General features: G+C 43.1%; 2 protein-coding genes across 3 annotated transcripts; one reads left to right on the forward strand and one right to left on the reverse strand.

Annotated features, from left to right (window-relative positions):
• Nucleotides 1-9,540: 9,540 nt before the first annotated feature.
• On the reverse strand, nucleotides 9,541-95,963 carry MKLN1 (muskelin 1). 2 transcript variants are annotated; one of them, XM_083183337.1, is made up of 18 exons: nucleotides 95,677-95,963; nucleotides 75,024-75,093; nucleotides 74,655-74,797; nucleotides 72,661-72,749; nucleotides 70,370-70,479; nucleotides 37,609-37,801; nucleotides 36,104-36,181; nucleotides 34,227-34,292; nucleotides 29,142-29,254; nucleotides 27,845-28,057; nucleotides 27,485-27,706; nucleotides 25,835-25,964; nucleotides 19,858-20,005; nucleotides 19,012-19,126; nucleotides 15,123-15,262; nucleotides 14,489-14,591; nucleotides 13,825-13,879; nucleotides 9,541-12,304 (listed from the first exon to the last, which is right to left on the reverse strand). In XM_083183337.1, the coding sequence occupies exons 1-18, from the start codon at nucleotides 95,748-95,750 to the stop codon at nucleotides 12,183-12,185; spliced, it is 2,184 nt and encodes a 727-aa protein (XP_083039463.1). In that variant the 5' UTR covers nucleotides 95,751-95,963; the 3' UTR covers nucleotides 9,541-12,182. The 2 variants fall into 2 exon arrangements, with proteins under 2 accessions (XP_083039463.1, XP_083039461.1); XM_083183335.1 differs by having other exon boundaries at nucleotides 36,104-36,193; nucleotides 95,677-95,962.
• A 22,542-nt stretch (nucleotides 95,964-118,505) lies between these two features.
• LOC146072498 (uncharacterized) lies at nucleotides 118,506-120,495 on the forward strand. The gene is made up of 2 exons (XM_083179724.1): nucleotides 118,506-119,133; nucleotides 119,331-120,495. Exons 1-2 carry the CDS (start codon nucleotides 118,521-118,523, stop codon nucleotides 119,792-119,794), a joined length of 1,077 nt encoding a protein of 358 aa, XP_083035850.1. The 5' UTR covers nucleotides 118,506-118,520; the 3' UTR covers nucleotides 119,795-120,495.
• The last annotated feature ends 23,684 nt before the right edge of the window (nucleotides 120,496-144,179 follow it).

Below are 144,179 nucleotides of genomic sequence, written 5' to 3' on the forward strand. Positions count from 1 at the left end.
TGCCCGGCCAGGTCAGCCAGCAGCACTCGCCGCACCCGGCACCACGTCCCCTCCCGACTCCCGCAGCGCTGCGTATTTATATGAACATCACCGCCAGGCCTGGTCAGCACTCCCCGGTGCTCAGGGACCCGCTGCCCGCCCCACTGCTCCCCCGGTGTCTGCATGCATATGCCTGTCAGATGGGCAGGCATATGCATACAGGGAGGTCGGACGTGATCGTATGTACTGACCGTCCGACCTCCCTGATCCGGTCCGATGCGCACGGGACCGCGCATCGGATTAGATATCACACACCTGCGATTTTGGGCCGATTTCACCCAATTATCGGCACAGTGCCGAAATCGGATAAAATCGTCCCAAAATCGGATAGTGTATGGGGGCCTTTAGAGCTCCCAGAGTTCTTATCAGTCCCATGTCAGATAAGACAGCATAACATTTATTTACAGCATAAATTTATTCTGATTGGTTTGAGACTTCTCTATAGTATTTATCTACTTGATATTTGCAGCCCTCATATATTTGGCCATTGCCATTTATTTGTGTGTCCTTTTTTATTGACTTTATACATTCAGTGATTGTGAATTGTCTATTATTGTTATAGGTGTCCTTCCATCTGGAATTCTTTAAATCCCGAATTTTTTAAGTTACATTTTAAATTAAGAAGAGAATAGAAAAGAGTGCATTTCTTTACCAAAAACTTACAATACATGTGTCTACCTCATTTTTCTGAATATACTGGCAACTTAAATGTAGCCCCTTCCCCTCTTTCAGTAGTGAATTCTCCGAAAAAATGATGATTATCTAGATTATTCATTATTGCAATGTCTCCATCAACAAGATTACCACTCTCTGTCTTAAGTCTTATTATCCCACCTTGTGCTTTTTTTCTCCTTTACTTTACATACCTAAAAGAACCCCCCCCCCCCCCCCTTTTACCCACTGCAATTTGTACAGAAGTCCCCTCGCGCCAGGAGTGTGGTCAGGGCCGGTGCAAGCCCCCCGCCCCAGGCAAAACCCCCCCACACCGCCCGGAGGGGGGGGAGGGTGCGGACAATACTTATTGCGGCACGGCGGGGGTTGCGGCCGATACTGCCCGCACCCCCCTCCCCACCCCCCGGAGCGCTGTACCTGCTGCGATGTACAGCTTCCGGGTGCTGCGAGTCCTCTCTGTCCTCGCTGAACTCCCCGCAGCGGGGGGCAGCGTTGATTGACGCCGGGCAATCAGGGATGCTTTCTGGTACCTCGGCGGCTCGGTACCGCCCTCCAGAGGCCGGCGCCCTAGGCAAATGCCTAGTCCTGCCTAGTGGTGGCGCCGGCCTCTGGAGGGACAAATTTTGTTTGCAGCTCTATAGGACTGTGTATTAAAACTCACAAGTTCAATCCAAAGGGAGTTGAGTTGAAGTGCGGTTTTAATACTATTACAATGGCGACTTTCCCCCTAATGGCTTACTGAATTAATAGTTACAACATAAATAATGCAATATGAAGTTGTGTGAACTCTGCTTCAAAATTAGGCTTTGTTACTTGAAAATCAGTAAGTGCTGTCCGTTCTCCAAAAAAACAAAACCATTGGCAATCATATCTGGAGTGGTCAGGATTGTGCTGACAAGCAGGCCAAGGGTGAAGGACACATTTTTAAAACATCTTTGTAATTATCCAGCATTCAATATACTGATCTGGGCCTGCAGAGCATTCCACCTCATATGCTGAATTTTTTAAACATCTTGGTAATCATATTACAGAATTCAACTGCAGAATTTTGTTTCAAAGCTGTAAAAAGCTGTTATTGTGGTTTTTATCTATGCTGTGTGAGTTGTAAGGTTTGATTAGCACCTTCTACTGCTGGGAGAGGTGTATTGGGAGGGGCAATTTAATCAGGGTGGACATTTGTTTCTTTAGGCTGATATATTTAGTGTAGTTTGGGACGTCAGGCCCTGGGACGTTAGGGGTCTAGTGCCTGAAGGGTCTAGTTATAAAGGGTCAATTATAAATTAAATGGAAGCTTTATACCGGCATTAAACCGAAGGAAACCAGAAGGCAAACAACAAACCAAAACTACTTCTGAAGGACTGCATTATTACCAAAAACCACAGGAACATCATGTGGCCTGAACTCACCTTTGCCATGAGAACACCTGGACTAGACCCACCACCCCTATAGCTGAGAACACCAGGACAGCCCCCAGGCTTTCCCCTCATGGTGAGCATGGAGCTGTGAGGGGTAGCACCAGACTATGCAGCAACACTTCCCCCATACTGTTATGTGCTCACAACTTTCTTATAACCACCTGTACTGCTCTCATGAGACCAGGACATTGCTGACTATGAAAACGATTTCTAATATTTCCCTGTTGTCAGGTATGTTCATGTAATTTCTCTCCTCTCCCCCCCCCCCCTTTAGCACACATACTCTTACTCACCTACAATCTATACCTGCATCTGTACAGGTTTATCCTTCTGAAACTGTATGACAGCGGTGTCAAACTCATGGGCCTCCAGCTGTTGTGGAAATGCATGCCCCAGCATGGACTCCCACAGTATTAACAAGCCAATAACAATGTATGTGGCAGGTCATGCTGGGAAGTGTAGTTCCACAACAGCTGGAGGCCCATGAGTTTAACACCACTGCTCTAGGATCTTGCAATGGATGTAAGGTATGTCAATCACTGAAGGGGTGATGCATGGCCACACTCCAAACCTACACCAAGGGACAAATTGTTCCTGGAGGAGGACACCCCAAAGGTCATGGTGGGACTGGAGTGTTGTGAAGGGACTGCCAATGTTTTGGAGTGGACATGTGGGTGTTGTGAATGTAAATGTGTATGACAACATTAGGCACATTGTTTACTTACATCTGGCATCGACATCTATCATTCCTTTTCCAGGAGGTGGGGTGGTTGGGGATGGGGGACCAATGAAGGATGAGGCAGGGATGGGAGTAGGGGTCAAGGTTGTGGGGTGTGGTGGGGAGTAGTAGGAGGGTTGGAGGCAGGGGAGTGGGTGTGGGTAGGGGAGTTGGTGGAGGCAGGGGACTTGGTGGAGGCAGGGGAGTGGGTGTGGGTGGAGGCAGGAGAGTGGGATGAGCTAGTGGAGTGGGTGTGGGTAGAGGAGTCGGTGGAGGCAGGGGAGTGGATGGGGGCAGGGGGAGTGGATGGGGGCAGGGGAGGGGGTGGAGACATGGGAGGGAGAGATGGGGTGGCCACCAGCAGGCACAGCTACCACCTCTTCTTCTTCTTCCTCCTCCTCCTGCTGGCGACCTTCTCTGGCCCTGATGCGTGCCATGGCGCGTACTTCGATGTGAATGTTGATTGCAGTGTTATTGAAGGTGGGTTATGAAAAAAAAAAAAAAAAAAACATTTATTAATTCAAACAACAAACAAACTCTAATTTATTATTGTGTTTAAAAAAAAAACACACACACATTTTGCATACATTTGCAAACATTTGCATGTACATTAATGTTTAAACTATACTTACAGCAGCGGACATAACAGTGGATCCTCGCCAGCAAATCCGTCTGTCTCCTCCTCAAATTGGACCACCACCGCTCGAGTTGAGCGACGGTTCGCCTGACTCCCATCCAGTTTCTAATCCTGCATCGGGCTGCATTATAGCATTGCTGATATAGGGGCCCATGGGCCCCAGGCGTCGGTCAATTTCCTCCACCAGGGCCACTAGTTCCCTCTGGGAGAAGGGTGAGGCCCTAATGGAAGTCATATTGGCAATGGCGCAGCACATAATTATTATATAGTGTGGCGAGCGCAGCAAGCCCCGCGAGGGGACGCGGAAAACGAAGCAAATAGCTTAGTGGGTGCCCAACTAACGTATAAGTACCATAAGTTATGCAATTCGCTGATTGGTTACAAACATTCTTATTTGGTACAAACTTTAATAATCCTTTCAATATTAACAGTATGTGTGCATGTAAATTTACACCAGACTTTAATATCTACACGGGCGTACACATGCTTGCCCATACCATCACTGTACTGTGCGAATCGTACGTATGAATTATACATTATACAACAGACAAAAAAAAAGGACCAGCTGGCCTGTCCGCAAGCAATTGCATCTGCATACAATCATAATTACAAATATGTATTTATCACCTAATGATACCTGTTACGCTGTCCTTTTTGGTAAAGTGTGGCATGGACATTCTATCCGGATTGCAATATAACAAACACACACATACATAGAAACTCTACATACTACATTGATTCTCTACATTTATTAAGGAATGACACAATAGACCATGGACCAAACATCCAACTCAGTCTGTGTGTGATCTGTTGCATGCACACGTGCGTTCAGTAGGCGTAATTTACGCCATACGCCCCCCCCCCCCCCCAAAAAAAAAAAGAGAAGGCAGGATTTAGCATATATTTAGGTGACCGCCTAGAAGGAAAGGTTGTTGCAAACATGTCTGACTTCGGGTCTGACGGGCCTATTTCTGACCAAGAGCTTATTTTAGCTAAATTGCAGTCAATGACAGAAAATATACAGATGAAGGCAGAGGAGCGGAGGAGGAAGAGAGAGAGTCAAGCCCAAATGACCCAGTCAGACCAAGGGGCAGCCTCACAGCCAGAGGCAGGCCCAAGTTCTGTAGCTCAACCGGGGCCAAGCAACCAGGCAGAACACAATGTGCCCTTACTTGAAACATCTGAGATCCAGCAGCTGCATGCTGATGTGACTGCCCACCCCAGCAATGGGTCTGCATCATCTAGGAAACGGTGTAGGCAGGATCCAAACAAAAAACACAAGAACCCTGCATTTCTGGAGTGTGAACTACAGATTTTGTTACCCCGAGCATGGGAATGGATTGAGTTAACACCCTCTGCTAAGGAGAATATTTGGGGCGAAATTAAAGGGATGAGAAGTCTGTGCGAAAAAGGCAAGTGTGTTATTTGAACTGATATGTAGTTGTTTGTGTAAGAAAACAAAAATTGAATAGACCTTTTAGGATAAAGGTGTGTTTTTTGATATGTTGTTAGTTCATTTACACATGTGAGCACATTTATAGAGGGGAGTGCTGTCCAGTTGGTGTGATTATGACACCTTGCACCATGGACAATAATTCTAGATGTCATTGGTTCCCAAACGTGGTCCTAAAGGCAGCCCAACGTTCCAGGTATTAAGTATATCCATGCTTGGCCACAGGTGACTTAATTAGTAACTCAGTCAGTCTGATTTAACCATCTGTGCTGAGCTATGAATATACCTATAACCAGGACCGTTGGGGTGCCTTGAGGACCGTGTTTTTCTGTGCAGTATGTGATGATACAGCCATAATTGTGTGTCCCAAAAAGAGGGGAAAAAAATGTGTGGCCTAACTCACCATAATGTGTGCATGAGCAGGACAGAGTAAAAGCACCGATTTCCAAAACATTGAAGGAAAAGAGGGTTAGAAACACATCCATGGTGTTGTTAGACCTGATAGAGGAGTGTCATTTAATGATGTGAAGTGTATGTGTTGACACATGTCGACTCCTGTGAATTGTGTGTCAGGCACACTTGCATTAAGGGGGTAGATGTTTAAAAGAGACCTAATTCCACATATTCCAACATGTGTATTTGGCCGACCAAACAATAAAAACAATCCTACCTTGAAACAGTGGCAAGTGTAGAAAGTGAACCTTTTATACCCCTTTCAGACATACAGCAAAATCCCAGGTTTTTGCACATGAACACGCATCAACCCGGGATTTTGGTATGTATGAAAGGGTCAACCCGGGTGTTAAAACCCAGGTCTCCGACCGCATCCTCTTCCTCAGTTGGGGTATCGCAAGTCCTCTGCATTTCCTAATCTATACCATGTCTGTTCGCAAACTAACCAGGGGTTCTGTATATGTCAACATTCAGTATGGCAACTTCATTATGTAAACACTCATGTTGAGTAATGAATTGTCAACATTTTAGATGGACAACATTTTGTCCCTGGAGGCCTTTCAGGGACTTACCTGCTCCTTGCGGCTGAAGCATAGCTTCCTTTACCCAGCAGTCATGTGACCGGCACTTCCAGGTCAGACCTTTGAACCTTCAGTCTAACATCAACATCTCACCAGTCAACATTTAAAGAATAACTGTTGGTTTTCTAGCGGTGCTCATTTTCTGTATTAATGACATCTCATTAATAAAATTTATATTTCGGACTTTGTGATATTATGAATGTCTACATTGTTATTGTAGCCCTTTAGGCTAGGAAAAGCCAATAGTCACTATAAACTGAATATCCATCACTGAATAACATGACAAATAACACTAAGGGAGGTATCCTATTACCTGCGGTAAAACATCAGGAACAAGGAAACTGATATTTGTCAGGGTTTTTGTGCAATTTGACCACCGGTAAAAATAAGGTGCTGGATAGATAAAAATAAAAAAAATTTAATATATGTATACGCACACACACACATATATATATATATATATATATATATATATATATATATATATATATATATATACACACACACACACATACACCAACCATCCATTCATTCATTCATTAGGGGTGGTGACCATATAAAAACCCTTTTACATTTAGAGGCATCTTGGATTGAAGAGTAAAAAACGGTTGCCCCTAGATAGCTTAATGCACATTTTGCAGATTAATTTAATTTTTTATTTCCATTCACACATCTACACATTCACATGCAATTGATGTTTTTTCTTATTTTCTGTTTATTATTATTCATGTCATGTGGGTGATGTTTTCCCACTGTAAATTATACACTGCTGTTCTCTCCTTCCTCCAGGCATGCTGCTGCCGGGAAACTGACTTCGAGTTGCTATGGTAACCTTGCAGGGTTGAAGGTCAAGGTCGTCATCAGGAATTGTTGTCATCACAGTACCTTTTCCAGACTGTGGAACACACATGGCAAACTTCCGGTAACAGTCGTGGAACGCAGGACGCGACGGAGAGCATGACTTCTTGTCTCCCACAGACCTGTTTTTCAGGTATATTCCAGACTACACTACTCGTTTTGGCGTGATGATGCTTATAGAGCCTTCATGAGTGTTATATTTACTTAACAGACCTCTTTAATGATTTTATATACAATTATGTTCTATAGTCTATATTATGGGTGGATGGGAAGTCACTTCCGGTTTGCGGTTACTTGATCTAATGGACATGGGTATTTAAGCTGGCCCAGGGAGGCAGTGCAGTTACACCTGGTGGATGGCTGCCCTGATGCTTGACAGATGCATAATTCCATCGGATCCTGATGACAGACTATCCATAATGGATCGATACGATGATATCTGGACATAATTATGCAACAAAGCTGCTTATGCCTTATGCCTTGGTGAATACCCATCTTCAGTGACTTTCATGCTATGATGTTTTTTCATTATTATACGGAATAAAATTTATTTTGTGAGGAGAGACGACCTGAAGTGGAGTATCAGACCAGTCGAAAGGAGCCTTGCAAAAAGGAAAATCTGTTCCATGTTTTTTCGACGACCTGTAAAAAGACTACAGCAGACTTTAGAAAACCCCAGGGAGAGACAGCAGGAACTATTTTAGCTCCTCTAATTTGGTTTTGATAGAAGACCCTGGGGGTCGAATGGAGAATCGGGCAGGCCCCATCCAAAAATGCCAGTCCAGGTCTGTATGTTTTGCAGCCAGGATGACTGAGTAATTGTGCACCTGTGGGATACCTAGAAAGGTTTAAAGCACAGGTCTTCAACCTGTGGCCCTCCAGATGTTGTGAAACTACATGTCCCAGCATGCCCTGACTGTTTTGGCATGCTCTTATAGGAAAAAATGTGGCAATGCATGTTGGAACATGTAGTTTCACAACATCTGGAGAGCCACAGGTTGAAGACCCATGGTTTAAAGCTTAAGGTTTCACATGTGCAGCACCTTTGATGCTAACTAGCAACCAGAAGCTATAGTCTGCAAGGGAGGTGGAGCGCTAGTGTCAGGGGTCTGTATACCAGAAGGAACATTGGTATCAGTGGTTCCTAGCTGCACACAGTTGTGACTATAACTCAAGAGACTGTGTTGTGAATGTTTACTGGGGGTGCCGGACGGGGTCCTGAGTCATTCACTCAACGTCGGTATCCCGACAGTCAAAACCCCAACACACGGGGGCCTGACGGCCACTGGCTATTCTCCCTCTTGAGTATCCATGACCCCCATATAGGGAGAATACAATAGGTGGCAAGCATAGCGAGCCACTGTGCAAGCAGCAAGGCGAGCACAGCAAGGAGCTTTGTTGCGCTCACCATGCTGTCTGGGTCCGGCCAGTCGGGATAATGAGTGTCAGGATCCATACTGTCAGAACCCTATACCACACCCTTTTACTGGTAGTGATGTTAGCACAAAAAGTTACCATGGAGGTTTTTTTTTTACCAATTTGGTCTTTATGTAGAAAAGAACCCGTGATTTAGTAAAAAAAAAATTCACGTCAGTATTGTTATTTTATGACAATCCCAACAAAATTATATATATTTTTTTAACAACTTACTGTGGTGCTTGACAAACTCCAATGATTCTGATCCCCCAAAATGTCCAGAGAGCAGCCTTATCTCTGAAGGATCCAAAGGATCCAATGTGTTAGACTTCGGTGTGCAAAGTTAACAAATATATAAATATGTGTGTGTGTGTGACACTGATGTATAACTCTAAAGGTTTTCAGAACTATATGTGAGTCTACGCAGGGATATGGAGTAGTATACAAAAGTACTTGGATGCACACTATATTAAATGACAAAACCAAGGATTTTTGTCATTTTGGAACCGGTGAAATCAATATTTTCAGGAGTGCCCATTTGGGCTGCAGTATTTGACCTAGTATATAACATTTTGAGCATCCATAGAACACCATCTTCTTTGCTGGCTATATTCTACTACTAGCAGTCAAACAGATATTTGGGGGCATATTATTTTGGTCACTAAACCGGCTATAGCATAATGTTCCCTACACTGCATCGGCTTCCTTTCCATTAATTCATTATTTACCCCCCATATTGTCTTTATCTCCCATTTCTCTTCTGTGCATTCCACCCCCCACCCCCCCCCCCACCCCCCCAAACCTCTATCTATTGCTGTGTTCTTGAAAAATTCAATAGAATCATTTATGGGGGGGGGGGGGGGGGGGGGGGGTTACTGGCGAGCAAAAACATGAAAACATAAAAATGTAAATATTTGCAAAAAGCAGTACCACACAACAGGATAATATAGCATAATTTGGTCAGTTTCTAAATACAGATAAGCCTTTTAAATATTCTGAAAATTATTTACATATTTTATTTTGAATTTATATTCATTACAAACTGAAAATATGATGGTTTATAAATTATGTTCAATGTACAATAACAAGTATTTAGATAAAATCATATGCATCTGATGTTTCACTGCTTTAATACAAATTACAGCATTCAAAAAAAGATAAATGAAGAAAAACCAAACAATATAATTCCACATCATTCCAACGGATAGCATAATCAGAACCAGCTTGGAAAAAGTACTTCATTTAACGGCAATCCACACCGGCTGGCATACTTACATGAAGAGTCAATGTAAGATATATGTGGGCACAGGCTTTTATTTTGTATAGTCATGGAAAGATTATGGTATAAAGGCTTGACAAGAAATGGTAAAAAAACTTACACCAGATCAACACATGCTGCCATCAAACTTGACAACTCATGAAATAGTTCATGTCAATTTGCATCACCACATGGATCCCAAATTAGTGTACTGCATCACCTTGCATGGATTGAAAGCTTTAAATCAAGGTGCCTCATATCAGATACCGCTGCACTTGTAACACGTTACCGTTCCTGATAAGTGGCCACTTGGATGACAGTGTAAAAAAGTTAGTTTTTGTTTTTTTAATAAAAACAAAAACTAAACACAAGTTGACCTGTTGCTTGTGTAAACATTTTGTCTATGTTGACCTATCGAATAGTTACCCATGAAAATCAGCATTTAGACTCGCTAGTAAGATTTTTTTCAATCCACATGTTTGCCTCAACCAAGTGTAGAAAATAGGTTCTCTTTAAAGCTTGCAACAATTATAAGACTCCTTTCATAATATGTCCATATATGTAGACATTTCCATACATTAGATAATTGAGAAACCCATGAACATATACCCTTCTTTTTAACAGGCTTTTACTGCATCTCCTATGTAGAATGTTTAAATATAATACATTAAGATGGTGCTTGCAGTAATAACATGTATAGTTTTCTGTTAAAATAAATGTACCCATTGTTTCATATAATACAGTCTGCATGAAGTCCAATCAGGATTGCAGCATACAGGAGCATGCCAGACATTCTTTAAAGAAAAAGTTAATCTACAAAACATTGCCACCCTCAAGTCTTGCAGGAATAGATGTACCGACTCAAACATTTCCTTACATGCAAAAAAAATAGTGGGTAAAATAATTAAAACTGATGCCTTTGCATATCTAATAATATCAAACGGGTCAGGAAAATAGTAAGCAAAGAATGCTACACATTATGTAAAAACTAGTCTAACCTTGGTGACACATTAGTACAGGACACACTGAAAAGACTCCAGCAGATAATATTTATATTGCAAAGTGGTGACTTTTTTCTTCTTCAAGGTGGTGCATCATATAAAGAGGAAGGGAGGATAGTTATTGTAGTATTCTTTCATTGATGCAGTGGCCCACAAAACTGCTTTCTACTGCACTGTACAAACAAGCTAAGGGAAGTTTTACATGGATTTTAAATACCAGCAATGCATGGAAATATTTACATAAAACATCTGTCATTGTCCTGGAAAGACTTCCATCCAAGAACATTTATCTTTAGATCCGTGAACATCTTTGTTTTAATTTAAAGTTCCTTTTAGAAATCACAGTAAGCACATTACATGCCAATAACTGTATGTAATGTAAACTATGATGGAAGATGGACCTGGAGAGAAGATACGAGACATAACTGGCACACTGCATGGTTCACTCAAGGCTACAGCTCTGGTGTGTCCTTCAATATAGATTACATTGAGCAGTAGTCAACCCAAAAGACATCTTTCATAAAAACAGTTGTTTATTTGAAGACAAGTGCTTATGCTGTAAAACCATACATCTCAAAAGTCCAGTTTCTATTTCAATAGAAGTGTTTGGCCATTCGAGTATGTACTCGCACCAAGCATCAGGACCATTTAACCATCCCTTTGTATATACGTATTTGTTGTAATGCCGGTTTTACAAGTGCGCATCTGACACTATCTGCCCTGATCTTAAGGGCTCCATAGCCCAATTTACATGGCTAAAGCAGATACAGCCTCAAATAAGATTTGGTGAGGCTATTGAGTGTATACAGAATACACACAAATATGTAGACTATTATTGTGCTTTAATCCTGGTAAAAATTATTTACGCCTTAATACTTCTATGTGATGCAGCATCGTTGCTTAGCATTTCCAAACTTTCATGCGATTGCTTTTTATCTCATACAGTAACTAAATGGCCATAAGACATGTATAGTCAAGTACATAAACGGTCCATTCTCTTACTATGAAAGGATGTGTTCATTAAACATTGATCATTAATAAATAAGCAATAAGTTCTGCAACTCAAAATTACTATACAATGACTCATTAGATTTGGCTTATACCTCAACTTCTCCCACAATTTTATATTTAACGTAAAACTCAAAAAAAAATGTATATTTATATTTCACATTCTTTATACAGAAAATACAGTAAGCTGTACAGGAGGTCAGTCAAATGATCCTGGTTCTTCTTTCTACCAGTATTCCCTGTTATTCAGGACTATGCTTCATTTCTATATGTTACTGTAACATACACCTACAGCCCCTAGAAATCTTGCAGAACATAAAAAAGAAAAAATATACATAGGGGGCTAGACTGTTATTGTTCTAATGAATACACAAAATGCAAACTTTCACCCCAAAATATAGGATAACCTTTAGGGATATGCTCTGTATTTTAAATAGAGGAAAGAAAAGTCCCATTTAGGCCTGGACCAGTGGTTACTAAATATGGGGGAGGAATAAAAAATAAAAAGGAGGTACAACCAGACTCCAGTCTGGCAGCCATAGGGATAAAGCCTTACTCTATACAAGCATTTATCAATCAAGCACTACATTAAGTTCACTCTGTGCACATTTCGCATTCCAGCTTCAGTTCCAATTATACAACACAGTTTTTTGTTTTCCATATTGCGAGTTACTCAGTGTGTAATAAGATCAACCAGATTTCCTTTTGGTGGGGTCATACTGTCAGGGAAGAAGTTAACAAGTGTGTCAAAAAGTTGTGACCTCTGAGCATAAGTGTGATCAACATCCGAGAACCCTGTTTATGTGGGATACAAAAAAACAAACATTAGTGTATTTAAAAAAACAACAACACAACAATGATAAAAGCAGCCATCTATTAATAATACATCAATCCCCACATAAAAGATGATGGTTTCAAATTTAGCATTAACTTTTCAGTACAGACTAAAAATAGCATTAGATAGGATAACCATCTTATACACTCACTATACGATGTCAATATAACTGCAATTCCTAACCAGCACAATGTGAAAACTTTGCATAAAAATAATAGGATTTAACCAAAAACAAACCATTTTAAAAGTTGTTTTAATTAATAAATCTAGTGTAAAAAATATATATATATATATATATATATATATATATATATATATATATATATATCCTAAAGTGTGAGCTCCTAACATGAAATGTACACACTATCCAGTTAGAACACTAAAGACCCATACACAATAGATGAGAAATTAAAAGAAATCACCCAGAAGGGCCCTTGTGAGCAATATTTAAAAATAAATAAAATCAATATTGTTAACGATGCACACTCCCATGCATTGTTAATGACCCCTCCCGTCGGCTGACTTTTGCTATATAAAACAACCACCCACATGTTCAGCGGTTCCTGGTGAAGCCACGGAACGATATTGTTTATCAATATCACTCAGTGTGTTCACTGTATATCGTTGGCATGGGAGTTAAAGGGGAAACAGCCCAGATATCGCTCACAGAAAATATTAGCTAGCGTGTATGAGGCTTAAGCAAGCAATTCAATTGTGTGCAAAAAAAACTGAAATGCTGTTAGAACATCTTTGTCAGTTCTCCCTTATACTAGCAGAAATGAGGAAAAAACACTGCACTAATAAGTTTATTTGCACCATGAACTGAACATACACACTAATAAATAAAAGATATGATGAAAAATACCATAAAAAAATGGAAATCTCCCTTATACGCCACACCGATAAACAAATACCCAACATGCCAAGTTTTTCTGTGTAACTACTAAGAATTTGATGTGAGCAGCCAAAAATTGAACACATGCAAAATAATAGCAATATGTTAACAAGGATAAACTTAACTAATAAGATATTTATTTTGGTACTTCTATGTTAGTTGGGCGCCCACTATATTTAGTACGCTCATACCCCAACTATCCATATCAGCATGGAGTTGATTTTATATAGTGTGGCGAGCGCAGCGAGCCCCGCGAGGGGGCACGGAAAACTAAGCAAATAGCTTAGTGGGTGCCCAACTAACATAAAAGTACCTTTATTTTAATTTAACAGGTTCAGATCCTGCATTAACAAAAATTGTACCACCAGAATAGATCTATATTCTGAAAAACCCCTCTGCTGTACACCAACCTACTAGCAAACTTATTATCAAGTGCTATGTAAGGATGTTTGCATGATTTAATTTTCAGTAAGTAAAAGTATCAACACATGAGCATATTGTTAAATTCACATTAAAACACTTATTTGCCGAACAGCATACTCAAGAGTCACTCATTATGCAGGATGCAACATTCACCCGACTTACCCAGAGGGTTAAACTCTTTGCTGGATTTGAAAAGTGCAGATGGAAGAAGCTGAAACTGAAAGGCAGAGAACAACAATTGTAAGAGTGTACTATGTAACACCGCTTTCATGATAGGCTATGCACACAGCAACTATACTAATATATGAAAGGACCCAGACACTGCAATATTGTTAGAGCTATAGGGACGGTACTAGAGGGGGAGACAAAAAAAAACTCATCACCTATTGCTAACTGGCAATAGAAACTTTACAAGAAGATGTGAAAATATGTGCAGTTTTTTATTTTCCATGACAAATTCTTATGGGATTATAGGATGGCTTTTAAAGGCCAAGTAGGGCATTTCTCTTCAATAAATAAATCTTCATTATGCAAATAGTGAAACCTTTGAAGTATTAGAAATGATTCATAGCTTACTTATCGGCTATTCTGGAACACAAGCGGATGACAAGTGATTAGGATACCGGCATTCAGAATACTGATAACAGCAACCCAAAGAAGGGAATCCCGAAAGGGGTCAGTTAAGTATAAACCCCCCCACCACACACACAGCCTATCCCTCCCCCACCACAGCCCATGCAGTTTCATAGTCTGTTAAATACACTGATATCTTGTGTGAATAATTTAACAAAACGTATGTAAAAGTGGCAATATCTTAACACCTCACCTCTTTCGTCTCGTCAGGGTCTGTGTGATCCACAGTGACAAATAAATCATTCTGCAAGTATTTCAGTGCACTGATGGGCTCTGACTGAGCACGTTCTTCAAACCTGTAACATTTCAAACTTTGTTACAATGTACAGTTTTATAAAGTACATTACAATTACTCTGCCATTTGGTCATATATAAAAAATATATAATAACTCCTAAAATATATGTCACTGGTCATAACTAGTGGTGGGTGCAAATCATTGCGGCAGACCTTTACATAGGGTAGCGAGCAATTTTCAGTATATTCGCGCTGAAACCAGGTGTGAGATCGGGTTTGATTCTAAAGCTCTATTCAAATTATATACACTACTGTACCTATACAAATTAGATACCTGACAGCTGTAAACAATGACATTCCTGCTAAGTGATCTAGCTGTGCTTCAAAACATATTGGTTTTAGTTTGTACTATACTCAAAAGTAGATCACAGTATGGCAGTGGCTATCACCCTTTCAGGAACAAAAGGAATGTTTTGCATAACACTCACTAAAAAAATCTAGATCGTGTAAAAAAAGAGGCAAAATTGTACAGTCTGGGGAGACCTCACAAATGTAAATTAGGGGTTTTTTTTTTTGTTTTTTTTTTACCAACCTGTGCTTTCTAATAAGGTATTTACAGTGTCTCAACAAGTACTCTTTAGATGGCCGGCATAACTTTAATGACCAGAAGTCATCCAATCGCATTTTGGGAGAGCAGGATTTTCCTGGATTCCCTCCGAAAAGATAATGAACCTGTGATTACAATTGAAAAAAACACAAATAATCATAGAAAATACATTCAGTAAACAGCACAGTAGAAATAATTTAATCATGGTAACTCTTTATTGCATATCTAACCAATGTCACTGATACATCAAAAGGGAGGAAGCATTACTTATTAATAATTATTTATGTAATGCCAGCTTATTCCGTTGCGCTTTACAAATAAGAACAATGAAGGAATAAAACAAGACCGTAGTAATAGGGACACAGAGGATCCCTGCGCACATCTGAGCAGTCGCTTTGGGCGTAAGATGCTTAGGGATGCTTTCAGGTCACCAAATTACCCAAGTTATTTGACACTAAATCCCATGTATTAATGAGATTCTCACAGTCAGTGAGAAAGCCACTCCGCATCTAAGTGTCTCATTGCCCAACTCAGAGAGACCGTTCTGGATGCAGCGTGTTACTCACACTAACTGGCACTCATTCAAGGGGACAGGAAAGGACCTCAGCTGGTTAGGAAAGGAGTGACATGCTTAGTAGTAGAGACAGACGGACTCTCTCCTCCCTATGGCTACTGTCTACTGCAGAGTGGGTATTTATGTTTTGCTGGGGACAAATGCACTTTATTTCTGTTGCAAGCTTGCAGTAGCACTTTCAACAGCAGGACTCATCAAGAGCGGAGTCAGGACTGGAGTTTAGGATTGTTATTGCCCTGTATAAAAAAAAAAAATACACTTGCCACGAAAGAAACAGATGCTATTTGTGGTGCACGGTCTAAGTAACAAACAAATAAAAAATTGGAATTTGTTGAATCGGTTCGCTGTGGTGTTTTATGGGTTTAAATTATAAAAACACAGTCTCCCCGATATCCTCATTGTAATACATAGTAACACAGTAATTAAGGCTGAAAAAAGACGTTAGTCCATCGAGTTCAACCTACCTAACTTGTAACTACTGACTTGAATAAGTCATATCTATAGGATTCCCTTAGTGGCCCAAAATGCATCCAGTTTTGATTTAAATTCATTAACAGTAGTTGCTGTAATCACCCCACCGGCAATGAGTTCCTAAATTGTACTGCTCTAATGGTGAAGAATCCTCTTCTTAATTCAGTACGGAATTTATTTTCCTCGAGCCTCAGTACATGCCCGCGTGTCCTAAGTATAGGCCTGTTAGTGAACAAATCATCTCCCAGTACCATATGATTCCCAATCCTGTATTTGAACGCACTAATCATATCACCTCTCAACCTCTATTTCTCCAGTGAAAACATATTCAGCCTGGTTACCTATCTTTGTATTCTAGTGATTCAAGACCTTTTACTAGCTTAGTCGCCCTTCTCTGTACCTGTTCCAATTCATTTATGTCCTTTTAAGGTGCGGTGCCCAGAACTGAACACAATATTCCAAATGTGGTCTCACCACTTGTAAATAGGCACTATCACATTGGCATCCCTTGAATCCATACCCCTTTTAATGCATGCTAGTGTCCGGCTTGCTTTTGCTGCTGCACTTCAGCAGTGTGCACTATTACCCAATTTTTCATATATAGTGACCCCCCAAGTCCTTCTCTACAGCAGAATTACCTATAACTCCATTTAGCCTATAAGTAGCTTGTTCATTTTTGTTCCCATAATGAATGACTTTTACAATGTTAAACTGCATTTTCCACCTTTCCAGTTTATTTAAGTCACTTTGTAGTGTTTCCACATCCTCTCCTGAGTTAATTTCCTTGCTCAATTTCGTGTCGTCTGCAAATTTTGCAATTTTACTCACCATGTCACTTCCAATATCATTAATTAATATATTATACAAAGGTGGGTCACAATATTGAACCATGTGGGACTCCACTATGGACCTTACCCCAGCTGGAATGTATGCCATTTACCACCACTCTCTGTCCCCGACTGTGCAACCAGTTTTTAATCCAATTAGAAATTGTATCCCCTAACCCTAAATTACCTAGTCTCATTAATAACCTTTTATGAGGCACCGTGTTAAAAGCTTTAACGAAATCAAGCAGTATTACAATCAAAATATTTCCCTAAGTCCAGCCCCCTACTGACTTCCTCATAAAAGCTAATTAAATTAGTCTGACAAGATCTATTTTTGACATACCCATGCTTAGCCTTACTGATCTCTTTCTCCTGTTCTAAGAAATTTTGGAAACTGTCTATTATTCCTTCTAATATTTTCCTCACAATGGATTTAAGGCTGACCGGCCTATAATTTTCAGGGTTAGTTTTGCTACCTTTCTTCCATATTGGTACTACATTAGCTATGCGCCAGTCCGTTGGTACCATCCCTGAGTTTATGGATTCCTCGAATATCAGATATAATGGTAGTGCAATGACAGAACTCTATTTTAGTATCCAAGGGTGTATTTTGTCCGGCCCAGGAGATTTGTTACTATTTAGGTTCTGTCATCTATTTTTGACTCTTTCCTCAGTCAAACATACAGTTTGGGAGCAATCAAAAGCTGAGCATTTAATTTGTGGAAGATCTTCTGAAGATTCTTCCCTTGTAAATACCGAAGCAAAAAATTAATTGAATAATTCCGCTTTCTCTTTTCCTTCTATTACCAGGGTACCCTGCTTATTTTTTAGTGGGCCAATATTTTCCTTCCTTAACCGTTTCCCGTTTATATAACTGTAGATTTTTTGGGGATTAGATTTGCTATCTGCAGCTATTTTACTTCAGTCTCTAATTTAGCCATCTTGATTGTATTTTTAAATTTTTTATTACATTCTTTATATGCGGCAAATAATTTGGGTGTCCCATCTTGTTTAAATGCCCTCTTTTTAAGCCATTTCAAATTTGACTTTGCTGTTAAGCCACATCGGTTTCCTTTTGACATTTGTTCTTTTATTTACCCTAAGAATACATTTCTCAGTGCCCTCCAGCAGTATTTTTTTTTAAAGTTTGCCACCTTTTAGTAGTATCCATACTTCTAAATAATTCCTTCCAGTTTATATACATTAAGGACACCTCAAACTTACCAAAGTTTGCTTTTCTGAAATGTAAGGACCTAGTTGCTCCAATATAATTATATTTGTTAAAATCTAAATAAAATGTAATCATATTATGATCACTGTTCCCCATTGTCTATCTTATGGTTATGTTAGTAACAATGTCCCCGTTGTTGCTTATCAAGAGATCCAGGATATTGTTATTTCTGATTGGACTTTCAATAAATTGAAACATACCATTCATATACACATAAAGTTAAATCAAATTGCCTAAATGCAAAACACACAGTTCTACTATATAGTGGACACAGGCAGAATAAATCCCCAGATACAAAAACAAAGATACATTGATCTACAAGGAGTGCTTAATGGTACTCTACCTCCTGAGGCAGCTAAAATAAAACGGTCATAATAGGGTTGCAGAGAAGAGGAGCTTACTTTTAAAAGTAGGATAAAGTTCTAGCCCCAGCCTGCAATCCCATGGTGTAGTGTCCTTTAGCGGCTCTTGCTTAAGAGAAAGCATGATAAAAACAGTTTTCTTAACTTGCAGTGTTTCTCTCAAGCATAGAATGCCGACTGTAGTATGTTTTTATTTTTAAGCTACACAGTAATTTAAAAAAATAAGAAACTGAATTCAGTTTGTAACATGTGCATGCCTCAGAAGTATGCTACACACAATTATGATACAGTTATTTGGCTACAGAAATGTTTTGGTAAAATGGAAAAAAAAACCAGCTAGTCTATTTCACATTGTAGTCAGTAGGATTATTAGTACATGAAAAAAAATGTAAAACGATCAGGCGTGTACCTTGTGCAGTTCATCATAAACCAGCTGGTGGGCAAATCTTGGACAGGGTTCCTCCTCCTGAAGGTTTTTGTTTGTGTTTTCTTTTGAGGCTTGATCATTCTTGTACACACAAGACCTAAAAATAAGTGATTAAAAGGATGATTAGAAATGTAAACCGTCAAAGAAAGAATGTGCTATAGATTGCCCTCTGGTCCCTGTTCTTCTCCATAACTCCTTCTGAGCCCCCTACCTTGACTGCTGTGGGACAGATTGTGGGATGTCATCTCAAATAAAATATGGCACCCAAGCAGCCATATATGTTTAAGTTCGATAATTTTTATTGAGTTTTGATATATTGTTATTATGACGGTTAAGGCATACATCTGGATAGTATATCATAATGCAGAACAATAAGTTTAGTATCAGGTCAGATATATTACGTTTAATTTATATAGCGCACTTTCTCCAACAGGACTCAAGTGTGTCAAAAAGGCGCACTATAACCAGAAGTATTTCTATCTCAAGTAAGTGTAGCTTTAGCCGCCCGAAGGAGACCTTTGGGCGTAACCAGCTATTTTACTTCAGTCTCTAATTTAGCCATCTTGATTGTATTTTTACATTTCTTATTACATTCTTTATATGCGGCAAAAGATTTGGGTGTCCCTTCTTGTTTAAAATGTCCTCCTTTTTAGCCATTTCAAATTGGACTTTGCTGTTAAGCCATATAGGTTTCCTTTTGACATTTGTTCTTTTATTTACCCTAGGAATACATTTCTCAGTGCCCTCCAGCAGTATTTTTTTGAACTTTAATTATGTAATTCAAGAATAGATGAACACATTTGAAAAAGGTAAAACATGTTTACATACCAGCTATTTCGAACAATGTCATAAATCCAGAAGGAATTCCTGACGTTTTCTTCTCGTTTTTCTTTATCTTTACTAAGACCTGACAAAACGTGGATTTCATTCAGCTCTGGATCAATCGTAGCTCTCTGAGTGAACCCAGTCATAGGAACTTCAAAACCAGGGAAAAAATAATAATAAAAAAGGGACCATAAACTTAAAATACACTTTTTACAATCAATACAAAAACATCATTTAGGTTGTCAAAAACTGTAGTATGTTTACTGTATTTGGCTTTACCAATTTCACTTTAACTTGCAATAGCAGCCTAACCTAAAGCTGGACACGTGGGTGTGGTATAGCTCACAGACAATGTCTAGTCAGATAGTTAAAAGGTCAACACCAAAAGTTGGACATGCATTAGTTAGACATTGACTAAAGTAACACCAAAAGTAAAATATCTACATGGAAAATAAATGTGTACATGGACACCTTATAAGAGTACCGCATCCCCTCGCATGGCTCATCATGCTTCGGGCATGGTACCTCGCTGTGATTGGCACACTATTCTAGTCTCCATCTATACTCACTGGGATGGTGAAGTACGAACATGTCCATTTAAAACTAAAGTCGGTTGTTGGGTTATTGAGTGCGTTGGCATGTCTAATGCATTTCTAACTTTTGATGTCGACCTATTGACTGTCTGATTTAACACAGTCAGCCATCTGGAACCAAGATACACACAGATTTGTCTGTCCAGTCTGTCTGGTGGGAACAAAAATCTGGTAATATATGGGCGCAAAAGACAATCAACCATTTACTACCAAACGCTGAAAAATAGACAAAAATTGTTAATATAAATTTATTAAATTAAATGGATTTTACAAATTTGTCTGAATGGCCATTGCCTACTTTCCAGTGTTTGGGAGCAAATGTTCAATTTTCATGTGCTCCCATACATAACCAGATATTAGTTTTAAACCGACAGATCGGACAGATAAATCTTTAGGTGTGTACCCAGCTAAAGGATTTTTAATGTGGTTCCTTATGTGTATACTGAAAGAAACGTTTCATTTAGGAGGATTATGGGAATTTGATCTATTTATAAACCAGCATATGCATGAATTTGTAATTTATTGTGGGGTTTTCACTTTTGTGGTTTGTAGATGACCTTTAGAGGCTAGATGTGGAAAGGAAAAGCAACACCATAACATGAGCAACATCTAGAACATTTTTCTAAATAGCAAGTTGTTTTGGCACTTAAAACAATATAGTTTAACCTTACAAAACAAAAGTATTATATGGCTTCTGTTCCAGGCTCAATTAAGAACCAAATTTTGAAAATAACATACTGTAGGGCAAGTCTACTATTCATTAACCACTTACATTCCCTAGCAAGTACACAATCTAATGTTAACTGCAGTTGAGCTCTTCTCTGGCCAATACAAAAACACCATGGGGTGGATAGAACACCCAATTTGGCAGAAGGTGCAGGTTTCCGGCCAAACGTGGACATTTATTTAAAGCAATTTACATAGCAACTACTCCTTGTAAAGGATTGCAACTTAAAAAAAAAAAACATCAGAGTTATGCCGGAAACCCACACCTCTAGGCAAATTGGGCAATATTACATCCGGCCCCATATGGTCAACAAGCACAATGTCAACAGACAAAATGGCAACAGAAGCAAAATGTAGACATGGCGATGGTCATTTTTATCTTCCTCAGCTGCATACCCACATGTAGCTGCTTCTGATGCTGTGCATTTTCCATTCGTGCTCCCTCTCCTTGCAGCTGCTGACAGTCTGTGCAGCTTCAGAGGTCCGCTGGCGGAGGGGGCATGGAAGATTCTTGTTCTCTACAGCCTCTAACAAAGTCCTATTTGTGCTTCATATTGCAGAACGCAAAACCCGAAGTGGGTCAACCGTGCCATTAGGTGGGTTGGGCAGTCCCGCCAGGCACGGTAAATCAATTCGTCAGAGGGCAGTGTCAGTGTATTACTGCCCCCCTCTGGGACACCTGATCTGCCTCAGCAACATTAAAATATGCCTTCTCTATTAGGATTTCCCTGGAATAAATGGTGTAATCTGCCCATGTGGCTGGTAGCCTCCTTTGTGGCATGGCTCCTGGATCTGCCTGTTGTGATCAATAGTTGGCATCATGGAGGTTGCACATGTATTGCCATTTTATTATAATGAGGACTGAGTCTTCTCCAAAAGCTGCTGATCAATACTTTGCACGCTATTATTTCAGTGTGCTGCTAGGACTGTTGCAATTGCTTAAACATAAAATTCATATTATTCCATACTGCCATGCTTGTGATGCATGTTCAGACATTTGTATTCACAACCTTGCCTGCATCACTTGCTAATTGGTAAATGCTGACCTCTGGTGGCGGCCTACTTTCAGGGGTTTGAGAAATTTGATTCTACGGATCACAGCTCATATTACTTGAATCCAACACATCTGTGGTATAATTTTCAGTCAAATTCTTATTCACCGAATTATATAGGGGTTATCTATTCTCACTGACCTAATGGTCAGTGCCTTTCCTTTCTGATTCCATTTTATTTTTATTTCGATGCCTCTGTATTTAGGGTGATGCACGACCTTCCCGTTTCTGCTCCTCTGATCAGCAAAGTGAATGGAGCTTGGATAGCCCATTGTAAGACAGCTGCCCATTTTGCCTGCTGTGAATATCTGCTGCCCAAATGCTGCATGGAACTGAAGACATATTATAGCATGATTTTATTATCTGTCCTGTAAGTCTATGGGGCCTGATGAAAACTCTGCTAAATATTGTAAGTTGTTGAAACAAGTCCTAATTACCGCCCTTCATGAGTTTTTTTTCCAAACATACAGGAAACTCCCAAAGCATATTCCGTGAAAAGCTGGATCCAAGCGGTTAAAATCGAACCGTAATGGGCAATTTATTTGGTCCGATAGGCTATAATTGGATACTGACAATCAGCTAAAATAGACCAGTTAAAAAAATATATTGCATGTAACAGGATAACTCCCTTAGGTTTCCAAATATGCAGATGTTTTTATATTGCTACATGTTTAAATTCAATATAGAAGCTTTTTGTATTTTAGAGATTACTATTGCCATATACAGATATGTCTATGCACATCTAGCCTCCTTTCTCATGTAACAGCCCTTGATGCAACTCTGTAGCCCTGGGCATCATTTTGAAACTTTTTGCTTTAAATAGTGTCTTATTTGTAAAACAAGGTGAATAGGATGCTTCTGTGTGTGACTATAACTGAGGAAGCAGCTGCCACACATTTAAGATAATGAGCTTACACTGGGGTGCATGAAGAAGTGGTGATCAAAGAGGATAATTAAAAATTAACCCAAGCATAAACATACTGAATTCCTGCACTCACCACTCCCAGGTTATCGTTCAGAGTATATATATATTTTTAATTATGCTGTAAATAAATGCATCTTTTCTTTCAGAATACCAGCATAATTTGTTCTATCTTCATTCAATTATTCTGTAGGTCTAGACTTAAGGTTATGTGGGGTTTCTTTGCTGCAAATGTAACGTTTTTTTCAGAATTAGTGGGATTAAAAAGCACTACATAAAAAGGGCCTAATTCTGTTTCACTTGAAAAAGCAAACTCTCTCTCTAATGGATAAAACCATGTGCACTCCAGTGGGGCAGATGTAATGTGAAGAGAGAGTTAGATTTGGGTGGGTTTTTTACTTCAAACTGATATTTATATTGCAGTGTAAAAATAAAGCAGTTTGTATTTACCTTGCACATAAACAAAATAACTCACCTAAATCTAATGCTCTCTGCATATGTTACATCTGCCCCCCCCCCCCCCCCCCCTGCAATGCACATGGTTTTGTCCACTAGAGAGAGAATTTGCATTTGCAAGTGAACCAGAATCAGGTCTAAATGCATTTCTTTATTACCACATATTTACTTTGTGCGAGAGATCCTTGAGGCCTAATCTTGATGTGGCACAATAAAAAAAAATTTTAAGAGAAAAACTGGCAGATTATTACTATAATTTAGTATCATAAATACAGTATTAAGAACTATGGAACATTAACAAAGTTAAATATTTGTAAATCTAGAAGAACGGCTACACAGTGCTGAATGAGGCACTACAACATTGCAGATTATTTGCTCACAGGATTCCTTGTCTGTACTACAGAGGTTGCATATACAATATTCCAAAGAAGGAAAAATCTAAGTGTGCAGACATTAATGTAAAAAAAATATATTTTTTAATTTAGGTTTACATAGTGCTTAAACCATAAACATATATTTTAGTTTCTGTTTTAACTCCCCTTTTGAAGCCAATCTAGCTGTTATTGCCCTTTATTAATAATGTGCTTTGTAGTCCTGCACAAAAGGAACTGGTACCTACAAAGTAAATAAATGCTAAACATATTTGGCATACTAGTTTTTTTTTTTTTTTTTTGCTGCCACATCGGATACTGGGCAATTTTCAATACTTGAAAGGATTTGGGCTAAGAAATGTAACATGGTATAATTCATCTATGCTACGTAAATACACTGCTCAAAGAAATAAAGGGAACACTTAAACAACACAATGTAACTCCAAATCAATCACACTTCTGTGAAATCAAACTGTCCACTTTAAAAAGAAACACTAATTGGCAATCAATTTCGCATGCTCTTGTGCAAATGGAATAGACAGAATAGCTGGTGGTGCTTTCACTCTAGTGGTAGCATGAGACAGAGTTTATAACCCACACAAGTGGCTCAGGTAGTGCAGCTCATCCAGGATGGCACATCAATGCGAGCTGTGGCAAAAAGGTTTGCTGCGTCTGTCATCGTAGTGTCCAGAGCATGGAGGCACTACCAGGAGACAGGCCAGTACATCAGGAGACATGGAGGATACCATAGGAGGGCAAAAACTCAGCAGCAGGACCGCTACCTCCGCCTGTGGAAAAGGAGGAACAGGAGGAGCACTGCCAGAGCCCTGCAAAATGACCTCCAGAAGGCCACAAATGTACATGGGTCTACTCAAACTGTCAGAAATAGACTCCATGAGGGTGGTATGAGGGCCCAACATCCACAGGTGGGGGTTGTGCTAAAAGCCCAAATCCGTGCAGGACGTTTGGCATTTGCCAGAGAACACCAAGATTGGCAAATTCGCCACTGGCGCCCTGTGCTCTTCACAGATGAAAGCAGGTTCACACTGAGCATGTGACAGACGTGACAGAGTCTGGAGATGAAAAGGAGAACATTCTGCTGCCTGCAACATCCTCCAGCATGACCGGTTTGGCAGTGGGTCAGTAATAGTGTGGGGTGGCATTTCTTTGGGGGGCCACACATACCTCCATGTGGTCGCCAGAGGTAGCCTGACTACCATTAGGTACAGATGAGATCCTCAGACCCCTTGTGAGACCATATGCTGGTGCGGTTGGCCCTGGGTTCCTCCTAATGCAAGACAATGCTAGACCTCATGTGGCTGGAGTATGTCAGCAGTTCCTGCAAGATGACGGCATTGATGCTATGGACATGGGACATCATGTCTCGCTCTATCCACTAACGCCACATTGCACCACAGACTGTCCAGGAGTTGGCGGATGCTTTAGTCTAGGTCTGGGAGGAGATTCCTCAGGACACCATCTGCCACCTCATCAGGTGCATGCCCAGGTATTGTACAAAAGGTCATACAGGCACGTGGAGGCCACACACACACACACACACACACACACACACACTACCGAGACTCATTTTGACTTGTTTTAAGGATATTACATCAAAGTTGGATCAGCCTGTAGTGTGTTTTTCCACTTTAATTTTGAGGGTGACTCCAAATACAGACCTCCATGGGTTAATAAATTTGATTTCCATTGATAATTCTTGTGTGATTTTGTGGTCAGCACATTCAACTATGTAAAGAACAAAGTATTTAATAAGAATATTTCATTCATTCAGCTCTAGGTTGTGTTATGTTCATGTTCCCTTTATTTTTTGAGCAGTGTAGAAGTCTCAAATGCACTCACCCATGCCAGAATCTTTTTTGGTGCCATCTGATATAATTTCCACATGATCGCTATCCACATCATAGCTAAAAAAGTCATTCAAGTAGGTCTTTGATCGTTGTCCACCAAACACGTACAAGCAGCGGTTTTTCTGGAAAGATTTACAGAACAAAAGATGTTGGCTAAAAGGTAATTAAAGTATATTTAAAATACTGTAACTATTATCTCAGAATATAAAAATCTTTAATAGATATGTGTTACCAATATAAGTTTCGACCAGCCTACACACTGGTAACCACACCCATTACAATACCCAGCAGAATGATCACCAATAGAAATATTATCAGTATTATTTGATTCAGTAATACCCCTTTCACACTGCTAGCACTATCCTGGGTTCTTGCACATGAAGGCCCACCAACCGAGGATATTTTGCAATGTGAAAGCACCCAGTTGAAATATGCAGAGTCTGGTATCTAGCAGGATTGAAGACTGGCTCAACATGGCTTGCTGTGCAGCGTGTACGGATAAGCTGGGTTGATGCTACCTGGCACCCGTTCACAGCATAGGAAGAGCTAGCTCTTTCAGATGATCTCATCTTCAACTACCAGCACAGGATCCATTGGCGGTGAGGTCACCAACCCGGCAGTCTGAAAGGTATATCAACTGAACCCCACACCCAGGTTGCAAACATTCCCAGCAATGCGATGAGAAAGGGGTACAACATGACCTGCAGGTAGTATAGTTGCTCACAACAGCTGTACTATAGACAAACACCTGCTCTTCCGAAACAGGCCTGAAATCTAAATGAAATGGGCTTTTAAGCTTAAGATGCTGGTTATTTAGGGACACCAACTCTGGTACCCTTTTCCAGTTTCCACATCCTGTGCCGACAGCTTTTCTCTCTAGTCTGTGCAAACTGGTAACGGTAGAGTACTCGGGGAGGACTAGAAATGTGTTTATTCAATTTAACACTCTTTAAAAAGGAACAATTGGTATGACTAAAGTATCCTCATCTACTCTGTATGCACAATTGCATGCTCCCGCAGCTTGCAAGAGACATCTTCTGATTAGCCACATTGCAGGCCAATCAGCGGATATAGCATGCGAGGCTGTGCAGCGTAATGAAGGACAGAATGAGGTATCTTCAATCCATTATATTGCGTGTAGGGTGTATGGCCAATCTTGCATTATCCAGGCCGCAGGTAATTTGGCATGACCATTGAGATGATTGGCTGTTGCTCAAGTGTGTATATAAGTTACCTAAATTATCTCACAGTGGGGTAGATGTATTAAGCCTGGAGAAGAGATAAACTGGAGATAAAGTGAAAGGAGATAAAGCACCAGACTCCCAACTGTCATTTTCAAACAGTTCATGGGCTGGTGATTTATCTCCAGTTTCTCTCTTCTCCAGGCTTAAAACATCTGCCCCACTGAAAGCATGAGAAATGATTTAATAAACAAACAAAAAAAACACTGTTGGAGGTGGTATCTTAAATTCACCTAAAACAGGTCATGAGTTCTTGAATCATTACGAAGGAAGCCTATTATCAAACACTCATCCTCTAAACACTTAGTAATAAGCAAAAATCATTGAACAATTATGCCTACTAAAAGCAAAGGCACATCTGAAAAAATAAAAATAAAAGGTTAATAAAAATCTATTCTTACTGAGTGAAACAGCATGCAATGCCCTATTCGGGACTGTATATCTTCAGGTCCAGCATTGCAAGAGTCCTCTCGTAGTAGTTTCCAAGTTTGCGTATGACAATCAAATGCAAATAGTCCACTGAACTGGGGTTCGCTTGCCCGGCTGTCATCTACGTTACCATTACAAGTCAGTATTCGTCCTCCAAATGTGTAGATCATATGCTTTTCTGAATCCATACACATCTACACCAAAAAGACAAATACAAACTGTTACGAGGATAAGGTACATAGAACTTAAAGTACTAAGCGACTGTCAAGACAGAAAGTTATAATGTAGTAGGGAAATCACTATTCTGTTTTAACTTTTCAATTAGCACATACCTGATGATCAAACACTAGCTTTGGCCCACCATCTGCAGAAGTATCTTCACTGAGCAACAACCAGGTATTAGTGTCAATGTCATAGCGATAGAAGTCACTTTTCAGAGACTTGCTATTTCTCACAGAAGAGTCCAGGTACCTGCCTAAAGTATAGATTTGCCTACGCTGAGAGTCGATGCACATTTTATGACATGATCTGGCACTAGGACCATTCTGGGGGAACAAAGCACAAGTCAAACAGTTAGAAAATCACGCAGAGTCAATATAAAAGCATTATGCACATAACAAAGGGGTGCTCCATTTTAGTAGAGCTACAGCACAATGGTCATATTATAATAAATAACGCTGCATAATTTAATTTTAAAAACACATTTGCTTGAGCAAAAAAAAAAAAAAGTCGTATCCACGCCGATGTGGATAGTGGGTGTATGAAAAGGTCGGAGGACGCGTACCGCCGCTGCTCGCCACGCTTCCGGTTGGCATTGATAGTGGGGGTGGCGTTGACAATGGGGGTGCATTTAACATTGTAAGCACCCATCAGAGTGCTTGTACAATTAAAAATCGCATCGCATGCCATTTGGTGTCATGCAATTCTATGCGATGCGATATTTCATTGTACATCACTCCTGTTAATTTAACATGAATATCGCATACCACGAAGTATGGTATGCGATGGGTGCCGTGCTAGGAAGCAAGTACCACATTTTTTAATAGCAATATAGCCTTGGTTCAGTATGGTTTAATTACCAAATCTGCATATTTGTTAGAAAAAAAATACGAAATGATGACTAAATTGCTATTCTGTACATAATTTAAACAATTTTCAGGACATTTTTGGAAAATAAATTAGCCATTAAAAGTTATTAAATAGAATGCTTGAATAAGTTTGCAGCAAAAAGTTAAAAGTTGAGATCATGGTGTGTGTGTGTGTTCAGCAAAGCACACATGCACAGACAAAATCCATGCCACCTGTATAGAAAATGCCTACAATCATTTCAGCAAAAATACCAATGTCAATCAAAAAGATACCTTTAAATAAATATACCAAATGAATGAGGAAGTGTAAAAAGAGGTCTAGCACACAGCACTCATTACTGGTGCACTTTGTTAAGGCAGCAAGAAACCAGGCAGTTGTACTTGTTATAAGCAGACCAAACTACCCGTATAACGTTAACAAACATTCAAGTTTGGCAGTTTGAAATGGACTAGTTTTTCATACAGTTTTTTGCAACACTTCTGTAGGCAGACTAAAAGGATAGTAACTTAGTCCCAAAACCACTAAAACATGATCACTTGCCTCTTTCTCTGTATCTCTAGATATACAAATCCATTGGTTCTCTTGCACACTGTAAGCCCAGAAGTCTGCTAAGTCCTGTGTCCCATCCCAGCCTCCAAATAAATATACAGTCTCTGCAAATAAAAAATACAAAAACACATCAATAAAGCCGTACTACAGTACTGCAGAAGTCTTAACAGCACACAATTTAACACATAAAATATATATATATATTTTTTTTATTATACAATAAATGTCTGCCTGCCGACTTATTATAGAAGTGCCAGGCTGTGTCAAGATGGAGGGCAGGTATAAAAGGAATGCGCAAAAACACAAACAACTTAAGACTCTTACCTTATAAGGCACAAGAAGCCTGTCACACCACCGAAACACCATCCAGGTCTGGCGACGGATATGGAGACTCTCGCTTCTGGTTCATATGCGGGGTCTGGCCTGGATAGCGTGGTGGTTGTAAAAGTCACTCCTCTCATGCTTTATAAGTGGTCTTATTGTAAAGTTGGAGTTTTTGCACCTTGACAAAGTGGTCTGTGAACCCAAAATGTTGGCTATGATGTACTTTATTTAAATACATACTTTTTTGAATGATGCAAGTCTCCAAGTGCCACAGATTACACATCTGGCATATACTATAAATTCATAGGGAACTGGAGCCCCAAAGCGTGAATAGGGCGAGTGACGATAATATTATATATTATGGTGAGATGGAAGCGGCGCTCAGGAGTCTTGATAATAGGTTAAAATATAAGTGAATAAAGGAAACTTCTATTTTCACCCATTATCAAGACTCCTAGGTGAAACTTCATAAATGCATTTAAACTAGGAGAGTGGCAGGTATACAATGCATGTCGCATAGTATGGAAAATGCAAGTGTTAGTTTATTATCAATTAACAATTTTTGCCTGGGAGAGACCTTGCTGATGCAGTTTAACAAACGCATGCCTTCTTGTTATGCTCAGTCTTGCCATGGTTTGGCATGAAACTGTAGCAGAGTTTAGTTGTTCCACACCAAAATTTAGGCTAACTTTAATCCTTACAAAATCCCTGACTTTTTGCAAGTGTACCTAGAATGCCTCCAATGGGGTGGGGAGGTATAGGGCTAGTTGGGACAATAAAATTCAGCCTAGGTAAATAGAAGGGTCTATGGAGGGAGAGAGGAGAGAGTCCTCTTTGACATGTCATTCTCTAGGTCCAATATACAAGTAACTAATAACTGAGCAAGAGTAAATGTAAGGCGCATGGATAAACTGGGTATCTGAATTTTACATTAAAATCTACTCCTTAAAATAGGTTTTAGATCAAAATAAATGTAAATGATGGTAATTGTGGCTATATGAGAAAAGTGAAATGAATGCAATATTACATTACATGTTATTTGCACGGACAGTGGTTTATTAACTGTAATTAGCCTTCATAAAAAATTAGCTCTTATAATGTGTGTCACATTGAGATGGCCCCTCTGAGGATACAAATTCTCACAGCTCATACACTATGTCTGGACAACAGCTTCATTCAAATGGCAGATCGGAAAAGGGAAATCTCCAACAGAAAGCACATCCGATGGGCCAGCAGCCAAAACACCAGCACCACTTTGTGCCAAATTCTCAGCTGGGAACAGACTGCACTACCAGTAGAGAAACATGTATAGCAAACAAAAGACTAACATTATTTCATGTAAACCAGAGCAGAAATCATCTTGTGCTTATAATCAGTAAATAAACACTAAAATATTAACGTAAAACACTTTCAATGCATGCTTAGTTTTCCATTTTTGATCATGTGTTTTGAAAAGCTTATATTTGAAAGGAACATTTTTATTGCTGAATATCAAGTAACTCACTGCAGTATTTGCTGGTCTAATGAGATAAACTGTATGTAGATCAATGTTATGCCCCTTTCCCACTGCAGCTAAAAAACGGTAAATTGCCGATTTTCAGAGCAATTTACCGTTTAAGGCTGCAGTGGGAAAGTGCCAGAGTTGAAATGGGGGTGTTAGGCACTCTTTACACTTGGGGGGGGGGGGGGGGGGGGGGATTAGGCACTACATTTTACACGGGGGGGGGGGGGTTAGGCACTCTACATTTTACACGGTTCACTGCAATGGGAATGGTACTTAAATGGTATTTAAAACGGTAATCTGCTGCAGTGGGTATGCTAATACCGTTTTAAATACCATTTAAGATTACCAGTACTTTAAACTGGTCTGCAGTGGGAAAGCAGCATTAGTCTTTCCAAGAATCCCATTTATTTTTCAATCATTTTATAGTATACTTCACCATGTATGGGGCAGTGAACACTTTGTGGTGCCCAATACACAAAAGATCATCAGAATGTGTTATTTAATTAGTATCCTTAATTGCTCACAGGTAATGCATACATTGCGGGAAATTTACTAACATGGGAATTAGACCTCACATGCTATGGGCAACCAATCTACTTATTTATTTTATCACCCTCTAGAAGACAGCAGACATGATCTGATTGGTTGCCCATAGCAACATCACATGTGAAGTCTAATTCACATGTTAGTAAATCTCCCACATTAAGTCAGAATCCGCTTTATTGGCCAGGTATACTTGCATATACAGCCGGTTGGGTAACATGTATATCTGTACGGTCATTGATTTACTGTTACCCAACCGGCTGTATATGCAAGTGTACCTGGCCAATAAAGCGGATTCTGACTTAATGCAGGAGATTTACTAACATGTGAATTAGACTTCACATGTGATGTTGCTATGGGCAACCAATCAGATCAGCTATCTTCTAGCCCAGGCATTCCAAACCACGGTCCTCAAGGCACACCAACAGTGCGGGTTTTTGTGATATCCAGGCTTCAGTACAGATGGTTTAATCAGAATCCCTTAGATACTAATTAAGTCACCTGTGCTCAAGCCTGGATATCTACAAAACCTGCACTGTTGGTGTGCCTTGAGGACCGTGATTGGGAATGCCTGTTTTAGAGGGTGATCAAATAAATAAGTAAATTCTGATTGGTTGCCCATAGCAACATCACATGTGAAATCTAATTCATATGTTCGTAAATCTCCCACATTAAGTCAGAATCAGCTTTATTGGCCAGGTATACTTGCATATACAGCTGGTTGGGTAACAATAAAACAATGACAGTACAGATATACATAACACTATGTATAAAGCGCAACAGAATATGCTGCGCTATATAAGAAACTGTTAATAAATAAATAAAACACACAAAGGAATATGCTAGATGTACCCTGGGGAGGGTGATGGACATGTGCAGGGGAGACACAGGGAACATATATTCTTTGAGCAGTACAGCCCCTCTGGGGGCTGCGGACGTTGTTCTGCCACCTGTGTCCCAGCCTGGGGGCTTCCGCGCTGGGGGCATCCACTTCCCTCCTCTGTCCTCACCACTTTGCTCCAACTTCCTCTGGCCGCACAAAGTGGAGTGCCCCTTCTTCCCTTCTCCGGGGGCCTGGAATGGGAGCCGGGAGCTCCACATGCATGCAACCATGTTAAGGTCTTCGTTTGGCTTCTACCTTCAGGCGTGTTTATTGCGTTCATAGATCCAAATATAGACACTACATACTACAACATTTTTCCACTACAAAATATTCAGACTTGATAAGGTCTAAGCTGGCACACACTGTTAAAATCTCTGCTCTTTGTGAGAGACACAAATAAAGCTGGTTACACATTAGAATGCAATGTAGTCAACATTTCCCTTAAGCTCCGGGATAAACAATATCGTGCATAAACACTCCGCAATCTTGCGAAACATATTTTCAGTTAACAATATTTACATATCTCCCTTTATGTTCAAAAGATTAGTGGAAGCGACCAATGACCAGCAAGAAGGTGCATCGGCATTGTACACACTGTACGATATAAGTGATTTGTCGTTCTGAACCAGTGAAATCTCTTTTTTTGTTTTGTTGTCTACCTAATTCCTTCTTTTGCCTTATGTTACCATCTTTGTCCTTCTGTCCTAGAGTGTGATTCAGACCTGATGTTGTGTGAATTGGCAGAGCTTTGTGATCAGATAGTCGCCGCCCAGACAGAGGGAAAACTCACCCTGTGCAATGACTTGCAAAAAATACTGCAGATCGCCGGCCAGTGGCAAATCCATGAGCAACACACTCACCACTGAATGACTTATATCTGGCCATGTTATAGTCAATCACAGTCATTATTTAGATCAGTTAATCACACAATGAGCTGAAATCTTCAAAACTGGTGGCTGCCAAAATAATGTACATTAAAGTTTTTAACATTTAAAGGAGATATTCACTATGGCACCGGGTGTGGGTGTGTGTGCGTGCAAGCGAATATCCAGGGGCCAGCAGAACTGTCGGTGCACCTGGATATTCATAGGTATATTTGCCGACATGAATAACACATATTAGACCTATAAATGGGACAGATCAAATTGATCACTTTAATTTGGGGTAAATTGGGGTAACACAGCCTTGATGCTGCCACTCTCTATACAATCCAGATAAAAAGAATGTTTGCTTTTTCAGCCTGTACTTCGTGTATGTTCTGATTCTTGTTACCAATATTAAATGATTTTTTTTTTTTTACTCCCACACACTCTTAGAGCTTCATATGTTTACAGAATTGTGTCCCTATGTGAACCTTTTCCTGCAATCCGGTAATAGCCATGTTAAGAAAGATCGGAGCACGAGTACCACATCTCAGCAGTTATACAAGCAGCATGGATGGAGTAATGGTTAGCAATGCTGCCTCAGAGCACCGAGGTGTCGTGGTCACTTCTCACCATGACCTAAACAGTCTGTATATTCTCCCCATCCTTGTGTGGGTTTCTTACCATATTCCAAAATATGCTGGTAGGTAAAGTGAATCCTGACAAATAGAGTGTACATATAGAAGATAATATATATTTGCAAGCTCCACTGATGCACACATTATATAAAGCACTACCCTATAGGGTGCTTTTATAGAGTACTAACGAGGAATAAACGGTCACGCAGTTCCCTAGAAATGCAGTCTTTATAATGCATGCAGTACGTAGGGAGGACTATCATTTTTAGTGATACACCAAACATTCCCTAAAACCACAATAACATATCTAAGTTTGTTTACCAGATTGTACATCAATGACCATCTGATGTCCTCCCCTCATTCCTGGTCTGCTGTCATCTCCATCTCCTACAATAAGGGAGGGGGGGGGGGGGGGGGGTTAAATAGAACAAAATTACACAAAAGGAACCAAATATAAAAATACTATAACTTTGGAATTATTTGACAAGTATGCGACTATCGGAAATTGTGATTTGGAACATTTTGCAAAAACAAGTTACCTATCTTTCCTAAATGCATTGTTTAGCAAAGGTCTACACAGGTACTATGAGGAGGAACATTTAGGCAAATTTCAATACCCCATTTACCACACAGGTAAAACGCCAAGTTAACCCTTTGGGGTCGATCCTATTAGGTCAGAAGGGTGAGAGGTGCCATTCAGCTGCCATTTTCATGCGTTTCACCAGGCGCACTTTACAGTGGACTGAATTTGCTTAAAAGTGCTCGTACCTCCATAGGGCTGCGAGCAATTTTAAGTGAATTTGGCCCAGCGAAGTGTGCGAAATCGGGTGCCTTTTTCAGCGTTTTATACAGTACCTCGCACCCTTCAAACTTACAAACCATCCACAATTTGCATGTAGACCAATATAATACTATTTTAGACCAAATACGCAATTGTGGTAATATGCTTAGCATTAACTAATGAGCAATAATATATACAATAGCTAGCATTCCATTCGTCAGGATTATGGCTAAGGGGTGTTCATATAAAGCTAGGAATTTATTATAGGAAAGAACCGTTTAGGGGGGTATTCAATCACCCGTAGCCATCTTCTGATTGGGGATATGGCTACGGGGCCCTATTCAATGCTGTGTTCCACGAAAGCATTGAACAGGGTATTTTAGCAGAACGAGCCCGATTTCACAACGGCTGGGAAGTGCCGAGCTTCCGGCTGCAGCTCACCTCTTACCGGCCGCAGATCGTGGCCACACCCCCTGCAGAGGGGACAATGAATCCCGCCTGCGATTTCTCGGTCGAGCAGACCGAGAACGGGACAGAGTTACGGCTGTCGAGCCAGCTTGACAGCCGTGACCCCACATTGAATACCCCCAATATGCTTCAGGAAAACCCATTATAAATTGGGAGTCTATCATGTCATGAGCCTTTTCTTCATAAATTCATATTAGTAGGGCTTGTTCCATGCCCAAATATATGATGCAGGAGGTATGTTATCTTTGTAATATTCATTCGTGATAAAGTTAGATCATCCATTTGATTGTGATGGACTCAATTGGGCTGCAAGTCTTTAAGTTATTTGTGATAAGCATTGCGAGCAAGTTAAAACATTTAGCAGAATATAGGACTTAAGCTGGAGCACAGCAATGGGCCCTTCTGTTTTTGGGGGAAGCACTGGGATGATGGCCTCTAGTGTCTACCTAAAATGACCGGTAGAACGCATAAAGGCTATCAGTTAAACATCAAAGGAGGCAAGAGATAATGCACCAGCCAATCAGCTCCTATCACCGGCCAATTTATCACTACTTCAGGTTTAATAAATGTACTCCTTTGTATGTAATGTAGAAATGGTCTTAGCCAGAACTCTTTCCATAGGGGGAGAGGATTAGAAGGGCTCTTCTAACTATTAAATGATGAATGGTTGTTCTAAAAGTACTTCTAATTCCTTTAAGATATTGAAATTTTACACAAAATTTCCTTGAGACCAAACTATTATAGCACATGCTTTTAGACAAGTATAAACTAGATCAGTGATGGCTTAACTTGACACTTCAGCTGTTGTTGAACTACACATCCCAGCATGCCCTGCATTAGTTTCAGCATGGACAAATTGTAAAACTGTAGCAGGGCATGGGTGTAGTTCAACAACAGCTGGAGTGTCAAGGTTAGCCATCACTGAACTAGATCAATTTGTCGCGGTTACCTTTAGTGCATTTAGGAATGATCTGGTTCCACTGTGGTTTATATTCTTGTTGACTGATGTACTGACTGAATAGACCACCTGTGAAAAAAACTAAATTAAATCATCATTACATCAATGTCAAAATTACAATGTATTCTACAAACAGTTCCTATGTGTTACGCGTCCCATACAAGTACTTCAGACCAATTCTAAACACCACTTAACCACTCCAAACACCTTTCAAGATGGAATAGACCATTCAGCACGTTTTTGCATGGAATAAGGTAAAAAAAACCTTGGTGAGATTTATTGCAACCAAGGTGCGTGCATCCAGGCTTAGAGCAAAGTAAGAATGACATCGGCTCTCCTGCCATGTGTGAAGAAACCACATTTCATGTGATGTAAGATGTGGCAAATAGGTTTTAAAAAAATATATTGCAGAAAGATACATTAGTTTGATGTGATTGGAGGCTAACACACACACATTCAGGAAATTCTGTAATATTTCCACATAGTGAATGGCATGGATTCTTAAACAGGATCTGGAGCCAATGGTTGTAGAATCCAAAAAAAAAAAAAAAAAGCTGTTTTTATAAGGAGTACAGTAACATGTAAAAAGGTCTGCCACTGTTCCAACTACAGGTTGCGTCTCCCTTATCCAAAATGCTCAGTACCAGAAGAATTTTGGATAACTGATTATTTTGTATTTCAGAATCATTTTATATTTCAATGTAACTTGCATTTATGTTGTACAAACACATGGAATGCAAACAAATATATTTGTGCATAAAACAAGGTTTCAAAACCTGAAACAAAATGTGTGTACTATCTCAGATACTGAACTTGAATGCCAAGCAATCATTTTCTTGAACATATTTAGTGGCAGATAAATATCATGTCCCCAGTAGTGGTGTTAAACACTTTCTGGAATGTATAGTTTTCGGAATAATTTGGATAACTGATATTTGGATAAGAGATATATGATTTCCAAACTTCATTTAAACAACCAAGCTATGGTAGGAGCTGTGTTATAAGTTCCAACAAACAGAAATGGATAAACTGTCTTTATTAGGACTTCTAATAAGTGCACATAGGGATCGACTCAATTACTAAGAAATAACTGGCATCAGTGTGGACTTAATGTATACTAAAATCTGCAAGTCCTGGGTAAGATTGGACTGCCAGAGGGGCAAGCTGCTGGTGGAATTTCCACTCTTACTCCACCTTGAATAGCCTCCTCAGGCTTAACTGAATGGTCGTAAGTGTTATTCTGAATCATTCATGCACTTTTCATACTTAGTACCCCTTCCTCCAAATACCAAGTTTGGACACTTCACAGCTCACATTTTGTTGCATCTACTTAAAACGTGAGCAGCCAGGTTACCAAATAAGCAAAAACCTCATCTGTGCAAATGGAATGAAGGTAAGAATTGGCGATCTAGGTGTATGGGACACAATCTTCATATGATATTTAAATTACTAATGGACTAAACATTAAAACAAATTGTAGAAGTGACCATTACTACCGTTTACAGCTTTCTCGATCAATTCCTCACTGCCATCAAAGTCTCCTTTCAACACTAGCTTGTCATGCAGTTCGGTTAGCATTGGGTGTTCTAGTGCAATTTTAGTTTTCTTCTGTAAGGATTCAAAAGCCTCTGTGTAGTTGTGCTGGCGAAAGTGCTTGAGACAGAGACGAATGGCTTCTTGTTCACGGTACTACTGGAACACAAGGAAAAGGATGAGCAAATTTACTAAAAATACTGTGAGCAGTTGCAATGGAAATTTCCAACTAATTACCAGCCCGTCAAAATAATGGAACACTTATGGTGTGTACAGCAGGTGAGATTCCTTTGCTATTCAATCTTTGCTAACTCATATGCTATTTACATACAATTCATGCTATCTGCATTAGATCTGCACTATATAGTCATTGCTGTCCTGTCTATCTGGGCTTCGATTTGTGCTGTACCGGGAGCGCAAGGTAAAAAACCTGTGCGATCTGCATGCAATCCCGATGCAATTTTGACTATATAATCAAAATCTCGTACTGGATTGTACCGTGTGCGTACACACCATAACAGTAATGTCCACCCGACGGCTGTGCGAGCCCGAACGGAGCAAATCTTGAATTTCTCTGTCGGGTGCCATCTAGTGGCTGGCCGCAAGCAACACACTTGAATTCCCCGAATAGAGGTGAGGAGAAGCATTAGCCTTTCATTATATAAGATGAAACATACATGAGCACGTCAAACTTCTTTTAAGATATGGTTTGGCAAGCGCACCACGCAAACCAAAAGGGCAACAACATTGCACTGAAAGTTAATCCTACAATTTCAAATACTGAAAATATTTTGGCTTAAGGATTTGCAGTTATTTATAACCGATACTATGCAGTATAATGTTGTAAAAATTGATAACCCTTTTATACTCTCTCAAACAACGTATTCTTAACATTAAGGTCTTTGACTTGGCTGAAGGTCAAATATGGGGAAAATAAGCAAACATCCAATTCTTGTTTTAGTATGTATTATAAGCATGAGAGAAGGCCTTCCCAGTATATTTTATCACTGTTGTTTCCAACTATACAGCGCACCTGAATTTGCTGTGCTATATAAGAAACTGATAATAAACAGATGTCATTACATGTTATGAATGGGAAACCATCCACATAAACTGTTGGGTGCCAACACTAGCTTGAGTACAATACCTATGAAGATATGGACAGTATGTACCATGGAAAATAAAGAAGTTAGTCAGGTAAAAAATCTAGTCAAAGATGTAATGCTAGAACAAGATTTTGGTTCTTAATTGTTAAATCTGTTTTTCTGATGCCATTGGGGGACAGGGACACTGAAGAGAAATTATGTAGTATGGCAGAACTGTAGAAGGCTAGGCACTCTTACAGCCATGGGGGACACTGGAGAGATCCCATAGGGAGTCTCAATGATGTCAACAGAGGGAGGAAACGCTCCTGAGCAGCAGAGAGAACCCTTTGACCAAAACTACAAGGGTGGTTTCAAAACGTAAACAAAAGATCTAGCATAGTGTTTTTCAACCACTGCGCCATAACACACTAATATGCCGCAAGAAGTTCTCAAGTATGCCGCAAGAGATTCATTTTTAACTCTATAACCAGGGACACTCCACATTAAAAACTTTTGGCATTGTTAGGTCCCCAATGTGTTTCACAAGTAGATAATACTGGCATAGACTCTGTACTGTACTTTACTGTATTCATAGGGGACCAATGTATTGTGTTCTATGGGGGACAGTATGAATCAATTTTTTTTATATGGGTGGGGCAATCAATTTATGTTTATGTGGGAGCCAATGGGTTTGCTCTTTTTATGTGGGGGCCAGGGTCGGTGTGATTTCCCTTTGGGGGACTGATTGTGTGCCTTGCTAATTTTGGAATCATGTTTGGTGTGCAGCCAATTTAAAAAGGTTAAAAATTCACTGCTCTAGCAGTGTTTCTATGTAATTCTAATTCTCACCAGGCCAAAGCCGGTAGACTACTGCATCCCCTCACAGCCATTAGACTGCAACTCATTAAGTTAGATTGCCCCAAAATCAGTTGTAAGATCGCTACACTCGCAGAAACATGGTTAAACATTGAGGTGTGTATAGTGAGATCAAATGTGTGTCTAAACAGCACATCAGCTGCCTAGATCCATAGCCATCTTGAAGTGTACAGCAATAACATCTCATCACAAAACCAGATTTGGTGAAGGTGATGGACAAGCTTGGCTGGTGGATCACTGCTCATCCTTAAAGTATGTTACTGCTGTTATCAAAGGCATTGCACCAAATCCAAACCCGTTTCCCTGACAAGACTTCATCAACTCACACCTCGATAAGTGGGTGATAAATTTCAGCTGCTTATAGGCTCTTTATATGAGCAATGCAATTGCACAACTTATGAAAACATGTATTGTTGTTTAAGGGGCGAAGAATCAGATATGACTTTATGTTGTGCACTTCTGGCTTAAGCTGGGCATGCACTTGTGCGACTTTTCCCCTTAGAGAAGTCACATGCAATCCCTCTCTAAGCCACCCAGAACCTCGCAAGGTGACAGGATCACATGCTACAGATCTGGGGTAGCCAACTCCAGTCCTCGAGAGCTACCAACAGTTAATGTTTTCCAGATCTCCTCACAGAATCACAAGTGAAGTAATTAGCTCCACCTGTGGATCTTTTAAAATGTGTCAGTGAGTAACGAGTGCACCTGTGCAGCAGCTAGGTTGTCTGGAAAAATGTGAACTGTTGGTAGCTCTCGAGGACTGGAGTTGGCTACCACTGCTACAGATCATATGTAGTCCTTTCGCATATGATATATGGCAAGCGATCCAAGCCTGCCCAGCTCTGAGATCCAACATATCGCTTCTGCAGCAAATGTGACTAGCAGGCTCTGGTGCAATGTGCATGGACCACGCATTGCATTGGACCTGCTGTCAACCACATGCGATTGATCGCCGTAATTGCATTAAAAAATAGGAATTTGGTACTCACCGTTAATTCCCTTTCTCCGAATCCGTAGGGGACACTGAAGTCTACGCTGGGGAAGAGAGTGGTGTATCGGAGGAGTCGGCACTTTAAGAAACTTGAACTGTGGTATGGCTCCTCCCCCTCTATTCCCCCCTCAGACCTCAGTCTTAGTTGACCGTGCCCGAGAGGAGAAAAGAGACCAGGGAATCCCCAATAGAGAGAGAGAACATTAACAAAAAAGAACAACCATACTACTCAGTAGGCTATCAACAACACCCAGACGCATGCATAACCAAACATAACCGCATGCACTCAAAATAAATCCCCCCCTTGGCCTGAACAGTGCCGGGAGGGTGTTCAGTGTCCCCTACCGATTCGGAGAAAGGGAATTAACGGTGAGTACCAAATTCCTATTTTCTCCTTCATCCTTGGGGACACTGAAGTCTACGCTGGGGACGTCCCAAAGCCATCCCCACGGGTGGGAAGGCACTGGGCATCCTGAAGCACCGCACGGCCGAAACTGGAGGCAGAGGCCGCAAAGGTGTCAAACCTATAAAACTTAACGAAAGTATTAGGGCCCGACCAGGTGGCCGCCCTACATAACTGTGCCAAGGAAACTCCCCTAGCAGCGGCCCAGGAAGGCCCCACCGAACGGGTAGAATGGGCCGAAATCCTGACTGGCGGTGACTGTGAAGCATGAAGGTAAGCCTGCTTAATGGTGAGACAGATCCACCTAGCCAGAGTCTGTTTAGATGCTGGCCAACCCCGCTTCGCCGAAGAATACAGGACAAACAGTGAATCCGACCTTCTGAGATCCTTGGTCCTATTCACATACACCTGCAAGGCTCGGACCACGTTCAGCGAGGCGGAATCTCCCGTAAGAGCTGGAACCACGATTGGCTGATTCAGGTGATAAGATGAGACCACCTTAGGCAAATAATCCAACCTGGTCCGAAGCTCAGCCCTGTCCGGATGAAACACCAGATAGGGAGACCGGCAAGACAGAGCGCTAAGATCGGACACCCGGCGTGCCGATGCTAACGCGAGCAGTAACACCGTTTTCCAAGTTAACAACCGCAAATCAATAGAGTCCAAGGGTTCAAAAACACTTGACTTAAGATAATCCAAAACTAAGGAAAGATCCCAAGGTTCCTCCGGAGCCCGCACTGGGGGCTGAAGACGGAGAACCCCGCTCAGAAACGTCTGCACCTCAGGAATGACGGCAAGACGCCGATGAAAGAAAACTGACAATGCAGACACTTGTACCTTAAGGGACCCTAGGCGCAAACCCGCCTTAAACCCGGACTGCAGAAACTGCAGCAACCGAGACAAAGAAAAAACAGCCGTGGGCAAGTTACGGCACTCGCACCACGCTACGTAGGCCTTCCAAATACTATAATAATGCCGTGAAGTAACCTCCTTCCTGGCTCTTATCATAGTGGGAATCACTGACTTAGGAATTCCTCTTCTGCTCAACAGTGCGGCCTCAACAGCCATGCCGTCAAACGAAGTTGCCGTAAGCCTTGGTAGGCGAACGGCCCCTGCCTGCTGTAGAAGATAGTCCCTTAGAGGTAGCTGCCAAGGATGATCTGTCAGGAGCCCCTGAAGGTCGGCATACCAAGGACGACGAGGCCAATTCGGTGCCACCAGGATGACCGTGGACCTCTCCCGCTTGATTCTTCTGAGTACCAACTGAATCAAGGGCAACGGAGGAAACAGATAAATGAGGGCATAGTTCCAACTCGCGGTCAGCGCGTCCGTCGCTACCGCCTCTGGATCCCGAGACCTGGAACAATACAGCCGCACCTTCCGATTGTTCCTGGAGGCCATCATGTCCACCTGAGGCATCCCCCATCGGTGGGCGATCTGGGCAAATACCTCCGGATGTAAGGCCCACTCCCCAGGGTGAACATCCTGGCGACTCAGATAGTCCGCCTCCCAGTTGTCCACCCCGGGAATGAAGACCGCTGACAAGGCCAGAGCATGCCGCTCTGCCCATTGCAGAATTGGACGCACCTCCTGCATGGCTCCGCGACTGCGCGTTCCGCCCTGCCGGTTCACATAAGCCACAGCCGTGGCATTGTCCGACTGAATGCGAATCGCCCTCCCCCGGAGGATCCCGTCCGCATAGGACAAGGCCAGACGAATCGCGCGAAGCTCCAAGATGTTTATAGATAGCTTCGCCTCCTGAAACGACCAACGACCCTGGAAGTGCTGTCCCAACACAACCGCTCCCCAGCCCCGGAGGCTGGCATCGGTCGTTACTATAGTCCAATCCCAGATTCTGAAACGTCGGCCCTCCAACAAATTGGCCGACAGTAGCCACCACTGGAGAGAGAGACGGCTGCAAGGCGATAAAGCCACCATCTTGTACATGTGCAAGTGGGAGCCCGACCACTTCCTGAGCAGGTCTAATTGAAAGGTCCTTGAATGGAAGCGGCCGAACTGAAGAGCCTCGAACGAGGCTACCATCTTGCCCAGCAATCGAATACATAAGTGCACCGACACTCTCCGAGGTCGAAGCACCTGCCGAACCAATTCCTGCAGGGACAACATCTTTTCCCGAGGCAGAAAAACTTTTTGAACCTCCGTGTCCAAAATCAACCCCAGGAATACAATCCTTCTTGAAGGATTCAGCTGAGATTTCTGGTAGTTGAGAATCCAGCCATGGGTCAATAACGTCTGGCAGGTTACCTGAATCGCCTGCGTCAACTGATCCCTGGATTCGGCCTTGATCAGTAAATCGTCCAAATACGGAACGATCTTTACTCCCAGAGAATGAAGCACCTCTACCATCACTGCCATTACCTTGGTAAACAGACGTGGCGCCGATGAAAGGCCAAATGGCAGAGCCCGAAACTGAAAATGGAGATCCCTTATCGCGAAGCGAAGAAACTTCTGATGCGGAACGTAAATGGGAATATGCAAATAAGCATCTTTGACATCCAAAGATGCTAAAAATTCCCCCGGCTCCAGCCCTGCAACCACAGAACGAAGAGACTCCATTTTGAATCTGTGGTACGTGATGTATTCGTTTAAAGCAGGCATGTCCAACGTTGGCCCTCCAGATGTTGTGAAACTACACATCCCAGCATGCTTTGCAATAGTTTTAGCATTCTCTAATAGCAAAACTGTGGCAATGCATGCTGGGATGTGTAGTTTCAAAACATCTGGAGGGCCAACGTTGGACATGCCTGGTTTAAAGCTTTTAAATTCAATATTGGTCGAACCGAACCGTCCGGTTTCGGAACCAGGAACAGGGGAGAATAAAACCCCTCTGTGCGTTGTTCGGAAGGAACCGGCATTATAACTCCTGCGGTCAACAGCTTCTGTACTGCTTGAAGAAGCAACTGACGGTTCAATTCCACGTGAGGCAGACCTATTGTAAAAAACTGGCGCGGAGGAGTACCGGAAAACTCCAGTCTGTACCCCTGCGCAATGACGGACAGAACCCACTTGTCCTTGCAAGACCCCTCCCAGGCCTGCCGGAAGTCCAACAGGCGAGCCCCTACTCTGGGATCCCCCAGGTAGGAGGGCCGGGAGTCATGCTGCGGGCTTTTCGGTCTGCTTGACGTCTGCGCGCCGAGCGGCTGGTCCTGAGGAAGTGGTTGCTCCACCAAAACCTCTGCCTCTGCCACGAGAAGCGGTAAAGGATCCTCTGGACTTACCTCTGAACTTAGGTGCCCCCCGAAAGGAGCGAAAAGCTGGGCCTTGATAAGGCTTTTTGGGAGGAGGGGCCGCGGAAGGCAGGAAAGTTGATTTGCCTCCTGTGGCCAGAGAAATCAACTTGTCTAACTCCGGCCCAAATAAGACCTCTCCCGTAAACGGAAGAGCCTCTACCACCTTTTTAATGTCCGCCTCCGCTTGCCAGGACTTAAGCCACAAAGACCTCCTAGCCGTAATGGACTGAGCAGAAATCCTTGCCACCAGAGCCGCAGAATCCCTTGCAGCCTCTCCAATATACATCGCAGATTCCCGCATCTGTTCTGCTAACTGAATGAACTCCTCAGACGAGCCCTGATCATTCAGACCTTTAGACAAATCCTCGGCCCATTTCTCCATGGCCCTACTGACCCATGAAATCACAAGAATGGGCCGAAGTGACACACCTGCGGTTGAAAAAATTTGCTTAAGCCCCGCCTCTAGACGCCTATCTGGCGCCTCCTTGAGGGCCACTGCCCCAGGAATGGGAAGTGCCGCTTTCTTGGAAAGCTTTGACACTGATGCGTCTGCCAATGGCGGAGTCTCCCATTTTGCCCTAGCCTCCGGAGCAAATGGGTAAGAGGCCTTAAACCGCTTAGATAACTGAAACTTTTTTTCTGGAGACCTCCAAATATCCAGAAGAGGTTTCTCCAATTCCATAGACTCTGGGAAGTTGACCACTGCCTTAGCAGACCTCCCAAAAATAGAAACCTGCGTCGGCGGCTCCTGCTCGCTAACATTGAGGGTAGATTTAATAGCCTGAATGAGGGCCTCTATACCCTGGGCCTCCTCCTGAGGAACGTCCTCCACCGGATCTATAGGATCCTCCTGAAACATATCCCCTTCTAGAGGGTCCCCCGGTTCATCATCTGAAGTATCTCCCTGTAACAATAAAGGAACACTTCTTTTCCTCAGGGGAGGTGGAGCACTTGCGGACCCTGAAGGCACCGCAGTGGTTTGGACCAACGCCTTCACTGATGTAATCAGTTCTCTGGCCCAGGTAGGCTCCGCAGCAGCCATGGAAGCCAGTTGCACATGCAATGACTCCCTGTCCCTGCGAGACGCAGCCATCTCTGATGCCAGAGTGGCTAACACACTGGTAACTCCCTCAGTGTTCAGAATAGGGACCTGACTCTGCCCAGCATCCCCTTTGAAGCAATCCTTACACAAGGATACACCCTTCACATGCTGCGTAAACTGTTGCTCACACTTAGTGCATACAAACAGCTTTGGAGAAGCTTTTGACTGAGACTTGGTAGCCATCTGCACACACACACACACCTTACACACAGATGGAAGGAGGTGAAATAAGCCAGACAAAGAGAGCCCCCAACAAGGACCCCACACCAAGAGCAAAAGCACCACACTAATAGGGGGAGAGGAGCGCACCTTCCCCGAATTAGGCCCACCTGATAATCTCTCCAGCGGGGAAGTCTCACAAGAGAAAATCCCCTCCACTCACCCAGCGCAGCATTCAATAATATCCAGGCTGAAGAGGGAGAGAAAGCGTCCTGCTGTCCTGTTCCAGAGAACTGTAGAGGCACAGCAGACAAGGGAGCAGCGTGGCAGGCACCGGCGTCTGACGCTGAGGACTGCAGCTAGGACGCGACCACTCACTGGTCCGCCCCTTCCGTCCTCATCAGAGCGCGCGCTGTACACAGCGGCGCTGATTGGCTGTCTGCTCCCTGCTGGACCAGTGAATTAACCCTGGTCCAGCCGTCACCCAGCGCTATGCGCTCGCACGCCCTGCTCTCTCCGGCGGGCGACTAGGTCGCGGCCCCGTAACACAAGCCGCAGGCAGCTGTGGCGGGACCCAGACGCCGATGCGTCCGTGACCGGAGTCAGCCGCGTGCGCCGCAAGCGGTGCCGCTCTGACCCCCCGGAGAGCTATCCCACGTCGCAGGCAGCCGGCACGCGCTGGCTGCCTGTCTCAAACATAAACAAGCAAAAACAAAAAAGGCCCCAAACGGAGCCCCTTGCCCAGGGATCCGACTCCTCCGGGCACTAAACTAAGACTGAGGTCTGAGGGGGGAATAGAGGGGGAGGAGCCATACCACAGTTCAAGTTTCTTAAAGTGCCGACTCCTCCGATACACCACTCTATTCCCCAGCGTAGACTTCAGTGTCCCCAAGGATGAAGGAGAAAGAGCCCTATTCGCATGTGAATCACCTAGTAGTTTATGGGGGAATTCAATTGCTGGAGATTCTCATCCAGCCGAATCGTGCACTTTAGTGCAGTGGGATCTTGCACATACAAAAAAAAAAATAATAATAATCTTTCCTGCCCCATGTGGTAGCAGGCATATTTGTGCAAATCGGATGGGTGAAGAGTGCCGGCTTTTAAATAACGCAGCAAGAGCAATTCACACCCTTCACCGATAAATTAATTCTCCCTACAAAATTAACTTCATATATGGACACAAAGATTATATCAGATGGCCAAGCATGCATAGTGACTGACATAATTTTAATGCATTAATATATGACAAATTATTAGTAAATTGTGTTTCATTATTTTTTACTAATTGCCAACCTGGAAATAAATTCACAACACTTTTGGAATGGAAGATTCACAGAACTTTAAAGAAGAAATAATGCATGCCTGATGTGATTACTAGTTTCTGTCACGTACATGATGATGCAAATATAAAAAAGGTATGTTAGATGATGTTATTCACTGCTAATATTTGTAGAGTACAATAGCAGTTTACTGCAATAAAGTCGTTTTGTCTTTGATTTTACATTGATAAAGTTTAATTAAAATATTTATGAAAAGTATGTTAACCATATGCATATTTGTGGAATGGCCCACACGGTAGTAAATAAATTGAAAAGAAAATCATACAAAAAATATATATCACAGCCCAAGCAAAAAGGCTTGTTGCCACTGAAGGTTAGACAAACCACTGAAAAGGAGTTGCAGGATGGTACTTCTTTTAAACCAAGCAATCTTGCCAGAAAGATAACTTGTTGACCTTTAATAGTGCTTAAAGCAAGAAAAGCAAGGCAAAAAACATCTTTATCTGTACTTCACTTCGTGCTCAACAAATGGATTGAAGAGCGTATGATATTCCTTCAATAGCTGTAAAGTTTTCCCTTTTACTCCCTACTATATATAGATGTAGGAAACAAAAGAGGAAAGAAACTCGGGTGGGGTGCACTCTAATTACCCCAATCACAAAGTTGTTCAAAAGATACTTTAAAATTAAAGAATTTTTATTGTGTGTTTTTTATTATTGCTGAGTGTTACTATAACCAAAACTTAAAAAATAATAATGTTTGGCCTAAAGATAGGTCAAAAAAATATAATCAATTGATAATTAGTAATCAATAAATTTAAATTGAATCTGTCCTGGCGATTTATTTAATTTTTTTAGGATTTATCTTATTATGCGTACATATATTGAGTTTTAAAGGCTGACCATCATATATCCTTATGCCTCTATCCAAAAGGCAGTCTTAGTTTAGTCTCAATCAAATATTGAGATAAGGATTATAATCATAGGTCAGCATAACTCAAAATTGGGAAAAAGCAAAACATAATAATAACTTTTACATACGCATAAAAATCATTCACTTAATGTGCAGTGCTTTTTAATTACATAGATTTTAATTTTAAGCTTGATTCTCTCCCCTGGCCGCTATATATGATACAATTTATACGTGCAACTGTTCTGTGGTCAAAATTGGCAACAAAACTGTCACTTAGTAAGGCCACTAGTATACTTTGTATCAAAAGCCTTGTTTAATGCAAGGAACAGATCACAGTTTAAAAATCACTATCTACAGTGCAAATTTGCCTGTCACGAAATGCTGATAGAATCACAGGCATATAGATTATATATCATGTAACATGTAGCAGTTTGTCTATAATACAATTCACACGGCAGCAGGCATGCTTATATCCAGATACACAGCATTCATAAATTGGTGCAATCCACAATGATGTGCCCACCTGGATTCCGGTGAAGGAGCAAGCTGCTCAATATAGTACCAATAAATTCACCCTCAAGTAGAATTGGACACAATGCTGACAGTGCTACACCCCCATTCCCAGCATTGGCGTATTGATTAATGTTCAGAAACCTGTTGATTTAGGAATAGGTAATACACCTAATTGCGCTACAATTAGCCCAAAGATATGCCACACACAAAGTCAACGCTAATTTGCGGTTTTAGTGGAAATACAGCAATTAATTGGTTGCACAGGCACATACGTTTTTGGCAAAAAAAGTGCCACTGGGTGTATCACCAATTAATTCTGGGACATACTGTAAAGCGCAATCAGTAACAAAAGCGGGTTTAACATATATCAACACACCAACTGTGTCGACGAATAGAGTGGAGGGGGGAAGCAATTAGTAGAACAGACATCTGCAGAATATATAGCCTTACAAGTTGCCGCTTTGTCAGAAAGAGCAGTTGCTACAACTAGCAGGCAGGGAAGAGATATAAGCTGATCGCACAGTGAATGAATGAAAAAGAAGAGAGGGACCTCTGCCCTGTATGGAGCCAGGCCGGACGGCCGAATCAGGTGCGCTCCACCGGGTGAGAGACCCTCTTTACCTATCCTGTAGTTAGACGCAAGGTCTCCTGCAGCCGCGTTCAGATGATAGTCAGTTTTCGGGCAGGAGGACGCTCTGCCGGTCACGTGTGCACACGTGGTCGGCTTCTGTGACGCGCGTTTCGCCGGAGCTTGGTCACACAGGCAGCGTATTGCAGCTGCTCTGTTGTGAATCTTTATATGGGGCACAGCCAATCAGCGATCATTACTAATCTAACGCTGTATATTCCTTTTTGCTGCTTTCCATATTTTATGGTGTGCCTCTGCTATATCAATATATGCCTGAATAATTATCAAATTTAATGTCATTGTCACTTTGTCACTTTTTAAACCATGAGCTATTTAAAGGTGTATTACCCTAAAAAAACCGTGAAAAATATTTTTTATTTTGTTTTTTAGATTTTTTGTAAGCTTTTAATTCTTGATTCATTATTATATTCCCTGTGCTCCACTCAGCAACAGAGTTCCTAATCATGTAGTGCTTCTAGATTGGTACAAGACTAAGGAATTTGTACTTTTATATTTTTTTGGACTTTTATGTATTTTTTATTTTTAATAGTTTATTTTTGAAACTTTATGTTTTATTTTTATTATCGTTATATATTTTTTATTATTGGTTTTTAATTTTTGCGGTATATGACTATATATACAATTGACTACGTCATCTTACATTTGCCCCAACCTAATTATATTGTTCATTAGGTTAGAGTCATGCTTTGAGTATGATATATTGCGTTGTTCCAATCCATTATACTCTTTTGCTGTCATTAGTTATTATTTTATTGTAATCAGGAGCTCTGTCCAGTCCGGTGACATCTCACCGATCATCCTAAATCTGCAGCCCTTTCTATTAATAATGTGTTTGATAATAAAACGAGTGTAAGAAGACAACCTCTAGTGTTGTCATGATATAAGTGTAATATTAATAGATTAAGGTGCCTACTGGCACAAAGGAGAAGAAGAAGTAATGTGATAAAAGTAGCAGTGAATAAAGGTGATAATATAGTAGTGCCAAACAAAAACGTGACTGGTGAATAGGGGGAAAGTGAAAAAGGGGATTAAATAAAATCCATACATAAACTAAGTAATTAAGAACAGTGTATCGTTGGGTCACCAAGTGAGGTGAATAATAGACAAGGGGCTCTAGGGAGAAGTGCTATAGCCCATGCTATCTCCCTTGGTCTGCCATAACTAGCAGAATATGATGCTGCTGGTCAGTTAATAAGGCTAATGCTCTTTAATGGGAATGAAAATGTTATGTATGGGACTGTACTGGTCTCTGTCGATTCAACTGCTGGATATAAGGTCTTTTCATGTTCCGTGGAGTACTGATTATCATGGTATTGTGGAGAATCCCGAAGATATGAAGCTGCATATATTACTGGCCTATTCTGGTCAGGAGAGGAACACACCATAATTGATGTATTCATTCATCCCGGCAGGGCTTACTGTTCCCAGCTCAAATGTCCACTGACTTTCCTTTTTGAGGAGTGCTTGCGTGAGGTCACCACCTCTGATACCCAGGCCAATTTTCTCCAGTCCACAAACCTGAAAGTCTTTAAGTGAACTCCCATGTTTCGTCACAAAATGCCTTGCGACTGTTGTTAACTTTTTGTGGTTCCTCAAATCCATCTCCCCATTCCGAATGGTCCCCACATGTTCAAGGACCCGATGACCCAACGATACACTGTTCTTAATTACTTAGTTTATGTATGGATTTTATTTAATCCCCTTTTTCACTTTCCCCCTATTCACCAGTCACGTTTTTGTTTGGCACTACTATATTATCACCTTTATTCACTGCTACTTTTATCACATTACTTCTTCTTCTCCTTTGTGCCAGTAGGCACCTTAATCTATTAATATTACACTTATATCATGACAACACTAGAGGTTGTCTTCTTACACTCGTTTTATTATCAAACACATTATTAATAGAAAGGGCTGCAGATTTAGGATGATCGGTGAGATGTCACCGGACTGGACAGAGCTCCTGATTACAATAAAATAATAACTAATGACAGCAAAAGAGTATAATGGATTGGAACAACGCAATATATCATACTCAAAGCATGACTCTAACCTAATGAACAATATAATTAGGTTGGGGCAAATGTAAGATGACGTAGTCAATTGTATATATAGTCATATACCGCAAAAATTAAAAACCAATAATAAAAAATATATAACGATAATAAAAATAAAACATAAAGTTTCAAAAATAAACTATTAAAAATAAAAAATACATAAAAGTCCAAAAAAATATAAAAGTACAAATTCCTTAGTCTTGTACCAATCTAGAAGCACTACATGATTAGGAACTCTGTTGCTGAGTGGAGCACAGGGAATATAATAATGAATCAAGAATTAAAAGCTTACAAAAAATCTAAAAAACAAAATAAAAAATATTTTTCACGGTTTTTTTAGGGTAATACACCTTTAAATAGCTCATGGTTTAAAAAGTGACAAAGTGACAATGACATTAAATTTGATAATTATTCAGGCATATATTGATATAGCAGAGGCACACCATAAAATATGGAAAGCAGCAAAAAGGAATATACAGCGTTAGATTAGTAATGATCGCTGATTGGCTGTGCCCCATATAAAGATTCACAACAGAGCAGCTGCAATACGCTGCCTGTGTGACCAAGCTCCGGCGAAACGCGCGTCACAGAAGCCGACCACGTGTGCACACGTGACCGGCAGAGCGTCCTCCTGCCCGAAAACTGACTATCATCTGAACGCGGCTGCAGGAGACCTTGCGTCTAACTACAGGATAGGTAAAGAGGGTCTCTCACCCGGTGGAGCGCACCTGATTCGGCCGTCCGGCCTGGCTCCATACAGGGCAGAGGTCCCTCTCTTCTTTTTCATTCATTCACTGTGCGATCAGCTTATATCTCTTCCCTGCCTGCTAGTTGTAGCAACTGCTCTTTCTGACAAAGCGGCAACTTGTAAGGCTATATATTCTGCAGATGTCTGTTCTACTAATTGCTTCCCCCCTCCACTCTATTCGTCGACACAGTTGGTGTGTTGATATATGTTAAACCCGCTTTTGTTACTGATTGCGCTTTACAGTATGTCCCAGAATTAATTGGTGATACACCCAGTGGCACTTTTTTTGCCAAAAACGTATGTGCCTGTGCAACCAATTAATTGCTGTATTTCCACTAAAACCGCAAATTAGCGTTGACTTTGTGTGTGGCATATCTTTGGGCTAATTGTAGCGCAATTAGGTGTATTACCTATTCCTAAATCAACAGGTTTCTGAACATTAATCAATACGCCAATGCTGGGAATGGGGGTGTAGCACTGTCAGCATTGTGTCCAATTCTACTTGAGGGTGAATTTATTGGTACTATATTGAGCAGCTTGCTCCTTCACCGGAATCCAGGTGGGCACATCATTGTGGATTGCACCAATTTATGAATGCTGTGTATCTGGATATAAGCATGCCTGCTGCCGTGTGAATTGTATTATAGACAAACTGCTACATGTTACATGATATATAATCTATATGCCTGTGATTCTATCAGCATTTCGTGACAGGCAAATTTGCACTGTAGATAGTGATTTTTAAACTGTGATCTGTTCCTTGCATTAAACAAGGCTTTTGATACAAAGTATACTAGTGGCCTTACTAAGTGACAGTTTTGTTGCCAATTTTGACCACAGAACAGTTGCACGTATAAATTGTATCATATATAGCGGCCAGGGGAGAGAATCAAGCTTAAAATTAAAATCTATGTAATTAAAAAGCACTGCACATTAAGTGAATGATTTTTATGCGTATGTAAAAGTTATTATTATGTTTTGCTTTTTCCCAATTTTGAGTTATGCTGACCTATGATTATAATCCTTATCTCAATATTTGATTGAGACTAAACTAAGACTGCCTTTTGGATAGAGGCATAAGGATATATGATGGTCAGCCTTTAAAACTCAATATATGTACGCATAATAAGATAAATCCTAAAAAAATTAAATAAATCGCCAGGACAGATTCAATTTAAATTTATTGATTACTAATTATCAATTGATTATATTTTTTTGACCTATCTTTAGGCCAAACATTATTATTTTTTAAGTTTTGGTTATAGTAACACTCAGCAATAATAAAAAACACACAATAAAAATTCTTTAATTTTAAAGTATCTTTTGAACAACTTTGTGATTGGGGTAATTAGAGTGCACCCCACCCGAGTTTCTTTCCTCTTTTGTTTCCTATGTTAAACTTATAATAAACTCGGGGGTGCACCACTGACCATTACATTTATCAGGCCTTAGGCCATTGGCAGCAGCTTGTCTTGTAATGTGAATATCAGAAGTTATTCCCTAACTATAGTCAGTTATATCCCCAATCCATTTATCCGTACCCATAATACATCTGAAAATTAGATAACCCCACCTAGTGCAGATTTCCCTCACAACCTTTTCTTCTTAGTGACTATTTAGTGGCTGGAACACCAGCTTTCTTGAGGGACACCTAGCACAGTAATAGGGGCTTTTTTTGGAATTGCCAGTGCTCTCTCTCTTGAGAACTATAGGCTTCCCTATAATTTTGTTGCTGTGAATTGCTTTAACCATCTCTACCAGCTACAATGAGCTTCAATTTGAGACAAGAACTGAGTACCCGTAGAAAAACTATGGAAAATTTGGAGGAGATTTTCCCAAGTGACATTCAGACCAGTGATCCACATACTAATTGGGAGAATGATTTTTTCAAGCTGAAATCTATATTACAAAAACAGACCAGAACCTCGTGGGACTTAACAACTTTGGAAAATTATATTAAAAATAAAATAGTACCCAGAGGACTCCGCCCACGAGTTTTTCCTGCATTTGAGCTTATAAGTGACAACCTCAAAAAGGAATGGGAGAATTCCCTGCTCAAATGTTCTATGGAACTACTCCAAATTCTGGTAAAGCACGACAACCTTGTACTGGAGGAATGTGAGAGAGATCTGGAAGATGTGAGTAAAAAACTCGAGTCATGGGAAAAAGACAGCCAATTCCAGAAATGCTTTGAGAAAAATAAGGAAGATCTGAAGAATTACGAACAGACAATCATAGATCGTAAAAAAACTAAATTTGCACGAGATATGAAAGATTTTGCATCCGGCAGAATATTTAGATGGAACAGCAGACCAAGAACCCCCTTTAGGAACAGAACACAAGATCAGTATTCCTCCTCCGAACTGGATACCACAGCTGGTGAGAGCAGCGACCCCGAAAGAGATCAGCAAGGGGAGAGGTACCAGAGAGGAGGTTCATCCCATGGTCAGCGTTTTTTAGGCGACAACCAGGGCGGGAGATCCAAGTCAAAACGGGGAAGAGGCAGACGAGGCGGGGTAGTGGAAGATCCAAGAGATCAGCAACTCTGGGATTCGACACCCCAGCAACGTTATCCGGTGAGAACAACTCGGCGACGCTGATTCCACAGCCAGTCCCCGCTTCAAAGAACATGAACCAAAATGGTCAAGCTGGACCAACATCTACAATATCTCTCAATTCGACTATACAGAAACTTAAAGTGATCAACCTTTCGACACATGAACTGAATGATACTCAAAGAGAAATTCTGGAAAAGGGACTGTCTTTCTCCCCCTCACAACACTTCGAGAGATTTAAGTGGGAGCGTGATTTAAAGTTGTTTTGCAGAAAATTGATGTTAACTAAAATATTTGAAAGAGAAGACCCAGTGTCAGATCAAACTTTATCATCTTTGGGAATGAATCAACAAGAACAAGAAGCATTATTGGCGTTGGAAGAATTGGACACAGGGTTGACACCTAGCCCCCAATTACCAACTTCAAGCACCAGTAGACCTCAAGTACAACTAAAATCTACTTTCTTCCCAAATGATACCAATAGCCCTGAAATCCAAGTTTTTATGAAGTCTGTCTCCTCAGAACTTGATCGTCTCCACTGCAATCAAGACCGACACATTATGAAATCTAACATCAGTGCACAAGAACGTAAGGCCATTAAAGAAATACGTGAATGGCAAGATGTGCTGGTCAAACCAAGTGACAAAGGTGGGAATGTTGTGTTGTGGTGTAAAAATAAATACCTCCAAGAGGCCTATCGTCAATTGAATGATGCAAACTGCTATAGTTCCACCTTATTCAACCCCATGGAAAATTATAAGCATCAATACCATAAAATCCTTGATGAAGCCAAATCAGAAGGTACAATTACAGCTAAAGAACACCAATATCTACAATGCAACAATCCAGTTATGCCCACTTTTTACATGTTGCCGAAGGTGCACAAAAGAATTGAAGATCCTCCTGGAAGGCCGATTGTGTCAGGCAATGGCGGCCTTACAGAAAAGGCATGTACATTTCTTGACCTCCATCTAAGACATTTTGTTTTCAATCTGCCTTCATTCGTGCAGGACACATCAGATGTCCTACGACGGCTTCATGATATCACATTGGATGACAATCATTTCCTGGTCTCATTGGATGTGGAGGCATTATACACCTCCATAAAACACGATCAGGGCATAGAGGCGGTCAGTTACTTTATGGACACAATCAAACAGGAACCGTTCCAACAATTTCTCATCAAACTGTTGAAGTTCATCCTGTATCATAACATCTTTACTTTCAACGACCGTTTCTACCTACAGGTGAGGGGCACGGCTATGGGGGCGGCCTGTGCCCCCACCTATGCCAATATTTTCCTGGGCAAGTGGGAGCGCGAGACAGTGTTCAGTGAGGAGAATGAGCGGTATACCTCACATGTCGCGATGTGGCTGAGGTACATCGACGACATTTTCCTTATATGGGAAGGAGATGAAACACTGCTCTTAAGCTTCATACAACATCTTAACATCAACAATCTCAATCTCCGATTAACTCATACCATCAGCCAACAAGAACTGGCCTTCTTAGATCTAAAAATATACAGAGATGAGAAGAATAAAATAGCAACTCGACTTTATAGAAAAGACACAGCCACCAACACCCTGTTGCATCAAACTAGCGCGCATTTCCCCCCCACAGTTGAGAACATCCCTAAGGGGGAGTTTCTGCGGCTAAAAAGAAATTGCTCAGGGGAACAAGAATTCAAGATACAAGGCCTAGAACTCATTCATCGTCTCCGTGAAAGGGGCTACAGCCACACCTCTACTAAAAAAGCCATGAGGAATGCTATGAAGCTGGATAGAGAAGCCTTAATCTTTAATCCAAAGAATAAAAATGTCAAAGATTCTACTATACGTTTTGTCGGCGATTTCTGCCAAGAGTGGAGGTCCATTAAGGACATAATTCAGAGACACTGGCCAACCCTGCTGCTGGATCCAACACTGGCACGAAGATTGGGTCCTAGAGTATCGATGAGTTGGCGCAGAGCGAAGAACTTAAAAGATCGTCTTGTTAACAGCCACTTTGTAAGAACAACTCCATCAAGAAGTCGCATAATAGGCACATACCCATGTGGACAATGCAAGGCGTGCCAATTTATGACGACACGTGATAGTATTACCAACAGATTTGGCAAACCTATCCAGCTACATGATTACATCAATTGCAAGACAGAGGGTGTGGTATACTGTATACTGTGTGCCTGCGGGCAAAGATATGTTGGCATGACCACACGCCCCCTCAAACATCGGGTCCTTGAACATGTGGGGACCATTCGGAATGGGGAGATGGATTTGAGGAACCACAAAAAGTTAACAACAGTCGCAAGGCATTTTGTGACGAAACATGGGAGTTCACTTAAAGACTTTCAGGTTTGTGGACTGGAGAAAATTGGCCTGGGTATCAGAGGTGGTGACCTCACGCAAGCACTCCTCAAAAAGGAAAGTCAGTGGACATTTGAGCTGGGAACAGTAAGCCCTGCCGGGATGAATGAATACATCAATTATGGTGTGTTCCTCTCCTGACCAGAATAGGCCAGTAATATATGCAGCTTCATATCTTCGGGATTCTCCACAATACCATGATAATCAGTACTCCACGGAACATGAAAAGACCTTATATCCAGCAGTTGAATCGACAGAGACCAGTACAGTCCCATACATAACATTTTCATTCCCATTAAAGAGCATTAGCCTTATTAACTGACCAGCAGCATCATATTCTGCTAGTTATGGCAGACCAAGGGAGATAGCATGGGCTATAGCACTTCTCCCTAGAGCCCCTTGTCTATTATTCACCTCACTTGGTGACCCAACGATACACTGTTCTTAATTACTTAGTTTATGTATGGATTTTATTTAATCCCCTTTTTCACTTTCCCCCTATTCACCAGTCACGTTTTTGTTTGGCACTACTATATTATCACCTTTATTCACTGCTACTTTTATCACATTACTTCTTCTTCTCCTTTGTGCCAGTAGGCACCTTAATCTATTAATATTACACTTATATCATGACAACACTAGAGGTTGTCTTCTTACACTCGTTTTATTATCAAACACATTATTAATAGAAAGGGCTGCAGATTTAGGATGATCGGTGAGATGTCACCGGACTGGACAGAGCTCCTGATTACAATAAAATAATAACTAATGACAGCAAAAGAGTATAATGGATTGGAACAACGCAATATATCATACTCAAAGCATGACTCTAACCTAATGAACAATATAATTAGGTTGGGGCAAATGTAAGATGACGTAGTCAATTGTATATATAGTCATATACCGCAAAAATTAAAAACCAATAATAAAAAATATATAACGATAATAAAAATAAAACATAAAGTTTCAAAAATAAACTATTAAAAATAAAAAATACATAAAAGTCCAAAAAAATATAAAAGTACAAATTCCTTAGTCTTGTACCAATCTAGAAGCACTACATGATTAGGAACTCTGTTGCTGAGTGGAGCACAGGGAATATAATAATGAATCAAGAATTAAAAGCTTACAAAAAATCTAAAAAACAAAATAAAAAATATTTTTCACGGTTTTTTTAGGGTAATACACCTTTAAATAGCTCATGGTTTAAAAAGTGACAAAGTGACAATGACATTAAATTTGATAATTATTCAGGCATATATTGATATAGCAGAGGCACACCATAAAATATGGAAAGCAGCAAAAAGGAATATACAGCGTTAGATTAGTAATGATCGCTGATTGGCTGTGCCCCATATAAAGATTCACAACAGAGCAGCTGCAATACGCTGCCTGTGTGACCAAGCTCCGGCGAAACGCGCGTCACAGAAGCCGACCACGTGTGCACACGTGACCGGCAGAGCGTCCTCCTGCCCGAAAACTGACTATCATCTGAACGCGGCTGCAGGAGACCTTGCGTCTAACTACAGGATAGGTAAAGAGGGTCTCTCACCCGGTGGAGCGCACCTGATTCGGCCGTCCGGCCTGGCTCCATACAGGGCAGAGGTCCCTCTCTTCTTTTTCATTCATTCACTGTGCGATCAGCTTATATCTCTTCCCTGCCTGCTAGTTGTAGCAACTGCTCTTTCTGACAAAGCGGCAACTTGTAAGGCTATATATTCTGCAGATGTCTGTTCTACTAATTGCTTCCCCCCTCCACTCTATTCGTCGACACAGTTGGTGTGTTGATATATGTTAAACCCGCTTTTGTTACTGATTGCGCTTTACAGTATGTCCCAGAATTAATTGGTGATACACCCAGTGGCACTTTTTTTGCCAAAAACGTATGTGCCTGTGCAACCAATTAATTGCTGTATTTCCACTAAAACCGCAAATTAGCGTTGACTTTGTGTGTGGCATATCTTTGGGCTAATTGTAGCGCAATTAGGTGTATTACCTATTCCTAAATCAACAGGTTTCTGAACATTAATCAATACGCCAATGCTGGGAATGGGGGTGTAGCACTGTCAGCATTGTGTCCAATTCTACTTGAGGGTGAATTTATTGGTACTATATTGAGCAGCTTGCTCCTTCACCGGAATCCAGGTGGGCACATCATTGTGGATTGCACCAATTTATGAATGCTGTGTATCTGGATATAAGCATGCCTGCTGCCGTGTGAATTGTATTATAGACAAACTGCTACATGTTACATGATATATAATCTATATGCCTGTGATTCTATCAGCATTTCGTGACAGGCAAATTTGCACTGTAGATAGTGATTTTTAAACTGTGATCTGTTCCTTGCATTAAACAAGGCTTTTGATACAAAGTATACTAGTGGCCTTACTAAGTGACAGTTTTGTTGCCAATTTTGACCACAGAACAGTTGCACGTATAAATTGTATCATATATAGCGGCCAGGGGAGAGAATCAAGCTTAAAATTAAAATCTATGTAATTAAAAAGCACTGCACATTAAGTGAATGATTTTTATGCGTATGTAAAAGTTATTATTATGTTTTGCTTTTTCCCAATTTTGAGTTATGCTGACCTATGATTATAATCCTTATCTCAATATTTGATTGAGACTAAACTAAGACTGCCTTTTGGATAGAGGCATAAGGATATATGATGGTCAGCCTTTAAAACTCAATATATGTACGCATAATAAGATAAATCCTAAAAAAATTAAATAAATCGCCAGGACAGATTCAATTTAAATTTATTGATTACTAATTATCAATTGATTATATTTTTTTGACCTATCTTTAGGCCAAACATTATTATTTTTTAAGTTTTGGTTATAGTAACACTCAGCAATAATAAAAAACACACAATAAAAATTCTTTAATTTTAAAGTATCTTTTGAACAACTTTGTGATTGGGGTAATTAGAGTGCACCCCACCCGAGTTTCTTTCCTCTTTTGTTTCCTATGTTAAACTTATAATAAACTCGGGGGTGCACCACTGACCATTACATTTATCAGGCCTTAGGCCATTGGCAGCAGCTTGTCTTGTAATGTGAATATCAGAAGTTATTCCCTAACTATAGTCAGTTATATCCCCAATCCATTTATCCGTACCCATAATACATCTGAAAATTAGATAACCCCACCTAGTGCAGATTTCCCTCACAACCTTTTCTTCTTAGTATATATAGATGTAGTCAAAAAAAGAAAATATAAAAAGGCAAGTAATATAACTACCCACATCAATGTAGGGGGAGATGACAATTCAGGGAGTCTGTCCAATGTTTTCAAGTGGCAATGAAATAGGCCGAACCCCCATTTATTTATTTTTTGGTACTCTTTACCTAGAAGGGCGCCAGCGATTGGAATCGCGGGCGTCGGGGGTAAAAAATCGCGGGCATCGCGGGTACATAAAAATCGGCTGCCCGCGATGACCGCGATTTTCCCATAGGGAACAATGTTAAAAAGGCTGATTGACCGCGATTTTCATGTAAAATGCCTCAATGCCCGCGATTTGGCCATAGGAATCAATGTTAAATGGGCTACAGAGCCCAAATAGGCACAATTAACCCTTAAATGTCCCCCCAAATTTGTAACGCCACCCCACGATCCACGCCAACCCGAAGCGTGACGAGCGCAGCGAGCCCGCGAGGGTCGGCGGTACGCGTCCTCCGACCTTTTCATGCCCTACTATCCACGTCGGCGTGGAGTTGAGAATAGAATAGTGTGGCGAGCGCAGCGAGCCACCGAGCCCGAAGCGTGGCGAGCGCAGCGAGGGGACGCGGATACCTTCACAGGTAAACGCGTCCCCTCGCGGGCTTCACAGGTGTCCGTGGCCACGCGGACACCTGTGAAGTCCGCGAAGGGACGCGTATAACTGTGAAGGTATCCGCGTCCCCTCGCGGGGCTCGGTGGCTCGCCACACTATTCTATTCTCAACTCCACGGCGACGTGGATAGTAGGGCATGAAAAGGTCGGAGGACGCGTACCGCCGCCCCTCGTAGGCTCGCTGCGCTCGCCACGCTTCGGGTTGGCGTGGATCGTGGGGTGGCGTTACAAATTTGGGGGGACATTTAAGGGTTAATTGTGCCTATTTGGGCTCTGTAGCCCATTTAACATTGATTCCTATGGCCAAATCGCGGCCATTGAAGCATTGAATGGAAAATCGCGGTCAGCACAAAATTTAACATTGAACCCTATGGGAAATCGCGGTGATCGCGGGCATCGCGTCGCGGCCGTTAATGTACTGCCCGCGATGCCCGCGATCACCATGATGGGTGCCCTTCTAGGTAAAGAGTACCTATTTTTTTATTCAGAAAGAAAGATCTGGGCCTATACAGAGAGTTAAATCAAGAAATGATTAACATACAGCTCATAATTTTCGAGAACAATTGGGCCGTATTCAGATCTGAGCTCAGTACAAATTTGTTTGGAAAATGGGCAAAACCATGTGCACTGCAGGTGGGGCAATTGTAACATGTATAGAGAGAGTTAGATTTGTGCGAGTTATTTTGTTTCTGTGCAGGGTAAATAATGGCTGCATTATTTTTACTCTGCAATTTAGATTTCAGTTTCAGCACACCCCAACCAAATGTAACTCTCTCTATATATGTTACATTTGCCCCACCTGCAGTGCACATGGTTTTGCCCATTTTCCAAACAAATTTGCACTGAGCTCAGATCTGAATAAGCCAAATATATGAAAAAAAAAAAGGGGGGGGGGGGGGTAAGTAATCCGTAAAAAATAGGGGAAGTAAACCGGAAAAAAAAAAATCTAAGATAAATTAATAAAATGGGTGGGTGGGCGGGGGTCACCGTTAGAGGCAAATAGGATGTAATAGCATATAAAAAGCAATAGTAAGAATGGGATTAGAAGTAATACAATACACATACGACAAAGGAGATCATGGGGTCACAGCAATAGAGCAAACAAGCTTTAGGTAGGGTGGAGAGGGTTTGCTGAGATCCAAGGGTCCCAGACCAAACTGAGTTTATGGGGGCAGTCATGGAAGTAATACGTGAGTAGTGTTCCCGCTAGGCTGTTTTAGCAGGACGCGGCGCCCTGCCCTATTTTTAAAGGGCAAATTGCGCCCTGCCCTTTTAGCAGCACCCTGCTAAAACAGCCGGCCCGGGACTGTCCCCTCCACTGCATGTGGTGTCACTGCCAATGCAAACAGGCAAGTAAAGATTGGGGGAAGGAGCCCAGCAACTCCATAGGGGCTGGGCCCGCCCCCCACAGTGACGGTGGTGCCCGCCCCCCACAGTGACGGTGGTGGCCGGGCCAGCCCCTGACATCAGCGGGCCTGCTCACATTAATTCTGTGCCACCGCCACCTCCCAATACAGTGACTTTGGCGGCCGGGGGGATCACACCTGTGGGAGCCTGTTAGCAGTGGCTGTTCCGGGCCAGCTGGAATAGCTGACAGCCGATCTCAGCAGGGGGAATCAGTGGCGTGTCAGCGCGGCAGGGGGGTACCTGGAAGAGCTGACAGTCTCCGTTGACAATGACTGTCAGCTCTTCCCAGTGCCCCTTGCCGCGCTGACACGCCACTCCTCAGCGGCGTATCAGCGTGGTGTTATTCCCTCTGCTGACAGCTGCTCAGCAGGGCCGGACCGGCATCTGCTCTGACTGCACGCAGAGAGAGACAGCCCCGTGCTAAGCAGTTTGCGGGGAGGCACAGCTCATCCAGCTGTAGGGATTTTCTTTATTTTAAATGCAGCGGCCAATTGGAGCACGGGTGCCAGAAGCCGGGGCCAGTGATTGGCTACCAGGCTCACAGGCTGGCGCCATATTTCAAATGGCAACTGGGGCCTGGCAGTCATCCATCCAGTGGTGGGAGAAGAGCGTTCTCGGCTTCTTATCTCAATAAGGTGGCAGCAGGGGCAGTGAGTATTACTGGGCAACTGCATATGTGCCACTGCTGGGGGCATTGTACCTGCCTGTGTGCCACTGCTGGGGGCATTGTACCTGCCTGTGTGCCACTGCTGGGGGCATTGTACCAGTGTGTGTGTGTGCCACTGCTGGGGGCATTTTGTGCAGGGCGCTACTGGTGGCATTTTGTCTAGTTCGCTACTGTGGGGGGGGGGGGTGTTAAAAAATGTGTTGCTTTGAAGTGCCCTCCCGATTGAAAAATGTGCCCGCTCGGTAGTCAGCACCCTGCCCTAAACAAATCCTAGAGTGAACACTACGTGAGCTTCTCCATACCGGCAATAAACCAAACATCGTTAGGTAAAGCTTGCATAGAAGGCGGGGAGAGTGATTTCCAATATCTGGCTAGGCCGAACCCTTTTAAATTGGGGTATTGTATGGCAGGCTAACAGTCGGGGTTCCGATTATCAGAATACAGATATCGGAATCCCGACCACCAGTACTCCAACGGGGGGGGCAAGCATAATAAAGCCACGGTGCACTCGACATGAGTGAGAAAAGCCCCATTAGTCGGGATACCGACTGTCGAGCATTTAAACAGTCGGGATTCCAATGTCGGAGTACTGACTGTTGTAACCCTGACTGTCAGTTGGTCAGCTGGCACTCTTTAAAATTGATAGTGCTGCATCAATACTTCCATCTCACAGGTTATCACATCACCCTTATATAATATACATTACACTTGGCGCTTTCTTTTTTTTTTTACCTAATGTCAGCTTATCAAAGCCGGTCACCACTATTCTTGCTCAAAAAATATATTGAGGGCAATACCATTAATTACAAACACAACTGATTTAGCATTTTTAAAATTAGTGGGAAAATGCTGATAATCAGCATCTTTGAAAATATGCTATCATGCTGTGTAGCTACTTATGTCAACAGTCATGACCCTGAAAACATGTGAAATCATTACATTACATCAGGGGTGGTTGGACTTTTGTAACCCAGGATCTACTTTTTGTACACTATCGTTCTAGTGATCTACTGGCATTTCCTCCTGGGCCAAAAATTGCCCTGCCAGTGCAAAACATCCTTTACACAATATGCCACATGGTATGAGCCAAAATTTACATTATGCCACACGGTACTGGCTAAAATTCTCATTATGACACACGGTACTGGCTAAAATTCTCATTATGACACACGGTGCGGCCCAAAAATCACATTATGACACACGGTGCGGCCCAAAAATCACATTATGACACACGGTGCGGCCCAAAAATCACATTATGACACATGGTGCGGCCCAAAAATCACATTATGACACACGGTGCGGCCCAAAAATCACATTATGACACACGGTGCGGCCCAAAAATCACATTATGACACACGGTGCGGCCCAAAATTCACATTATGACACACGGTGCGGCCCCAAAATGCACATTTTGACACATGGTACTGGCTAAAATTCGCATTATGACACGTTAGGGGCCAAAATTCACATTATGACACACATTAGGAGCCAAAATTCACATTAGGACACACATAAGGGGCCTAAAGTCTAATTATGACACATGGTACGGCCCAAAATTCACATTATGACACACAGTATGCGCCAAAATTCACATTATGACACCCAGTATGCGCCAAAATTCACATTATGACACACGATGCGGCCCAAAAGTCACATTATGACACATAGTGCGGCCCCAAAATGCACATTTTGACACATGGTACTGGCTAAAATTCGCATTATGACACATTAGGGGCCAAAATTCACATTATGACACACATTAGGGGCCAAAAATCAAATTATGACACATGGTGCGGCTCAAAATTCACATTATGACACACGGTACTGGCTAAAATTCGCATTATGACACGTTGGGGGCCAAAATTCACATTATGACACACATTAGGGGCCAAAAATCTAATTATGACACATGGTACGGCCCAAATTTCGCATTATGACTCACTGAAGTGCCTCATAGGACTGCTGCCCATCCCCCCAAAAAAACACTGTATTCTGCCCACCGCCACCGCTGTATGCTGCCCACCACTGCCATTGTTCCCGCATCTGCCCCTCAGCTTCCTGTCACACTGCCCAATCTTCTCAACCCTTGCAGTGCGCGGTGACTTCACCCACGCAATGCATTACTGGGACCACTGAAGACAGAAGAGGCTTCAGCAATTGAATACCTAGGGAAATGATGACGATCGACCGGTGGTAGGTCCGCTATCGACCGGTAGATAGCGAACGATGCAATGGCCACCTCTGCACTACATAGTTTTATCTTACTTGGTTTATGACAAATCTCCGTTTTTATTTTACATTCACATTTTTTCATCTTAGTGCACAAATTCACAGCTTTTTTCAATCCTTGTTTCCTCTGTATTTACCATTTTCATCCTGCCAGACAAGTCAATTGGAACCAGCTGTCCCGTGAAGTAACTTTCAAGCAGACTTTCACAAATGTGAAAGACTTATTCAATGAACTTAAGTATTGAGTACATGCATCATGTTCATTGAAACTGTCTTAGGGAATGCAGCATGGACAGCAGGTCTTCAATGTCTCTGGAAAAAGAGTATTAAAGGCAGGAACAAGTGTACTCAACATCATCCACAGATGCTTGGTTTAAAAAAATAAAATAAAAGAATCCTAAATGTATTCAGCTGTATAAATTGTGGAACTGGTCCAAATTGTGAGCTATGGGGCTGACCGACCTTTAACATGATACAAAGGAGAAATTATATATAGACAGAACTATCCATTTGCCATGACTATTTTGCCTATGGGCTGTAGGACTAGAACAATTTGTCAACCTGTTCAGTGTCAGTGAAGCCAGATGCGCAAGACTGCATCGCCTTCAATGTGACTGCCAGTGACTTCCTATTAGAAGTCCTACCTGCCAGTCACAGATACTATAAGCAATCCCACTGGGACGTGGTTCCACCCTCTGGGACTGCCAGTCCGGGCTGAAAATAGTAGGGAGCTGGCTTCCTGTAGAATGCCATGCCCTGCCTGATCATCAGCCTTAACTGGCTTATATGGGCTGCAGCTGATGCAGTCCGCAGAAGCCAGGCTTTTGCCAGGCTTTTTAGCCAGGCTAATATTAGCCAAGGCAGAGGGGCAGGGTCTGGTCCAATAGACTGTTTCAAATACAAGTTAATGTCTGTGATGAGAATAAGAAAAAATAAAAAGGATTTTTTTAGAATGTGTGTGAGTTATTCTTGGACCGGACCCTAACATCACCAAAAGAGACGATATCAGAAAGGAGGATCATACCCTATAAAATCTCTAAGTAATTTTTTGCACCTCAGTGTACTTCAGTTCCTTATTTTTCTGGTTGCCAAGACTGTATTAGCCAAAATGAGGGCAGGCCAGCAGTCCGACTGCAGGGGAGGAGCAGGAAAGAACTCACTAAGACAGAAGAGGCCGTGAAAGTCATGGATGGGTGGCGGCCATGCAAAAAAGAGCTGAAAGGCCGCTGAACACCAGATGAAGACGCCAGGGATGCTGCAGCCATGCAAAAGTGCTGAAAGACGGACACCTTTGTTCCTGCAGGGCAGGGCGTAAGCGGCTATTTAACTCCAGCCCTGCCTAAAAGCAGCCACAAAAAAAATGGAAAAAAGCAGTGGAAGCACTGCACTGTTTCTTTAACATATTTGCACCATGGATGAATGTACATGCACCAATATAAATAGGATAGTTTTTTTTTAATAATACAAAATTAAAAAAAGATACTGGGTGGCCACCAGTTAATAACAATGACAATAGTCACACATAATTGCTTCATGTAATATACCGAAAAGTACAAGAATATAAAAATGCAACAATATATTATAAAAATAATGCGGCTATAATCAATGGTTACTTAGTTTATAGTTACCGTATATACTCGAGTATAAGTCGACCCAAATATATGCCGAGACACCTAATTTTACCCCCAAAACCTGAGAAAAAAATCATTAACTCGAGTATAAAAGCCTAGGGGAGGCAGTGGTGGCCCCTGGAAGGGTGGAAAGCTCAGGCTGCAGCTGTCTGTCTGAGGGGGACCCAAGGGGCTACAGTACCCAGGAACTGCACAGTAAGGGACCATGTGGAAGAAGAAGGCATCCAGGCACGTCCAGCACCAGGGACAGAGGACCAGTACCCACTGAGGGTCCAGTATCAGGGACAGAGGAGAGGACACTTTACACCTTGAGGGACTACAGGGGGTACCCAGCACCAGGACTAGAGGCAGACAAACAACACCTAGAAGTAGAGGGGACAGCACCACAGTAGACCCCTGGGGCACAGGGCAGGGAGCAGAGCCCAGCTGGGGACAATAGGTGGGTCAGTCCCCTCCATCTCCCTGACATAGGGATCAGCAGCACTAGGGGAACAGAGTCCGGCAGCACCCACCTGGCACAAGAGACACCCGCCGGCGGCCATGTCAGGACTGTGTGAAGCGCAGGCAGTCGAGGCCCCAGGAAGAGAAGGCCAGTGAGAAGATGCTCCAGCATCTTTGTCACCCCGACCAACGTGCTGCGGGAAGTGGGCGGAAAGCAAACTGGCTCCCACGGACGGTCGCTGCTGGTCTGGGCTGTGTGTGGCCTGTTCTTAATTGTGGGCATGCTGTTTTACGTGTCCCTGTCACACATCCCGGCCCCACACTTCAGTCAGTGGAAGCTGCGTCCTCCCTTCTCCCTGCATTGTAACCCTCAATCGAGTATAAGCCGAGGTGGGATTTTTCAGCACACAAAAAGTTCTGAAAAACTCTGCTTATACTCTAGTATATACAGTATATCTTGTGCATATGGCTGACAGTTCACTCAGTCTATTGAGCTATTTTTGTAGCGTATTACTTGCCAATGTGCTGAATAATGCAGAAGCTTTGACGATGGTGCCTCTGGTCTCTGCTGTGGTGCCAGGACTCGACCCCCCACAGCAGGGATTCGAATAGCTGGAGCCGACTGTATATGAGGCAACTGTGTGCCGGGGGTCGGGGCAGCATTTTCCCGCCTGCTGTGTGGCATGATGTTTGGGCTGCAAGTGTCCTGGGCACTGCATCTCTTCACATGGGAGGTCAGTGGTGTAAGCTTCGCCGCAGGAGGGTGCTATAGAAGCAGTGAATGCAGCAATATGCCTCACCCGCAATAGATGGATCTCCTCCTCCGCGCCACGTGCTGATGGAAGGACTTCAATCCTAACAGCAAGAACAGGGGTCTGGCTGATGATGGTGTTTCATCGTGAATTTAACAATTGGCTGCCAGGGTATGCACAAAAAAAATGTTAAGTGTCCAATGACATCAGATACTGCTGCTCAATGTCCAAATAGGTTTCCTAACGCATTTCGCTCATAGGAGCTTTTTCAAAGAGTGAGAGCCACAACAAATTAAAATGCCCTATCATTTTAATGGAGCAGGTTTTACTGAATTAAATAAAAACAAAACTTTCTGATAAAAAAAACAACAACCATAAAATGCACTACACTGGAACAAGAATTATCTAACAAAATAAACCCCAAGTCTTAATTCATCCCAAAAATCCCTCATAGGGTACAACTAATATGACAGGAGATCGATGGACGGAATTCGTTTGATCTATTTTTTTATTATTATTATTTTCAGATTTAGCGCATTTCAGCTCACCACCCCTGGTAATAGCATGCTGAAAAACAATTGAATGCCGCCCATTGTGTTGAATATGGAGAAACTGCATATACACTTGCTGTTACCAGCGGTGGGAGCGGCTATGCTGCATTCAGCAGCATGCTCTTCGTTAGCAATGTTTTCTTTCTCCCCTGCAGCAGAACCAACCTAAAGACATAGCTATTGACTGCAAGAGCGTGCAAGAAGTGCATACACACTTGAATCACACAGTGTTCCGCCACATTCGATGCCGATGCGTGCTCCAGTTTAGTTCATTTTGTTCTCCCAAATTGATATTGCCAATATCATTTTGATCTGCAGCAGAACAATATGTCGCCCGATAAAACAGTGTGCGCCCAGCATAAGTTTCACATACAGCTGCAAATCATCAAATACTTACAGAAAAACACAGTATACGCATAAAGATGTATAGAGCACATGATGTGCTCATAGTTTGGGTACTGATGAGGCAATAGCTGTTTTGTGAGTGGTTACAAGGTGAGTATTAGCATCTCTAGAGGGTTGGTAATACCACCTAGTCGCTACCCTAAGCTGTGGGGACATAGTGTGATTTTGGATAGAAAATTAGTCTGAATCACACAGTGCTCAGCCACATTCGAAGCCGATGCGTGCTCCCATTTAGTCAGTATCGAAAAGAAAAATAGACTGTGCAGGCAAATCGATCTTGACTATGTCTCCTGTAGAATGTATCTGGCCTAGTGCCGAAATTGCAAGATAGTCTTAAGCTGTGTACACATGGGCCGAGCGATATTTCAGTCGTCGATATATCGCTCAGTATCCTGTTAGCATGATGAAAAATAAAAGGTACTTATGTACTAACTGGGCTGCCGATTTTGAAATCGGGTCCATCGCATCGCATCCGACCATATCGCATGCGATGCGATGGACCCGATTTTTCCATAGGATTCAATGTTAAAATGGACTGAGTTCATTTTAACATGGAATTCAATGCGAAAAGGGGTCCTTTTCATACCCCTACTATCCAAGTGGGCATGGAGTTGGATATAAACCTGTGGCGAGCGTAGCGAGCCACCGAGCCCGAAGCGTGGCGAGCCCCGCGAGGGGACACAGAATACTGTTCGCTCGCCACGCTTCGGGCTCGGTGGCTCGCTATGCTTAAGTTAAGGCATACAATCAAAAAATAGGCAGCCCAGATAATACATAAGTACCAAAATAAACTACCGGGGGAGGCTGGCAGTGGAAATCAGCTGGTCGCAGGAGCATGTTCCTGCGACCAGCGATCACTACGGGGGGAAAAACGGGAGCGCGCACCTGGCGATATATCGCCGGTGCACACTCCCATCGCGGTCAACATGGTCGCTCAGCGACCATATTGCCCGCGATATTAGCAAAAATCGCCCGTGTGTACACACCTTAAATCTAAAGTGCAGATAGCCAAAATCGAATTGGACCTGCATCGCACTTTTAGGTGTTTGCCACTGATAAAAGCGGAACCCTATGCTGCTATACAGGAATATCAATTTTCTCCTTACCAAATTGTTCATGGGAAAGCTGAAATTTGAAACTTCTGAGCAGCTTTAAACTATGCTGAAACTGAGATTAATTTTAAACTCTTCAGCACACCAATGGCTATGACATCAATTAGGTTTTATAATAGGGGATAATTGGATACCCCCCCCCCCCCCCCCCCCCCCCACACACCAAAAAAAATACCACATTTCCCAGACTACCAAACCTGGTAATTCAGCAACAGAACCCCATCCAAAAATCATCAAATTTCCAATTTGAGTGTGGAATGTAACTGATCAAATCCGTGCCAATTGACCAATTCTCCAAGGAACATATGCAACATATTCTTGGAAAGATCACCATTATGGGTCATACTATTGCATACTTGCTAACATGTCTTCCTGTGCAGGTTCTCTTTCCTGTCTGGGGGTAGTGCTCTCTGCTGTGGTGCTACTAGCACTCTGGTCTGTATCGTAGTGCTGGAATACAGACCAAAGTGTGCTAGAAGCCCCAGAACAGAGAGCAACACCCCAGACAGGAAAGAGGAACTGCGCAGATGACAGGTACAGGGTGCTAATATGAACACTAATACAGCAAGTCTCGTGTGAGTCAAGCACACATCTACAAGGGAAGGAGGAAATTAAGAACAAACTGATGGGAATTTATAAAACTCCTCTCAAATGATTCTGCCTAACGACCCAAATAAACACACTCTCACTGGCAGCAAGTACATTGAAACACGGAATGTAATAATTAAACTGCACACCTACCTTGCTGTACCAATGAAGACAGGGCTGTACCACATCTGGCTCATCAATACCATTGATTTCAGCATACCAAATGCTAAAGTTAAAACTTGGCCCCCAGGACAACAGAGGCACTAGAAAGAAAAAGAAAAGAAAAAACACAAAAAATGCAAATTACCTTGGACCAGATGTATCAAATTTACCCAGATTACTTAATGCATAGGACTTAATTCACAGGTCTGTAGGAGGGTATCCATTGAAGGGCAAAAAAATATTAGAGCGGTTTTTTTTAGAACAATCCTATAAAGACCACCACACTGGCTTATCGGGGCCAATTGGATAGCTTCCGAGGATAAAACTGCCGGCTATAAATTTCAAAATTTATAAAAACAGTAAAATATTGCTAAAATACAGCACTAATATTGCTGAGTGATTTCTTACTCTACTTTATAGGTTCGGATTGCTGGTTGAGGTGCATTTCCAGAAAACAGGTTTAAATGCAAAAACTAGTTTGCTTTAGATTTTAAATGCATATTCTCTTTCCTAACTTGCATGGCTAAATCACTGTAACTGTGCAAGGTCCAGCAACTCCGTGCATATTACATTTGGACCTATTTAAACACACTACAGCTGACATGATGGTAAAAAGTGGAATTTGCATTATTCACCAGGATAAAGCAGCAGCATGCTGCTGGAGGCCATGACACAGATATTAAATATTTTTTGGTACACTCGTCCACATAAAAGCATGTTTTATAATTATATGACTTTTGTTCAACTTTATAGTAAAATTATTTATACTTAATTTTGCCCTAGCACATATACCTAGCATTACGTTATCTCATCACAGCCACTGTATCCGTCTCCCTATCCTCACGGGATGCAGTCACTTTCTCAGCGGTCAAAATCCTGGAACTTTGTCCCTCTGTGGGTATCTGCAACACCCATAGAGGGAGAATAATATAGTGTGCCAAGCGTAGCAAGGCACCGGGCCTGCTGCATGGCAAGTGCAGCGAGCCCGCAATGGGGGGCCGATCCACGACCCCCACCCACCCCCCACCCCCCCCCCCCGTCGGGATTTTGACCACCGGGATTCCATACTTCCATTGTCATCATGTTGGTGCACTACAGACATCTGATTAGCTACTACTTATCACATTTACATATTAATTGTCCCCAGCCATCAAGCTGCTTCATTCTAACAAACCTCTTACCTATCACACGTATGTGCTGCCCATTGCAGGATGAACACAAACCAAATTAACCCTATTAGCCCACTAACAGTACCCTTGGGAAGGATATTTCCTGATCCACAGAGAACACCATTTCTGTATTAAAAGTGTAGACAACCATGAATTTATCAACTCTAACTGGAACCACTAATTATACGATCACACATGGAGAGACAGGCACCACACCTAGCACATTACACCTAATGCAACCTGCAGGAAATCTTGCAGAACGGCAACATCTCAGGAATCCACTACAACAAGCTGAGTGCTACACTTTTACTTACGAAAATGGAGGAAAGCCAAATTCGGTAGTGCACACACACACACACACACACACATTACAAATGCAGACTGCATAAGAGCCCTGAACATTATTACAAAACCACAACAAAAGGAAAAGCAGAAAATCAGATACAGTAGCGAGCACTTGTGATGGAAAAAATAAAATGTGCATAATCTACATGTGACCATAGAAAAGAGGCTTCTAAATAATCATATTCGCACGCTATATATATATATATATATATATATATATATATATATATATATATATATATATATATATATATATATATATATATATATATATATACACACACATACATACAATTGCTGGGCGGCACTCCAACTGTGGCAAATGCTAGCAATGCTGGTGTTAGGTGAAAAAAAGGGGTGCCCTCCGGTGTGCAGCACTGTGGCTGCTGTACATATACGTTTCTGGGCTATTACAGCCCCTTTATCAAGGTAAATAAAGGGGCTGTAATAGCCCAGAAACGTTGGTATCCTACCTGAGTGTGGACAATCGTTATTTGGAGTGCCGCCATCCCCCAGAACTATATATATATATATATATATATATATATATATATATATATATATATATATATATATATATATATATATATATATATATATATATATATATATATATATATATATATATATATACTCGTTAACAGCATCAATAAGCATATCAAATCCGTGCCCATTATTTGTGGAGTTGCCAGAACTACATTATTAAAAGCCCAGAGTGATATAAGGCCAAGGATAATAAACTGCCCACAGCACAACCTGTTAACATACCTATTTTGATGAACCGGCATGGGAACATTTGCTCATCAATTTTATGCTTCAACGTGAAGGTCTCTTTATTGTAATCATTCTTCAGACCACTGAAAGAAAATTTTATGTTATACAAATAAAATAAGTCTTATTTATTTCAGTTAACATTTTCTGGAAATGTCTGAAATTTGTAAATCAGGCGATGTGAAGGGAAGTAGTAAGGTTGGTATCCGGTATAAGATCAGGCCTGGCCGACCGCTGCTTCTCCAGCATGCTTTACCATCTGATTGGTGGGAGGGTGGGTATGCCAGCACTTTAGATTCACTACAGCTGGAAAGCTGTAGGTAGGCTAGTCTTAAATTAGGCCAAGACTATACAAAACACGCCTGGCACAGCCAATATCCCCTATATGTCACACCTCACCATGAAAAAAATGGTGACAAAACCCAACTGCTCAAGACTCACATCCAAGTCACTTACATACACATCAAACATAGGGGCTGATTTACTAACAAGTTTTAAAAAATGCGCTGGGTATAAAATGGAGCTACAAGCCAATCAGCATCTACCGGTTAAGCTGTGTACACACGGGGGCGATAGGGGCTATAATCGCTGGGAATATGGTCGCTGGCGACCATATTGCCAGCGATTGGGAGTGTGCCCCGGCGATAAATCGCCTGGTGCGCGCTCCCGTTTTCAGCCCCTTTCTAATCGCTGGTCGCAGGAGCTTGCTCCTGCGACCAGCTAATTACCTCTGCGGCACCGCAAGCAGAGGATACTTTTCATCAGCGACCATATCTGGTCACTAATGCAAAGGAGACACTGGGCAATATATTGCTGAGCAATATATCTCCCCCGTGTGTACGGGGCTTTAGGTGTTTGAAAAATGACAACTGGGAGCTAATTAGATTCAGCATAATTAATCATACGCAACAAATTTAAAGCTCAATGCATATGACAAAACTTGAGGATTCAGCCCCTATATAGCCATACACCAACACAACTAGTTGGTTGGAATGAAAATCGTATAGTGTATGGGAGCAGATGTCAGTAAGTTATTTGTGCCCAAACACCAAAAAACGGTCAGACAAGTTGGTTACTCATATGTAACTGCTCTGCTCATAAGTGGTGAAGCTTGGTTAATGAAATCTGAACAATATATTAAAAATCAATTGACAAACTGTGTTCCATGCACTTTAGATTTTATGGACAACCCAATCTCTTACCCAATTTCCCTTGAAACCCAGAACACTCCTGGCCAATCAGTATCATGCACACACACAAAACAATTGAGTAATCAGAGGATTAGATGGGTCATTTCACAACCACAAATCATATACACACCATTGCCACATAATTTCTCATGACTACACACGGAACGATCTGTGCCAAATCGTGCACAACAGGTTGTTCATCTTTCTGCATGTTGAAGGGATCATGCGAGCTAGATGAACGAGCTGCGGGTACGCACCTGGGATCATTATCATGCCCACACACAGATTGGTTGTTCCAAATAGTGGAAAACGCCCATATCATTTAAAATATCTTACAATGTGTGGGCAGCTTTACTATGCCTTTTATCTTAATCTTTAACCCTTTCAGGTCCAACGTCTAGCCAGACTCAACAGCCCTAGCGCTAGTAGCAGATCCACTGGTGAGCCACTTTAAAATAAGAACATTAACATTGTTCAACATTCAATGTAGACAATTTATTTAATAAAATAAAAATTTAAACCACTTTTTGAATTGCAAAATAAAATTTGGACTGCAAAAGGTTAAAACCAAGAAGGTTTTATTGACTCGCTCTGTACTTGAGGAGTTTCAGCAGTTAGCACCGCAGTACATATGCGTTGTGGGCCATTAACGTTTGAAACAAAATAGTTTCAACATTATTTGGCAATCAGCAATCACTTTTTTTTATCATAGACAAAACAAAATTCTGGCTTATTAATTAAATAATAATTTTCTCTACAATTACTATTCATGACAATAGTCCAATGGGATATCTTGATTACCTAGATAAAAGCTCTGTCATGTTCTCTTCATTCATTCCACCAAAGACCTTGAACTTCTTCAAATTGCAGACATGTGTCTTCTCATATTTTCCAAATGTGATGCTTTGCACAATGGCTGGCCTCTCCACTTTCAACATGAGATACTATGTGGAGAGAACATATTACAGACCAATGAAACAAATCTGTTGGCAAGCATGCACTTTCTCCTCTATGTGGGCATTAATTCAATGCACATTACAGTTTCTCAGCAGCACAAAATACCATCTAGAACACAGCTAAAGCTTTTTTCCTTAATACAGTAGGTCACTTTTAGCACTATAAAAACACATAAATTGCCACGTCTATTCTTCCTACAATCACGATACTTACCTGAGGAGGGTAGTTGCTTTCTGATGACCACCGTGAAGACTGATCATTGGGTTTGTCAACTAAAATGTTTCTAGAAGAAAGAAAAAAAAAAGTTGACAGTGAGCAAAGTCATTGTTCACTGTGCTACACAGAAGCCATAGTAGGTGGGTGCTTTTGGGAAGAATGAAAAGAGGCAGAATACCCTGAACATGATAAACACATTGTTAGTGGTTCTTGCTAGGCACAGGCCTTTCCTGATTTTAAACTGTAAATATGTGCCCCTGCTCCAACCTAACCTGCCACTGAGTGTGCGTGTTGCGCCAGCCTCCCTGTATACTTTCTCCAGCTCCGCTACATCCAGCTGATGCACTCCTCCTACATTTTGAACTTCAGCTGTGATTACATGCTGCAGAACTTTGAGTAGCGAGGCTGCTGCAGAGTGGGGATACAGGTGCTACATCTGAGAGAAGATCCCTGCTGATGACACTTGATGCGGATGGAGGAACAGATTCTTGCAGCAGTAAATTGGCAGCTGGATGTGTGCCTTCCAATCTGTAAGTGCCAGACAGCTGATGGGACCTGGGAGATTGTGGCAACAGTTATGATTATGGTGGGATGATCCAGCCCAATATATGGGCCCTGAGGTCAATACAGTGTACAGCAAACATGATGGGGCTGGGGCCCTGACCGGACTGAACCGGGCAACATGCACTTATTTTAGAAAACGAGAAAGATGTCTGGGAGCAGAGTCCATTTGTTTCCTCTGTCCTTGTGTGTTAGAATATTGGCCGTCACTATAGTGTTCACTTGAAATGTTGAGTTTGCATATTTTCAACCATGTACAGTGCTTATTGATAGTTGATCCTTGTATTGTGCTGCATGTAGTTTAGGGAACTAAGCTCTTTTTAAAATTGCAGAGTCAATAATAGATCATGCCATTAATATTTCTATTTAATTAGGTCTACTACAAAACAGAAAAAAAAACAAAGTACTCCAGTACAAACACACACAAGCTTTAGCAATGGGTCCTTCAAACTTATTGTGCCCTCCTCAGTATCTCATGTAATATACTGGGTTTACCTGTACCATGTATAGCCGCACAAAGCACCATACCAAGTTTACATTAATGCTTGCTTACAGCATGAAAACTTTTTTGGTGGGCCTGCTGTGTGGTAGAATATAAATTGGGAACCTGCAGAGTGGCATACTAACAATTGGGTGCAACAGATGAATAAAATAGAATCAACTTTATTGGCCATGAATGCTTGCGCACACTAGGATTTTTTTGTGGATTACAGTGCAGCATCAAGCAGGAATGAAAAGGGGGGGGGGGGGGGGGGACATTACATATATTACATAAAGACCTTACATGCATTCCATTTCTAGCTACAACTATGGTGTTCAGGTCGCCAAGTAGGGACATGTTGTTTGGCTGTTGATATTGGGAATGCATTCGCTTTGATTGGATTGTTCAGGTGATGGACAGCTAACAGAAAGAAGCTTTTTGCGGATCTGGACGTTTTGACGGGGATGGACCTGAACCGTGTTCCGGATGGTAGGATGTCGAACAGATTGTGACCGCGATGAAACTTGTCCTGTCATGGGTATGAGGCTCGGGCTCAATGGCTGTGAAGTTCCACGTGGTTTAGAGATGTTTTCATATACAGGTACACCACCGATTTTCCGGCAACCGTTTGTCCGGAACCTCTTTTAATCCGGACACTTTTGATTTGTCCGGATTAAAGGAGTTTAGGGACCTCCTTTAATCCGGACAAAGCAAAATTGTAAATTGTCTGGATTAAAAGAGGTTGATGAACTCTTTTAATCCGGAACACTTGCTGCGCATGGGCGTAACACGCAATAGGCGCAAGTGTCAGTGATTACAGCTTCCGTGGACACTGCAGGTGACACAGGAAGCATCATGGTGTCTGAGGTCAAAGCAAGTACCGCACATCGGCGGAACACACAGCATGAGCAAGTGCCACTGGGTACAGCTTCCAAAGATCCCGCGGGTGACACAGCAGGCAGCAGTGGGGCTGATATGGCGTCCAAGGTCCCAGCAAGTACCGCACATAAAGACAGCATAAACAGGTGCCACTGGGTACAGCTTCCAAGGACACTACAGGCGACACAGCAGGCAGCAGTGGGGCTGATATGGCATCCAAGGTCCCAGCAAGACTTTCATTCATACTGCACTTACTGTTAATGTTTGTTCAAAATATACCTGATACCTGTTTTGCTTATACAGCACGTAGTACACTGTAATAAACAGTTTTGCATACACTAATGTGTTCATTCATTAATATTATGCTGTAGCATATATTTGACTATTTATTGCTTTAGAAATGTACTGAAGGTGCAAAATTAGTAAAAACTAGAAATCCTTCTGTAATCCGGCAAAATCGATAATCCGGCATGGCATTGGAACCAATCATGCCGGAAAATCGGTAGTGTACCTGTATTTTAATTGGGGACTATATGGCTCCTAACTTTCATGCTGGATCCTTAACTTTATCAAGCCCTGTCTTGATGAAAGCAGTCATGTGATTTAGTCAGTCAAATGATTATTAAATTCTGCAAATGTACAACATTTTGGACTGTGAATAACACTGCGTAAGAGCGGTAGGGGATTGGTAATTAAATTTTAGATCTATCAGCGGGGTATATAATACACTATAGGCACATACATGAATAAAACAATTAACCTATGTGCTGTGTATTGCACTCCAACAACCGACTATTTTTATCAATGTATCAACAAAAATGTGCCCTTTCAATGAAATTGTGCCTTCCTCTGATCAGCATTGTGCACTAAAATAACCCTACATTATCACTTGAACTGACAAAGCTACTATACTGTGAGTTGTGTGCTGTAAGGTCATCTCTACTAAAAATAGTTATTTTCTATTCTATTTTTTTTTTTTTTAAATATCCATCAAAGCAATGACAAATGGAAAATAAGAAAAAAACACGTGCAAACAAGATTTGGTGTCCCAAAATAACTGAAGTTGTTCTTATTTGGTCTCCAAAAACAAGTTCTACCTCTTTGGGGTACAAAAGATTGTTCACGAATCAGTAACTAAGCAACTAGTACATAATGCAATCCAAATTGGTAAACTTTGATGTGCGTGCAGCATTAAGACACGAAGAATTTTAACGAAGCCCGACTTCACATACTGGGCAGTAGCCAAAGCACACAGGCCAACAGTTCAGCAATATATACTAAGAAAACCTCTAATATCAAGATTTAACACAAGCTAATATTTTTAGTTTACTACGATAGGGACATAGGTCTCAAAACTTTTTTTTACTCCCAAGCACTGTCACAGATGACAACAACCTCTCACAATAAAAGAACAACAAAAATTGTGTGTTAAATGGTAAAATCAAGTATTGACAGCTTTTTGTTTCCTCTAGACATTAAGAACTACATTTATATACTGTATATCAAATAAACAGAATACATTTTAAAAAAGTTTACATTCCTTAGAATAGCTACAACTAGAACTTAAACTCTTTATACCAGGGGTTCCCAAACTTTTTTAATCACCAGAAATTTTTTCACACCACCCCTAGGCTAAAGGTTTATCATTAAGAATGTCAGAAACCAATATTAATATAGATAAATTGTGTTTAGAATATCCTTAGGATAAGTTATGTGGTAATGGACAAGATTCACGATTGTCTGTCCCCAATTTACGATTATATTGGACATAAATACCTTGAATTGATGGTGGACCACCATCCCAAGGCACCCCTGCAAGTCCCCCAAGGCACAGCAGGGTGCCACTGCTTTATACATTACTAAGATGTGCGTTTCAAGTATTTTAGATGGATGAACATACAAGATTAATTTTATTGGCTTAAGGCAGGCATGGACAAACTATGGCCCTGTTGTGAAACTACAATTCCCATCATGCCGTACCACAGTTTTCCTATTAGGAAATGCTAAAACTATGGCAAGGCATGCTGGTATGTGCAGTTTCACAACAGCTGGAAGTCCACAGTTTGGCCATGCCTGGCTTAAGATTGTAGATGATCGCAAATGTAAACAACCTATGGCCCTCCAGCTACAGTGGAACTATACATCCAAGCAAGCCCTAGCACAGTTTTTCGGTCTGTGGAAGGTGCAAAATTGGTTAAGTTACTAATAACCATGACCTGTTGGTGGTACTTGAGAACTTGTGCATAAAGGCAGTGCTTCCTAACTCTAGTCCTAATGGCATCCTAACTGCCAATTGAATAACTGCAATAGCCGGTCGTTGCACTCGGATCTCCCCCATTGTCTATTTTTCTTAACACCTGAACCACCATCACCATGTATTTACTCTGCACAGGAGCACTGCAATCCTAAATGCAATGGGTAATTAAGATGAGGCACATCAGCTGCGATACATAGCCAACATAGTATGTCTGAATGTCGTCGTTCAGACACATCGCTGTTACAAACTGCCTGAGGAAACAGTGACATATTGCCTTCTAAGTTGAAATATCAATGGCCATACACCAGACCAACTTTCCACCCCACTATTCCACATGAACTTTCATTTAACTAAAATGCTGCCACGGGAACCTAACCAACTTTTTCATCTCAAACCCGGGTCGGTCCCGGGATCGCCCATTATACAGAGGGCGACTCGGGTTTAACCCTTCTTATAACTCGGTTCGGAATGCCAGGTTGGTCGACCCAGGTTATTTTGAGCCGAATCAACACATCACCAATCCAGGTCTACCCTGCGTTATTTGTGGGATGTGAAAGGAGTATTAGTGATGGTGAGTTCTGGCATTTGAAGCCCGATTTTTTAAAAATTTAAAATTTCAGATGGCTGGAGTGTCCCCTCTTTCCAACGCAGTTTTCTGCTTGACAACTGGTCCAGGTGTGGATGATATTTTAGGGTTCCCCCAAGCGGAGTTTGGAAATTCTGCTTTCCCTGACAAAAAGCAGCATTGCCAGATTGACATCAGAGATCTCCATTCTCATACACCTACATTTTAACAAAAAGTGTTTTTTTAATGCCACATCAAGCTAATAGATGGCCCGCTGGTGACTGAAGATATTGCCTCTTCAAACAAACAAACATCAGGCCCCCCGTGTCTGAATTGCTTTGCAGCCTTGCAAAATGCAGTTCTGCCAACAGAACCTGCTGTGCTATATAAGAAACTTAATACATAGATCAATCAAAAAGTTGGGAATGCAATAACTAGAGTGACAGTGACAACCTGGTTGTTGCCCTTGTGTTTCTATGAATCAAAGAGTATTTCTGCACAGCATGTACAAATTGTCTGTCACCGTGAGTCTGCTGTTTTAAAGAGGCACAAGCCAGGTTGACATATTTAGTTAAGCAAAAATATAACATGAGCCATAAATTGAAGCTGTGCTACCACCTAGTGCAGTGATGGCTAAAGTTGACACTACAGATGTTTTTGAACTACACATCGCAGCATGCTCTGCTATAGTTGTGCTATTTGGCCATGCTAAAAATGATGTAGGGCATGCTGGGATGTGTAGTTTAACAGCTGGAGTGTCAAGGTTAGCCACCACTGACCTAGTAAATCACTTCCTAAAAAGGAACCAGTCATACAATGCCAGGGGCTGCTTTATACAGCCATTTCACACCTATAAAACAGAACAGGCAAATCCATGCTCGCCATCTGTAAACGACATTCAAATGTTGGTGTGAGCATAACTAATTTTTTTATTTTCCTTCATTGATTTTTTTGCAAGGGCTGTTAGCATGTTGTTGAGGTAATACACTTTGCATCCCAGCGGTCAGGAGGGGAAGTCAGAATACAGACGCTGGCAACCAGACTTGCAGACAGAAGACTAGGGCTGGAATATTGAAAACCAACATCCCAATCATAAGCATGCAGGATGGGTTAGGCTGGGGGAGGTTGGGATGGAGGTTTAGATTTGACTTAGGGAAGGGGGTACTAGGCACTAATGAGAGTGAACGTTAAGCTGCACAGGGGAGGTTAGGTTTAGGAAGGGAGAGTGGAGGAGAGGTTAAGCTATAGGAAGGCAGGGGGAAGGTAAGCATAAATACTGCCGCGATTCCCTCCATCTGGATACTGGCATCTGTATTCTGACCACCAGCATCCCATTCACCAGTCATCCATATATATATTCTATTTCAGCCTTTGGGGCTGCAAGCTGGTCGAACTAGGACCTTAAAGAAATATGTTCTATAGGAGCAATTAAATGGTTTTGCTGGCAGCACTTAGTAATGTGTGCCAGACAGAGCTATTCAATTGTTGCTTCATTCAGGCAAGAGTACCACTGGCAGCAAAATGTGTACTGTGCTAAAATGGCACTTTTGGCATCACAGCCAGAACTTAAGTCAGGTTCAGCCATTTTATGTGACTAAATCTTGTCTATTTGGGAGTGAAACGTGTGATAATTAATGGGCACCCGGAACAATTGATACAGCTTTAAAATAGAAGCAGGCAACCAATTTTAAGTATTTTGCAGGATTGGCTTGTTTATTATTAATAATAGTATTATTATTATTATTATTAGGTCCTCTGCTTTTCTTACTGTATACCACATCTCTTATCAGCTCTTCTGCATTGCAGTATCATATGTTTGTGGATGATGCTCAAATCTACCTATCCTCCACAGACCTGTCTCCGACTGTATTGGCCCAGGTCACTGAATGCTTTTCTGACGTTTCTTCTTGAATGTCATCTTGTCACAAACAGAATATAAAAAAAAAACAGATATTCTATTTCCACCGCCAATAGTAGTTACCAACTTGATATCTCTATCACTGTTGAGAAAAAGACAATCAATCCTACCCCACAAGCTCGCTGCCTAAGTTTCATCCTTGACTCTCTTTGGTTCCCCACATTCAATCTGTCACAAAATCCTGCTACAGACCTATAAGCATTATTAAAATATGACCATATCTTAAACAAGACACTGCTAAACCTTTAATCCATGCATTTATCTCACAAATTGATTATTGCAATTGTCTCTTACTGGTCTTCCCCAATACAGACACTCATTACTACTATCCATCATGAATGCTGCTGCAAGACAAATCTTCCTCAGCAGACATTCACCATCTGCAAAGCTACTCTGTCAGTAGCTCAACTGGTTACCTATACTCTACCATATTTCAGGGCTCATTCTAGCACCCTCATCTTCCAAAACCTGTGCAGTTCCTCTTCCCTGCCCGGAGTGTCGATCTCGGTTGTGGTACTTCTAAAGGCCCATACACACTTGACGATTTTCACCTGAAAAATCGGTGAAAAAAAGCGTTTTCACCGATTTTCACCTGAAAATCGCCCAGTGTGTATGCACAAGAGATTGCCGACTAGCGATGATACACGCTCCCGCATCATCGCTAGCAAAGTCTCTTGTCGGCTGGTTTTACCAGCATGTCTAGAGATGATGGATGGGTATCCATCATCGCTAGGTGTGTACGCTGCCACGGCCGCCGGGCTGAAAGATTAGCCACTTTCAGCCCGGCGGACCGCCCCGCTGCCTACCCTTCTCCCTCCCTCTGCTCTGTCCCTCTGCTGTATAGTTACGTTTAATGGTGCAGGGAGTCGGGACTGGAGTCTGCCTGACGCAGGTTGTCTGTCCGCCGCCGCCACATGGGGGAATGTGGAGATCGCCGGGCGCAGGGTGTCACACAGAGCAGGGAGCCGGCTCTTCCGTTCAGCAGCCTGTCCAGCTCCCCCGCAGCAGCACCCAAATATATAACACTGCCACCAATGTCTATATTAGCCAGTAATATATACATTGCTGGCCCATGCCAGCAATGTATATATTACTGGTACCCCTGCCCACCAATGTTTATTTATATAAGCCAGTAATATATACATTGCTAGCCCATGCCAGCAATGTATATATTACTGGTACCCCTGCCCACCAATGTTTATTTATATTAGCCAGTAATATATACATTGCTGGCCCATGCCAGCAATGTATATATTACTGGTACAACTACCCACCAATGTTTTTTTTTATTACTGGTACCCACAGGGCCGGTGCAAGCAGGTTTGTGATGCTCCACGGGGTGGTGGTGATGCTGCTTCCGCATCGCTTCATGGCGGACGGCGGGTGATGCAGCGAGGGTCGCTGCGTCGGTCTATGGGGGTGGCGGGTTATGGGGGGGTGGGTCACCGAGTCACTCCACAGGGAGGGGGGGCAGCCACCGAGTCGCTCCACGGGGGTGGGGGAAGAGTTGCGTCTGGCACCACTCACCTCGATTGAGGGGGGGGGGGGGTTGCTCCCAAGTGCTGCCCTTCAGTGGCCGGTGCCCCAGGCAAATACCTTATGCTGCCTAGTGGTGGCACCGGCCCTGGGTACCCCTGCCCACCAATGTTTATTTTTTAGCCAGTAATAATTGGCTACTGACAAACGTCTGATTGACAGCCGTTGTCCATTTTGGGGCAGGCTACTGCCATTTTCTGGGAGTTTGCCAGAAAATATAGGTGTTCCTCAGCCATTAGGGAGTCATCAGCGCCCTTTTTCCGCCCCACGGCCATCACAGTGCTAATCAGTCCTGGCTTTCTCGGCGCTGCGAACAGGGGGAAAAATCATTTGATGGTGAATGGTTTCTACCTACGTGCATGGCTGCAAATGAAATTGCAGCTGTGCACATGGGTGGTATTTTGCCCCGGGTGGGGCGGTGTTTATCTGATCGCTGGGCTTCAAATATATGCAGCTCAGCAATCAATTCTGAATCAGGCCCCAAGAACAGAAATGCTCTGAATAAAATGGTCCCTGCTCCCACCCTTGGAATTCAAACCCAGCCCATTATGTAAATAGCCATAATGAAAGATTTTAGCAAAGTCTTTCGCCTCCTGAAAATCTCTTGCTCTTAGGGGAAAATAGCTCAGTGTGTACGCACTACTTTGGTGACAGATATATCTTTCACAGATTTTGGCAAAGTCTTTTGAAATTAAAATCTTCTAGTGTGTATGGGCCTTAACAGTTCTATTCTGCATAAAAGTGCTGAAATACAGACCACATGGTGCTAGAAACAGCACAGCAGAGAGCAACACCCCAGACAGGGAAGCGGAACTGCATGAGCATTACAAGATGCAGGGTGCTAGAATGAATTCAGTATTCGATTTTAAAATACTATGGGGTATATTCAATGCAGGCGGCGAGGGGGTTTGTATGATGATGGCTTTTTTTTTGGCGAGGAAAAACCATCCTTGCCATATTCAATGTTTTGCCGTAATCCTCACCATCGGAGGACGGCAAGGATCCCCTTAAACGGCAAGGTTTGCTGCAAATGCAGCGAGCCTGCTGCATTGTGGCAAGCCCCTCCGTTTTGATGGCCACACTTGCCGTTTCCACCTCGCCTCAGGGAACAGGCGAGGTCGCAAGGGCAAGTGAATCGCCACCCGCATTGAAAATACTACCCCTTTAACTTTACATACAAGGCCATAAACCAAATTACACCAACATACATCTCTTATCTGAAAATATCTCCCAATTCTACCTTTTCTCTCCTCACAAGATCGGGTGCCGGGCGGGGTCCTGACAGTTGGGATCCCGACTGTCAAAACACTGACAGCCAGGGTCCCAACGGCCGTCGGCTATTTTCCATAGTGGGGGTCCACGACCCACATAGAGGGAGAATAGAATAGGTGGCAAACGCAGCAAGCCCGCAAGGGGCTTTGTTGCGCTCGCCATGCTGTCTGGGTCCGGCCAGTCGGGATCCAGACGTCGGGCTAATGACTGTCGGGATCCCGACTGTCGGACCCCTATACCACACCCACAAGATCTACATCACATCCACAGGCATTATTTCCTCCTATTCATGATTGGAGGACTTTCTTCGGGCTGCACCCACTCTGTGGAATGCCCTCCCACACACAATACGACTCTCGTTTAAGGGCCCTACACATGGAGAAATTTGTGCCAGAGATTCATAATGGGAGATTCAGCATTAGAGATTTAAAATCTCTTACAGAAAGTGTTTAGGTGAGTTCAGGGGAATAAAAAAAATTCAAATTTAAATAATGGGTTGGAATAAAGCCTGAAGACATCTTCAATTGTCAAAAATAGAAAAATTAATTTAGAAAAATTGCGTGGGGGTCCCCCCCTCAAGCATGATTAGCACTGGGCTCTTGGACCGGTCCTTGTTCCCAAAATACTGGGAACAAGGTGACTGGGGGTTTCACCGTATGTTAGGGACCAGCCCCGGGCTCTTCAGCCGGTCCTGCTTCCCAAAATACAGGGAAGTGAGTGGGGGTCCCCCCGTATTTTAGGGACCAGCACCTGGCTCAAGCTGGCCCTGGTTCCCAAAATACGGGGTACAATGAGTAGGTATCCCCCATATTTTGGGGACCAGCACCAGGTTCCACTAGCAGGGGGTGTAATGCCATAGCCAGGGGACACGCTTGATGGGGTCCCGTGGCCAAAGCATTACCCACCCTAACTAGTCAGCCCAGGCCGAGAGTTTTGGGGAGGTGGGGACACCCCCAAATAAAGGGGTGTAGGAAGTACCACAAGTGGGGGGGGGGGGTCAGGGGTGCCGCATCGCCCGCTCAGAGGCCCTGCTCGTCTGCCCGCACCACACATGCGGGAGATGGGCAGGAGCTTCTGAGTGACTGCACTGAAATTATCTGACACGTCCATTCTGATTCTTGGGCAGATTTACATAACCATCATAAACCTTTCCTATCCAATTACATCCCCAGTGTACAGTCCACACATATCCTCACTTATGCCTGCTTTCACACTGCTTTGACCCATTTTTTTTTTTTTTTTTACTTTTCTTTAACCGGGTCACAGCAAGTTTAACCCCAGTCACACTGCATGTTGTAAACGGTATATTACGGTTTAATTCCCATTTTTGTACCTTTCACATTGAACCCGTTTTAAAAGGTACGCGGTAATTAACCAGTAATATACCATGTAGCAGGCAGAGCGGGTTCAGAGGGTGACCCGGGTGCGGCAGCCACAGGTGTCGGTAAAGCAGCAGCCGCCCCCCCACACAAACAGCACCTAGTAACACCCCCTCCCTCCCCTGGTACCTGGCAGCGAGGTAGGCAGCGGGCGTCCACGGGTCACTAGGAGGGAGTGGTTCCCGCTTATTACATATGCATATTAATGAGACGCACATTACATATGCGCATATAAATGAGTCACTCATCACATATGCACATACTTACCTACTATGTAATGAGCTGGATCCGCTGCCTCCTAGTGACTAAATATTCACTGCGCTGATAACCAGCTCCGTGTTAACTGCTGCCTGAGTCCTATATACCAGTTAAGAGCCGTTCACACTGCATAAAAAACGGCTCTGAACCGTGTAGGACTCTGCTTTTTACCCGTTTGCAAGTACTGGTTATTTGTAACCGGTAAATGCAGACTGGCACTTTCACACTACAGCTCTAACTGGTTTAAAAGGCTAAAAAAACGGCAATATACCGGTTAAGAGTTGCAGTGTGAAAATGGTATTACTTTCTCTTTCAAACTTTTCAAATCCTCTTGAACCCAAGCCAACATTGCTGGGTCGCCGTATCACACTGCCCACAAAAAACCTTTGCAATCTGGTGGACTTTATGCAATAGTCACAATCCTTGTGTATCAATGCCTATTTCCCTAAAGATTGTGGGCAGGGTCTGCCAAACTTTGATTTGGTAACTACCCAGTTTTTTTTATCCCTGTTTCCAATTGTAAAGTACAACGAAATTTGCTGTGCTAAGAAATGTTATTAATAAATAAATGCTGTGACTGTTGATTTTTGATCACATCAACAAAGTTATTGTGATTTCATTCAAAGTTCTTCACATGCTGGAAACACCAAAATATACTGCTTCAGTCAGGCAAAACATTACTATAGTATTTAACCCCTTACCACCGCAGCCTGTTTTTGCCTTCCTGACAGAGCCCTTTTTTTCAAATCTGACATGTATCACTTTATGTGGGGATAACTTTTTATTGCTTTTACTTATCCCAGTGATTTTGAGATTGTTTTCTCGTGACACATTGTACTTCAAGTTAGTGGTAAATTTGGGTCGATACAGTCTGTGTTTATTTGTGAAAAATACCAAAGTGTCGTAAAAAAATGGAAAATTTTGCGATTTGCAAAATGTTAAATTTTCTGCTTGTGAGACAAATAATCATACCACTCAAAATAGTTAATAACTAACAAAGACCATATGTCTACTTTATGTTGCCATCATTATTTCAACCTCCTTTTAATTTTTTTGGACACTAGGGGGCAGCAGAGACAAAATTATACACAGAACACAGAAAACGCTGCAATTGGCTGTTCACATTTGAACAGCCAATCGCAGCGATCGCCGATGGGGGGGGGCATCGCTGCCCCCCCTGGGCAATGAGGGAAGATGTCTGCTGTCAGGGACAGCAGCCATCTCCCCTCTGTCACCGCGTCTATAGACGCGGTGACACTTTAAATGCATGACGTACATTTATGCCATGCGTCGGAAAGTACATCCCGACCATGACATAAATGTACGTCAAATGTCGGGAAGGGGTTAAAGGAAAAAAAGAAAATAAACACCTCTCCATTTAAATGATCTAGAAAAAGCTGCCTGCAACAGCTGATCATGCATTCACACTCTCAAAATGGGATACAGGAAAATAAAACAGAAAAAAAATAGGATTTTAATACCTACCGGTAAATCCTTTTCTCTGAGTTCTTATGGGATACAGGGAAGTCGTTCATAACGATAGGGAATAAGAGGGTTTCCGTAGGAGACAGGCACATATAAAACTTTATACAGGGTGTACTGGCTCCTCCCCTCCCTCTAGTCAGTTAATAGAAACTGTGCCGAAGGAGAAGAACAATATGAGAGGAATATGTGTAATATTTAACGTGGTGAGATTCATCCAGCACACCCATACATAACTTTTCAACATACAGAGACCACTGTAGCGACCACAGAACATGTGGAAATCTCAGGGCCTTAATAATATGTCAACTATTGACAACATTTTGTAAAACACTATGGTGTTCCAACTGGAACAACTTGATAAGAAATATCACCTAAGTGACAACATACACTCGTGAACAGCTGAGGTACACAATGTAAACAATAAAAGGTTACCTTGGCAACCTCCACCCTTATGACCGCAAGGACACAGGGTAACAGGAGGACCCAGTATTGGTCCACGTCTCACCAAAGTGAGTAAGGCAGAACTCCGCACAGAGGCGGGCGCCCTGTATCCCATAAGAACTCCGAGAAAAGGATTTACCGGTAGGTATTAAAATCCTATTTTCTCTTACATTCTTATGGGATACAGGGAATTCGTTCATAACGATGGGGATATACCAAAGACATCAGAACGGGCGGGATTGTGCGGAGATTGCCGCAGCACCGCTTACCCAAACTGAGTATCTTTAGTGGCCAAAGCATCAAATTTGTAAAACTTGACAAAAGTTTTACCTGACCATGTAGCGGCTCTACACAATTGTAAGGCCGACACTCCTCGGGCAGCCGCCCAGGAAGTCCCCACTGAACGAGTTGAGTGGGCTTTCACCCCAGCAGGCATAGGAAGCTTCGCCACCACATAAGCCTGTTTAATGGTTGCACAGATCCAGCGTGAAGCAAATAGTAGTTGTTAAGCGCTCACCTAGGTTATGTGCTTTGATGCAGATAAATGTTTAAAGGAGTATGTGTAAATGAGTGACAGTAAGCTGTAGATGTGCAATCAAAGTGTATTTTATTTACAGTATGCAAACAAGTGTACAAATGAAAATATATGCAATCAAGGTGGGCGATGAGAGCCTGGAATGAGCCCCTGTGGGGGAATTGGGGTGCCAGCAGGTCCCTTTCTACCACAAGCCTGGTAGGCTTATGTCTCAAACAGGTGGGGGTGGTGTGGGGACTGCCAGTTATAAGCCCTTGCGGGTGTAAGGGGTCAGCAGAACCCTTTAACCATAAGCCAGTCGGCTTATGGTTAAAGGGTTCTGCTGACCCCTTACACCTGCAAGGGCTTATAACTGGCAGTCCCCACACCACCCCCACCTGTTTGAGACATAAGCCTACCAGGCTTATGGTAGAAAGGGACCTGCTGGCACCCCAATTCCCCCACAGGGGCTCATTCCAGGCTCTCATCGCCCACCTTGATTGCATATATTTTCATTTGTACACTTGTTTGCATACTGTAAATAAAATACACTTTGATTGCACATCTACAGCTTACTGTCACTCATTTACACATACTCCTTTAAACATTTATCTGCATCAAAGCACATAACCTAGGTGAGCGCTTAACAACTACTATTTGCTTTAATCCATTTTTTGAGTACGGACCACTCAGTTAAGCTGCCCCCACATACAGAGGGATAAGCGCAGTAACCTCCACCAATTCTACCTACAGATCCAGCGTGCAATAGACTGCTTAGAAGCAGGACGCCCGATCTTTTGGGCATCATAAAGGACAAAAAGTCCATCAGTCTTACGAATCCTTGCTGTTCTCCTGATGTATACACAGAGAATCCTTACCACATCCAAAGATGTCGGCACCTCAGACTGAGGGCCATTAGTAGGAACCACAATTGGCTGGTTCACGTGGAATGCTGACACTACCTTGGGAAGAAAACGCGGGTTAGTGCGTAATTCTGCCCTGTCTTCATAGAAGATCAAATATGGGCTCTTGCAGGTTAACGCCCACAGCTCAGAGACCCTCCTAGCCGAAGCTAAGGCTAATAAGACCACCATCTTCCATGTAAGATATTTTAAATCTATTTCCTCCAGTGGTTCGAACCAGGAGGATCGTAGGAACGTCAGAACAACATCCAAGTCCCATGGTGGAGTAGGGGCCACAAAAGGAGGCTGTATATGCAAGACGCCTTGCAGAAACGTCTGTACTTCAGGTATATTAGCCAGCTTCTTTTGGAAAAAGACAGAGTGCAGATACCTGCACTTTCAAGGAGCCTAAACGTAGGCCCAGCTTCAAGCCAGATTGGAGGAATTTGAGGAATCTTTCAAGTTTAAACTCCGCCGGAGCAAACTTCCCTTGTTCACATCATCCTACATATCTCCTCTAGATATGATGGTAATGGGCAGCCGTTACTGGCTTCCTAGCACTCGTCATGGTCTTGATGACTGATGTGTGAAATCCCTTCTCTGTTAGGATCTGCCGCTCAACCTCCAGGCCGTCAAACGAAGCTGCTCTAAGGCCTGGAAGACGCACGGACCTTGCATGAGCAGGTCTCTTTGCAGAGGTAGACGCCACAAGTCCCTTTGAAGACTTAGAAGATCTGGGTACCACGTCCTTCGTGGCCAGTCCGGAGCCACTAGAATGACTTCGGCTCCGCCTCTCCTTATCTTCCTTAACACCCGAGCCACTAGGTGAATCGGTGGGAAGACATAAATCAGGCTGTGGAACGCCCATGGTATGGAGAGGCCATCCACTCCCTCTGCCTGAGGGTCTCTCGCCCTGGAGAAGTACCTGGACACTTTTCAATTGTGTCTCGATGCCATCATGTCTACTAGTGGGGTCCCCCACCGAGCCACCAGAGCAGTGAACACCTGATGGTGTAGACTCCATTCCCCGGGGTGAAGCTCGTGGCGACTGAGGAAGTCGGCTTCCCAGTTGTCCACCCCGGGTATGAATATGGCAGATAGAGCCTGACAGTGACTCTCTGCCCAGGACAGGATCTTTGTTGCTTCCCGCATGCAAGACCTGCTTTTGGTCCCGCCCTGCCTGTTCAGAAACGCCACAGTAGTGGCATTGTCTGATTGGATGCGGACAGCCTGCCCGCTGAGGAGAGGGGCCGCCTCCAGGATTGCATAATACACAGCATGTAACTCCAGGTTGTTGATATGGAGACGTGTTTCCCAGTAGGTCCATTTGCCCTGAAAGGACTGACACATGGTTACAGCACCCCATCCGAGGAGGCTCGCATCCGTGGTGACTAAGACCCAATTTTGGATGCCAATCCTTCGCCCTGCCAGCAGGTTGGGCGTGTGGAGCCACCACTGGAGTGATAGTCTCGTCCGAGATGACAACACAATCTTCCGATGCATCGGAAGATGTGAACCGGACCATTCGCTCAGGAGATCGAGCTGGAAAATCCTGCTTTAGAGATTAACTAATCTAAATCGCTGCCAAACAACCGTTCGCCTGTGAAGGGAAGGTTTTCTACACTCCGTTTGGAGTCAGCGTCAGCCATCCACTGCCGGAGCCAGAGGGATCTGCGACCCGATACCGCCATGGCTGAGTTACGGCCGTTAATGGCTCCTAACTCTTTTTGCGCCTCACACAGAACTTTAGCTGTGTCCTGAATATGGTGTAATTTCTCAGACACCTGCGCCACTGTCATGTCACCCAGAAGGCCCTCCTGAATCTGGGAGGCCCATGTGTATATAGACTTTGCCATATAACAACTTGCTAACACTGGACGCTGACACGCGCCACTAGCAGTAAAAATGGACTTAAGGGTATTTTCAACCTTTCTGTCCGTGGTGTCTTTCAAAGAGGAAGACCCTGGTACTGGAAGCACCATCTTTTTGCTAGACGAGACACAGAGGAATCCACCTCAGGTGGCTCCTCCCACACTTTCCGTCCCGCAGGATCAAATGGAAACGTGGCTTTAAATTTCTTAGCCACTTTAAACCTCATTTCTGGGTTTTTCCATGCTGACTTGAAAGTATTCTCCAAGTCAGTCTGCTCAGGGAAAACAACCTGCTGTTTTTTCTGAGTGGCAAAGAAAGAATCCCCTTCAGAGGACTCAGCTAAGGGAAGGTCAAGCACCTCCCTGATTGCCATAATTAATGGCTCTGTGCCCCGGAGCAGTGACTGTGAAGCATCAGTCTCCTCACCCCCCATGTCTGCTTCTTCAATATCATCCTCATCCCCGTCCGCTGCACCAGATTCAGGGGTTTGAGAGGGTGCACTTCTCTTACGAGATACCCCAGGAGTAGGAGTTATTATATCAACTCTAGCAGAAAGGATTGCAAGCTCCCTCTGCACTCTCTGGGTCTGTGCTGCTGTAGCAGCTAACTGTGTAGTTACAGTTTCTAGCATGGATTTCGTCCCTGCTGCCCAGGCAGGCTCCTGTGAGCTGTCCTGTGTGCTACTTTGCTGTCCAGTAAGTTGCGGGGGAACATGCATGGCTGACAAGTAACTTGTGATGAAGAAGCTGGCACAAACTTATCACTGCACACCATACATGTAAGTTTCCTCACCATTGTGACAAACAAACAGTCTCCCCTCACACACAGAGCAAACACAGTTATGCAGTGCGATTTAGACACAGATAATTACTATGTGTAGTACTATCTGAGTAGTTTATAGCTTAACAAGCTAGTGGGGTAGTGTACAGAGGCTAATGGAGGGGACCAATACACCAAACAACCTGAGCTCTCCAATATTAAGAGCTGGTATAATCTAACAGTACTTTACAGTGTATGCAGGCAAGTGTACAAGTACACAAGCGCTAAAAACCTGATGCTGTCTCTGCTAGCAGATTCCTTCTGTTCCACATAGCTGAGGATTGTCTGGAGCAGTACAATGGCGTTTCCAGCAGCCAGGGTAGAAGCAGGAAGCAGGTTTTGGCGCCCTCACAGAGCTATGGTCCCACTCTGGGTAAGCTCCGCCCAGCGTAATGGCGCCGGAGCTTACCTGCATTTTTATACTGAGACTGACATTGAAAAATGTCCAACCTGTGGTAAACTGCCCTGGACAGTACAGGAGGCAGTACCCTGTCCCAGTGTAGGCAGGGGGTTGCGCGGTCCCTGGGCAGGGCACCGCCGATACCGCCGCAGCCATCTTGCCGCACAGTCACCTGGGGACCCCTCGGCGGAGGACCCCGGGGTAGTACTCACCACACGACATCTTCAGACTGGACTAGGGGTGTGCGGCATGCCAGGGGTGTGCGCGCTGCAGCGCAATGCCCGCGGTAACAACACCCACGCAGGACAGTGGTCCTGTGGCAGGGACAGCTCGGTACCATGAAGTGGCCTGCAGCTGAACCCTTCCCCCAGTCTCCCATGACGCAGGACTGCTGTTGAGTCCAAAACAGCAGTCCCAAAATAATAAAGAAATTAAACAGAAGATAAAACTCTCTGGAGCTCTTCCTGATGCGTGCTTCTCCTGAGGCACATTTCTTAAACTGACTAGAAGGAGGGGAGGAGCCAGTACACCCTGTATAAAGTTTTATAAGTGCCTGTCTCCTACGGAAACCCTCTTATTCCCCATCGTTATGAACGACTTCCCTGTATCCCATAAGAATGTAAGAGAAATGCAAATAAACTTTGTAACCTTTCCTGTTTGCAAAGCCTATTTACCTTAAAAGTCATCCTAGTTCATTTAACCCTTGTTCTTTCAGACAAGGTCAAGTCTGGGTTACTGCCAGGTTTGTTATTGGGATGAGAGGCCACGAGGAGTGAACACTACTAAAGTAGAGTAGACAGACTCTCCTCCCTCCATACACACAGACAAGAAAAAAAATTGTATCGAATACTCGGTACTTGTGTAATAGCACTTGCGCTATTACACAAGTACCGAATACTCAAAGATCACAACAGGTTCTGTTTCTATATTTATTTCTATTGAGTACATCTGTGCATGCATTGTATAGACAACATAAATTGTGGAATTGTTTATGTGCGCCTGTTCTCTCATTTAAAGGGACAGGAGATCAGGGGGCATTCAATCCTTTGTTTTTTTTCATACTGATTGTAAGGCTAAACCTAACTAAAGTGCTGAGTGCAACAAAAAAGTGCTGTTTGGGAGCCCTTCACTCATTTCTGCTCAATAAACAGGACAAGGTCTCTATCCTCCATCGTCTTGCATACAGATATTCACTATATTGTCTGGTACCTTGATGGCTAACCTTGACAATCCAGCTGTTGTTAAACTACACATCCCAGCATGCTCTGCTTCAGTTTTGCTATTTGGCCATGCTAAATCTGATGCAGGGCATGCTGGGATGTTCAGTTAAACAACAGCTGAAGTGTCAAGGTTGGCCATCGTCTAGTACGTACGGCCCTATACACTAAGATTTCTCAGTGTTTGTATTTGATAGGTGTCAGGCTAAGAGATAAAGAGATAGATTCACAAAGCTTCAAAAAGTGAGAACGTGGAGCGTGACAAACAACCAGTTTCTAACTGCCATTATTCAAACCCAGCCTGTAATATGGCAATAGGGAGATACATTCCCTATGTCAACACTATGGATGTTGACATGTCTGCCCCGAATCAGTGCTTTGAAAGGCCTCCTGTTCTGGTAATTAAACATCCTCCTCTCAGATTTCCTCCACGTGACACGTTTCAATCGCTACTGCAATCTTTTTCAATAGCGAACATCGTAACTGTGGACTTGTATTAAATGCATCTTTAATTGAAGATAATTTGCAGTATTCTTTTTTCGTGTTTCACCCCCTCGTCCACATTGTGAGGAGAGGTGGTTATTTCAGATATGTAGCCAATCTGATTACTGGACAATCAAAAGGAATCTGTGAACCCATCTAATCCAATTTATTATATGGTGACTTAAAACCTTTTTTTTTTTTTTTTTAAACAGGTTACACATTGAGCGCTTTTTGTTATACACCGACTTCTCGTCGCTTCAGTGTTCTTTTGGGTGTAATTTGGATTTGAACCCTTTGGTGTATTTACTTAGCTGCACAGTGTTTTTAATTGCATACAATTATTATTACCATCTTTCCTGTGCAGTTTTTTACTGCTTTTTCCAGTTGTGCCTTGCTAGTAAAATAATGGGCATAAACACAATCACAAACCCTGCGTTTAAGATCCTGATGCTTTGGCTATTACTAGGTGTGCTGCACACATGTTGTCAAACTGGTTCCCTAATGTCAGTGACTTCACAATGCTGTCCATGGGATCCACACACTGATATCATGCTACTGAGCACATTTTAAGCATATTGATATTCTTTACCCATGCATGTAAGCAGCTTTGCACAGTTATAGTAGTCACATGAGAAAAATATTGTCAATAAAATCCAATCCGTGTCTGGATTGCAGTGTGCATGCTGACCGTATATGGTTTGTTCAAATCAACTATATGGCTGGTAAAAATTTATGGAACCGATTCCACTACAACTAGAGCCCATAAAACAACAATCCAGACATAATTTTTAATTGAAGGCAGTGGCATACTTACTGATTCACATTAAGCAGAAAGAGCACGATTTTAATAGTTATACTTCACAAATACCAGTGGCAAAATCTCTGCCAACAGGTGCTCCGCAATATTGAGAGGTAAAGTACATATGTCCCACTGGCTCAATGTGAGCACTCAGCATGCTGGCATCATAGTTTCGTCCTGAGTTTGTCCCTTAATATGTTAACATTCTCTCACTGTCAAGATTTTGCAGCTGTCGACATTAATGATGTCAACAACACTGCTGTCAGCATACTGACCTGAATATGACATCAGCACAGCAAGCTCGCTGGCAGACAAACACCTATACTGCCAGCAACCAATCACATCACACGCTGAGAGTATAGAGAGGGAAAGCATCAGTACTATCACTATACAGATGACACACACTGCACAGCCAGGGAAGCTGTAATGGCAATATAGTATACAGTGAGCGTGTGCGTACACTTAGTGTATATGTAATATATGACAGGCTAGCCCACCAGTGACAGGCCTGCTCCCCACTACACCATATACACAGTATACATAGAACAATGCACGGGTGGTGCTGGGGAGCTGCGGGGGGAGGCCGGTGTGACCGGGCGTCGCTGTACTCACTCGGGGAGATAGCTGGAGGAGAAGGAACTCCACTTGTACACGGTATAAGACAACACTCTGCACTCCGCCGCCATCTTGTCAGCAGGAAGATAGGGGGCGGGGCCCGGCGCTTAAGGATACACGCGCAGGCACCTACACCGGGTGGGGCGGGAAGCGGCCGATGCTGATCTCATACACGGAGAGCGGTGAATGCTGACAGCTGTGCCCGCCCAGCCATGCCTGCTGCAGTGCACGAGGATCATCAGCAATCCCTCAGGTACGCCCCCATCAAGGCGGCTGCACGCAAACGTTACGTTGGGCCACGCCCCCTCTTGGTGAGCACGTGACGCTGGAGGGAGCAGGGCGCGGGCGGTCGTCTGGGACGGTGCGTGTTGGTCACTCACTGACAGCACGGTTCAGAGCATTGTGTACCGAATGCAATGGGTCATGTTGGAGGGTATGAGATCTATGCTACAGCCAGACATATTAATCATTTACATAAGTAAAGTTGGTTGTCAGGTACTTAAAAATTGTAACGTTTCTAATACCTCCCCCCCACAGCGGAAATCATACTCAGCATGCGGGATTGAAAATTTTGGCCACAATTTTAATTGTATTAACTTACTTAAGGCCCCACACACTGAGAGATTTGTGCCATTCAGCACCAGAGATTTGCCTTGAGCTAAATCTCTCAGATAATGGGCCTAAACACCGAGAGATTTTGCCAGAGATTCATAATGGGAGATTCCGCATGAGAGATTTAAAGTCTCTCACAGGTCCCCTGGAGGTGACCTGGAGTAGTGTGTGATGCCCCCTGCGCTCAGCACCCGGCTCTTAGCTCCTTTCCCAGCCCTGCTTCAGCACCAGTACAGGTAGCCACTCCTGCCGACAAACTGTACAGCCACACTCCAGGAAGCCCAGCACGACGCATACCATCCAGCTCCCTGAAGCAGTCCAGCATCCCAAAGCATGTAAATAAGAGAGGCCATGGCGCAGACTCCTGTGCCGCCCACTAGAAAGTATGCCTGGATCTTCCGTCCTGTGGAGAACACAGGAGTCACTGAGGGGTTTATTCTGGTTCGTGCGGCTGGGCCGTACGCTTACGTTCCTGTTTTTTTTTTTTTGATCTGCGCATGCGTACCTTCCGCAATGCGCAGGCGCGACGACTGCACAGCGCTCACGGATGGTTCTTTACATGCGAAAAAACCTGTCCGCAAGAGTACGGTCATTGTCATTGTGAGCGGCTGAAATAATGAGGAAAACTGGGCGTACACGGGGGTGTGCACAAAAAATGTACGGTGCTACTACCGCTCGATCGGCGAAAGCACCGTTCATTTCGGACACAAAACAGGCGGCCGCCACCTCCAGACCACCCCTACAGATACCGCATGAGAGCGGACGGCTGGGTCTGCTAATTAACGCTGATTACTACTCAAACACATACACCTGAATGTAATAAGCAATGCTGCAGCCTGTTAAGTCAAAACCATTATTTCACTACCTGCAAGCCACACACAGCACTCAAACACATTGGAAGCGTATCTTTCTACACTTCTCTACATTTAAAGGTTTGTTTTATTTAAGGTAAGAATCATTTTAAGACCTGCTTATATATGCTAAGGTAGGTATTTGTTAAACATTTATACACATTCACTAAGTGTTTTCATATACTTTAAACAGCAGCACACTCAATCTACACAAGTCGACATGTGTCAACGTTTTCACTCGAATACAAACATATTTTTTGTATTTATGATACAATACATAAACCACATCTAACAGCTACAAATGATGTTTCAGCAATGTTTTAAGCCCATGGCCACTATAGTACCCAAAATACATAACTGTACCACTTTCTCATCTGCTATTAATTGGATTTTACTACACTCTGGATGTAAAATGCCACCAATCACATTATTGCAATCACATCTCTCTAACAAAGGATTCCTACATCTGCTTATGACACTGAAAAATCATTTATTTTAACCCCTTCCCGACATTTGACGTATATATACGTCATGGCCGGGATGTACTTCCCGACACATGACGTATATATACGTCATGACTTTAAACTGTCCCCGCGTCTAAAGACGCGGTGACAGTTTAAACATGTCTGCTGTCCCTGACAGCAGACATGTCCCTGCATGCCCAGGGGGGGCGGCGATGCCTCCCCCCCCGTCGGCGATCGCTGTGATTGGCTGTTCAATGTGAACAGCCAGTCGCAGCGGTTTCCTGTGTTACAGGCGAATCAGACGCTCGGTAACACAGGTGTCAATCACCGTCGGGTGTGAGGGGGCATGAGGGGGTCACCGGTGATGACCACACCTCACCCCACCTGCCCCCAAGGCTGTGATTGGTCCGTCGGACCGACGGACCAAACACAGCCAAGGCGCGTCATTTAAACTAACGGTGACTGCGCTGCAGACGCCATTCCGGTCTGGAATTGCGTGCAGAGCGGTCACCGACCAATCTGTCGTGATATACATACCTGATCCTTGCCTGATACTTACCTGATCACCGCTGGTAGCGTGCTGCCAGCAGCTGGATGCTTCCTGGATCTTGTGACGTCCTGTGTGCTGCTGCTGCAGTGTCATAGAGTCACAGATCGTGAGAGATAGTGATAGAGAGTGCTATATTTTGTGTCTGCTGCACCCCTTTTGTGCTGATCAGTATATCTGTGCTGATCAGCAACTTTTTGGTGTTTTTTTTTTTTTTTTATATATATACCTGTCAGTTGCACCAAAGGTTGTGCTGCCTGTGCAACTGACTGCTGCCCCCCCTTTTGTGCTGATCAGTTTAAATTAATTAACTGATCAGCAACTTTTTGGGGGTCCAGGGTTTTTTTTTTTATATATATACCCTGTCAGGTTGCACCCACAGTTGTGTGCTGCTGCCCCTCACTGCTAATCAGTGTTGCATCACTGATCTGCAGTTTTTTTTTTTTTTGGAGAGTGCAGTGGGGTTTTGTTTTTACACCCACGTTGCTTTTGTGGGTGTCCTGTGGCCGCTGATCAGTGACGTACATCACTGAACAGCATTTTTGGCACAGGGTTGATACAATTTAAAAAAACTGCAGAAAAAAAATGATATCAACCCTGTGCCAAAAATGCTGTTCAGTGATGTACGTCACTGATCAGCGGCCACAGGACACCCACAAAAGCAACGTGGGTGTAATAAACCACAGCACTCTCCCAAAAAAAAAACAATTTAAAAAAACTGCAGAAAAAAAATGATTTTTTTTTTTGGGAGAGTGCTGTGGTTTATTACACCCACGTTGCTTTTGTGGGTGTCCTGTGGCCGCTGATCAGTGACGTACATCACTGAACAGCATTTTTGGCACAGGGTTGATATAATTTTTTTTCTGCAGTTTTTTTAAATTGTTTTTTTTTTTGGAGAGTGCTGTGGTTTATTACACCCACGTTGCTTTTGTGGGTGTCCTGTGGCCGCTGATCAGTGACGTACATCACTGAACAGCATTTTTGGCACAGGGTTGATATAATTTTTTTTCTGCAGTTTTTTTAAATGTTTTTTTTTTTGGAGAGTGCTGTGGTTTATTTTTTTTTTTAAATTGTTTTTACACCCACGTTGCTTTTGTGGGTTTCCTGTTGCCTTTGAGCGCTGTTCAGTGACGGACGTTACTGACCAACATCTGTGCTCAATTTTTGGCGCAGGACCTTTTTTTTTTTTTTTTTAACCCCTTCAATTTTTTTTTTTTTTTATTGGGATCAAATTCCTGTATAAAGTATTTTTTTTTCTGCACTACATACACACTACACACTACATAAATAAAGTTTGTACCCCCCCTACACTATACACGTGTTGAAACATTACACTTACAGAAACACAAAAATAAAAATGGCATCCCAAATGTCATCCCAAATGTCATCCCAGTCATTAAGAAGAATGTATTCAGCGGAGGAGGCATATGCCATGCTTGCCTCTGACTCTGACACAGCCAGTGATGCAAGCGGGGAATTTGAAGGATTCGTCTTAAGCTCCTCTTCCTCCTCTAGTGATGAGGGACCCCCTCAAAGACGCCCCCGTAGAGCAGCTGAGACCCCCCCCCCAAATGATTGATCCCGTATGGACCCCACCACCAGACAATTTTGAGCCCCAGGTTCCTGAGTTTTTGGCCATCCCAGGAATCCAATTTGATTCAACAGGTCTCAGAGAAATTGACTTTTTCAAATTATTTTTCTCTGATGATTTTATAAATTTAATGGTGGACCAAAGTAATTTATATGCCCAGCAGTTTATTGCTCAAAACCCCACGTCATCATTTGCTAGGTGGACCCCTGTAGATGCAGTAGAGATGATGACGTTTTGGGGTCTGGTGTTACATATGGGCATAGTAAAAAAGCCAGAAATTAGGCAATATTGGAGTACAGATGTTCTGTACAGCACCCCATTTTACCGTATGGCCATGACTCGGACTCGTTTTGAGACAATCCTTAAATTTTTACATTACACCGATAATGCACAGTGCCCACCCAGAGATGATCCCACCTTTGACCGGCTAGGAGTCCCTTATACATTTTAAAGGAAGGGTTAAATTCCGCCAGTACCTTCCCAGTAAGAGGGCAAGGTATGGCATAAAAATGTATAAACTGTGTGAAAGCACCTCAGGGTACACCCACAGGTTTAGGGTATATGAAGGGAAGGATTCAAGAATTGAACCGCCAGAATGCCCCCCCTCCCTCGTAGGTGTTAGTGGAAAAATTGTCTGGGATTTAGTGCACCCCTTCCTGGATAAAGGTTATCACCTCTATGTGGAGAACTTTTACACTAGCATCCCCCTGTTTAACCCCTTCCTGACGCAGCATGTTTTTGCCTTCCTGACAAAGCCCTTTTTTTCAAATCTGACATGTATCACTTAAGTGTGGATAACTTTTTTTTGCTTTTACTTATCCCAGTGATTTTGAGATTGTTTTCTCGTGACACATTGTACTTTAAAGTTAGTGGTAAATTTGGGTCGATACAGTCTGTGTTTTTTTGTGAAAAATACCAAAATGCCGTAAAAAAATGGAAAATTTAGCAATTTTCAAAATGTTAAATTTTCTGCTTGTGAGACAAATAATCATACCACTCAAAATAGTTAATAACTAACATAGACCATATGTCTACTTTATGTTTTCATCATTATTTCAGCCTCCTTTTAATTTTTTTGGACACTAGGAGGCTTAAAATATGAATAGCAAATTCTCAAATTTTCAAGAAAATTTCAAACACTGATTTTTTTAGGGACCAGTTCAGTTCTGATGTGACTTTGAGGGACTTGTATGTGAGACACCCCCATAAATGATGCCATTTCAAAAACTGCACCCCTCACAGTATTCAAAACAGCATTTTGGAAGTTTGTTAACCCTTTAGGTGTTTCACAGGAATTAAAACAAAGTGTAGGTGAAATTTCAAAATTTCATTTTTTTTGCAGATTTGCAATTTTAATACATTTTTCTAAGGAACACAGTAGATTTTACTAGAGAAATGTGACAAAAAATTGATTCCCCCAATTCTTTTGTTTTCATAAATATCCTATATGTGGCCCTAGTGTGCACGTTGACCAAACCACAGGCTTCATAATAGAAGGAGCACCTACTTGATTTTGGAGCCTCCTTTTTATGAGATTATTTTTTAGGCACCATGTAGGTTTCTAGGCACCATAAGATGCTAAAAGTTAGGAACCCCCCCACAAGTGACCCCATTTTGCAAACTACACCCCTCAGGGAATTCATCTAGGGGTATAGTGTACATTTCAAACCCCCAGGGGTTTCACCAATTGTGGTACAACTGGGCAGTAAAAATGAAAAATAATTTTTTTTTACACAAAAATGCAGTTCTGGCTCCAAATTTTTCATTTTCACAAGGAATGAAGGAGACAAAGCACCCCAAAATCTGTGCCCCAATTTCTCCCGAGTACGGCAATGCCTCACATGTGACCAAAAAATACCATTTGGGTGCATGGCAGGACTCAGAAGGGAAGGAGTGATTTTTGGATTTTGCAGCTCAGATTCTGGTGGAATGTTGGTGGGTGCTATGTCGCATTAGCAAGACCCCCGAAGCACCAATACAGTGGAACCCCCCCACAAGTGACCCCATTTTGCAAACTACACCCCTCAGGGAATTCATCTAGGGGTATAGTGTACATTTCAAACCCCCAGGGGTTTCACCAATTGTGGTACAACTGGGCTGTGAAAATGAAAAATTACATTTTTTACACAAAAATGCAGTTCTGGCTCCAAATTTTTCATTTTCACAAGGAATGAAGGAGATAAGCACCCCAAAATCTGTGCCCCAATTTCGCCCGAGTACGGCAATGCCTCACATGTGACCAAAAAATACCATTTGGGTGCATGGCAGGACTCAGAAGGGAAGGAGTGATTTTTGGATTTTGCAGCTCAGATTCTGGTGGAATGTTGGTGGGTGCTATGTCGCATTAGCAAGACCCCCGAAGCACCAATACAGTGGAACCCCCCCACAAGTGACCCCATTTTGCAAACTACACCCCTCAGGGAATTCATCTAGGGGTATAGTGTACATTTCAAACCCCCAGGGGTTTCACCAATTTTGATACAACTGGGCTGTGCAAATGAAAAATTACATTTTTTACACAAAAATGCAGTTCTGGCTCCAAATTTTTCATTTTCACAAGGAATGAAGGAGACAAAGCACCCCAAAATCTGTGCCCCAATTTCTCCCGAGTACGGCAATGCCTCACATGTGACCAAAAAATACCATTTGGGTGCATGGCAGGACTCAGAAGGGAAGGAGTGATATTTGGATTTTGCAGCACAGATTCTGGTGGAATGTTGGTGGGTGCTATGTGGCATTAGCAAGACCCCCGAAGCACGGTGAAATGATGAACCTAATAATACCTCCCGAACCCTAGGATGTGCAGAAATATATAAGCCGATGTGCAGGGAACCTGGGCAGGAAGGACCTCCAAAATGTGTGGGTCACCAAGGGTCGCTCGCAATGAGGTGCCAATGACCAAAGAACAGCAGAAGCCAGAGAATTCCAAAACCCTAAACTTCTGCAGCACGTTCACGGTTGCCTCTAAACAGATACGCAGCAAGGTGAATGAACATTGGCACCTCATTGCGAGCGACCCAGTGTTGTCAACAGAACTTGCACAACCACCTAGATTTGCTTACAGAAGGGGACCCAACCTCAGGGATCTCCTTGTGAAGACAGCACCTGGACCGGCCCCGGCGAGCAAAACCCACTGGCTCAGCCGTAAAAAAGGCACATTCGAATGTGTGGGGTGTTCTAACTGCAATTTCCTACAAATCGGTACACATTTTGTCAATCCTCAAGACGGGACTAAATATACCATTAAACATCGGTTAGACTGTAACAGTCGCTATGTGATCTATGCCCTCTGGTGTCCCTGCAATTTCCTTTACTTTGGTAAAACTAGCAGAATGCTTAAAGAACGCCTAAGTCAACACCACTCCTCCATCAAAAAAAGTTACAACACACAGGATGCACAGAATGATCTGAAGAACCTCCCTGTGGCAAGACACTTCCTTTAAATAATCTCACAACGTCACGCAACTCAAATGTTCCATCATTGACCACATACCACCTCTCAAAAGAGGCGGTGATAGAGACAAACTTCTACTCCAAAGAGAATTACAGTGGATCTTTAGACTGAACTGCATGTCCCCGCTGGGATTCAATGAGGACTTTAAAATGGATTGTTTCCTTTAAGTGATTTTTCTAACCATTTTTTCCAATTTTTTCAATCTTTTTCAGTGCTTGTATTGTGTTCTTTTTGCTGTATACAGTACATTGAGCTGCATACTTGTAGAGCACCTCCGTGTGTCTCCGCATAGCTGTTATTCAACGGCCTGGGAATCTGCGCATGCCTCATTTCGGTACTAGCCTATTTAGCTGAGCTACCACCCTTGGTGACCCACACATTTTGGAGTGGGTTCCCTGCACATCGGCTTATATATTTCTGCACATCCTAGGGTTCGGGAGGTATAGCATTCTAACTCTGTGGATCTATCATGTTTTCTCCCACGTAAGGGTCTTTTTTTCTCCCATGTAAGGGTTATTGTTTAAACACAGTGTCCATTGCCCCCCGCCACATATCTGCCGGTGTTTGTACCTGGGACACACCTCTGTCACTAACTCTGCCAGCACTTACTAGTACCCCTCGGCTAGATTCACATCTCTGCTTTGACACTTCTGTTTGGTGTGCCTTTGCTTCGACCGGCTACTGCAGCTCTCCTACTGTGACACTCGCTGCGTCTGTGCAATGTGTGGACCTTTGGTGGATTCATGTTATCCAGTGCACAGCTTCTGTTCATGATTGGTCTCGCATGATTTATATGTATTATATAAGTATTATATAGGTATTATTGATTGACCCACCAATTTGTGCCATTTTGTTAGGTTAACATACATGCACCCTTTTGGTCTACACATATACACTCCCAACACCTGCCTGACTGACACAGAATCCAGACGTACGTGTCTTTGAGGCGGCTTTATGCGGCATCCTAGTGGTAGACAACGCTCTGTTGTCAATACCACGTACAGCACTGTCAGTTTGTCACACATCCTCACATTTCCCTCACTCGCATTCTTTTGTCTTTGCCCACAGCTGGCGCGTATGTTACCTAGCAACCAGCCGCAAGCACACAGCTGTTGACGGGTCCCGGCGCTCAGAAGTATACCATTCTGACGCGCAGGGAATCCCCGCTGTCAGTAGGACAGCCATACACGCCCACACATAGGTCACTGTACCGGGGCCGTCATCGATGACACATCAGGTCAATTGGACATCATTTACATGTCAGTTTGGCACTTTTTTTGTCTATATATGCTGCTCCTTCAGTGTGCTTCTGTTCCCCTGATGACAACTGGCGTAGCCCAGTAGAAACAGCTGTCGGGACAGCTGCTGTTTGTTTCTGATGTACATGAAATAAACCTCCGTTTTCTTCACTTCTCAACTGAGTGCTGGTCTGAACTCCTTCGTCCTGGGGGGGGTAAGTGTACTACCATTTACTAGGGCATGGTAGGAGAATAAAATAGTGTGCCGAGCGTAGCGACACACAGCGAGCAATGCGAGGGGATGTGGTGCACTTTAAACTGTGTCCATGTTGACTGTGTTGACATTCAGGTAAAAAAAACTGAAAAACCCCATTTGACCTTTTGACTGTCGACCTAGACATTGTCGAACTAATGACCTGTTGAACTAATGGCCTTTGAACCTTTTCCCATGTTGACCTTTTCCCACATTGACCTTCAAAAGACTGGGCGGCTGTTGATTGGCCGAGAGCTCAGCCAATCAGCGGCCGCCCTGCCCACCCAGTCTTTTGAATAGGATGTTTCCTATTCTCCCGCTCGCCGCTACCCGGACTCTGTTATGCAGTCCCCGCTCCCCGCCTGCCACTACCTCTCCAGTCCTGCTGCCGCTAGCCCACTACCCCTGCCGCTGGACCGGACCCCGCTCTCTGACACCTCTCCTGCCGCTAGCGCAGCTCCCACGGAGCGGACCCTGCTCTCCAGTCTCTGGTCCCCGCTCCCCCGGACCTGCTCCCTGCCGGCTGCACATAAGATTAATCTTATGAGCAGACCGTCCAACATCACGATCTGATTTGATGCGCACGGGACCGCGCATCGGATCAGATCGGATGTCATACCCTACGCGATTTGGGCAATTTCACCCGATTTCTCTGCCCAATACTCCAGAATCGGGTGAAATCGGGCCCAAATCGCGTAGTGTATGGGGGCCTTAAGTCTTCTTTTGCCTTAATACTGTACCATACACTCCAAGTATTTGTATGTTCACAGGTGCTCTTTTGGATGCCATTTACAGTATGCAAGGTGTGGTTAAATTAGTTATTATGCCCTCCCTGTGATCTTGAAGCAGCCTGGCCACTTTATCTGACCTCCATCACACACATAGCTAATCACAATTCCCCATCACTGCACTGCTTTCTCTGCCATGGGGCAGATAAATAAGTGCCTGAGTTGGGAATTAACGGTGAGCCATCTGAATTCGCCAGCTGCAGCTGGTGTTAATATCACAGGGCTCACTGTGGTTTTTTTTTTTTTGTAAATTTGGTGAGATTGCATTTCCCATTGGAAGTATGGAAAATGCAATCTGGTTCCTGAAAGAATGAATTTAAGGGCTCCAAAAATCTTTTACTGCATTCAGGTGACCCTAAAATAATGTGAAACGGGTGTGAAAATAATAAATAAATAGACCCCACTAATGAGCACATAGAATGATACTCACCTCCAGTTGAGCAGAGAGTGAATACCCCTTTCACATAGCACCTCGGACCCAGTAAAATTAGCTTTCAGATATTTTGTTATAAGCATGTGCTGGATGATTCCAACTAAAGGAGTCAATTTTTTTCAGTTATGTTTATCATACCTTACTTGACAACTGTGGTCAGTGGTATATAATGGTTCCAATGTGTACATGGGCCCATAATCAAGGGGGGCCCACACCAGGCAGCCATATTCCACATTTCTTACCTCTTTGGAATTCCACACTGTCAGATCAGATGGTATGGTGGACATTGTCCTGGCATTTTGCACGTCTGCAGTAGTGTAATCACTGGGAAAATGACTGCCATCTCTTTTTCCCGGAGGCCTGTGCATTAGACTATAGCACAGCATTAGACACTACTAGGCTGCTGGCAGCCAGAGAGAGTGGTGGGGCCCCAGACAGAGGCTGCACATGGGCCCCTTTCTATCATAATACGCCCCTGACTGGTGTAAGCTGTGCTTTATACTAACAAATACACTGGTTTTTCAGTTTTCACCTGCAATGTCCCTTGTGACTAAGGTGATAGTAAATATGGATTTATCCACTTAAGGTGCAAGCAGCATATTATATGTGATTTTTCTACTCCACAATTGTATCCTACTGTAGTTCCTGCCAAACAACTACAACTTTAGTTTGCACATCAGAGCTTACAGTTGTTAGGCCATGCTTTCTTTTTTTTAAAGTTAATCAATGAGAACATAAAATACGTAGTAGAGAAATGGACAAAATGATATTTCACATGCGAATCTGCAAATAATATCATTAAAAATAGAATGATTATTAAATTAAATTAAAATAATTTTTAAATGCGTCATAAAAGACTCAATAATATTTCACATTTATTCAGCATAGAAATAAACCTTTTGCCTCAATAATGTTTCTGTTTAAAAATGTTTTATCAAAGGCCCTTGATGATGCGGGATGCTCCAACCATTACATTAATTCCAGTAATCCATTTCCACAACACACATCCTAATACTAGCCTGCTTTAAGATAGATTACATTTAACCTACTCCACACAGAGTGAGTCACACAAGATACTGGTGAGTAACAATGAATCATTTGCAGACATGATTTAAAAAAAAATCTCACATTACTGGAAGCAGAGTTAGTGTCATCTGAGCAATGCAGTAAGTGAATGACAGCATATGACTAACCTACTAATGTAACTTCACTGAAATAGACTTTTGGCAATTTTCATTTGCAATATGTTTTTGACAGGCAAACAGATACATTCACAGACTGCTAAAATTGGTAATTGTGTATTATCTGGGCGCCTGATTTTTTTCATCGCAGGGCAAAAAAATCGCATCGCATGCAATCATATTGCATGCGATGCGATGCAATTGGACCCGATTTTTAATTGTACAGGCACCCAGATGCCTGATTCCTATGTTAAATGCCCCCCCAGACCTGATTTTTTATTGTACACCCACCCTGATGTTAATTGGCACCCCATTGTTAACGCCACCCCACTATCAACGCCAACCCAAAGCGTGGCGAGCCTGCGAGGGGCGGTGGTACGCGTCCTCCGACCTATTCATACCCCCACTATCCACGTCGGCGTGGAGTTGATTTTCTATAGTGTGGCGAGCGCAGCGAGCCACCGAACCCGAAGCGTGGCGAGCTGACGCGGATTACTTCACATATATTCCGCGTCCCCTCGCGGGGCACGCTGCGCTCGCCATGCTTCGTGCTCGGTGGCTCGCTGCGCTCGCCACACTATATAAGATCAACTCCACGCCGATGTTGATAGTGGGGGTATGAAAAGGTCGGAGGATGAGTACCGCTGCCCCTCGCGGACTCGCTGTGCTCGTCACGCTTCGGGTTGGCATTGATACTGGGGTGGCGTTAACACTGGGGGGGGGGCATTTCACATAGTAATCACCCATCAGGGTGGGTGTGCATTTAAAAATCAGGTATGGGGGTGCATTTAACATTGTAATCAGGCATCAGGGTGCCTGTACAATGTAATATCGGGTATAATCGCGCCGTATCGCATGCCATTATAATGGCATGCGATGTGACGCGATATTAAAATTGTACACTCAGCCCAGGAAAGGCTCAAAATCGGGTCGCATTGCATACCTTAATTAGTGGCATGCGATGCGATATATCGGGCGCCCAGATAATACACAAGTACCCTATAATTTTATTGCATATTCTCAAAACAATATAAAAGCAATGGAAACTTGCAGTGAAAATGTGTAATGTAGTAGTAAAATGCACAGTATAATTGTTTTTAGAATGATTCCTTTAGAATGCCCAGGGTGAGTGGCCATTCTACAAAATTAAGTGAATGTATATGGTGCAGCACAGAATGATTACGGTGCCCGGCGGGAGTACGGACCACAGCCCAGAAGCTCCTCTCAATTGGGAGCGCTTTGCGTTCCACCAGCCGGAAGGCTGGAGGTAGTATGTGCTCCATTGACAGGAAGTGCCCGCTTGTAAATAAGTCAGTCTGATCTGATTTTTATCTGGGCCGTAGTTGGCCGAACAGGGACGGGCGCTGACGTCATGTGACAATAGCAGCCTGTGCCTTGAAGGCTTCCACACGTTGCATTTGCATGGTAACGCCCACCATTTTTCTGGGTGCATTTTTGTGGGCATTGCCAGGAAATGATGGGCGTCCCCATGCCCCATCCCCCTGTCTGCCCACTGCCTGCCCCCTGTAATAGTCACCGAAGGCATTCACACAGCGGCCCTGCACATGTGTATAATCGCCCATACGCATGCGCAGAGCCGCACCATTGGTCCCTGGCGCCAATATGTAGGGGGCCGAGTGATATTGAATCACCCCCAATATGTAGACAAAAGTGATTGGACACTGACAGCAAATAGATCAACAAGATTTTATTGATGTCAGAACTTTCTAGGTCCTCAACCTGCTGCTGTGATTTCCGTAGATACTCATCTTGGCAAACAGTACAGCCATTCTGCCTTTAGTAAAGTGACCAACTGTGAAGATGGTCGAGCCTGATGACAAGCTGGGAGGAGAGGGATCTGATTGAGTAACGAGATGATGGCCAGTGAAAGGCTTCACCGTGCCTAGATCTGTCATCCATCATTAATACATTTGCTCATCCAGGGATGGTGGAGGTAATACTCTCTTTCACAATATCCACTGTCCCATTTAGTGCATTTGCTTGGATTTAACAGTCGCTTCTTTCTGTTTCTACTGCAGACTTCCTCTTCCTCCTGCGCTTGTGCCTTGGTGTCCCTCTCCCTATATCTGCCATTGCTTATGTAAAATGTACAGTGTGTATTCCACTATGCATCTTCTCCTATGTGTTAGGCATATGTATATAGAGTAGTATTCTTTCTTAATTTCCTGGAGACTCAGAAATTGTGTGGATACTCAGTCCCACCTACTTGATGACATAAACCAATCCCCCTCCAGATTCGCTAGTCAAGTCCCCTGCTCAACTGAATTGGGAGAATGAACTCCACCGCACCTTTACTCTGAAACAATGGGAAACTATCCATAGGTCTTCTTTTTACATCTCTAAATGTACCAATCATGCTGAAATGCATGTTACATTACTCCATAGATTGTACTTTACCCCAGATAAATTACATAAAATATGGCCTGCTACCTCTAAACTTTGCTGGCGCCTCTGCAGCCACGAAGGTACCATTTTCCATGTTGTTTGGGATTGCCCTATTATACAGTCTTTTTAGCTTAAAGTGTTTACCCTTATATCTGAAGTCTTCGGTCTCACACTATCTCCGGACCCCTCTGTGGCTCTATTACATTGGTATCCTAGCTCAGTACCCCAGTCTGCCCGCTATGTTTTGGGCCATATTCTACTATCTGCCAGAGCCACTATTGCCCAACACTGGAAATCCCCTTTCATACCCCCATTTGACAAAATGGTCTCTAAAACTCAATTCAATTTTGAAATGGAAACCAAAGGTGACTCTTACTCCACAGTACTCTCTTCTCCTGTTATGAAATGGCTCCCATGGCATGTCTATGTCACAGAAGGAAAGGGAGCACCATCAACACATACCATGTCACAGTCTCAGCCTTCTCCTTTTGATTTAAACGAGTCACCTTCAACGGCCTCTGATGACTAACATATTCAATGTACTTTGCTTATCTTTTGTCCTTTGTCTTTTCCTTTGTTAGTACTTTAAATCATCAATACCTCTGTATGCCCTGCTTCCTCAATTCCCACTCCCCTTTCCCTTTGTTGTCCCCTTTTTTGTTTTTGTTTACCCCTTTGTTATTAATATGAAAATTTGAAATAAAGATTGAATGTTGAAAAAAAAAAACTCTCTTTTTTTAAGAATGTATACACAAGTGAATCAGTAGTTATTTCAAGGCAAATTATGTCAGTAAAATCAACTACCATATAATATACAGTAATCCTCAAAACTCTGAGTAAGAGGAGAACATTCTTACCTATTAAAATAAGGAAAAAGTTATGTTGACCTGCTTGCTAGCTGTTGAGTACTATAATTGATATCCTGCGTGATTATAGCAATTGTGAACAGTGTGTTCTGGACCAGTATTTACTAGATATTAAATTCATGTAACTAAGGGACACTGAATGCTTTTTACTGAAAAGCCTTTGCAGTCTGTACATTCCAGCAAAATCCTCTGATTTATTTCTATGAGCAAAGTGGAAATGAAGGTGTCAAAGGTAGTATTCAGAAGATGGGATCAGAGATAAACAACAGTTTCCCAACAGCGCAATGTAGCCTTTGCGAAGGATCCACCTGGGTGTCACCAACACCCTAGATTAAACTTTAGAAAAAGGGAATTGGAGGAAACCTCTCATGGGGCGCAAAACATAATCTGCAATCAATAAAAAAAATAATGAAAATATTACAGTCCTTGTGATGTGTGTGGAGTGTCCTTTTCTTTTCAATAAACTGTTCCGTGTAGGGTGGCCAATCCCGGGATTGGAGGTTCCAATCCCAGGATTTTGGGATTAGACGGTGCATGTGCCGTCTAATGTCGGGCAGCGTCAGAGCTCCTACTCAGATGTTGCCCGGCTTCTTCCGGCGCTGCTCAATATCATAGTCACGCTGCGCAGGCAAGACAGCTGCACCGCTGCTCCCGGACACGGCCGTATTTACTTTGGTCACACAACTCAGCTTGTTCCCCACTATTCACAGCCTCATAAATCATGCCACACCTCCCGGATCCCGGCCGCACCCGCCCAGGTATAAAAATATGATTAGAAATTCATTTATGTTAACCAGGAGTTACTCTGTGTGATTTGGAGAGATGGGCTTTCCTGACTCACTCTGAATAGAGATGTTTTCAAGCATGTAAAGTAAAATTTTCATCCGAGAAGAGTGGAAGTCCTCCTGGGTTCTGACGTGTGCCGACTTTGTGATATGCTTTTCAATTATAGAGGCATAGATTTCTTTAGTAGAAAATTTAAAAAATTAGTGGATGGGCGTACCCCCAACTTACTTTATCAAGAGTTATACAGGCATGTAGCCATTTCTTTTTGGGAACTTTGGAGATAGTAGGCGTACCGTGACTCACTTAAAACCAGTGTTGTGGACACCCATCAAGGTTTTTTTGGACAGGGCTTGCGTCTCTTACATTTTTTTTCTCGACCTCGTGGACATGTACCATGTGGGGGGGCATGGTTTCAATGTGTAGTATGCAATGTTATAGAAATTATACACTACAGTATATTGGGTACTTTGTATATAGTTTTAGCTGCCTTCCCTCCAAATATTAATATCTGTTACTTCTAGATCCTGATTGGATAAAATGGCATACCTAACACACCACTGGTCATGGCAATGCAATGGCAATGCTTTAGATATCTACTACTGTATATAAGAAATTCACAAAGGTATTAAAATTGAAGACACCTCACTCACTCCATACATAAAGGTTTCTTTTAAGTCCCAGTGGCACTGGTCAACACATGAAAAGGTTCACATAATTTTTTGCAAGAGGAGAAACTTCTGCAATTTCTGGCTCTACGTTTAGGGTTAGCCACAGCTAGGAGAGTTTTCACAAAAGTGATGGCTGTCATGACAACAGCTCTCAGGCAAAAGGAATTGTGATTATTCCTTTATTGGACGATCTCTGGGTCAAGGTCAAATCTGCTGAAAAATGGCAGGAACATCTGACGATGGCAGCACAGTTTCTCAGAGATCAGGGGTGGATGTTGATTCTTTCAAAGTCTCATCTAACACCCTCTCAGAAATGTCTTTGTTTGTTGTGATCTTGGATGCACATCTTCATTGTGTGTTCCTTACAGAGTCGAAGGCAATAAACTTTCACCGGTTGGTGCGGTCGGTTCTCCAATCGCTGAATCTAAACATTTGACAGAGTTTAAAACTGTGGGGAAATATGGTAACATCTTTCGAAACTCTCCAGTAGGTGTGGTTTCACTCAAGGCCTTTTACGTGGAACATTCTGACCTGTTGGTCAGGGAACCCATAAACCGTGAAACAGGGAACTCTGTGGCTGTTTCAGAAGACAAGGAGCTCATTTATCAAGTGTGCAGATATGGAATCTCTACAAATGGGGCGTTTTCCTTTGCTCATGGGATTGGCTGGTCGTCACGACCGATGCCAGTCTCAGGGGCTGGGAAGGTGATGTTCCTGCACCTCAGATTTCAAGGTCTGTGGTCCAAAGAAAAAAAATCCAAATCTACCGTATACATTCAGACAATAACACGACTTTGGCTTATGTAATTCTTCAAGGCGGTACTCGCAGCAGGATGACTATGCAGATAGTCTTTTGGATTTTTCAGTGGAAAGAGGTGAACATGTCAGATTTTTCAATGGTGTTCTGGGGACTCCCAGAGATAGACTTGATGGCATACAGACACAATCGTCAGGTCTCCCGGTTCTTCTCTCGGACCACGGTTCTGACCGTGGGGGCAGTAGTTGCCATAACAGTTCCAGGGTGTTTCACCCTGGCCTATGTGTTCCCCTCGTTTTCTAATTATTGCTCAGATTCTCAAGTAGAGTGAGGACACAGGCGGTGCAAGTCATACTGTTTTTGCTCCGTTTCGGCCCAGGAGGTTGTGGTATTCAGACATACTGAGGTTCTCGACGGACTACGGGTGTCTTCCTCTTTGCCCAGTCCTACTCAATCGAGGATCCTTTCTACACCTGGACCTAGCTCATCTCAGATTTTACGACCTGGCTTTTGAGACATATATTTTTTAAGGAAGAAAGGTTTCTCAGTTGCTTTTATCCAAACCATGCTTTGAGCTTGCAAGCCGTATTGGCAGTTAATCTCCTTTGTGTTTGGAAGATGTATAGGTTCTAGGTCATTTGACGGTTGGAGTTTTCTCTAAGATGGGTTTGCAGCAAGGTTTAGCCTGTAGTCTTTAGAGGTTCAGCTGCCTGCCTTTATCCATATTTTTTCAGAATGGAGTGGCTCTTGACCTGAAGTACAGACCTTTTTACAGGGAGTTATAACTGAGCTTGCAGCGGCTGGGGAGGAATGCCAGGGAGAGATGATAGATCCCATGCCATCACAACCTTTCCTACTGCTGAACACTGTTGGAAATGTGCCAGAGGGTCCTTAGTCCCAGCACACAAAGCAGCCGCACATCATACTAATGAGTCTATTTGACTCCTAAAACTGCCACCTGTGGGCCTTTTAATAGTGGTGGTGCTACCCTCCATACCTCTGCTTCTTTACATTGGTGTCTCATATTTAGAAGGAGGGCAAGCTGCCTCCATTAATTTCGACATCCCTGTTGGGGCACAGACAGTACCATATTAAAAGTTGGGGTACAAACAGCAGTCACAGTACCTTATAAACAGATGGGGTAATGACAGCAGTCACAGCTCACAGTAATAAGATCCAGAGAGTTTGGGTGACACTTTAATAAATTATGAATCAATGCTCCAAACAGCGCATAAAGGAAAGAAGTGCACAATGGTATTGTCCTTGGGTAACCCTACCCACCCTTACGTTGTATAAACAGGAGATGCACACTTTAATAAACCAATCATTTCAGCCACAGGGACTGCCACATGACTGTGGCTTAAATGACTTCTTTGTTTGGGCCCCCACAAAACAAGTTGGCAATGATCTCTCCCTGCACAGACTGGCTCTACAGTGGAAAGATGTCATCCTCATCCTCCGATTCCTCTCTGCCATCAGAGTGTACATCCTCTTCTTCACGCAATATTATTTTGTCCCTGCTGGAATCCATCATTACAGATGCCTCTGTAGTAATTGTATTTTATGTTGTCTTCTTCTCCCGTCCAACAGGGGATTATGTAAATTAGGCTGCCCATTTCAGTATACAATCAATTGTAGTGTGAAACAAGGGTTTGGTTTTATATTTTATAAATATATAATAATATTATTATTTTTTATTGATATTGGAGCTAAGAAATAGCCATAAACATGTACTGATATGTGGGCCCCTCAATCTGTTAGGTGAGGGTTTAGAGCAGGGATGGGGAACCTTCAGCCAACCAGCTGTTGTTGAACTACACACCCCACCATCCCTTGCAACAGTTTTAACATGACCAAATAGCATGTGTGGATCATACTTGCCTACTTTCGGAAACTGGTTTCAGGGAGATTCCATACCTCACAAGTTGTGCATGGTTAAAACCAGGACCTGCCACGCCGGAGGTTGACCCGGGATGGGGTGGGGCTACAAAAAGATGGGTGTGGTCTCCAGTAAAGTGGGCATAGCCCAGTGCTGCGACACCCATTTTCTTACTTTTTTTTCCCTGGAGGCTGGCCACTAGCAGGCTTTGCTGGCCTGGGTGGCTCTTGTGCTGACCACGGGCAGCGGTGCTTGGCAGGCCTGATCGTGCCAGGCTCCGCTGTGCTGTACACATACATGCGCACACAAATACAGACAGACACAGGACAGTGTTCTCCTATACAAAAACACAATGACAGTGTACTCACACACACTGACAGGGATCAGTACCTAACTATATACACACATACAGGGGTCACTACCAGCCTACACACACACACACAGGGGTCACTACCAACCTACACACACAGGGGTCACAACCAGCCTACACACACACATGGGTCACTGCTAGCCCACACACACAGGGATCACTGCCAGCCTACACACACACACAGGGGTCACTGCCAGCCTACACACACACACACACACAGGGGTCACTGCCAGCCCACATACACACACAATGCCAGTGTACTCACACACTGACAGGGGTCAGTACCTGACTACACACAACACAAAGGGTGCACGGCCAGCTCTTATAGATACACCCAGGGGTCACCGACACACATATTGGTGTCAGTGGCAAGCTACAGTACATAAACACAAAAACAAACACCCTACCTCACAGAGCTGCTTGCACAGTACCAGCCAGCATGGAGCTGCAGTGCCGAGGTAGAAATACTGTCATGCACTAACCCAGGGTTGCCGACTTGGAGAATCTCCTCTCCAGGAGAAGCCCAGAGAGGAGATTTTCAGCAGCAGATTCGGGGGCGGGGCTTGAGCCTGGTGTCATTAAGCCCCACCCCCATGATGCAAAATAGTCGAATTCACATATCTCTGTGGAGGGGGCGGGGCTAAAATGATGCGATTGTTTTGTTTTAGCTCCGCCCCCTCCATTAAGACCTGCGGATTGCGGCAATTAAATGCAGACATCGGGGGAAGACGTCAGCGATCGTGGGGGTGCAGTGGGGTACCCCTGAATCTGGGAGGGTTGCCCACCTTTCCAGGGGGCCGGGAGGGGGACCTGATTTTCGGGAGACTCCCGGCTATTCCGGGAGGGTAGGCAACCCTGCACTGACCTGAGAACAGAGCACTCCTGCTCCTTCCCCAGCCTGTCCCTCGAGCTGCTTCCTGTTCTAGCTCCCCGTCACTCCCCCTCTCACTGTCTTCAGCCTGCAGCTTCCACAATGCGGGGGTGAGGTGAAGACTCCGCAGCTGCTGCTGGTCAAGTCTCCCTGAAGGCTCTATTGGGCGCTGCAGCAGCATTTACTATGCAATTATCCATGTTAGTGCCAAGCTCCACCCTCCCCCCCCCCCCCCCCCCCGCCATCGCGCCGGAATAGCACATGCGCTGTCCGGATTTTCAAACTGGGCTTTGAAATTCTGGGGGAATTGGTAGGGCTTTGCAGGAACCGGGGGCTAAAGCGGGAGACTCCCACAAAATGCGGGAGTATCGGCAAGCATGGTGTGGATGTGTAATTCAACAACAGCTGCAGGGCAGAATGTTCCCCATCCCTGTGTAGAGAGAAAACTGTAGGGGGTAAAAGTATGATAATCGGTTGCAAATACCATTAGAAAGCGAAAACACAGCACACACACATTATACATTCATATTTACACACCACACACAGCTTACCTACATACACATAGCATACATACACACACACAGCATACATGCACCCTTTCTCACACACAGCATACATACATGCATACACACAGCATAAATACACAGGCAAACACACTCAGCTTACCTACATACATACATAGCATGCATACATACAAACACACATAGCATACATATACACAACACACGCAGCATATGTACATGCACACATAATGTACATAAACATATATACACACATAGCATGCATGTGCACATGCACACACACATACAGCTTACCTACAGATGGATCCACCTTCATCTATACATCCAGGGAGCTAGAGCAACTCTTCTCTGCGCACTGTTTGCCGAGACGGGGATGTGCGAGAATCTCAACTCTCACGTGTTCATTGCCGCTAATGGCGCATGCAAGCGAATGGCGCACCGATAGCAGGATAGATGATGGTGACTCCATCTGTACATACACACATAGTATACATTCATATAGACACACACATATAGCATGCATACTTTCACTTTACACACAGTATACATGTAGCATACCTACAAACATACAAATGGCATACATACACACATATGCAGCATACCTACACACACAGCATACACACATAGCACTTACCAGTGAGCAGGAGCTCACTATGTGACGAGAGGAGCTACTGTTACACATGCTTGGTAGCTTCATCCCCTCTGCTGCAGAGAGCTGTCTGTAAAGGTGCCCACACACGCACCGTTCCCGCGTGCGTTGTGGGCTTAACTAGCACACATAGCATCGCATCGTATGCCTTGTGCATACTATGTGCATGCGATGCGATGCTATGCTAGAAAAAGCTAGTACAAAAAGTATGTGCAGCACATACAGCCGGGATCGGTGCGTGTGTGGGCACCTTTAGGAGCTGTCATGCATGCGCTGTAGCTCTATTCATGAGTGCAGGTGGACGCAGCCAGCGCAGAGATGGAGACAAGGCTGTCTCTATCTCTGAAAACTTAATTTGGTTCCTACATTGCCTTCTGAGGGCAGAAATTCATAAAAAAAAATAATTCAAATGCCTGTGGACTGATTGCAGGCACAGGGGGCACCTGAGATTGGGGGGGGGGGGGGGGCTGGGGTAATGTACCCCCACCCCCTTAATCCAGCTCTGGTCTTCAGGTTTAATTACTTCAATTTCTATTAAAGTTGGGATGTTGCTGACAGCAACCAATCAGTTTATAGCTATTATCTTCTAGAAGGTGCTAAATAAATAAGTAGATTCTGATTGGTTGCAACATTCCATATTCAGCAGAGCTCCTGTCTCATTAAATAAACCCCTTCATGCTCATGAAAATAAGCTAAAGTGACTATTTATCTCATGTTAAATTTGTTCTACTAAAAAAATGCTCTTAAAGTATGTGCCAAATAATGTAAGCTGTGTGTAAATATGTTTCAAAATAAAAATCCAAATACTGTCTTCAATTTCCAAATAACTCTTTGGACAAGGGCTGCAACATCACAAAGTTCATGAACTGTTTTCTACAATTAAAAGGTGATCTGCACACGTGAGGTTTGCTAATGTACTTGTAATCTAGCTGTATGACACACTTGGGATATTTTGGTCTCTTATGGGAAGAGACTGAAATCATTATCCTCAGGTCATGAAAAGGTTTGATGCCCTTTAGGGAGAGGAAAGATTTATCTATTTCACTTTCTGTACTACAATGCGTGCCCACTTACTGTACATATGGCTTCTCCACTTCAGTGCCTTTTACAGTTTAAAATACTGTTTGCAAAACATTTGGCTGTCTATGTTTATTAAGCTGATCTGACAGTTATTATTGCTACCGATTAATTTAAGTAATCTACTATAAATCTAAAAATTCTTATGTCACACTGTTATACCCCTTTTACACCAGACTTTGGACCCGGGATATTGCCGCTCCAGTCCGGGGCAGGGCTTGGTGTAAATGGGGTGAAAAAAAATAACACGGGTACTGTTCCCCGGGAATCTGACCCGGCAAATGTTCAGGGTCGGACACGGGGCTTATCCGGGGCTCAGGGCAGTGTAAACGGCCATTATCCGGGTTATTTGGTGGGAAGAGGGGCGCAAAGACCTGATTGGAGCTTCTGCGGCTCTGGCAGATGATGTCATCAGCTGGAGACCCGCACAGGGCGCATGTAGCAGCGCAGCAGCAGCGCAGCAGCAGCGTTACCGCGCTACCACGCTACAAGCTGACTCCACAGTCTCATCGGCTGCAGCACACACTGCCTGTGCAGTGTTTTCCACTTTGGCTGACCCCAAGCCTGATCTGAGCCATCATGTCCACTTCCAACTGGTCTGACAAGGAGGTACGTGAGCTCCTGCAAATCAGGGCAGATGAGGAGATTCGCCGCCAAATGACCGGCACCGTTCGGGATGCAGTGGTGTATCGCAATATCGCAGAATTGCTGGCATCCAGAGGTATTCAGCGCAGCCAACAGCAGGTTGTAAACAAATTGAAATCTCTGCGGAAGCAGTTCTGCAAAGTGAATGACCAGAAGCGCAAGAAAAGCGGTGCAGCTAGGCCCGATTGGGTGCACTATGACCTGTGCTACAGTGCGTTTGGAAACACGGCACTCTGCAACCCTGTAGCCCTGTCCTCCTCCATAGCACCCCATTGCAGCCAAACGGACAACAGCCAGGACAGCCATGATGTACCGACTACCCAGGCTTCCCAGCTGTCCCCGCCAGTCTCAACGCCTTCTGAAGCCACGCAGATGTCAGCACACATGAGCCCGGCTTCACCGCTGCTGTTTGGTGATGATGGTGCAGCAGAGAATATAATGGATGCTTCCATGCAGTCTGACAGCGCACAAGCAGCCACAGATGATGTTGTGGAAGAAAACAGTCAGCCGACGCTCCCCAATCGAAGCACTCCATTACGTTCTAATTGTAAGTAGACATTCAATATATTTACACCCATTAAACAACCAACGTGGGGTTAGGGCGGGATGAGGCCCAGTACCTGTTGCAGTATGTTGCGAGCATGCAGGTGGAAGAAGGCCACTAGCACATTTTGGCAAACAATACTGCTGTTTATTGTACACTTAACATGGAAGTATAATGTTAATTTTTTTTTTAAATTACAGTGTACAGCGTTCCTGCCAAAAAGAAAAAGCTTAATCGGTCTGAACTAGCGGCTAAAGCGATGACATCGGTGATCGTGGACCATCTACGCCAATTGGATACTGATGTCCAAGCAAAGGAGGATGCTCGCATGGACAAATATTTGGAAGCTGAGAGACAGAACCAGCAGGCATTTATGTCTCAATTGCTGGCAATGCAAGATAGGCAAATGTCCTTTTTAGAACGTACATTTGGAGGTTTTTTCACACAACCTGCACCACATCCCCACCACCCACCTAACTACCCACCCAACCCATATGATCATTACAATAGAGGTGTCAGTTTCAAACCTGCCACATCTACCCAACCAAACCAGCTGACACCAGAATACAGAGGGCCCAATTATAACTTTGGCAATAGTGCTGCTAGTAGTGACCCGCCAATCCTAGAGTCCCCAGAGTTTTCCGTGTACCGGAATTTGAGCTAAGTTTTAAAGTCTTCAAATATTGCTCCAAAATGTTGCACTTTACTTATTTTTGAAATCTTCAAAAAGGTTGCACTAATGTTTTTATAGTCTTTAGAAAGGTTGCACTTTATTGCTGAATATTTGTGTGATTCTCTATAGGAGCAGTCACCATACAGTTCTATTTTATAATAATGTGTCCTATGATGTTAAACTGTATGGGCACAAAGTTTTACAATTGTTCTCTATTCCCAGTTGGACTCTCATATCTTGTTCTTTACATCTATAAACAAGATGTGAAATGTATGTACAGTTTGATGCATATTTTCATTATAAAGCAAACAACTGGAAGATTTCTGTCTGATTTTTATTTTAAATCATTGAGGGAAGGTTTGCTGCAATGGTGGCATTGAGAAGCTGCTTCAAACTCTCTATTGCAGAAAAGTACAGCACAAACTGCAACACAGCCACTCCGTCTGCCATCTTTGCTGTGAGCAGAACCCACCCCCTCCCTTTTCCCTTTCTTGTGACCTCATCTCAAACAGCCCAAAGGTCCATTTTTAATGACACCAGCAAGGAAAGACAGGGCTGATCCGTTTTCAGTGTAAAAGGGCCTTACCCGGGAATAACCCGGATTGAAGTGCAGTGTAAATGGGGTCTGAGGCAGGGCATGCCCTGGCAATATCCCGTGTTCAATTTCCCGGGTCCGATCCGGTATTCTGGTGTAAAAGGGGTATTAGATGCTTTCTATTTGATCCACATGAAAACTGTATGAATACCTGCTAAATATACAGTACATTCTGGCTATTGTGTATTCTATATATAGGAGTATGAACCCCAGAAGAGATAACAGTAGAGACAAATTGCTACAGAAATGATCAGGATTTAATGTTGTGAATGATTTATCAGCCTCTTGTTATTATGACCGACTCTAATCTCTATTTATCTATATTTTGTATTTTATGTATATACCATTTTGTCATTTAGAGATGCCTTAAGGTAGGAGTGGGAGTGTTATGGGTGTATGTAATACACCCCTCATAAGAAGGGGTAACTGTGTATCTCCCAGATAAAGAATTGTAGGAGCATCTATCATCTTGTGGAAACTGAAAAAAGGACTGTATTCCCAGGGTGAGATTTAATAGGATGAGAGATTCAGAAAGTGAGAGTTTTGGGAAGAAATCTCCAGTTTTTTTAAAGCGGCAATCATTTACACAGCAAAATCAAACTGGTTTTGCAGTGTAAATGATTGCCGCTTTAAAAAAACTGGAGATTTCTTCCCAAATCTCTCACTTTCCGAATCTCTCATCCTATTAAAGCTCACCCCCAGTTTCAGCACTTTGGGAATTTTACTTTTTTGTTGGACTAAAAAGTATCCATAAGTACGGAAGCCTCCAGTGCCAGTATCCTTGTAGCCCTTTTACACCAGTTTTAAAGTGGTGACCTAAAAAAATTGTAGGTGCTATAGTACTATAACACAGGGATAATTGTAAAATTGTATTTAATTTGTATTTTTCTGCTTTAAATTTACAGACTTACAAAAATTATAATATAATTATTTTTTTTTTTTTAGTTTTTGGGACCTTTGCTTACACTATGTACTAAACATATCATGAGCATATAATTAACTGAGGACTAAAGGCCCATACACACCGGACGATTTTGAGATGAAAGAAGCTCAGTGTTGTCTTTTGAGCTGCTTTCAGCTCAAAAGCCGCCCATTGTGTAAGGGCCAGCGATGAACGGTGAGCACTGGTGCGCGCTCCCGCATCAAAATCGCCAAGTGTGTATGGACCTTTACTCAGGATGAAAATGACTTCATGTTTTTACATCCTTCCCTTATTATTTGATTTTCACCGCCCATTATTTAACTTACCTTACTTGCCTTCTTCTTGGTCTTCTCTCTCGTGTTTGTCCTTTTCCTCTGATGAGCAACATAACAACAGAGGTGATTCAGATCAGATGTGGTTGGAATGAACATCACTGCTGCTTACTTAGAAATGTTAATGCAGCAGGAGGCATCTGGTATAGGTAGGCGCCTTCTGCATGCATGTGTGATCCCCTGCTGTGTCTGCAGATGCAAAATCAGATCACATTTAACACCATGGGCTGGCTGAGTAACACATGAGGTTACACATACTGCTACTGTAACTTTAGCACTGGGGCCAAGAAATCTGCTTCAGTAGATGGAGACCGTGGCCTTAGCACTCCACAAAATGGAGTAACTCACTGCCCCCTCTCCACTTCAAACAGCTTTAGTCTGTCAATCAACTGATATCTGCAGCCACTCTATTGGGCCATTTCAGATCCCAATGCAGGGCTGCAAATTCACAGCCCTTGTGATTATTGGAGTACAGCAGGAGTTTGCAGTGCGCATGCACAAGCCCTATGGGCATCCAGAGTCAGCGATGGGCTGTAGTGTGTGGACGGCACACCTGCGTTTTCTGTGAGTGCCATGGGAAAAATGCAGGGGGGCCAGGCCCATCTTTTTTTTTCTTCAGACAGAGGCGGGTATCATCAGAAGTGGCTCCAATTTCCCTAGGGCCATCAGAGCGCAGAGTAAGTCTAGATTTATGTTGCGTTGCACATGGGGGGGGGGGGGGTTCCATTTCATGGTGAGTGATTGCAAATGGATTTCTCCCTCTTTGCACAGCAGTGAAGCCATTTGCAGCCATGCATATGGGTGGAATTTCACTCTGATAGGGAGGGGGCTAACTGATCGCTGGGCTGCAAAAAGCTGTCTTGAGAAACAGAAGCTGCATTACTCTGGGTCCTGGTACTGGGCATTACCATATTGTCAGCTGATCGATCTTCAGCCAATCCAAAGGAAGTTAGAGTAACATGCCTCCTGTTAGAAGTGACCTATAGTTATTTATGGGACAGTGCTTATATACTAGTTTTCGGTGTTCCTTAGTGTGCTTCCATGGTAGTTTGTCACATCTAACTCTTGTATTTTTCTCTTCTTCGTTCCAGATCTCAGTCAGTTTGGATCCTGTGTTCAGTATGCAGTACTCATCAGTTATTCCCTGCAACTCCAGTATCAAGTAACCTCGATGAACTCGAATCCTTCCAGTTCAGTCGGGCTCCAGTCGGCCCAGTACCCAGTACTCATCAGCTTTCTCACTGCAGCTCTAGTATCACGTATTTTCTATCAGTCCAGTCCGGTCCCAGCCGGTCCAGTATCAAGTACTCTCTTTCTCAGTCCATTCTAGTCCAGTCCCAGCCGGTCCAGTATTCTGTATTTAACACTCCATTCACAAAAGCTATTATATCAAGTGTTCTTCCCATGTCCAGGTTGTTCTGGTTCAAGCTGGTTCAGTTCAATTACTGTATTCAATACTAGTTCAGTATGAGTCCTGGGCCGTGACCTGCTCATCAGTTGCAGCTAAATCCAAACTCCATTGTGAGACTCCTTGTTGAAGACCACTGGAAAGTTATAATCTGCACCTTTGTTCCTGGTCTTGCCAGCTACCAGAATCTAGTTCCTGCACTTCATGTGGTTTATGAGGAAGCAATACATAAATTGGGCTACATTTCAAGCTCCTGGTTGCAGTCTAGCATCGAACAATAATTTGAGGTTGAGTCCCCATCCCTCTCTGTCTGACACAGCGGAAAGAACAAAAAATGTACTTATTTCATAAACTTTGGGCATTTCAAAAATTGGAGCCCAGGCAACTGTCTTTTCATGTCTAGGCCTAACCTGGCCTTAAAACACTTCCGAGAGCTATCACCAGCAGAAACTGCTGACAGGCATTTTGCCAAGTAGAAAAAAAGTCTGTATCACAGCAGAAACCCATTTTTTGTCATTGAACAACAGCTTTCCAACTATAGGAAAAGGTATAAAAAATGTATTACATTTGTTTGATAAATACATCACCCAGATCACCCACAGTATACATGTGTGCTACTCTAAAATAATACATTTACGGTACCACACTTTACATACAGTACATATATACTGTGCAAGTAAATCAGTATGAATTCCTTTTGTGTCCTGTAATGCACACTGCTGTCAGTACTAATGTCCACGCTCCATCGTCACGTAGTAAGATATCTTACATATACATTCTAATTGGTTTGAAATGTTGCCAAGACTTAGAAAATGAATTCCAACCAAGATTAAACTTAACATAAGTGTCTACAATAACATAACCATTTATTCACTTCGGCAACAATCATAAATTATAATAATGTTTTTCTCTTTAATAAGAAAATTATACATTTTTCTAAGACAAGGAATAGATCTAGAAGATACGATATTGGAAAATATGACACAACTAGATCACAATGTGACAAATGATCCAAGACTATGACTAAAGAACATTCAACTTTTAAAGTCATGACCCCAAATGACTGGCTTTAAAATAAAAATCAATAAAACAATAACAAACATATTACGCTGCAAAGTACATAGTGATTAATGATAGTGGACACAGGATTTATTCAAAGTGATTTGACAGGTAGTGACCTTTTGAGGGAGGTAACGGGGGTTTGCTTATCAAATGCAGGTGTTTCATGAGCATTTTGTGGCCATGTCCTGACCACCAACTGCAGTTTTACTTGCCCTGGCATCTTAGCTCCAATGTTTATTCTGAGCAACCATAGGAATGCTAAAAAGTTGAATGTAACCGTTGGGTCTTATAAATGTAGGCAGCAGATCTTGACACAACTAGGAAAAGGAGGTATCCAGCCTAGTGGAAAGAAATCTATACTTCACCATTTTAAAATGATCTAGCTTTTGATTAGACTTTTCAAGCGATATTTGTCCATCATCAGGACAAGATGATGGACAATGAGAGAAAATGTACAATAGTGGTCACCTGCGAAATACTGAGCCAAATCAAAACATAAGACTAAGGTTATTTTCAGGTGTATTAGTTATTATTATTATTATTATTATTATTAATAAGTTTCTTATTGTAGCACATAACATTCTTTTACATCTTAATCATGGGGGTGTGGGCCAAACAAATAGAAGAGAACTAATATGCCATGATCTGGTGTCTGAGAAACACATTCTTACTTTCTAAGTGTTTCTCCAGGCTTGCTCTGAAGGGCTCTAAAGGTTCATGGCGTAGTAGACAGACTAATGGTGCTCCAGTGTCTGTCCGGTATCTCCTCCGGTCATCTAGTGGCACTTATCCTGTCACTCTGGCGCATGCCGCTTTTCTGCACTTCACTCTGCCTGATGATGCTCCGCTGTGCTCATTTATATTGCCGTGTTCACAGGCCGCAGTTACGTTTACAGCACACTGAGTTTCCCAGCAATTCCTAAACATGGGCTCCGCCATCTTGCCCACACTCGCATGATATTCAGTAGCCAACCTGGGAAACTCTTCTCTGACATAATTTCTCAGCCATTCAGCAACAGCTTGTCCCTATAAGGATGCTGATAGAAATTCACCAAATTGTCAGTGCAATGGTGTCTACAGCCTAGTAGTAAACATGTATGTGATAATGTAATATTCTCTCTCCATACAAGTGCTTTACTACTCTCAGCACAGCCTGACTCCCTGCAGTTTACTCTAAATTAACTCCATCGGTTCCATACGATCTCCTGAGCCTCCTGCTAGCTTCTTAGCTATCTCCTGTGGGTTCCCAAATCAACTCACCATCAATACATTATTGGTTCCAGCTGATCTCCAGAAACTGTCTCCTGCTTCCAAGCAACTTCGTGTGAGTTCCCTGGTTGCCATCAACCTAACATTGGGTCACCATTGATTCACCATTGATACTCCATCGGTTCAAGCTGATCTCTGTGTTCCCTGAAAGCTTCCTAGCTTATCCAGCGGTCAATACCAAGTCTCCCTAGCACCTTTGGATCATCTGTTGCTTCAGCCTTAACTGCTCATTACCTGCTTTGCTCATACCCGAATACCACCTGCTCCTACCAGTTACCTGTCAGAGAGCATCATCAGCTCTCATGTTCCAAACATCCATACACTGTCATCATCATCGGTGAACTCGTGTCTGTATTAGTGGTCCTTACCAGCTCTTATACTTACTTGCAGTGTTACTTACTAGTGTATATCCGATTTTCCAACGATGTCCAGCATTGGAGACTTCTAGCACTGCATCACAGTATTACTATTACCTGCATTCCTTCGATTCTAGCCGAATCCTATCGTCTGTTGGTTCCAGCCAACTCTAGTCTATAACTGGTTCCAGTCCTTCCTATTACTCTTGTATGTCATTGTCATAGACTCTTATGGGAAAATTTACTAAGGTGGGAGTTCTATATTACATGGGATGTTGCTATGGCAACCAATGAAATGCTATCTATTGTATTCTAGAAGGTGCTATATAAATAAGAAGTAGATTCTGATTGGTTGTCCAAAGCAACATCCCATCTGAAATATAACTCCCATATTAGTAAATTTACAACCTACTGTTGCACTCAATCACACACTCACCTCCAAAATCTCCAGTACCTATAGCCACGCCTTTGGGTCCTGAACTCCTCATATTAAGGATGGGTAAAGTGCATAAGGAATCCTAATTTCCTTTATAATCCAACTCCAGGGGTCGAATCTCAAACTCACCAAGTTTAACACTCAGTTGTGACACAATAAATGTTATATAACACCCACAATAATACTACAGAAATTAACAGAATTATGAAGTAAACCGATTGGTATCGACCGTGGGAAATTCAACCTGAATAGAACACAAACGGTTGAGTCTGCACTAACACACAATACCCACTAGGTGGCTACAGTGAGTTACAAATATTAATTTACTTGAATAACACAATATCAATGACCAAAATAGTGCCATATAAAATGAAGTGAAAATAGTACTACTTCAAAGGCCAAAAAACTTGGGTAACATTTGAAATGAAAAAGAAGGTACTTGTTTCCTAGCATGGCGCCTTCCCTTCCCTTTAAATTAACAGGAGTGCTTGTACAGTGAAATATCGCATAGCATCGCATGCCAGCAAATGGCATGCGATGTGATGCGATTTTTAATTGTACAAAAACCCTGATGGGTGCTTACAATGTTAAATGCACCCCCATTGTCAACGCCACCCCCACTATCAACGCCATCCTGAAGCGTGGCGAGTGCAATGAGCCCCTGACCTTTTCATACCCCCACTATCCACGTCGGCGTGGAGTTGATTTAAGATAGTGTGGCGAGCGCAGTGTGCCACCGAGCCAGAAGCGTGGCGAGCGCAGAGAGCCCAGCGAGGGGACGCGGAATACGAGCCCGAAGCGTGGCGAGTGCCACGCTTCGGGCTCGGTGGCTCGCCACACTATCTAAAATCAACTCCACGCTGCGCTCGCCACGCTTCGGGTTGGCGTTGATAGTGGGGGTGGCGTTGACAATGGGGGTGCATTTAACATTGTAAGCACCCATTAGAGTGCTTGTACAATTAAAAATTGCATCGCATCGCATGCCGCTATATTTCATGCGATGCAATGAGATTGAATAAGATGCACTTCGATCAAAATTGGGGAGCGCCGTGCTATGAAACAAGTACCAAAAAGAATACAGCAGTTTGTAAAAATTCAACCACAAAAATAACCAATACTTCAAAGATTAAAACAAGAAAAAGACAGTAAAAACATTACATCAAAGTGCAGTAATGTAGAAATGTGAAGAATTAAACATTTGTAAGCTTATGCTGACAGAATCCAGGCTTTAGATCTAAAGTGTCCTCTAGATAGACAATCAAAGGTCAACAACTATTGGTCGACAGTCAAAAGGTCAACATGGTCAAAATGTTGACATTCAAAAGGTTTACATGGTCAAAAGGTTGACAAGGTCAAAAGCTCGTAATGGTCAAAAAAGATGACATGAATAGGACAACGTGAGCTTTTTAAAGTCGAAAAAGGTAAAAGGGCGACATGAGTTTTTCATGATTGTTTTGTAAAAAAAAAACTTGTTCATACTTTGTCGACATACACAAAAAAATAAAAACCCTTTTCAATGCCGACCTTTTGACTATGTTGACCTTTTGACTGTCAACCTTTTGACTGTTAGGCAGTGGTCTTTTGCTGCTTAGTGACTGGGCTATCACTGCCCGCCGGGCAAACAAATGCTCGCCATCGCATGCTGGCATATGGGGGAGAAATCATTCAGAAATTTTCCTCCGTTTGGAAATAAAAGTCAGTTTATACATATATTTGGTTCGGAAATGTCTGAAAATGGGGCAGGCCTTGACGTCATGTGATGTCAGCCACCCATTCCGTGCAGGCTTCCGCACACCTGCGTTCACATGGGGATGCCTGCGTTCGCATGGGGCTACACCTCTACTTACAACACCAGGCTCCAGCGCAGACCTACTTACAACACCAGGCTCCAGCGCAGACTCTCCCCTCTCACCTGCAGCAGCTCACCCCACACTGACTGCCTCCATTGTACTGACTGCGGAGGATTGCGCTGTCAGAGTGCTTTAGATGCACGCAGCCCTGATCAGCCAGTCAGGGCTGAGTGCATCTAAAGCAGTGTTCATTTCCATTGTCAAGTTCCTAAGTCCCATATTAATGCCCCGCATGCTGGGACTTGTGGTAGCATGCGGGGAGGCCTGCTTGGACTTGTAGTTCCCTGTAAAAAGCAATGTGTTTATGAGTGATTTAACCATATCAGGCAGGCGTCCACAGCCCACGGACGCCGGTGACAGCCCCGGGCTTCAGCCCTGGATGGGTGAAGCCTGGGGGGGGGGACCCCTTTATTGGGGGGGGGGGGTCCCCAGTCCCCCAGGAACACCTTCCAGGGCTGACCAGCCACAGTGCGCATGATAAGGCTGGGGGACCTTATGAAAAAAGTGTCCCCCGGCTGTGGCATGACACCACGGGCTGGTTCCAAAATATGGGGGACAAAATATGCTTTTTGTCCCCCGTATTTTTGGAACCAGGTCCGGCTCAATGACCCCGGGGCTGGTTATGCTCAGGAGGGGGGACCCCACGCCAATTTATTTTATTTTTTTTAACACAAATGTCCTCAAATTCTCACATTTTCATCACTAAAAATCGCACTTTTTTGCACGGAATTTGCATCTCATATGCGAATTCGTGACCAAAAATGTGGTTTTAAAAAGTGCAATAATGTGCGATTTTGGAAAATGCAATAAAATCGCATCCTATAAAATGTCACCCTATTTGTATACTGTCCTGCCTCCAATCCACCATGTAGTGGTGGGTGTGGGGCAGACAAACCATAGGAGCCAGACAGACAAGAGACAAAGGAGGAAATTTACTAAGATGTACAACTCACATCTTAGTAAATTTCCCCCAAAGACAGTCAACAGAAGGATGTTTTTTAAGTAACACGAGGAAGGTTCTGGGCTTTTATATAGGGGGAAATTTACTAAGATGTGAGTTGTATTTCACATGAGATTTTGCTATGGGCTATCTTAGTAAATTTCCCCCATAAAGATATAAGGGGGTCTCTGGTATATAAATTCCTTAAGGAAAATTATGGGCTTGTTTATTTGTGAGCCCAAAGTGAGCTTTGGGCTCACAAACAAAATCATAACGGAATACTCCGTGCTGGAATATGACATGGTGTGGGCTCTGGGCTGGCATTTAAGCAAATGAGGGAGGCTCTGAGTTGATATATAAGGTTATCATGGGGACACTGGGTTTGCATATATGGAAATGATGACTGCACTGCATTGGCACATACAGATTTGTTTTTATACATGTAGCCTCAATTCACCATGGAGTGGGAGTTTTGCATACCAAATTAATTAGCACAGTCTCCTGGTGCATCCTAGCTGCATAGTGTTACGATGCATTTTTGGCAAAAAAAAAAGGTTAAATGCCAGAGTGTTTGTTTGGTTGTGCTTTGGCGCTGCCTATTTGTGTTTGGTTTCCATTATATATAATCTATAACATTCACCAAACATGGGTATAAGCAACAGGTGAAATAGTCTGCATCACTAGACACTTACACCTAACTCAACACGGTACTAAACAGCTATTTTATAATGAAAGCTATGCAGCAGAAACATAGCAAATAGTGCCAGACCTTTTACCAATATTAGGCCATGCTGCCATGTGTACACTTACCTTCTACAGGCCCATACTAGAGAGGTGGAATGAAAAGAAGCTAGCATCAAGGCTGAATTTGGAGAGCTTTCACATGTGATTTGGATGCTAGCACTGATTACTTGTGCCTAAGTGGTGGACTGGATTTACATATGGAATGGGTATTGTCATTTGTACTACATACCAAACAAGTGCACAGTACAGATGTACATTCATATATACATTTCATGTCTGACCTCAGTTTTATTTGGTGATTGGTGTACAAATCTGCATTTACCTACTAAATCAGACTTACTCAGTTTGCCATGTATTTTTGAAATAATTTTCCGCAGCAAGGGGCGTGGCCTATGCGCCGCACGGAACGCGACCGTACGGAACGCAGGGTGTCGCTGATGTACGCCAATTACAGAACTAGTATATAAAGGTGTGTTTGCCAAATGCAATGTTGTTGCACACATGTCTGCATCTCTATCTGAGGAAGAGCAGGAGTTGCAGGACCTATTTGCTCAGATGGACTCCAGCACCACCTATGTCCCCATCAACCCTGAACAGCCAATTGGTGAAGAGCAGCCAGATGGGCCATCGACATCAGGCCAATCGGCAGCTGGCCCATCCTCAGCATCAGCAGAATCATTGGGAACACAGCAGGTGGCTTCCCAACAGAGTAGCCTGGCCAGCACTTCAAGTACAGCGACCGGTGGCCGTGGCCGAAATCGGGCAACAGAGGAACCAACCACCAGAAACATGGCATACGACCTGCAGGAGCTTGCCATCCTGGTGACCCGGGCACGGGATTTGATCGAGTGCCCACAGGACAAGTTGACACACACAAGGAGATGGAAGATCTGGGAGGACATAACGGCGGAGATTAATACGGTGGCTCCACAAGTTCGTGAGGTGGAGCACATTAAGAAGAGGCAAGTTCATGTGTGTTACATTTGAGCAGTACAAGTCCAGTAATGTTTACATTAGATATTAGATGGAGTTGGTCAATGGGCGGTGACGTTGCTTGAAGCCACAGACATGTTTGCCATGTCAATGAATTGATAGTTATTGTAGGGTGAGTGTGATTGTATCTTCTAAGGGTTGTTTTTCAAAATTAATATAATTAATATGTACACTTTGATTGCAGGTGGCACGACTTCAAAACGAACCTCAAAAAGAAATTGACCCAGCGGTGGGAACACAGCCACACCTCTGGGGCTGGCCCCATGCCTTCAAAGCTGAAGCTCACCCCCCTGGAGGAGATGGCAGAGTGCTGCATTGCAGTCGAGGAGGTCCGGGGGGTGAGCACCATGGACAGCGAGTCCCCAGCGGAAGTCATGGCTTCTTTGCTTGAAGGTAATTATTTGCCATGCCATAAGTAGATGGTTCGAATTTTGCATGGAATGTGTGGTAATTGGAATTTTCTCTTTCACCAGCATCCCCACCGCTTGGTCAACAATCTCTTGAGGAGGTTGAGGAGTCTGTGCCACCTGGCCCCAGTAGCAGGCCCGTGCAGCAGCAGCCGCCAATGTCCGCGGCTGAATTGGCCACGTGGGGGCATGTGCTTGTCAATATTCAGCAGCAGGGAGAGTCGGCATCAGAGCGGGTGCGTAGGGCCGAGGAGGTGTTGCAGGGTTTGATCAGCAGCCAGCAGAGTATCGCTGAGAGCCTGCAGGCTATGACTGCCAGCCAGCAATCTATTGCTGCTAGCCTGCAGGTGCTGGCTGATCAAGCCCTGCGGCAAAATGAACTCCTCCTCCGCCATAATGATCTTATGGTGGAGCTAGTTGCCAGCAATAGGGTCCTAATGTCACCCGTTTCTGGTGCATTACCACCATTAGCACTCCCTGCTGCCAGAGGGGGAAGACCATCCACCCCCTCCCCAGAATGTGCTCCACCTGACCCACCATCTGACCGTGGCCGTGGCCGAAGAGCTGCTGCACGTGGCAAGGAGCCTGCCAGGGGCAAACGTGCCCGCAAATGAACTTGTGTCCGCATTAATCTCCACCCTTATGTCTTCCCAAATCTTTCATTGAGCTGTGTGTGTCAGCATCCTGTGTCCAATTCCGTGCCGAGGGTACCCACATTTGCCCTCGGTTCAAATGTCATGTTTGGTTCCCCTGTTGCCCTGTTTCGGCTAGCATTACTGTGTGCTGTACTTGAAGTGTTGGTGCTATACTTTTGTTGTGAAGCCACCTGATGTGTTCCTAATGATTCTGCTGTGGCTATGTATGTCTATAATACATGTATTTATTATATATTATTTACTTTTATTCCTGCTATGCTACCTTTTATTTTGTGACGGTTTCTAATTTATTTTATAAGTTCATTTAATAAATGTTATTTTTGTCCCCCAAATGTGTGGTTTAATTGATACATGTAGAAGTGACATGTGTATTTGTATTATTAATATTAAGTTGTGTTCATTATTTGCAGTGTAAAAGTGTGTGAAAACTGCAGCATATATGTGTGTGTTTAGTAATGGTCCATTTAAGCTGCAATGGTTCCAATTGAAGCAGTGACAAGCGTGTAATTAACAAGTAATGAGTAAAGTAGGTGATTGTATTGTGTTCAGCTGACATTGGTTGAGGTGCGTCCGTCCTGATTAGGCGTTCCGATTGCCTAGCGCATGACCGAGTGGTGTCCGCAAAGCAATACTTGCTTATGGACACCGCATATTTCTTGCCTTTTTGTTCGCGTGCATTCGGTGTGCTGTCCGAATGCACGCTTACCAAAATAAGTGCACTCCCCCGTGTCCGCCCATGTTTCCGCCCAGTTTAGCCCACTTAGAAACTACGCCCCTGTGTCATTCCGAATGACGCCCATAATACGCCCATATTTCCCGAGTGTTTGCGGTGCACATTTCTGTACGGTATTAGTGAGTACAAGTACGGAGACCATGCGTGGCACATGCGCATAGCATTCCCCACGCATGCGCAGACGGCTAAAAAACGCCATCCGAAAGTATACGGGAAAGTACGCACCGATCAGAATAAGGCCCATAGGTTGGGGGTGCACTGCTTGGGGGTTATTCTCACTCCCCATCCTGTCACCCATATGACAAAAAATTGCAATGCATAGGCATGATTGATACAGTAACAGCACAAATATTGTTGGTGCTCAACCACCCTCAGCATCAACAGAGCTGGTAACTGTGGTCACAAAAGAACAATGGGGCAGATGTATTAAGCCGTAACAAGAGTTAAATGCAAGGGTGATAAAGAGAGATAAACGTCCAGCCAATCCCCTGCTAACTGCCATGTTACAGGCTGTGTTTGAAAAAAGTCAGTAAGGAGCTGATTGGCAGGACATTTATCTCTCCTTATCACCCTTGCATTTATCTCTTGTTAAGGCTTAATACATCTGCCCCAATATACATAAAGATGTGAGCTATGTTTCCTCACTTCTAATCTATTTTTCATATTTTTATAGAACAAACTAAAATTCATTACCAGTCAGGTTAAAAATAGAACTCAGCCAATGTGGAATAATAGATCTAAAAATATCAGTGCTCAGTGTCACAGATGTAAAATGCTTTGTTGATATTACAAAACATTCCTTAAAATAGCTCCATCTTCTATCATGTACTAGGAAATATTCGAAATATATATATCAGGTATCCTGATGACGGTTATAAAATAACCAAAACGTTGATGACTAAGCTACAGTAGTCGCTGTCTTTGTTCTTCAGTAACGTGAGTGCCACTTCCGAAAACATACATATATATATTAGTGACTGCTAAATATCTGTCATATTTTCCAGTCAAGGACTGTCAAATGATCAAACTATGCTTGTTGCATTGAATCCTAGTTTTCTATCAAAGGAGAAAGGAACTAAACAGATACCATGAAAAGTGAAGGATGAGTACTGCAGAATTATCTAGGTAAGAAAACTACAACTTGTCCATTTGGAGACACTAAGGGGGGGTATTCAATGTTTAGGTCACAGGGGCCGAGCTTGCCGTGACCCTGTCCCATTCTCGGTCAGCTCGACTGAGAACATGCAGGCGGGATTCAATGTCCTGCCTGCCGGGGAGCGATAAGGGGGCGTGGTCGTGAGTTGCGGCCGGGAAGAGGTGAGCTGCAGCCGGCAGCTCATCACTTCCCGGCTGAACGAGCCCGGCAGCTAGTGAAGTCGGGCTCGTTTTGCCGAGAAACCCTGCTCAATGCTGTCGGGGAAGACAGCATTGAATCGGGCCCGGTGGCCATCTCCCCCATGGGGAGATGGTCGCCGGTGATTGAATACCCCCCTTAAAAGCGTGTGCAAAAAAAATTGGTACTTGTGTAATATCTGGGCGCCCGATTTTTTCATCGCATCGCATGAATTGTATGCCACTATATTGCATGCGATGCGTTTAAAAAATCGGGCGCCCAGATATTACACAAGTTCCAATTTTTTTGCACACGCTTTTAAGGGGGGTATTCAATCACCGGCGACCATCTCCCCATGGGGGAGATGGCTGCCAGGCCCGATTCAATGCTGTCTTCCTCAACAGCATTTAGCAGGGTTTCTCGGCAGAACGAGCCCGACTTTACTAGATTTTTCATCGTAAAGACTCAATTTTTAATTGTATAGTCACCCATGGGTGATTTCATACCCCCACTATCCCACTACGCATGGAGTTGATTTTATATAGTGTGGTGAGCGCAGCGAGCCACCGAGCCCGAAGCAGAGGCAAGCCCCGCGAGGGGACGCAGAATACATGTAAAGTATTCCGCGTCCCCTCGCCACGCTTCGGGCACGGTGGCTCGCTGCGCTCGCCACACTATATAAAGTCAACTCCATGCGTAGTTGGATAGTGGGGGTATGAAATCACCCATGGGTGACTATACAATTAAAAATCTGGTCTTTACAATGAAAAATCGCATTGCATCACATCGCATGCCTTAAGTAGTGGCATGCAATGATAAAATTGGGCTCCCAGATAATACACAAGTACCAAAAAATTATATATTTTGACAGTGAGTAAAGTTTTTTGTAGATCTGTTTTTCGCTGAATAAACTTGGTTTGCTAAACTTGCTTAGTTGTATAAGTGTTTTGCAATTTTTCATTGGGGTAAAATTTCTAAATCTTCCGAACAAAACACATGTGAGTAATATTTCTAAGCCCGATGTTTTCCAAAGTTGGCATATTTCAGGCTTGGAAACCATCTTGTCCTGTAAAAATCCTTGGTAGCTGTAAAAAAAAAACAACCTGAACCATCGGACATATAGAAGTATATGTTTTACCGCATCTTTCATACCAACGTAGAGAGTGTGTAACCCAGGACTCTTGCTCGGGAAAAGCCGCACCAGCACCCAAAAAGGACATGGCCTCAGCTAATTGGGACAGTTGGGAGGTATACACTTCCACTACATGGATGACGGGGTTCTTGGAGACTCCTGTAATTAGGAAACACGTCATCCAATCAAGTTGGAGCTCCTGAGATTTAAGAGCTGGTAATGTATGTAAACAAAGGGAATGTATAAAATGTTTAGAACCATTTCATTTGATGTGAAGTTGGGGGCTTATTCTGTTTTCTCGGGAAAAAACAATGTATGTTGGGCGCTGGATCCCTTGTTTATCTCCCTGAATATGAGATTAGTGAACGTCTCATATAGATTGGATGCAAGAAAAGAAGCAAAAATACATGTATTAGTGTGATGTCTTTATGGCTAGCATATAAGGGGGGAGGTAGGTTCCTAGATATATAGGATTGGTTCCCGTACCCTCACTCACTCAAAGTGATCGGTGTGCAAACACATCAAGGTATCTTTAGGTTTTTCCTGGGACACCTCCGTGAGCAATCAGTGTAGAATGAGAAACAATGGAAATCATATCTATATATTACAGATTCACCTAGTTTCCAGAGCAGAAATTATTATCGGGTACAAAGTACAAAACCACTCTATGTTCCTGGAAGATATGACTTGCTTAATTATGTTCTAGACTTGCTGGTCAGTGATGACGTGATTCCTGCCATCTGATGATATGAGAGCATTGTATGAGTGAGAAATGTATACTTTTTACTGAAACAGAAGGTGAAGTGTATATTACTGTTGTTTGTGTTCAGTAACGTGACAAAATCAGCGATTGTTCTTTCCCTTCCCAAATCAGAAGACCATTGTCAATGTATCTTCTCCAATGGACGAGTTTCATACCCCATATTATGTTGCTGTAAACTTGTTGTTCCACCCAGAAGTGTCATAGAGATTTGCATAATTGGGGAAGAATGTCGTTCCCATCACTTTCCTTTAGTCTGGACGTAATATTTTCCATCAAAACTAAATAAATTGTGAAGGATGAAATATGTGGCTTCTAGGATAAATGAGTTCCTTGGATCGGAGTAATCTGATTTGTGTAAGAAGTAGTACATTGCTTTGATGCCTTCTATGTGGCCTATACAAGTGTATGCCAATCAGTGTTTTGTGACATATTTAGAACATCATCAGTGTCTTTTAGATAAGATTTATTTTTAACTACCAGGGGTTAAAGTATTGAATCAATTACCGAGGATAAATATGATGTTAAAGAGTTAGTTTCTTCAATGATGAGGCGACCAGGGGGATTGGTGTGATCCTGGATATCAATGTACTCATGAGCAGTTTTCTTAATGCCTTTTTCTTTTAGATGTTTATCTATGAGCCTTTTGAAATCTTCTTTGATTTTATTTGTCGGAGCATAATTTAGCATAATTTAGCTTATTACCCAGTTGTCTCTTGATCGTCTTTATTTAGGATTGATATGCCCCCTCCTATTTCATATTCATTGTCTCACTTTCTTTTTTGTTAAGTTATCACAGACTATTTCCTTTACTTTCTCTTTCCAAATATTTCCAGTGGGATATAACTTCTTTTTCTCTTCTTTCACTCCGTTCTCTTCCCTGTTGGTGGTTTCTGTGTCCTGGTTGCTTGATGTGTTTATCTCATCTTTTTCTTTTTCTGGCGAATAATTTTTTTACAGTAATTTTCAAACGGATCCAATGTTGGTTCGGGTATGGATCATTAGGTCACCAGAATTATGGTCGACAAGCATTAGGTTGACATGAGTTATAGTCGACATGCAGGAAGGTTGACACAACTTTAGGTCGACAGTCATTAGGTCGACATGGGTAAGGTCATGTCAACCTAATGACCATGTCGACCTAACCCATGTTGACCTTCCTGCATGTCAACCTTAAGTCATGTCAACCTAAATGCATGTCGACCTAATGGTGTCGACCTAGTGCTTGACGACCATCATGCTGGTGACCCAATGACCATATCCCGTTGGGTCATATTTGTTGGTGCTTTCATGTATCCCTAGTGTAGACTATAAAAAGCTTTCTCCACTTCTAGTGACATCACCATTAGTAGTTCCTCCTTAATCGTATATTGTTCCATAATATTTATTTCTCTATGACTATTATATGGTACTAGACCATTGCTCACAAATCCTACTTGGTCTTATTTCACAAAGCCAAGCAGGATCTGATTTAGATGGTTTGGTGTAATTATTGGATATATTTTTATATCAGTATTAGCACAACTGAATTATAATTTTAGACATAAGTTAGATTGTTACCCTCCTTGGCAATTGTCATGAGACCTGCTTCTAGCATTTGTACCTGCTTTCAAATGTTTGTAAAAGCATGGGAGCTACCTGTACTTGAAAGACTTGATAGAATTCATTGATGTTTTTTTACTTCTGTTTATTTTATAAAAACATTCACTTTTGCTTACATAAGCGCTTCCATTTAAATCTATTATTTATTAATCATATAGCTCAGTGGTTGCCAAGCCCTAGGGGTACTTTGCAAACTAGTTGGGGGTACTTGAAAATAATAATGGTAATGGCAGAAGAAGAGAAAGAAGTCTCCTGATGAAGGAAGCCTCCCATTGACGTGGAGATGGACCACATTACGTCACTTCCGGTTCCATCTGCAGCATCATCAGTGTCTCCTTGTGCATTTTCCCGACCAGCAATCCACTGACAGCTACCTGTGCTGCCCACAGACATCAGCTGTGTCATGATCACTGATACAGGTGGAGGAAGCAGCAGCATTAATCCTACAGGTGGTAGAGGGAACCCTGGAGACAGTACACCACACGGCCAGAGACAGAGAGGGACCCGATTCCGGTACCTGTGGGAGACAGACAGCCGTGCAAGTGCGTTGTAAAATCCAGGAGCCAGAAGAGATGATGTGCATCAGTGCGATAGTGAGCCAGGTATGTGGGGAGGCTGGCTTTAGCTCCGCTGTTTCAAGTCATATGTCCTGGGAGAGGTTGCTGCCCCCAAAAAATAAAAGCACTGGCGGTATGTGTAATCGTTGGCCTATGCACATAACAGTTGTCGATACCACTTTTCTCTGTAACATCACATCATACATCGCAACATCTATCTTCAATAGAACTCCCATCTTAGTAAATTTACCCCAATAAGTTTATTTAGCCCATCATGGGCTCATGTAAGTAAGGGGTTAATGTAGACCTAAAAAAAAAAAAAGACAAATTCTTGTCTAGGTTATCATCAGTCTGGAGACAAAACTATAAATAAGATACATCCTTGATATTCTGCTAGCCTATAATGCACTGGTATTCAATAAATGACCCCCAGTATGTCCTTAGCAAATCCGTTGAATACTCCTATAATATAATAAAGGGATTTTATTTACTACTATTGCAGAATTTATAGCTGTATGTTGAATTTGACACACAAATATAGGTGATCAGGATAGTTTTACCACAAATGTATTAGAATTATTTATACAGAACCACATAAACAAGTACATAGTAGACCGCTCTGCAGTAACTGTGCAATATTTTTAAAGCCCAATGAAATATAATACACCTGTGACGCGCATTCCTTATAGTGTATTGTAGAATGAGAAGCAATGGAAATCGGGTCTAAACTATTTCACAGAATGTCTATTTATGACAGATTCACCTTGTTTCCAGAGCAGAGATTATTATCAGGTACAAAGAACAAAACCACTCTATGTTCCTGGAAGATATGACTTGCTTAATTATGTTCTAGTCTTGCTGGTCAGTGATGACGTGATTCCTGCCAGCTGATGATATGAGAGCATTGTATGAGTGAGAAATGTATCAGAAGTCCAGTAATATAATTACTATGAATGACATCATTAAATCAACATACAGATTTTTTCATTTAACTATTTACTGAATAAAAATACTTAAGAAACTTAATCATATTAATACAATTCAATTACAGTATTTAAAAAAAATATGTATGCAGTACGCATGCGATTTGAACTACGCGATTTTTACATTAGAACCAATGTTTTTTTTTGTTTTTTTTTTATTCGGTAATTTTTATTGTGATTTTTTGAATAAACAAACAGAACACCCAACACCCAGTAAGCATAGGGTGTAGTAGACACAGACAAATTCCACATATACTGAGATAAAGAAACAGGGTGCGTATAAAACATATGATACGCAGAGTGTCAATAATAATAAAAAGTAGTGTTTGAAGTAGATCAAGGGTATTATGTGTGGAGAAATTAAATAAAGTCGTTTCATTACAGGATATAGAAGTTCCCGTTACCCAAAGGCGCCATTTGGGCTCCAGGAATAGCAAGTGTATACGTATGCGTCCACAGTAAAATATCACACTAGAGTGTAGCCAAATATCAACCTTGTGACTAACGTAGTTTGGCTTGGCAATATAATACACATTAAAAAGGATCAGTATACTATATGTGACATTACATAGTCAAATGTCTGGTCTAGCAGGAGAAATAGAAAATTAACATAACCCATCCAAAAACCCAAAGCAAACCACCCCTATAACCCCCCACCCTCTACAACCCACCCCCAACTAGGTGTACCTGGATCCCTGAAAACGACCCCCCAACTAACTAAACTACCTAAGTTGCCCCCCCTCCCTCCCTCCCCCCCCCCCTTTATTCACAGGATAATATAACAAAAACTGTATATCAGGGGTAGTGGACTTGACCTTTACATGCGGACAGTTCAGAATAATTACGTCTCCCCCACCATCACACCCACTAACAGTGCGTACGTCTTACAGAGTGTATAATACTAGATTACGTGGTATGCATTGAAAGTAAAATCAGAATATATATGTGTGTATAACAGAATATTGCTAATAGAAAACCAATAGTGCTGATAGAGAGGACTAAGTAGGAACAGTGGGAGAGATATTACGAGGAACAATATATCAGCATTGGTCAATCCAGCCAGTCCTTGAGACCATATAGTATAGGAGGAATCGGAAAAAGTTTGATTCCATTCGCAAAATAAAGAACAAAGGAGCATCCAACATATGTCTTACGGAATGTGCAATACAGGATCACGTGGCATGCATTAAAAGTAAAATCAGGATATGCATATGTGTATAACAGAATATTGCTAATAGGAAACTAATAGTGCTGAACAGAGGAGCATCCAACACATATAGTGAACAATGTGTGCATACAGAATGCATTCAGCAAGCAGAACACTAGAGAGGCCCGAAAAGGAGTCATGTCGACTCCGTTGCTCTCGGAAGCATCGCAGCAGACAGTCTCAGGTGTACCTAGACTCATGGAGAAGTGCATGACCAGAGGTTAGTCCAATAGAGGAGCAGGCAGGGCTAAAGGTTCAGCATGCATCTGCAAATTATTCTCAGCATCTGCATCACATCGCACAACTGTGCAGGTTAAGGATGGGGTATCTCCCAGCACACCTTCCAACTGTTGAAGGAGTCTATTAGAGGAGGCATAGATTGCGCTCAGTATTAGCTGCACAGAAGATTCCATATTCATGAGGAGGCAGCACTCGCAGCAGGAGTTATAGGACTACCAGGAAAGTAAATCGTCAGTAGTAGAGTAAGGACGGAGAAGGATGGCGATGGCTAGCGTGCCACCAAGCGCATGCAGTAAACTAGTAGTTGTATCGGTCATGATATCAGTATAGTGCTTCTGAGGATAGAGGTGGCCCAGGGAATCAAATCAGAGGAGTGTTAAGCAGGGTTAAAAATTTTGTCCACGTGCTGCAGATTACAGCCACCAGCGTAGTAGCCAGGTATACAAATGGGAGAAGCAGAGAGTCGCTGAGGACCTGTTTGGGATCCGGAGTGACAGGACCAGGAGAAGGGCAGTAGGCGACCACAAACGTCTCAGCCCAGGGAGCCCACGGGCAGGACAGCACCGGCACCCTCCGCACGGACAGCGGCAGCGTACCTCTATCGAGATCGCTTCCCGCATACACCGCTTACTATAACAGAGAGCAACCAGCACCTGGCCCGCCATAGCACCCGGAGAGAGAGCAGAGAAAGGCCGCAGGGGTCCTAAAACGCCAAACAGGTTACTCAAGATGGTTCCTGGTCTTGGTAGTTTTGGAGACAGGAGGGAGCAGGCCAGGGGTCCCACCGCGTCCAAACCAGGCCTGACGGGGGGCAGCAATTAGTTTAAATGCAACAGGGTAGCACCAGAGGTCACAGCAAAAAGGTCAGGGGAGCCTTAGTTCCCTCAGGCAGGATTAGGAACAGGATTTGTGCAGAGCTTTAGAGTCACAGTGTATTGTGGAGCAGGCATCCCCTGACTGCCAGGAGGAATGTGGTTTCACTTTATGAAAGGCAGTACCTTGTGAAAGGCAGTACAGGTGGCACAGTTTCCTCTCCCTCTGCAGTGCTGAAAGGGTATCCCCGCAGGCTTGTGCAGGACGGATGTTGGTGTAGGAGTCACTCACCAACCAAAATGGCCGCGGCTCTTCTCCCACCAGAGCTCTATCAGATGCGGGGCGTCTGGATGCCGGTATGTGGGCCGGGGAGCGCAAAGGAGACCACCACCGGGCAGACCAGCGCAGCAGCCGGGCGCCAGGCACTCGGGTAATCAAAGCCCCGTCAAACGGCAGCGGAGGCAAGATGGCATCGGCACCAGACCTCCTCCCTGCAGCATGTTGCAAACCGGGTATCTCCGCAGCGGGTGGCCCGATCCCGCAGGTGGAGTGACCGGAGTACACTGGGAGATCTCCCCCACAATTAGAAGCGCCCAGTTACTGATGGGAAGAGACAGGATGGGTAGACAGGATGGTTGACACGGGGAGCCGGCCCCAATGTTAAATGCCCCCCAGACCCCAATTTTCATTGTATCCCTACCCTGATGGGTCAAATGCCCCCCCATTGTTAACGCCACCCCATGATTAACGCCAACCCGAAGCCTCTGACCTTTTCATACCCCCACTATCCACGTTGGCGTGGAGTTGATTTTATATAGTGTGGCGAGCGCAGGGAGCCACCGAGCCCGAAGCGTGGCGAGCGCAGCGATAGTGGGGGTATGAAAAGGTCGGAGGACGCTTACCGCTGCGCTTGCAGGGAGCCACCGAGCCCGAAGCGTGGCAAGCGCAGCGATAGTGGGGGTATGAAAAGGTCGGAGGACGCTTACCGCTGCGCTCGCCTCGCTTCGGGTTGGACGCGATTTGGACGCGATTTTTTAATTGTCAGGGAAAAGGCTAAAAAAAATAGCCCTAAAATTGCGTCGGTCGCGTCCATCGCATACCTTAACTTAAGGTATGCGATGACCCACAAAGGTATGCGATGACCCACGACCAGAAATGGTCGCCGATGAAAAGAAACCTTTGCCGGCGGAGCCACAGAGGTAATCAGCTGGTCACAGGAGCAAGCTCCTGCGACCAGCGATTAGATCGGTGCTGAAAACGGGAGCGCGCACCCGGCAATTTATCTCCGGGGCACACTGCCATCACTGGCAATATGGTCGCTAGCGACCATATTGCCAGCGATTTCAGCCCCTATCGCTGCCGTGTGTACACGGCTTTACCCTAACCTTCCCCCACTTCACAGCCTAACCATAAATCCTGCACTAAAGTCTAATGTTGGGAAAGGTTTAAGGTAAATGCATTTTAGCACTTTAAATCACTGTGCTTTAGTCAATTGTAGAATAGTTGCAGTTATTTTTAAATGTTTGAACTGTGCACTTATAGAAATGTATTTTTAAGGTATGTTGTTTTATAAGGCATTGCCCGTTTGAAGATTACCTTTGCTTTAGGAAGCCATATGCCAATTATCGGATACATAACGAAAATGTAAAAACTTCCACAGTAATCCTCCCCGGCAATGCCTGCACAAGTGCATTAGTGCTGTGAGGTCCCAATTAGGGAGCCTATCCCGGGATCGGCGGGATCCCGGGATTTGGCCCCTAAAACGCCGGGATTTCAATCCCGGGATTGGAGTTTCCAATCCCGGGATTTCGGGATTAGACTGCGCATGCGCAGTCTAATGCCGGCCAGCGTCTGAGCGTGTGCTCAGGCGCTGCCCGGCTTCTCCCTTCCCCGGCAGTGCATCCCTGCGCAGCGTGACGAGTACAGAGGTCACGCTGCGCAGGCCAAGCAGCTGCACAGAGCCAGTGTGGCTCTGTGCAGTATGCGTTCGCCCCCGCCCACCAACCCGGCTGGCTCCCCAGAAATCCGGGATTGAAAAAATGCTCCGGGATTGGCTTCCCTAGTCCCAATATACAAGTACAATGATCACATTAGTGGAATCCCTGTTCTGTATGTGCATGTTAGTACATCCTGGTGAATCTTTATTTCTTATTGCGGAGATAAGAAATTATTACTATCAGTCAATGTTGACTGATGTGTAGTGTAGATGAGACGCTCCATTACAATGTCTTCCAACATCATGTTTCATTTTTCTTTTTTTCTTTATTTAATATTCCTTAAATTATCCTTTCCGATAAGTGGTTCAACTAATATACCTTGTGCAAATATAGCTCTTTTGCCTCTTACAACCCAGCAAATGATGTCATTAGCTAAATGGCAAAACGTCATCCTATGGATATTTTATATTACTAGCAATTGTTTAAACAATCAGAGTACATTTATCAAACACGGCATTATGATTCAGAGCCTGCTAAGTGACTCAGCCCGCTTCGCACTGCGGCTTGAGCTTATGGTAAGGACACAAACATTTTACTGGTCTGTGCGCTGTCAACTTATTGATGTCAGTACAGCTATGTAAGCTCCAACGTTCAATTCTAAGGTCAAACATTCACTGATGAGATATCTATATTAAAATCATCTCTTCATTTCCTTGTTCCATGTAAAAAGGGGAACATTTTAATACCATAATTGTTTATGGAGTCCATAGTGTTTGCTTTGATGAGAACAATACTTAGCATAGAACTGTAATAAAAAATGTCCATTCAAACGAGTGATGGTTAGACAAGGGAAACAATAGCTTTTGATGTGGTCGTCACAACTTTGCCTTTCACCAAAATATTTCTATAATATAAATATACTGTAATTATAATCTATAGCAAACACATAGGCCGCCTGCTTTGGAAAAGCCTGTATAAGGTCAAGTGAATTTGTCAAAATAGGTGTAAAAAATTGAGTTTTACTGAGGCGTCCACAAGAACTGTGGGCGCTCCCATAGAAATGATGTGCATGTGAAGGCAGGCGTGCCCATGACTGCCCGGGGTGGGCG

The sequence above is a fragment of the Crinia signifera genome, chromosome 4 (assembly GCF_055691185.1).
Source record: "Crinia signifera chromosome 4, ASM5569118v1, whole genome shotgun sequence".
Lineage (NCBI taxonomy): Eukaryota > Metazoa > Chordata > Amphibia > Anura > Myobatrachidae > Crinia > Crinia signifera.

Coding starts and splice junctions, on each gene's coding strand:
- MKLN1 (XM_083183335.1), bottom strand. CDS start 95,750: ATGGCGGCGGAGTGCAGAGTGTTGTCTTATACCGTGTACAAGTGGAGT. Junction 29,255..34,226: donor GGTCATTGATGTACAATCTG/GTAAACAAACTT, acceptor TTTTATTTGCAG/AGACTGTATATTTATTTGGA. Junction 25,965..27,484: donor ATTGCATGCTGTTTCACTCA/GTAAGAATAGAT, acceptor AAATCTTTCCAG/AAAAACCGCTGCTTGTACGT.
- LOC146072498 (XM_083179724.1), top strand. CDS start 118,521: ATGTCCACTTCCAACTGGTCTGACAAGGAGGTACGTGAGCTCCTGCAA. Junction 119,134..119,330: donor CACTCCATTACGTTCTAATT/GTAAGTAGACAT, acceptor TTTAAATTACAG/TGTACAGCGTTCCTGCCAAA.